A 132,876-nucleotide genomic window follows, 5' to 3' on the forward strand; every position below is an offset into this window, starting at 1 on the left:
GAATAACCTCCGTGTCCCTTTTCATTTTTTTTAAAATATTTGATTTATTTTACAAGTAGGCAGAGAGGCAGGCAGTGAGAGAGAGAAAGGAGGAAGCAGGCTCCCTGCTGAGCAGAGAGCCCAATGCAGGACTCGATCCCAGGACCCTGAGATCATGACCTGAGCCAAAGGCAGAGGCTTTAACCCACTGAGTCACCCAGGCACCTCTGTGTCCCTTTTCTAAGAGGAAGGTGAGAGTGTTCAAGTTGGAGGGTTTTTCTCACACTGGATGATGACATTTCTGCATAGGGAACTATGATTTATTACAAGTAAATTATGTACTGGAAACACTTAGATCACAAATGAGGCAACTTGGAATAATAATTCTGATGAGAGGCTCTCTACTGCAAAGACACGTCATCTATTAGACTCTTCTGAAGCATGGGCTGTTCTCGGCTAACAAGATCTGAAGCAGTCTGCCCTGAGGGGAGAGGCTTGGTAAGCGGCGTTTCTTCACTGAACCCCTTCAGGAGGGGAGACAGGCTGAGTAACACCCCAAGGCCCGGGCTCTGGTCAACACTAAAATTAATATTCTTTTCCTTAACATTTTAAAGACTTACTCAATGAAGAATAACCTCTAGAAGTCAGCTGGGGAGGAAAAAAGAAGAAATGAGGAAAGCTGATTGGAAACCCTTCGTGCTGAGGCCAGATTGTCAATGGACGGGCCTCAGCACAAGTAGGGGTGCCGCTGTGTCTTTGGGCAGCCCCCCCACATTGGCGGGTGGAAGTCCTGTGCTTAGAGCTGGTCAGTTTCACAGACTGGAAATCCTCCAGTCTCTGGCTGAAGGGTATATGATAAGCCTGCCTCTGCGAATTCTGGGCAATCCCACTAATTATTGTTGAGACTTCAACTTGACCCCCCCCAAAACATGCCTTTTTCAGCATGTGGTGGGTCACCCCCACTTTCAGCTATGCCTGGTGTTCCAGAGTTCAAGACCTATCTGGTTCAGTTTCTCCAGAGAGTGAATTACACCCCCATCTTATGCAGAGGTGAGGGAGGGGTCCCAGGGGAGAGGACCAGATGTGGCTGTTCCACCTGCGCCTTTCTTCCAACTCTCCTGCTGTCAACCGAGGGCCACACCCCTGCCTTCAAATGTTGCTGAAGACTGCATGCCTGGATCTTTCTGGAACTCAAGGGCAGAATCTACTTCACTTCTTTTTACCTTCTCCCTGTAGGCATTTAAACGATTTGACTGCATGTTCAGGAGAAAAGCCATGGCGTGGGGGTATAGCTCAGTGGTAGAGCATTTGACTGCAGGAGAAAAGCCATAAGTCCTTTCTTTTGCTCAGTCTATCATGTTTAACCAAAACCTCTCTGTTTTTTTTTTTTTTTTCCTGTACTTCACTTTTTTTTAGCTCATTAAATACTTATTTTGTTGTGTGAAGGGAGATGAGGCTCTAGGTTGAACCACAGTCCATGCCGGAGCCAGCCAAAGATGCATCATTTATTCTGCATCCCCTGTTTCTCTCTTATTTGTCACACACAAGGGAGCTGAGTGTACTTTGCCTGCAGAAATCAGAAATGGGATCATAAAACATACAACATTTTCTCTCATTTTCTGAGCCTGTGTTCAGGCAGGTAAGGATGTGTGGAGGGAAGTTTTGGAAACACCGGAGATGATTCATGGGACCGCATGAAGGGGTGACCCTGGATGTAGAGTGAAAAATAAGGCTGATCGGAAGAGCTTGTACTAGACATTAAAGGACATTTGATGCCATATTAAAAAGTTGGCCTTGGGGTTCCTGGGTGGCTCAGTTGGTTAAGCAACCGCCTTCGGCTCAGGTCACGGTCCCAGAGTCCCGGGATCGAGTTCCGCATCAGGCTCCCAGCTCCATGGGGAGTCTGCTTCTCCCTCTGACCTTCCCGCCTCTCATGCTCTCTCTCACTGTCTCTCTCTCAAATAAATAAATAAAAATCTTTAAAAAAAATAATAAAAAATAAAGTTGGCCTTTATGTGTAGGACCATCGGGTCACAATATAATAAGGTAAGTATCACATTTTAAGACACCCACGAACCACCTTGGGAGGACCTGAGTAAGTGGCCTCATAGTGGTTTCCTTTCCAGTTATATTTAAGAAGTCATTTCTTCAGCTTTTACTCTCCCAAGACACTTCTTTGCAATTCTCTCAGTGTCTCATGCGTCTGTGGTTTTTACTTCTTTTTGCATCTGAGTGGGACACTGAAGCATTACTCATCTCCGACGTGCCACGTAAGCTGTCCCCTGACTGACTGGGGAACTACACGGAGACACAGAGACGACTGGAGAGGGCTCAGTGGAAAGCAAATCCAGGGGACACAGGACAACCTGCCTAGCTTCGATTGTTCTCCTGACCCACCACGGACGGATCAGCAGAGTGTGGGAGCCTCGCAGCCTTGGGCAGTTTGACAGCAACCTCTGCCCGGTTTGCTGGCTGACTCCTCGGCTATGCAGATCTCCAATAAACCCTAGGGAGTTAGGCTGAAAGAAATGAAAATTACAATTAAAATCTCAGCAGACATGTCAGCAGCTGCATACTCTGGGGAAAAGAAATTCTGTAGCACTAAAAAAAATTGTCAAAATTTACAGTTGCTACAACGTATTAGCTAAAATGTCCAGTTTTCTACAAAAAAAAAAAAAGATGTGCAAAGAAACAGGAAAGTGTGACTCATCCTTGAGAGAGAGAAATAGTTGATAGAAACTGACTTTTAGTGAGCCCAGATGTAGGCTTTATCAGGAAAAGATTTCGAAGCAACTATAACAAATACATTCATATAAGTAAAGGAAATATTATGACAACAATACAACTACTCAAGGATATCAATAGAGAAATGGGAACACCAACACACACACACACACACACACACACTCACATTCTAGAGTTGGAAAAAACCACACTGACGTTTTGAAAAACTCACTAACTGGGCTCAACACCTGACCTGAAGATTGCAGAAGGAGATATCAGCGAGCTCCGAAGAGAGCAACAGAAATTGTTCCGTCTGAAGAACAGAGGGAAAAACAGATTGAAGGAAAACAAAGAGAGTCTCAAAGACCAATGAGATAACATCAAATATCTAATAGGAATTCCAGAAAGACATGAAAGACTGAATGGTGCAGAAAAAGATATTTGAAGATATAATGGCCGAAAACTTCTCAAATTTGATGAAAAACTTTAACCTGCAGATCCAAGAAGCTCAAATAATCTTAAATAGGATAAACAGGAAGACAAGAAACTCTTGAGGAAGGAAAACTTACAGAAGCTTTTCTCTTTATCTCTGTCTTGGTGTGGACAACTTTGTGACACTTTATGTTCAAAGAGTCAAACCATTGGAAAGCAGAAGGGTGGGAAGAGATACATAATGCAAGCGAACTATTTGGTAGCGGACTGGATAAATCAGTCAAAATATGCCTTAAGAAATGTATTTATGTATTTCTTATGTATTTCTCGTGCCCTTGGGTTGATAAGTGAATCATGATGTAACACTGTAAAAGGATAATATCTAAAAACAGCCCCAAAATGTGTGAAGCAAAAATTGACAGAAGTGGGGGACAAATAGACAATTCGAATAGCTGCCACTGGAGATTTCAGTGTTCCTCTCACCGTAATTGATAGAACAACTAGACGGAAAATCAGGTGAAGATGCAGACGCTGGGAACAGAGCCACCACCCAACTTGACCATACTGATATGTCGAGAACGCTCCACAGATGGTGACTTAGAGTAAAATTTAGAAACTGGGCTATATTTCACCCAAAAGGTAAAGCCAGCCCTAACAACCCACTCGAGACCAATCAACTAAGCAGAAAGGACAGGATCAGAGCAGAGCAGGACTTGCAAGGCCCAGAGTCATAAAGATTGACCTGGGAGGCGGTGCTGCCCATGACCGTCTGAAGACCAGGGGCAGGGTCCTCACGGGTCAGGGAGGGAAATGCTTTTACTGCTTAGAAAGAGAAGCAAAGCTGGACCAGCAGAATCTGGGGAAGGTGGGGGTGGGGTGAGGGAAAATCAGTCGAGCCTCAGGCTGGAGCTGACAAGCCCAGGGCCCATCGCAGAAAACGGACACAGAACCAAGCTCCAGAAGGAACAAAAATCCTTCCTGATATTTCACTGGAGATCATTTGTTCCCAAGTATCATTGTTGGGGGGGAGTGCACAACAACAAAGTAACTTTGGGCCAGAAATCTGAGGAGCTCAGGCCAGCCTCTCCCCTATCTGGCCAGACAGTGTGGAGGCCAGGAAACTGCACCAGACCTCAGCGAACCCCGCCAGCAGAGCCAAGCCAACCAGCCTGGACCTCAGTGAGATTGGATAAAAAAACATAGATGTAAACCTATCCCTTTCTCTGCTCTTCTGTTTGCTTTCTTTTCCTTCAGCCTTTTGTTTTGTTTTCATTTTTAATTCCAACCAAGTCCCAGCTGAACCAAGGGGAAACTGATTTCCCACACCTCAGTTAGGCTGAACAGTGGCAATGTGCTGGAGGCCACACGGTGGCCACCGTGGCCGTGGCCGTAGAGCAGGGAGCCTGCGGCTGAGAGCAAAGCAAGGAAGTGGGACAGGGAGGGGTCCCGGGCTGTGGGACCTACCTTCCTTCCTAGGGATTTCTACCTTTCCTTTGCGCTTTCCCTGGAAGTCTGCGCCTGCACCGTGGCCTTGGGGCACGGGGCCTGTGACTTGCCATTGTCGGGGCAGGAGAAACAAACAAAGGATGGCCTCTGTGGAATTGTGGAATGTTTATTATTCTAAAGAACAGCATCTGTCTTCTCTCACAGGAAATCCTGTCGTCATATCTGAGAACGGCTCCCGTAATAAACAGTCTTCTGTGCCTTTATTTTGTTCCGACTTTATTGAGGTACGATTGCTTTATCACATCTGTAAGGTTAAAGTGTACAACACGGTAATTTGATACATGTGTATATCGAGAAATGATCACCACAATAAGGTTCGTCCCTCGTGTCCAGCTGCAAGGTTTCCGGAAGCATGTGGAGGTAGGTGACCCATCTGAGGGCACCCACCCGGGGGCAATGGCTCACTTGAAAAGCAGGGCCCACAGTTGTTCAGGCTGTTGGCCTCGTGACCGGACCCTCTCATGTGATCCCAGTCCTGGTTCCGGCCCTGCCTTTCCTCCTCCTCTTCCCCAGGGAGTGAGGTCTGGGACACAACAGCCTTGAAGAGAACAACGGACTCTGAACTTCACGGACACATATTGCTGTGACCTCCTGGGATGTTTAAGAGCTTGGAGGAAGCCAGAGAAAGTTCTCACTGACGGAGAGTGCCCTGATACTCTAGAGGGACACACGGCCACTTGCACAAGTTTAAGGGACATTTCAGAAGTCTGTTCCTAGCTTTAGAAAAAAAATACGTTTTCTTCCTTTGCGTTAAGATTTTATGTATTGTCTTCCCTTAATCTCTTCTGCAGAAAATAAGCAAGTTAAGTATGACATTAACAAAAATTTATTATTATTTTCTGTGACTAATATGTAAATACTTACATTCCTACTTCCTGTCTTTCCCTTCGTTACTTTTCATTTCTGTGCTCACTTTTCAGAAGCTTTCCAAAGGGAATTTAGGAACTGATCGCAAGCTCTATTTGTCTTCCTATTTTCATTGTTCTCCTTTGCAGTCTAGTTTGTAATGGAGATTTATGCACCCAGATCAAAAGGAAACACACTTACAAGTATATATGGGATAATCTGCACGCTGATGTTATCATTGTTTTATAAACCCACATTTAGAGATTGTGAAGATGCAGTTTCGTGGGTTAGAGTCTCACTGAGAAAATCGTTCCTAGTCCTAAAAAGGGCAGAACTGGAGGATTTTGTGATTAAAATGCAAAGAGAAATTTTGGCAAAAGAACTTCCTGAGCCTGGTAGTACAGAACTTACATGGTCCAAAGAGCACAGGACACAATGAAATCTTCATCTCGAGAAGAGCGAAGCTGGCAAAGGACTTTTGCAAGAACTTCTCAGGTCCCTTTTTGCTTTAAGGTTCTATAATTTTGTAACACTGTCACCAACTCTGTGTGCTAGACTGTTATTTTACGTTTTAACTAAATATGACTTCCTTTAAATAATAATAATTCGTATTTTAGTGAAATCTAAAATGATTCATTGCCAAATTAAAGAAGGGAGGAAATGTCGCCACCAAAGAAAATGAAGCTGATCTTACTGTTTTACTGTTTTGTAAAACCATTCCACCTGAAGGAAAATTGTAATATTTTCCTCTGTTTACAAATAGCTGACACTTACCAATTACGTGTGAACCTTGCAAATTTTATCAAATGTGTGTTTACCACACAAATGAGTTGTCGTTTTGGACAAGGAGAGAGAGACATTTAAGCCTCAGACTTGATAAATGGCAGAAGCCCACGTAACTGCTAAAAACCAGTCTGACAGGAATCGGCAACGATAACAAACAAAACAATGAAGGTCCACTATCTCAGAGTTCGCAGAAGAATGGCTTGGCTCCTGGCCAGGTGGATAATCAGTCTATTTTAGGGTTAATCGCACAAACCAATGGACTTTTTCAATAATATTAAATTAGGTGTGGCTGTCTTCTTTCTTTCTTTTTTTTTTTTTTTAAAGAGGATTTCCTGGCAATCTGCCCAGAAGTTATGATACTATCTTTGTATATTTTCATAAAATGGTACATAATGCACCTATGATAAGAAACAATGGGTATTTGGTATCAGCTTTTTTATTCTGGGTGTTTGTGGAGTTTTATTCTCAGTGGTTCTTTTGACTTCATTAGTCTACATCAAGGCTGAATGTACCTTAGTCCAAGTCCTTAAAGTACATCCTTTGTGATGCCGCATCTCCACGAGCACAATAAGATTGCCGCGATGCCTCTGTGGCGGATTGGCCTCCACTCAGAGAGGTGTGCGAAGGAGAGACAGTGCTGCTGCGCGCAGAACCTGAGGTTCCCACACACGTGTCTTTGAAACCAAATATCTGTATTTATTAGCACATTGCAATAATTGCTGCCTAATTAACTTCTCTTCTTGTCAAAATATATCCAAGCTACAATTTTGTTTGTTGTGGGGAGAAAATGATCCTCAAACTCAAATCACTTAAGATTCTATTTATTATTAAAGCTTCCATAGAGCTGTGAATTTGTTTTTTAATACTAGGGAGAATATTCATTTTTACTAGTTGGAGATACTTTAATAAATCCACTGAAAAATTTACGGAAAGGGGATGGCCGGGTGGCTCAGTCAGTGAAACGTTGGCCCTTCGGCTCAGGTCATGATCGCAGAGTCCTGAGATCAAGACCCACGTCAAGTTCCTTGCTCAGTGGGGAGCCTACTTTTCTCTCTGTCTGCTGCTCCCCCTGCTTGTTTAGTATCGACAGATGGAATCATAGAATCTTAAAAAGAAATTTGCAGAAAAATTAAGACATGATTTACTCTTATATGTATTTGGTACAAAATTTAAGGTTATATTAAAGTAATTGCTCCAACTTTGTTTATTTAGTTGTTTTATTTGTTTATTTACTTGCTTATTTATTTAAGTAGGCTCTACGCCCAGCGGGAGCTTGAACTCAGGACCCCAACTGAACCAGCCAGATGCCCCATTAATTGCTCAAACTTTAAATAATGCTCAAAATGTTTAAAAACCCAACATTCCTAACAAAACTCTCAGCAAAATACAAATAAAAAGGAACTCCCTCAATCTCATAAAGGACAACCTACAGCTAACATCATCATATTTAATGGTGAAGACTGAGTGCTTTTCCCCTAACACCAGGAATGAGACGACAATATCTGTTCTGAGTACTTCTATTTAAGATAGTACTAGAGATCTTCAGCTTTGCAATAAAGCAGGAAAAATAAATAAAAGGCACACAGATCAAAAAAGAAGAAGTAAGGCTATTTATATTAGCAGGCAACATATGGTTACCTATAGAAAATCCTATGGAGTGACAAGAAAAGTTGCTAAAATTAATAATTAAGTGTAGCAATGTTACAGATACAAGATTAATATATAAAAGTCAAGTATATTTCTATATACTAGTGAAGAATAATCTCAACTTGAAATTTAAAAAAAAAATCAATGCCTTCTTTAATAAAGCATCAAAAATATTAAACATTTAGGGATAAGTCGGACCAGACATGTTAAGACCTTTATGTCAAACAGTATAAAACATTGCTGAGGGGTACCTGGGTGGCTCAGTGGGTTAAGCTTCTGCCTTAGGCTCAGGTCATGATCTCAGGATCCTGAGATCGAGCCCCGCATCGGGCTCTCTGCTCAGCAGGGAGCCTGCTTCCCCATCTTTCTCTGCCTGCCTCTCTTGTGATCTGTCTCTCTGTGTCAAATAAATAAATAAATAAATAAGTTGCTGAGATAAATTGGGGGGGTCTTAAATTATTGGAGACATGAAGTGCTTTCATAAAATAGAAGAATAAGTATTAAAATATCAAGTCTTCTGAAATTGATCTTTAAATTCAGTGAAATCCCAATCAAAATCAGGATTCTTTTTTTCTGCAGTAGTTCATAAGTTGATTCTAAAATTCATATAAAAATGCAAACTACCTGGGATGGTCAAAACAAGGAATAAAGTTGATAGAGATACACCATTTGGTTTCAAAATTATTATAAATCTGCAGTAATCAAAGTTGTGTGGAATTGGCATAAAGTAAACATTTAAGAAGAGAGTGTCCAGAAATAGATTCAATTGGTTTTCCACAAAGTGCCAAGATAATTCAGTGAAGAAAGGAAAATTTTTTAATAAATAGTACTGGAATAATTGGATAACCATACCCCTCAAAAATGAACCTCAAACCTACTTCACATCTTAGGCAAAAATTAACTTGAACTGTATTACAGACCTAAGTGTAGAATTAATCTTACAGTAATTCTAGAAGAAAATATAGGAGGAGATCTTAATGACCTTTGGTTTGTTGAAGAGCTCTTAAAAACAATACAAAAAGCATGAAGTGAAAAAGAAAACAAATTAGTAAGTTGTACTTCGTCAAAATAAAAAGATTTTGCTCTTTAATTAGCAATAATCGCGCCTCGGATAAACCTCATTGGCTACGATATTGCCACTGCGCAAAGCTAGATTTTGCTCTTTAAAAGATGGGTTTTGACCATCCCAGGTAGTTTGCATTTTTATATGAATTTTAGAATCAACTTATGAACTACTGCAGAAAAAAAGAATCCTGATTTTGATTGGGATTTCACTGAATTTAAAGATCAATTTCAGAAGACTTGATATTTTAGTGCTTATTCTTCTATTTTATGAAAGTGAAACAAGAAGACACAAACTGGAAGAAAATCCTCAGAAAACCTTTATCATACAAAGTACCTTATCAAGTATATAAAAATATCTCTTATTAACTAGTCAGAAGAGAACCCTTACTTAAAATGTGCAAAACAGGGGTGCCTGGGTGGCTCAGTCATTAAGCGGATGCCTTGGGCTCAGGTCCTCACCCCAGAGTTCTGGGATCGAGCCCCACATTGGGCTCCCTGCTTACCAGGAAACCTGATTCTCCTTCTCCCACTCCCTCTGCATGTGTTCCCTCACTCGCTGTGTCTTTCTCTGTCAAATAAATAATTTTTTTAAAATCTTTAAAATGTGCAAAATAATTGAATAGACACTTCAGCAAAAAAGATATATGACCACACATGAAAAGGTCATTGTGAGCCATTAAAGAAATACAAATTAAAGTTGTAATGAGATATCTTACACAACCACTAGAGTGGCAACAATTAAAAAGTCTGACAGGGTGCCTGGGTAGTTCAGTCGTTTAAGCGTCTGAATGGCTCAGGTCATCATCTCAGGGTCCTGGAATGGAGCCCTGCATTGGACTCCCTGCCCAGTGGAGAGCCTGTATCGCCCTCTTCCTCTGCCTGCCACTCTGCCTACTTGTGCTCTCTCTCTGTGTCAAATAAATAAAATCTTGGGGAAAAAAAAAAAAAGATAAAAAGACTGACAATATCAAGTGTTAGTGAGAATAGGAAGCAACTAGAATTCTTACATGCTGCTGATTGAAGTGCGAAGGGGTCCAACCACTGTGAAAACCCGCTTGGCCAGTTTCTTCATTAGTTGTTCCTATAATTTGACCCCACCATTCCACTCCTGCCCCAACCACTCTACTCAAGAGAAACGAAAGTATGTCCTACACAAAGATTTATGTACAAATGTTCATGGCAGCTTTATCTACAATAGCCAAAACTTTAAGCAACTCAAATGTTCATCAAAATTGGATGGATAAACAAATTGTGATATGTTCATATGGGAAATACGTAACGGCACGAATGAGTCTCAAAGTAATTATTCTAAGGTGAAAAAAGCATGGCCAAAAAAAAAAGTTTCTGCTGAGTTCATTTACATAAATTACATAAGTTTACATAAATTCTAGGAGATGCAAACTAATATATAGCAACAAAATTTCCAGTTGTTGCCTGAACGTGAATTGGGGGATGGGAGAAAAGGCACAAAGAAACATTTGGGGATGATCGCCTTAACATTCCTTATCCACATTGTGGTGATGGTTTCATGAGAGTATAAATATGTCAAAACTCATCACATTTTATATCTTATACATATGCAGTTTATCACATGGAAATTGTGTCAATAAAACAAAAAATAATGCTTTGTTAAACACTGTTCTTTTTATTCTTCCCAGTTTGCTTATGAATAAAACCATGTTAGCAATCCAGACTTGCATCTCCTCCCCCAACATTTCAAAATTTCTTTGCTTTCGGTAGTTAAATGATAGTTACATTGTTAAGTTAAAATGATATTTAAGGTGTCAAAATGTGGTTTAATGATTCTTATTAAAAGTTACTTCAGAAAATGTGGAAAATATTTTTTAAGTATTACATATATCTCTTACCACTTAGGAGTAACAGCTGCTATTTTTGTTTTCAGACTTTTTCATGCATATATATAAACATAATAATTTCTTGTAATTGGGATTATATTGCATGTCATGTTCTGTATGTAGCATTATATTACAAACATTTTTACATGTAATTGTCAAAATGCAATTTTTTTCTCTTATATAATAAACATTACATTGTAATGGGTATGCCACAATTTCTTTAACTTTCCTTGTTTAGGGACATTTATGTTGTCCCCAGGATTGCAGTAGTATGTATTTGGCTGTGTAAACATCTGTGTGTGTATGTGTGTGTGTGTGTTAAACCATTTCCTTATTTTTTAGTATAAGCTCTTAGAAATGGATTAATGAGGGGCGCCTGGGTGGCTCAGTGGATTAAGCCGCTGCCTTTGGCTCAGGTCATGATCCCAGTGTCCTGGGATCGAGCCGCATCTGGCTCTCTGCTCAGCAGGAAGCCTGCTTCCCCTTCTCTCTCTGCCTGACTCTCTGCCTACTTGTGATCTCTCTCTCTGTCAAATAAATAAATAAAATCTTAAAAAAAAAAAAAAAGAAATGGATTAATGACTAAAGAGCAAGACTATATTGAGGACTCCTGACAAGGTGTCCAACTGGCTTTCAGCAACATTGTACCAACTTCCATCTTCACTGGAAATATATAACAGTATATGAGAGAGCTTATCTTACTATATTCTCCAAGGTGTTGAATCTTACGGTGCTTTTATATTTTAACACCATTCTCCCCCCACCATTGTTAAGGAAACAAGGAAATTCCTTGAAGGAACTTATTATTTTAGTATGACATCCTTCTTAAAACATATGAGTCAGCTTTTCAGAAAAGTAAAAACCAATGCATCACTTTTATGAGATGAGTAGTGGAATTAACATTCATTAACATTGCATTACAATGCTTGTCAATCTCACAATTTTTCTTTTGCTAATATACAAATTACCTGCTCTAAATAGTCTCTGATTCTGATCCACGATCACATAAAAATTTTGTAAGATTTATTTTTTTAAGTAGGCATCATACACGGCATGGAGTCCAGCATCAAACTCAGGACCCTGAGATCAAGACCTGAGCTGACATCAAAAGTCAGAGGCTCAATTGTCTGAGCCACGTAGGCCCCCCTAAAAGATTTTTAAGGCCCAGTTTGTGAAATGGTGAATTCTTCTTTCTTTCTCATGTAATGTGTTTGGCTTATTTTTTTTTTTTCACTTAATGATAGGTCTCCAGTAGAAACTGTTACCTGTTAAGAAGTGACAATTACTTAGCTACAAATATCAAGTATAATTTTATAGACTGAATAGTTAAAACCGAAGACTTATTCTAGGAACTACAGCCTGTTTAGATCCCTCTTGTAAATAGATATATTTTTTAAATATTTTATTTATTTATTTGACAGAGAGAGAGAGCACAAGCAGGGGAGCAGCAGAGGGAGAGGGAAAAGCAGACTCCCCACTGAGCAGGAAGCCTGATATGGACTTGATTCCAGGACCCTGGGATCACGACACAGCCGAAGGCAGACACTTAACCAACTGAGCCATCCAGGTGCCCTGTAAATAGATTTTTAGATACATCTATATTTAGATAAATCTAAAAAATAAGTTCCCTGTTTTTTAATTGTGTTATATCAGAGACAAAACTAAGACACAGGTAAAGTGCTAGGGTCTTTTCATTTTCATGAATTCTACAGAATGCTGAGTCTTCTGGTCTTTCTTTGATGATTCTGACCTTTAACCAAATGACTGATGTGCTCCTGCTGGTCTAGCACCAGTGAGTGGTCTAGCCTCAGATAGCCTGTAAGGCAGTAGGGCCCTTGGCCCTCAAGATAATTCGGGCAGGGCCAACATCTAGAGGTCAATGTTAAATCAGCTTTCAGTGGGTATATTCAAGAAGAAAAGTGGTAAAGAAGCAGACAAAAAGTTGTACTGTTTGAAGCCAACGAGGGGTTCAGTATGCTGTGAATGAGGCCTACAGGAGCCTGCCCAGAGTCTGTGATTAAAGGTGATTTAAAGATCAATAATGCATATTCGCTAGATATTGCAGGATGTTATCAAACTGTGTTGAGATGATGAAAAGTGGTACGGAGAGGCTACGTGCACATCTGTTACAGCCGGTGCCTGGATGTTTGCAGGTGGAGGTGGCTGTTACCTTGGAGTCAAGAAAACAGGTGGAGAGTAAAGCCCCGACCCAGGAAAGACAGTTGGACGGGGAAGTTACTGTCAGAACCGCCTGACATGACCTTTGGCATGAAGAATGGCTTGAGGACAGTAAAGAGGAACAATCTTGAGTTTTCTTTGTAATTTAAATAAATCTGACTTGAGTCAGTATCCGTACTTTTCCCCAGGCAGGCATCCAGAGGAGACTGGGGGCAGTGGGTAGAAGAACGAAGCCTTCTGCATCAAAGGAAGATCTCAGAGGTGCCAGCCCTGTGAGGAGATGAGAGATCAGCCGGGTTGTCTGGATCCAGTTTTTACCAAAATGATGGGCCAGAGAAAGAAGGAACCTTCGACAGTCTGACCTAGTTACATTTGCATTTTCCCAGGAAAAATGAGTAAGTGGTGGAACGGTCACACTTTTAAGGCTGCTTCTAAGTTTGAAATTTCTCTGTGATGTTATTTCAACCCCGTATATGCTTTTCTTCTTTTGAAAGCTGTAAAATTCCTCAGAAACACTTGGAGTCGTTTTCTGGCTTAGAGAGGAAGAAGGCGGGGAGAAACAATGACACTGCATTCAGGGCTGAAAAGAGAAGAAAGCCCAACTGGGGAATGCAGGGCGATGCTAGAAGAAAGCCAGGTCCCACCTGGATCCTCTGGGAGAAAAGGATGAAAAAGGGAAGTGGCTTGGCAAGGAGACCTGTCCCCAGCCATCTGCACTTGCAGGAGAACCTGGCCACCAAAGGCACTGCGCGTTTCCAGGCAGGAACGGCGGGTGGCACTCAACAGCGGAGAAGAAAAAAATCATCAGATACTGACACGTTCTTTAAGATCATGAAGTTTACTTTCCCCAAAGAATCTTTTTAAAATCCCACACTGATTTGGCAACTTTCTCATTATCATGCCCTGGGTATGGTTTCCTGAGGGGAAATCCCGATCTCCTTACCCACGTAAGCCCTGGGTGGTTTCCTGAGGGGAAATCCCGATCTCCTGGATTACATAAAATAAAAACATAAAAGAAGAAGAAGGAGAAGAAGGAGCGGAGGAAGAGGAAGGAGAAGGAGAAGTACAACCTTCTAGCCACGTTTGTTGGGAGGATCCAGTGACTGGGCCTCTGAAGCTCTTAGCGGATCCCCCGGCCTGGAGCAGGTGTTTGCTCAATGCCGTCGTTGCTTCTACTGACTCAGTTGTGCGAGTATCTCGGGATTAGGCGCTGAGTACCCAGGGCCACACTTGCTTTGTCGGGGAGAGGGTCATCCAAACTCGGTGGAGTGTGGTGGAGACTGCTAGATGTTTTTTGCATCAGACATCTCTTAGGCGATGCTTGAGATCTTTCAGCCTCCTCTGTCTCAGACTTCGGCCTCTGGTCTGGGCCCGGCTGCTGCTGGAGTGTACCAGCTCTGCACGTCTTCTGACTTCATGCAGATGCCATGTGATGGTCACGCCCCTCAGGACCTGTGCCATTTGCGGGCTGACTTCCCTTGCTGAGGTTTCCCTGTTGTGGAAAGAGTCCTTAAAAGAATGGACATGCCCTTCTCTTTCTCAGAGCATGAGCAGGGGGAGGGCCAGAGGGAGAAGCAGACCCTGCTGAGTGTGGAGCCCAAGGCAGGGCTCGATCCCAGGACCCTGAGATCATGACCTGAGCAGAAGACAGACATCTAACCAATGAGCCACCCCAGCACCCCTAAGAATAGATATGCTTTTCTCTTTTTTTTCCCCCTCCTGGTTTTGATGTGAGCATGATGGCTGGAGCTAGGGCAGCCCTTCTGGCCATGAAGTAGAAGCCATATGTTGAGGACGGCAGAGCACAAAGACAACAGGAGCTGGGGTCACTGCGGAATGGGCAGGCAGCACAACAGGTCTAGACTGCCTATCTGGATATGATTTTGAGAAAGAAAAGTTTCTATCTTTTTAGAAGACTATTATGTGGGGTTTTCTGTGACTCTCTGCTAAGCTGAATCCTAACTATTCAACTAGAAAATTGGCCTTCCATACGAATGAAATGAAGGGAAAGGGAGAAAAAACATCATCAGGTGTGAGTTCAGAAGCATTGAACAGCGGCACTGGATCCAGACGTCAGTGTTTTTACCAACATCACATTCTATCATCTCTTCTAAATTGAGGGTATGTGAGCCAGATGCCCAGTGACTTGGTCACCTTTGAGATAACAGAATACTGACATTCCAGACTAGCAAAAAGCAAAAAAAAAAACCACTCTCCATCCAGAAAGCTGACCTGTCAGTGCTTCTCATCTATGTTTTTTTTTTTTTTTAAAGATTTTATCTATTTATTTGACAGACTGAGATCACAAGCACGCAGAGAGGCAGGCAGAGAGAGAGAGGAGGAAGCAGGCTCCCTGCTGAGCAGAGAGCCCGATGCGGGGCTCGATCCCAGGACCCTGAGATCACAACCTGAGCCAAAGGCAGCGGCTTAACCCACTGAGCCACCCAGGCACCCCACTTCTCATCTATGTTAATGTTTGGTATTAGTCGCAGTAGTATTTACTGTGGGTCAGGCTCTGTGCTGAGCTCTCCAAATAGAAAACCCAGGCAACCACGCTCTGTGAAGGATATGTCTGAGAGGGTCAGAGCACTGGCCTGGGATTCCAGGTGAGAAGTTTACCAGCATCCTGGTTAAGACAGTAGCCAAGTTAGGGAGGAGGGGGTGGGCTGTAAGACTCCTTAAGAGATGATATTCACAGGATTTTATGACTGATGGATGCAGGGGCTGAAGGGGTTCAGAATTATTCTCCGGTTTCTAGGATGGAGGTCTGGCTAGGAGATGGCTTCACAAATTGAGAGGGAACACACACGAAGGAAGAGAAGGAGAAGGAAGGGGGGAGGATGAGGCTTAGCAGAGAAGGTAGAGAATATGATGGGTTCCACCCTGGGCATGTTAAATGTGAGTTATCTCTGGACACCAAGGAGAGATGGAAACAAGAAATGAACAGATGAGCTTGGATCTCGGGGAGAAGGCTTGGTTAGAACACATGTCGAATGAGTCTGTAATGTTTTGTTTGTGACGCTGTGCTTCCCAGTAGACTGAGTTTTGTGGGGGAGGAATAGTCTTGCTAATCTTGTATTCCTGGAACTTAGAACTGAGCCTACAACATAGTCAATGCTCTATGAATGTTGGGGCAGTGATTGGCAGTTAAATAAATGAATGAATGAATTTCAGTCCATCAAAAAGTTACACATTTTTGTCATCTCAAGTTGCGACTCGATATATGTTCAAATGAAAACATGTTTACAGAGCTTGGTTGGCTGCAGAGTACCATGGATGGGGTCCATTGTGTTTTCATGAGCTCCTGCAGGCTGGCCTCAGCACAGAGCCACCCTTCGGTTATGGCCACAGGAAAAAGAGAAGAACACCTTTCAAATTCCAAAGAAGCGGATAGCATACCTTTGGACCAAAAGGTCCTTCACTAGTTGGGAAAATTGTTCTTTTGGGTTTTTTCCCCCTGAAGAATTGTCCATAGCATCCAGCCATGTGCCTGGAAGCACCGACTCACAGAGAACTGAGAGGAGGTCAGAGCAGTGGACGGCCACCACCGCAATGCGTCAGGGCTGCCTGGTCACCCGCTTTTCAAATCAGATCGTTGTGCCCAAAGAAGGAGTTTTGAGGACAGGAAGAGAGGCACAGCCCAGTGATTTGGAAAATATTCCCAAGACTAATAAGTGGACTAAATCCAGGACCCAAGCAGATTTGCAAAGGGCCTACAGTTTGTCCTCTTCCCCCCTTTCATCACCCATAGTTATCAGTAACAGCAAAGGATTTCCTGGGAACAGCCAATTCTGATTCAGACCATCTCCAGCTTTTCTGTAATCATTACACAGATGTATTATCTTCTTGATGAGAAAAGCATTCGTACATTGAATTACTAACTTATTTTTTTTTTCTTTTCTTTTCCTGAAGTATATAGAAGCTTCCCCAGCACAAGCCCACTGAAGTCTTGCTCATGCCTCTGGGTGAGGCTTCTAGAATGCTCTGTCCCTGAATGAAACTGGCAGGCCACAGGCTGCCTGGCAGGGATGAGGATGGACCGCAGTGACTAAGTCATTAACTCTCATGTTGTGTAAAAGCAATTTATAGTAAAAGTTGCTTTTGAACTGTTTTGAGTAATGGCAGGTTGTACGCTTTGAGGCTCTCCAGAGAAAAACAGAACCAATAGAAATATATGAGAAGATGTATTATAGGAATTGGCTCAGGCAGTTATGGAGGCCAAGAAGTCCGATGATCTGGGGTCTGCCAGCTGGAGAGCAAGGAGAGCCAGTGGTATCCTTTAGTCTGCGTCTGAAGGCCTAAGACGCGGGATACAGCGGTCTGTCTCCCAGTCCAAGCCCGAACAAAGGAGCTGCTGGCGTAAGTCCTGGAGTCTGGCGGCCTGGGAACCAGGAACTCAAGAAGAGTGCAAGAAGAGAAAATGGATGTTCCACTCAAAAAGAAAGAGAATTAGCCTTTCCTTCACCTTTTTGTTCCATTTGGACCCCCAAGAGATTGTGTGAGACCCGCCTACCTACACTGGTAAAGGCAGCTCTGTTCCCTCAGTACCCGGAGCCAAATGTTAACCTCTTCCAGAAACACCTTCACAGACATGCCCCCCGGAAATATTTTTTTTTAATCGTTTTATTTATTTATTTGACAGAGAGAGAGATCACAAGTAGGCAGAAAGACAGACAGAGAGAGATGAGGAGAAGCAGGCTTCCCACTGAACAGAGAGCCCGATGCGGGACTCAATCCTAAGCCCCTGGGATCATGACCTGAGCCGGAGGCAGAGGCTTAACCCACTGAGCCACCCAGGTACCCGCCCCCCGAAATATTTTTAACCAGTTATCTGGGTACCCCTTAAACCAGTCAAACTGACAAATAAAATTAACGATCACAGATGTATTTCAGGAAGTAAGTGGCCAAGTCCCAAAGTAAACAAACCTGTGCGAGGACCTCGTTATTTTACTACAGTAACCATACCTAGATATTATAAACCATTAGTGTTGCCAAAAGCATTATTCAAAAAGTATGAGTGATTTTCTCTGCACTTAATAAATGCATTGTGTTGGGACTCAGACTTGAGTACACCAAATTGAGAGCAGCAGGTTGTAATTAACATGAGATTTGGAGTCAGGAAATCTAGATTTTAGTCTCACACTAACTTCTTGGGTCATTTCATTCATTCAGCAAATATTTATTGAATATCACATAATGCATCGTGGTAAGTGCTAAGACAGAAGAGTGAAAAGAAATTGACATTGTATCCACATTTAGAGACTGGTGGTCTAATAGAGAGGACAGACATCAACTTTTTAAAAATCCGTGAGTTAACAATACAACTGTTATGAAGTCCTACAAAGACAAGTCACATGGAAGTTGTGCCAGGGTGGCAGGTGGCCCGTGCAGGCTTGACTGTGATTGAGAGCTAAAGGATTATCAGGTGTCAACTAGATCAGTGGGGCAGAGGGAGCTGTATATGCAAACTCCTAGTGGCCCTAGGAGAGGACCGGCATATTCTAGGAATTATGCATGGTCAGAATGGCTTGAGCTTGGAGAATAAACGCAAACCAATGACCAATGTTAGGAGGTCAACCAATGGGTCTGGGGAGAGGAAATGGGAAGCCGATGTGAGATAGTCATAACTACATTTCAGCGCATTAACGCTGGGTTCAATATTGGGAAATAATTATAGGGGGCACGTGAGCTGACATGAGAAGACCAGTTAGAAGCCTGTTGCTGGTCCAGGAGAGAACCATCGTGTGATCTGGTTGGAGGTGGTAGAGATGGGAAAGATGAGACTGTGGCAAGCGGAGGTAAGAGCTGTAGGATTAAGGAATAGGTTGGTCATGAAGGAGGTGAAGGAGAGGGAAGTGTTAAGGAGGGCTCCTGTATTTCTTGTCGAGATGGAATAATGGAAGCTCCCAGACTGTGAGCTTACAAACTCTGCAGATCCTCATTTCTGCTTCTGCGAAGTGAAAGGCAGACTCTTCTTTGAAGTCCTGTCCAGATTTAAAACTATTTGACTATATTCCAGAATTCAATCGCTTTTTGAAACTAAAGATGCCCCAACTTGATTGGAAATCCTCATAGGTCAATGCTTTAGTTATCTGTCTTTACATAAAAATAGTGCCCAAGCCTTAGTGACTTAAAACAACGTTACCTCATGATTTCTGTGGGTCAGGGAGTCCAGAGCCGCTAAGCTGGGTGGTTCTGGCATGGGGGTTTTTCAAGGGGTGACATTCAGGTTCTTGGCAGGGGCTGCAGTCGCCTGACCATTTGCCGGGGCTGGAAGATTCATCGGGTTCCACAGTGGCTTACTCACATGGCTGTTCGAGGAAGGCCTCCGGTCCACACTGGCTCGCGGCAGGAGGCCTCCAGTTCCTACCATGGATCATCTCCAGAAACTGCTTGAGCATCCTAGTGATGGGGCCTCTGGTTTGCCCCAAAGCAGGTGATCCCAGAGAGAGCCAATGAGGAGGAAGCTGCAGTGCCTTTTAGGATCTTGTCTCAGGAGTCACATACCATCATTCTACTTTTCTGTTTGTTAGAAGCAAGTCACTATATCCAGCCCACACTCGTGGAGGAGGGGAACCAGGTCCCAGCTCTGCAGGGAGGGGTATCAGGGAGCCCACAGATGTATGTGAGAACCACCACAGAAGAGCTTGAAGTCTTCTACGCGAGACTCTTCATGAGGGCCGGACACCTTTCCCCCAATAATAAATAATAACTGTGGTATACATTTAACTAAATTAAAATACAATTAAAGGGTTACAAACTAGAAAACAGCTGTCTAGAATACTCAGTGCTAAAGTTCTAAAGGGTGAATATTTATTCACTTATTTACTTACATGTTGGGGCACCTGGGTGGCTCAGTGGGTTGAGCCTCTGCCTTCAGCTCGGGTCATGATCTCAGGGTCCTGGGATCAAGCCCTGCATAGGGCTCCTCTGCTCAGCGGGGAGCCTGCTTCCTCCTCTCTCTCTGCCTGCCTCTCTGCCTGCTTGTGATCTCAGTCAAATAAATAAAATCTTAAAAAAAATACTTATATCTCTGTCATGAGAGAAGGACAAAGCTTACTGAGTCATAAATAAATGGATATTTGGGTCAAATATTATGAAACACTATGAAGTGATTCTCTGTACACAATTACTTTCTGCATGGGTCATAAGATACATAATAAATTCTAGAAATTACTTGTAATATATGAGAACCAAATATTTTACGGGTGAGTCAGAATCTGAATCAGTGTTGAAGAGTTTTAGAGCTTGAAGAAAGTATACAGATGGTCAGTCTAATCCAGCTCCCCATTTAATAGTAGAGAAACCTGGGAGTTGATAGAAATTAAAAAAAAAAATTTTTTTTTTTTTCCTAGAGCTCTCACACAGTTAGTGGGAGGAAACCACTTTTGATGGGGTGGCCATTTCCCAATAATACCGGAGAGGGGAGTCAATGCTCTTTGAGATCTTCTTCTGGTCCTGAAAATCCCTGAGGCCTTCAGACAAGCTCTAGGCAAGGGGGACAACATTCTCCTACAACAGGGGTCACATTCTCCTTTGTTTAACACTCTCTGCAAGTAAGTTACAGACTAGCTCATCGCATCTTCCAAGGTCATTTAGCAACTTGTTTGTAAGAATTGGGACTAAAGCCAAGGTTATGAACTCCCTCATTTAGACTCTCCACTCTTGTTGCTTACCTCTGAAATTCTATTGCCTTTTATCACAAACTAACTGGCTTTTCTATTATACAAGCAGAAAGGATTAAGTAACAACTTTTACCTTGTCATCGTTGAAGATTAATATGCTCATATCTGCAAACACATTATGAATTATGTACTTATGTAATTTGATCTTTGATAGAGAATAAAGGCAGGAGCAGACCTGCGGTTTCCCGAGTCTTCCTTTCGGTACGTTACCCATCAAACCTCTGTTGACTGTACTGAAATTTTATAGCTTATATCAGCAATTAAATTTGTATGGCCTACTAGGCATACAAAGCAGATGATAAGATAGTTTTATTTACTTTGTCTCTTTTTACTGAGGGCCATTATATTGGAGAGCACACTGTGAATATGTACTTAAATATGCAGGATAGTGGGAATCGGGTATGAAATACCACAGTTTATAATAGAAATGTCTATTTTGTGATTTTACATCTTTATAGCTTATAAAAATAGTGAATAAATTTTTAATGGAAAAACACATCAGTATATAAGGATGCTTAGATTAACTTAATATCTAATATTTAATATTCAAATCCTTGATTTGAACAAAACTGTATTTTCTGAAGATGCAGCTAGAAATAAAAGGCCTGTTTTAAAGATGTTACTGATGTTCATTTATTCAGTGAGAATTTATTGGATGTCTCATTCACTATAGCTCTGATTTCCAGTTACTGAATATATGCTTGCTCCTAGATTACCCATAGAGACTTCAAATCACCATCTCTGTAACTTGCCTAATTATCTTCACTGCTCCCTTCTGCTTTTTTATACTTCCTATTTATCTTAATGGTACCCATTGGAAACCCTAACATCATTTTCACATATTCTTTTCTCTTACTTCTTGAAGCCTATCTCCAAAAAAATTTTTTTAAAGATTTATTTATTTGACAGACAGAGATCACAAGCACGCAGAGAGGCAGGCAGAAAGAGAGGGGAAAGCAGGCTCCCTGCTGAGCAGAGAGCCTGCTGTGGGGCTCGATCCCAGGACCCTGAGATCATGACCTGAGCCAAAGGCAGAGGCTTAACCTTAACACTGAGCCACCCAGATGACCCTCCAAAATTTTTTAAAAAGATTCTATTTCCAAGTCTTCATCTTTGAAACCTCCCACAGTCAGTCTTCATCCTCTCTGGCCTGGACTTTTACAGCAAAACTAAGGTGTCCCGGACGATCTTACCGATCACTGAGACACAGAACCACTCTTCCAAGTCATCCACGTGGCTGCCTGTTACTTTACTAACACAAAGGGGAACCCATTATTCCCCTTCTGACTACCTTATATGGATTCCTACTTCCTTAAGGATGAAGGGCAAATTCTGATCTTCACAAGCAAATCTCAACTTACCTTTCTGGTCATAAACATCCTTATCTCAATATCAACCCTATCTTGCTATGCAGTCTTCAGAGTTGATTGCTTTTTCCCCTCTTCCCCCTTAGGGATCCCTCTACTCACGGGTTCAACCCCCCCCCCCCCGCCCTTCCTCTGAGGGACTTTCTCTTCTCCAGGCAAAGCGAAGCACCCTTCTTTTCTGTCTCACTTGATGCGATGTGTCTATCTTTATTACAGCTCATATGGTACAACGGTTCATTTGCCTTTCTCATTACAGAATCCAGAGGGCCGGAGACTAGTCTTACTCAAACTACCAAGCGGCATGGAACTCAATGTTTATTCTAGATGGGAAAACCTTCCATCTACAAACCACACTTGCAAAAAGGAGTTTTCTTCAAGAAGGAATTTTATATGTGCTAGTGAGACAAATGCTTTGTAACTATCACTGGAATTCTAGAATCCAGAATTAGTCAGTATGTTATGGTGGAGTGCAATCAGATTGTAGCATAGAAGAGTTAGTAATAGATTGAAATAGATTGCTTTCAGTCTTTTTTTTTTTTTTTTAAGATTTATTTATTTGAGAGAGCGGTGCTCTCGGGACTCTGAGATCATGACCTGAGCTGAAACCAATAATTGAACGCACCACCCAGGCGCCCCTGGTCTGTCTTTTTCATGCATATTAGGTACAGGTTATATGAATTTTTTTGTAACTACTCATAATATCATCAGATTGTTTTTCTGAAAGAATGTAGTTTCAGCAAATATGTGAACCTTCCCCCTTGAAATCTGAAATGTTGGGATAAAACTGAGAAAGAAAATTTTCAATTAAGTCACTCATATTTCATTAAAGATGCATATATTTGATGTAAGGAACAAAAGAAAACAATGATGTGTATAGATGACAGTTACACTGATCCCTGACTATAAAGTTCTGCCGGTTCAGTTCATTAGTTTTTCACAGAATAGCCTCACACTTAGGAAACTGCTTTTGTGTCATTGATGATCCACACTGTAGTAAAACTATACTTAAATATTTTTTTTATACTGTAAAAATAAGGAAAAAAAACAACCCTGAAGAATAGAATAAAGAAAAAAAAATACCCATAGAAGACTGTGCAGCCAACCCTGGGTTTCAATCTTTTTCATTTTCCTAACACTTCATACTTTTTTTTTTTGAGAGAGTATGTGGGCACGGGGCATGGGGAGAGAGACAGGGATGGAGGCAGAGACAGAGTCTCAGGCAGACTCCCCACTGAGCACAGAGCCTAAAAACCCTGAGATCATGACCTGAGCCTAAAACAAGAGTTGGACACCCAACCAAGTGAGCCACCCAGACCCCTCTTTGTTGTTTCTTTTAAACATATATGTGATCATAATGCATGGATAGTTTTGTAACTTGTTTCCTCCCTCTAATACTACAAAAAATACGCATGTGATACACATCACATAAACATTTAAAGTCCTCACCCAAAATGTTACAGAGCATATATGGCTACCTTTAAGATACTTCGTTTCCAAAACAAACAAACAAAAATACACTTCGTTTCCGTGTTTAATTTTTTTTTTTTTTTTATTTGAGAGAGAGTCAGTGAGAGAGAGCATGAGCGAGGAGAAGGTCAGAGGGAGAAGCAGACTCCCCGTGGAGCCGGGAGCCCGATGCGGGACTCGATCCCAGGACTCCGGGATCATGACCTGAGCCGAAGGCAGTCGTCCAACCAACTGAGCCACCCAGGCACCCCCCACCCCGTGTTTAATTTTTGCATCTTATAAATACTATTGTGATCTACAGTTTATGAATAAAGCTTTTGCTCTATTTCGGATGACTTCATTCAGGAAGAATTCCAGATATGGGATTATGGGTTACAAGAGGATGCACATTTTTATAGGTTGAATCACTGTGCCAAATTGCTTTCTAAATAGGTTGTTTCAGTTTACACTCCCACTCACAATGTCTGAGAGTACCCTTTTTATCTCACCACCCTTGAATGTTATCTTTTACTTAAATATTTACTAATATGATAGCCAACTGAAATGTCACATTTTCTGGTCTGTTTGCAGAGTTTAGGATAAAATCAAGGCTCTGGAGTCAAATATAACTAGGTTTGGTCATTGCTCTGCCACTTCCTGGCTGTGTTACAGATTACTTCACCCCTTTGAGGCTCTTTATTCGATGATTTTTTTTTTTTAAAGGGGTCAATGTTAATATTGACCCCAAACACAGGGTTGTTGTAATTATCAAAAGAGATGCTCTTGTGAAAAGCCTGTTGCTCCAGTGCCTAGCACGTGACATAGCCTGTTGCTCTAGTGCCTAGCATGTGACAAACGATAGTGAATCCTTTGTTTTTATTGCAAAAATATGTAAAAGTGTAGCAACTTCTGCTAAGTATGTATACTTGCATACTTTTGCTTGATTAGTGTACTCTCCAGGAATTTACATAATACTCTGACTATCTTTACTCATGCAACTTGATTGTGGAAGGTTGAACAATTACCTGGCTGATCCTTGCACCCTGGGGATAAAGTCCGGGAGTAATCTTTTAGTTAAGAAAAAGCACACACCTGGTTCCCATCCTTGAGGAATTTGCCATCTAAAAACCTTGGAGTTTAACTCAAGGGGTTTTTAATTCTTCAGAGAGGTCGCAGAGGGCAAAGAGGGAGACTCACTTAAGCTGGGATGGAGCTTAGTGAACGTAATCTGGAGTTTCTGGAAACGCTACCCTCTCAGGGAAGACAAATGCTAACGCAGGAGGGATAGGAATTATTTGTTCTATAAAAGTTAAGTACACTCTTGAGATTTTGTTATTTGAATCTCAAGTTTGTTCATAAAAGGTAAACTACAGGAAGACTGCAAACGGGGCAAGCTGGACCGATCTGGTTTTGTGCACTACCATTCATGTTTACTCCTAGCAGGTGTTGCTCTTTGAATCCCAGGAGAAGACACAGAGATGATGGGAGAACTAGGAAGAGTCTGTCTAGTCCCAGCCGCTGACTAAAGAGAGCGGCCTGGGGTTAGGCGAGGACCAACTGTCTAACCTCTAATTCTAGGATAATTTAGGTTTGGCTGCTTTTGGGGGGCCTCAGTTCCAGCTTTTCCTTCTTGGTCAACTCCTTCCAACTGCCCCCCCCAAAATGTCGGTGGTAATAAAAAATGATCAAATATCCTTGTCTAAAGGATAAAAATCTGCACTCGAGACTGGGGACATAACCATCGAGGTTTTGGTGGAGTTATCCGAAAAAGCAAGTTTTCCTAGTTGGGTAAAAAAACTGCTACAATCGTTTCAACGTCCTCTGTGGCAAACACAAATTTCTCTAAGATAGGCCGGTTTGCCTCTCCTGGTGCAGGATTCTCCAGCTGAGCGGCCAAGTCACACCCCGATCGGTTCAGGATCCCCTCCGGGAAGAGGAGTCCCTCCTCGGGGGCGATGGAAACGCCCTGGGCGAGTTTTCTGGCACCAGCGGGAGTTTCAAGTTTCCACTCGCGGAGCGGGGGGGGGGCGGCGGGCGCTCTCACAGCCCGCGTCCCTCCAGCCCAGTCCCGCCAGGAAGGGCTTCCCGCCGCGCTCCCTGTAGGAGGCCCACCCTCGCGCGTCCCCACCCCGCTCCGCAACCCCCGGCGACGCGGCGTGCGACGGTCCTGAGGGAGCGCGGGGGGCGGGGCGCGGGCGGCCCTCACGGCGGCGGCGGCGGCGGCGTTGGCGCTCAGGCCGCGGCGCGAGGCCGGCCGGCCGGCAGGGGGAGGCGGGGGGCGCGGGGCAGCCCCGCCTTTCCCCCCGAGGAGCCGCCGGGCGGCCATATTGCGGAGCTGTCTGCGGCGGTGGCGGCGCCTCTCGTCTCCGGCGGCCCAGCGCTTCCCACCGCCGCCTGTCCCTCCCTGCCGCCGCCGCGACGCCCGGCGCCGCCGCGCAGCGCCCCAGCCGCGCTCGGGGCGGGAAGGAGCCGCTCGCTCTCAGGGTAAGCCGCCGGCGTCCTCCCTTCCCCCACCCCTGTTCCCCAGGCGGCGCCGGAGACGCTGAGGTGGCGGCGAGAAGTTGCGGGGCCCGCGCTGCCCGGCGGCCGCGCCGAGGGCCTCGCGCGTCTCTCTGTTCGCACCCCGCGGGCCGCGGCGCAGCCGCTCTAACGGCCCGGCGGGCCCGACCGAACCTCGGGGCCGGCGAGAGCGGCGGGGCGCGGCCCGAAGCAGCCGCCGCGCGTTTCTGCTCCGCTCGGGCGCGCGGGCCGCCCTCGGGGTGGGCCCTGGACCCCCCAGCCCCGCGGGAGCCGCGGCTTCCCGCCGCCTGGGCGCGGCTCCAGCGCGGCCTGGCCGGTGCCTTCAGGGGACTCTGAAAATCCAGCCAGCGCGGGTAGAATTACGTTTTGCAGTGTGTGTGGGGGGATTTTTGAGAACTTCTTCCCCAACCCACCGCCCCCCGCCTCCCCCCGGCCTCCAGTTTGAAAGTAAGGGTGTTGAATTACTAGAGAGCGTGCGTTCTCCCTAGTGGCAAGAGGGATGTTGCATTCCGGGGTCTGGGGCGCGGAGCGGCTCCCAGCACCCGCACCCGCGAGCGCAGGCCCGCGGCTCCCGGCCGGCCCGCGGCTCCCGGCCGGCTCGCTCTACCTGCTGCTGCTGCTGGGGCTGCGGCGGCCTCGGAGCCGCCCAACTTTGCTCGGCCCTGCGGGCAGCCCGGCCTGGGGTCTCAGACCCCACCACCCAAGTTGAGGACCTCACGGTCCCCTCCTCCCGGGAAGGCTTCTCAACTTCATTTCCGGGCTCCCTCCGAAAGAGGGGCGCTGGGTTCTGTCCGTTCACTGAGGCGCATCGCTTCGTACAGGTACGGCGGGATTCTTCAGCCCTTCCCAGCATTTGGTTACCCCCCACCCCACCCCACCCCACCCCAAGCAGTGGTGGTGATTAATGAGATTGGGAATGTGAAGTCAGTTTCACCAGAGATAAATTTAAAAATAGAGTTGAGAATGTGTAGAGGACGTTTTAATCAGTCCTGTGGCCCTAAGGCTGGCATGATGCAAATGTAAAAGTCGACGATAATCAGGGTTTATTTGATACAGGAGTACTTGGACGTCCACATTGCAATCTATTGTTTCGGAAGCATACATTTTTTAGAACACTAAATACTCTTTTTTATTTCAGACGGAGCTCTGAATAAACAATTGCCCCGTTCATTTGGCTGGGTAAATAAATAATGGCCTAATCCATTCCCCAAAACAGCATTATTAGATTTGAGAAGAGATTACTATTCAGGATTGCACTTTTTTTAAAAAAAATTTTTCAGAACTCCAGTGTGTTTCATCTTTCGGAGACTAATAGGATAAAAATGTGACAAATGATAAAGGGTAGAACACTCCTTTTAAAGTTAATAATAATGCTTTAAAAAAGGATTGTGCTGACTTTTTCTGTGCCTAATCACTTTTTTATGTAGAATGGAATTTAACAAGCAGTTGATATATTATTATTAAGGAATGAATAGATACGCATTGCAGTTCTTTACAGTTTTATTTCAATGAGGCAAAATTTGATTATGACATTTAGAAATGGTAAATTCTTGCTCTTGTGGATTATACATTGTTTTGTTCCCGCCTGTAGCCCTACACATGGAAGATTGTGTAGGAGAGACTCAGAAATATTTGTAGAAAAAGATAATTAATTTTGGTGTGGGTAAAGTATGTTGAGTCTGTCTTTTGTTTTAGACTTTGTCATTGCTTAACTGGAACTTAAACTGATTATTCTTTTTCCTTTGGTGGTAAGAGATGACAGACTTGGCTCTTCTCTCCCTGTCAGTAGTCTCAGGGAGGGGAGCAAGGGTTGTTTCTTGTTGATTGCTTTACCATGACGAAGAGCAGAATTGGATTTTATTCATTTTTATCTTTGGCAGTTTGTTGAAATGAAGTCTTTATATATTTTTATTTTGATTTCAGTTCTTAATCTTTTAATATAATTTGTGTAGTGTCTAATTAGAGTCTCCAATGTGGAGTGACGGTGGGAATCTTGTTTTTTCATCCATTTTTAATTTAATGCATTTTAACTTAGGCCATTTAAAAATGGCAAATTTTAACCAATGTTTCCTAACGACCAAAGCCTGAAAAAAATGTGTCCTATGAAGATTGCGAAGACTGAGAGACTGAGTTGTGCCAGTGGAGCATACCTGATAGGGTAAAACTGACATAATTTTATGCTACTTCTGTGAATCTGGGAACTCAAGGAAGGCACCCTGTCTTCGAAGGGTTGCGCCTCCAGCAGACCAAAAGCTAATGGACACTTGGTAACTCCCCCGATGGTACCTGTGGGGTGATGGACTCAGGGGACCTGGGTTAAGTTGCTGTGGACTCCCCTCTTACAAGGTTATTTTAAGCCTTGCAGTGTTGTTAGTGATGGCTGAGGTTCTTCGGGATCGTCCCTTATTTTTGCAATCAGTGAAGGCTCACCTCTTCCATGATCGAAGTGTCCAGTCTGACCAGAGAGTTCCTTAGTTTTTAGCCTCTTTCACAGACTCCTGCTTTTCTTGCTTACACTTTATGACAAACTTTAAAAATCTAGAAAGATATAAAGGGAAAATAAAGTCTCTTCACTCCCCAGAACTACCCCCCCACCTGTTTCCATCATGTTTTTCGTAAGTGGTTAATTGATATTAGCACTTCCTTCTGTACGGAAAATGACAATACTTATGCAAGGATGAACCTATACTTGAACCTATACTTTATCTCGTATTTGTGATTTTTAAAGTCTATAAAAACAAGGTTATTTTGTAACAGACTTTGAAAGGGTATTTGTTTATTACTGTGTTAAACATTAATGTTTCTCAGATTCTTATCAGTTGAATGAAATCACACAATGGGATTTCCTATATGAAATCACACAGTGTGATTTCCTATAATCTCAAAGTGTGTTTACGTGCTTGTGCAAATTTTCTTGCTTAATGATTGAAGGTGAAGTTCATTTTTTGTTTTCTCCCTAGAGTATGGTATTGGTAGTGGAAAATGGTGTCCTTTGAAAATATGTGTCTTTATATTAGGAGCTGATTGGAAAGGAAAAATAGTCCATAGGATTGACTTCTTTCCTCATTGCATTTAATACTGAATTCTAGCTTCAGCTTCCTGGAAAAGAAGGGTTCGGTCAGGTTACAAGTTGTATAGTGTTTTTCTTTGAATAACCAGTATAGAAATACTTACAGATTTACTAATTTAAAATACTTAGTTTTATTCAATAGGTAGATGTTATTAATTTGCATATGCATGTTTTGTATTGTTTTTTCTGTTATAATATATATTACTCTATAACAATTCTAAATTGCATTTTGCAGATGTTATATTTAAAGTAAGGTAATGACCTTTTTTTTTTTTTTTTTTACATCAAGCACTCTAATATATTTGAGTAGAATGCTCAAGACATGCTGGGTTACTTTTCTACCTAATTTATATACATTTGAAATAAACTGTTTTTGAGATTTAGTCAAGTTGATTTGTTTGAGAAAGATACTGTCTTTGCTTTAGTCATTTAGAGGAGAGGTCAACGAACTAGTTGGCAGGCCAGATGTGGCCTGCTTTCCTGATTTTGTAAATGAAGTTTTATTGGAACACAGAAATCCCATTTGGTTACATACTATATATGACTGCTTTTGTGAGCTGTAACGTCAGAGGCCATATATTTTGCAAAACCTAAAGTTTTCATTCTCTGGCCCTTTACAGAAAAAGTTTGCTAACCACTGATTGAAGGAAAGAAACCTTGTTGAAGGAGTGTCTTAGGTACAGTATCAAAGAAGGAGGTAGCAGCACATTGTTTTGTCCCCCCCCCCATGATTATAGAATCTGTAAAGTTACAAAATTTTAGTATCAGTAAGTGTAACAGATAGTTTTTTCTGAGTTGTAGGTAGTCTCTATGGGCTTTGGGGACCTTAAATATTTCTTTAATTTGTGGAAAATTGAAGTTAAGACTAGCTGCAATGAAACTGTGAAGTGAGCAATCTTTTTTCAAGGACTTCTGTCACGTAAGATACTTTGGCCTCAATAATAGAAAATTCTCAACCTGGCTTAAATACTGAGGAAATGTATGATCTTATATAATGAAGTCTGGAGGTTCAAGAATAGCTCAGTAATGACATCAAGGACTCCTCTTTACAGTTCTCTGCTCTGTGGTGTTCCCCCTTAACCTTTATAGTAAGACTGTTTCGTCTTGTTACAGTCTGGCTCAGCAGCACTATCCATACTGCAGTGCTCAGAGGAATGAGAAGGACTCCCCTTTCCAGAAGCCCCCCAACAGATGTTTTCTTAGTCGCATAGGCTGGGATTGGGATATATTATTCCATACCTAGCTAGTCACTGGTGAGGGTAGTGGGATTGCCCTTTCTTTTTTTTTTTTTAAGATTTTATTTATTTGTTTGACAGATCACAAGTAGGCAGAGAGGCAGGTGGAGAGAGAGGAGGAAGCAGGCTCCCTGCTGAGCAGAGAGCCCAATGCGGCTGGATCCAGGACTCTGAGATCATGACCTGAGCTGAAGGCAGAAGTTTTAACCCACTGAGCCACCCAGGCGCCCCTAGGGATTGCCCTTTCTTACGATTCTCCTCTTACTAGATTGGTTTCCTTATTCATATACCAAGTGTTTTGAATTCTTTCTTTCTCCCCACCCAAAGTCACATCCAGTATTGATCTGTTGTACATAATCTGGCATGAATATGTCAGTTCCTATCATCTTGGGTGCTAAATTTATTTAAATTAAGAAATGAAAAGCATTGATTTCTGCTAAAATACTTCGAAGGCAGGGGTTGACAAACTGTGGCTTGTTAGCCAAATGCAGCCTATTCCATTTTTGTAAATAAAGGTTTTTTTGAACACAATAGTACATTTGTTTACATATTATCTATGGCTGCTTTCATGCTACAACCCCAGAGTTGTTGCAGTAGAGACCATATGGCCTTGGAAAACCTAAAAAAGTTTATTTACTTGCCCGTCCCTTTTTCTTTTTTTTTTTTTTTTTAAGATTTTATGTATTTATTTGACAGAGAGAAATCACAAGTAGATGGAGAGGCAGGCAGAGAGAGAGAGGGAAGCAGGCTTCCTGCTGAGCAGAGAGCCCGATGTGGGACTCGATCTCAGGACCCTGAGATCATGACCTGAGCCAAAGGCAGTGGCTTAACCCACTGAGCCACCCAGGCGCCCCTGCCCGTCCCTTTTTTTTTTTTTTTTTTTTTTAAGATTTTATTTGTTTATTTGACAGACAGAGATCACCAGTAGACAGAGAGGCAGGCAGAGAGAGAGAGAGGGAAGCAGGCTCCCTGCTGAGCAGAGAGCCCGATACGGGACTCGATCCCAGGACGCTGAGATCATGACCCGAGTCGAAGGCAGCGGCTCAACCCACTGAGCCACCCAGGCGCCCTGCCCGTCCCTTTTTAAAAAGATTTTGAGAGAGCAGAGAGAGCACCAGCAGGGGGAGCAGCAGAGGGAGCGGGAGAAGCAGGTTCCCTGTTGAGCAAGGAGCCTGATGCAGGGCTTGATTCCAGAACTGAGATCATCAGCTGAGCTGAAGGCAGATGCTTATGAGACTGAGCCACCCAGGTGCCCCTTTACCTGGCCCTTTAGGGAAAAAGTTGGCGGACTTTAAGATAACAAAGGTACATGTATACTTCTGTGCCAAATACTCTCTGTATTTGGGGAGTAAGATATTGAGAACTTCACACTAATGGTAATATAGATGTGCTGTACCATGAAGTGTGGTCACTGCCTAAATGCTCTTGTATGTAGGAACGGGAGTTAATATTTAGTGCATCAGTATTCTAAGCAGAGTCTTCTGTGATGTGAGATTTGAGTGTTGTTTCCTACTTTATTTTTAAAATTTTCCTATTGTTTTTGTACGTTAACTAATAAATTTCAATAAGTTGAGTAGGTGTTGTTTATAACCAAAAACCCTGGCTAGTGTATGGAATGAGGTGGGCACATGAGTGCAACAGATGAAAGGGAGAATGGGGGTACAGGAAGTGTCAGCCATGCTTAATTGAATCTGGAACCGGTTGGCTTTTACTGAGTATGTAGGGCAGATGAAACTTTGTTAGCCATCATCTGGACTCCTGATATTTAAGACATTTGTAGACTCTAGACATAGAGAAACTATAAAATTTGAGTTTGGTTATTCGGCAAAGTTGGTGTATATGTACCCGAAGAGCTCGTTACCTTCATCTAATCAACAACCAGCATGATAATTTTAGTTACCATTTAAAGTGTCAAATTATCTGACCTTTAATTTGATAAGAGTCTTGAATAGAGATGATAGAGTACTAAACTTGGGAGACCTAGTTGGGAAGAGTATTTTTCTCCCCCATGTTCATGTTTGCTTCTCTTGTAGTGTGTTGCTTATTAATATTGTTTGGTCATCTTATAGCGTAAACGAGAGGAAAATATTGCCCTTGACAATAATCAACAGCAAAAGACAACTGAATATTATATGTAAACTTAATTCAGCAAAATCACCAATGAACTTCTGAGGCCCTACTGTGAGCCAGGTAGCATTCCAGTTTCTAAAAGGGTGATTTGAATATCTTGAAAATTAGAAGTTTAATGATAGAACTGGCATATAACCTTATTGACTGCATGAGAGTTTTGTCCAATTGAAGAGATATTTAAGAAACATAATTACTTTATTTCGTCTTGAAAATAAACTGCTTTAAAGTCCGGTATTTGGAAACCTATAAAGCGTAGAATTACATGTGAGAATTCAGATCATTTTGGAACTTTGCTTCTTTCCTGCTGCAAAGGTGACTTACATGAATCTGTTTTTACATCTTTGAAAAGTTACTATATTAGTTTTTGGTGTTTTCGTAAGTGTTAAATGAAGTACTTGGACTGGATTTAGCTTTCTTAGCTTTTAGCGTTTAAAATTTATCGATGCGGGGCGCCTGGGTGGCTCAGTGGGTTAAAGCCTCTGCCTTCGGCTCAGGTCATGATCCCAGGGTCCTGGGATCGAGCCCCGCGTCGGGCTCTCTGCTCCGCAGGGAACCTGCTTTCTCCTCTCTCTCTGCCTGCCTCTCTGCCTACTTGTGATTTCTCTCTGTCAAATAAATAAAATCTTTAAAAAAAAATTTATCGATGCAAATGGTAATGTATTGTTTTTCTACCCACCTTGGGAACAATATTGATAAGGTGTTCCTTTGAATTTACAGATTTCTTTTAGAAGAGAATCTGAATTCAGTGTGAAGCTTTTTTTTTTTTTAAGATTTTATTTATTTATTTGATGGAGAGAGAGATCACAGGTAGGCAGAGAGGCAGGCAAAGAGAGAGAGGAGGAAGCAGGCTTCCCGCTGAGCAGAGAGCCCAATGCGGGGGCCCAATCCTAGGACCCTGAGATCACTACCTGAGCCGAAGGCAGAGGCTTTAATTACACTGAGCCACCCAGGCGCCCCGAAGCTTTTGTTTTTAATACTGCAATTCTGCTTTATATTTTAAGTTTTAGAAATTTGCTTTGCATTTTCAGTAGCATGTAAAAATTGCTCAAAAATATTGAATATTTCATTTCCTTGAAAATATCTTTGAACAAAAATCACTTTCTACATAAGCAAGTACTTAATACCTTATTTGGAACTGCATATCACCCTCACAGGAAACCCATTTACAGAGGTGATTATACCAGTATTATTTTTTAAGTCAGCTCCTTGCTGGGTGTGGGCTTGAACTCAAAACCCTGAGATCAAGACCTGAGCTGAAGTCTAGAGTTGGACACTTAACCAAGTGAGCCACTCAGGTGCCCTGTGATTATACCAATATTAACCTGTACTTATAATGTTTTTAGAGGTAGTCTTTTGACCTGAAAACAACAGAAGAATGAGCTTTAGCTTTTTGAAAAGCTCTTAAAATTGTTTGAGATGAGCTTAGCTAGAATGAGATCAGAAAAAAGGCAGAATAGGAAAGCCAAAGAGCCCTAGGACTAGGGTTTAAAAGGACCTCTGATGGTTAACTAGCTTTATTACTTTGGGCAGGTCATTTATCTGAATATTAAAAGAATGAGAGATCCTATCTTGGGCAGAGGTAAGAGAGTAGTTATTATGAAGATTAGGTAATGGATATAAAAGTGGCTGGAGAGCTAGTATTCTACAGATACTTTCTTCATTCACGAGTCTTCTCCTTAGTTTTGCCCTTCATTTGCATAATGGAACTAAAATTTTTTTTGCCCTTTTTGCTTCACTTCGGGAATGTCATGGCATTATGTAGCTAAAGGTGCATTAATATTGCTGTTAAATTCAGTATTAACACTGAGCTGAAAATACAATATAGTTCTGTGTATTGTAGAGGTTTTAAGCCTGTGTCTGTGAACTTGATAGGGAAAAATGTTGCATCTTTTTAACATGTTTTCTTCCATTATTAGTGTGGGGAACTGGTAGTATTAGCAGTACTACCAATAGAAATTGTAGGTATTTTCATAGTCTGTTACTGTTAGAGAAATAAACTCATCATTACTTAGAAGTTTAATCATTAGATTCACTTGTAAATACTTTTATGTAAAGATTAATTAAGCACAGATATTACTGTCATAAATGTGTGATTTTAATATTTCGATAATCGCATTCCAATATAATTGGAATTATGCAATGTTAATGTATTTTATTTTGCACATTTTTAAAATGCTCTTCTAGGAAAGGCTTCACAAGCTTCACCAAAGGGCCCATCCAGGGGAAAAGTGATTAAGAACTTTTTTATTGTAGATGTTGTTATTGTGTTGGTTTTTGACTGCCAGAGTTACCTTATTAATTTAGTTTATATTTCTCTTTGTCACACTGCTTCCTAATTCCCCAGTAAATTGGCAAAGGAATTCTTTTGTACTTTTTGGTCTGTGGAGAAATCAGAGTTGATTCAGGGATTGCTTCTGTGTTTCAAAAGACAGGAAAAAATTTATAGTTAGGCATGGAGGAAAAGGAGATCTTAAGAGTAAAATTAGGTGGTGTGGTATAAATTATTGAAGCTTCAGTATAGGCCAGTATGGATTAGACTTAACACCTGTTTTACCACCTGGCAGGTGGGAAGAGTCTGTTGTGCCACTGACTTAATAGAGCTCAGGGTGTTTAGCATGAGGCTGTTTTTCCATTGTTTGTGGTAGAGAGGAGGCTTGAGGGTCACCTTCAGAGTTAAAGGACAAAGAAGAGAATGTTTCATATAAATGCTTTATCTGTAAACATTGTATGTATTTTTTTAAGATTTTAATTTATTTATTTGACAGAGAGTACAAGCAGGAGGAGTGGCTGGAACAGGGAAAAGCAGGCTCTCTGCTGAACCAAGAGCCAGATGTGGGGCTCCATCCGAGGACCCTGGGATTGCCAACTAAGTGGAAGGCAGATGCTTGACCAACAGAGCCACCCAGGCACCCCTAAACATTGTATTTAGAGTACATAACCATACAGTTAATTTTCTGGCAATGGGAAATGTGTATGCTCGTAGTGTCTTTTAAAACTACGTGTTGAGTATGTCTTTGCCATGATTGTGCTTCCTTGCTTCTGGGGGAGTCAGTATGGCAGAGAGATGTAGGGTAAGACCACTTTAAAAAATTTAAGAAGAGTAGGGAGGCGGGAGTACATTTTTTTACTGTATTTTTTTTATTTTTACTGTAATTTTTTTTATGTATTATGAGGGCAGATGGGAGAAGAGTTGATTTGTATTAAGTATCTCTGATATACAGTGGTTTAGGTGATTATATATTATCTTTTTTTTTTTTTTTTTTTTTTTAAGAAAAGAAAGAAAGGAAGACTGAAAGATTTCAAGTGAATCATTTAGAGATGGAAACCAAAGACGTATCTCGGTTGTCTTGGTATCTTGGCTCTTTTTTTTTTTTTTTTTTTTTGGTATCTTGGCTCTTTATGTGACATTTTATTAAATTGTCCATTTTGGTACTAACAAATGCTAGTTTCAGGAAAAAAGAAAAAACATACTAATGCAATCGTGCAAAGATTAGAAATGTATTACTGAGGTTAAATATTATTTTAGTGTTAAGTGTTATATATTTTTCAGTAATAACTAAATACATATTTACATATACATATACATAATACACATACATACTCAAATATATATTTTTCAGTAATAACTAAAAACACAGCAGGATCCTAAAAAGATTTAAAGTGGGATTCTTATATATGTCATATAAGCTCGTAAACTGAGATAACCAATTTAGAAAATAAGACCCTGATTATTAAGTGGCCAGTTTGTTTTTCAAGATATTTGTAAGGATACCTGCGTTTTACATAATTAAAATGAATGGTTACATGATCACTTATCCTAATTTAAATGTATATACAGTTTGTCATAATACAGAGAAAACCTGTAAGAGTCCATCATGTTATCAGAGTTTCAACATTGTAATTTTAATCATTGGCTTTTATAATGAGTACTGCTGAGAATATCTTGCTACAGATTACTTTCTTTTGTATTTCTTTATTTCTTTGGGGTATATTCCAGAAGGAGAAGTTCGTTTTCAGAAAAAAAAATGAGCTTCTGTTAATATTGACAACTTATTTCTTAGAAATACTGAGCCAGTTTAGGGTGCTACCAGCAGTATTTATCTACTTTTTTTTAGCAATACTGCTTCATCAGCATTGGGATGTGTAATTAATAATTATTTTGCTAGTTTAATGAGATATAATCAGTAATACCTTAAAGCCATTTTGATTTGTGATTTAAATCAGCACTGTTGTGCATTTATTTTGTCAAGAGTTTGTAGAGAGTTTGTGTTTTAACCATTTACTGAGTGGGGTCTGAGTGATATCTTTATATATATTTAATTATTTACTTTCCTTAGTAACTTTTTGTAATGACTATTGGATATTTTTCTGTTCCATTACTTTTATTTTGCTATTTATTTTGTTCTATGGGTCTAAGGATTTTAAATAAAATATATTAATCTTTTTTTCATCATAAGGTATGTATCTTAGTCATTATTTTCCTCAAAAATTTGAATTTTTAAATTCTCTTTTTGAAAAAAGATTCATCTACTTAGATTTTATTAAATATTATGGTGAATTTCTAGGTCTGACTTCAGTTTATTGGAATAATTTTGTTCTTTCATTTTAAAGAAAGTGTTTTTCTTATTACAAAAGCTCTACTTTTTTATTTTAGAAATTTACAGATTTATTTTAATTCTTAGAGACTTGATATTTCAGGGTATAATCATACTAGTTTTTACATTAATACTTTAAAAAAAGAAATATGATGATATTGTACATGTGGTTTTATAACCTGCCTTTTTAGTAGTTTGTGGGTATGTTCCCATGTCATTTAATATTTTTCTGTAACATTTTGATGGGCTGCATTGAAGTCTAGCAGAACCTATAGGTATACCATGGTTCACTTAACCAATATCTCAGTATTATATACACCTGTATAAATAACACTGTAACTAGAATCTTTGCAGCAGCTCTATCATTGTACACATTTATTATTTTCTTTGGGTAAATTTCCATAAGTACTTTTTAAAATATCAAATAGGGGAAGACAGGTGAGTATATAGTAGACCTCTGGACTCAAGGATACGTGTCAAAAGACTCTTTGGCCAGTGATTACCTGTGTGACTGAGAACAAGAAATCTTCTTGCAGTTGTCCTTGTTTCTTAACTATAAAATAGCCATAATGTGACCTGTTTGGTCTTCTTGGATTTTTGTTAGTAGAGAATTAATGTATAAGAGCACACAACTGTTGAGTCTTCTCTAAGTACAGGGCATTGTTGCTCAGTTGGTTAAGTGTCTTCCTTCAGCTCAGATCATGATCCCAGGGTCCTGAAATCAAGCCCTGCTCTAGCTCCATGCTCAGCAAGGAGCCTGCTTCTCCCTCCCCCATACTCCCTGCTTGTGCTCACTGAAACTCTCTCTGTCAAATAAATCTTTAAAAACAGAACAAAACAAGGTGGAGATTAACCTGATTTTTAAGAGAGAAACAGTATTCTCTGAGAAATAGAAACATAAAAACATGAATTTTTAGATATCCACCACATCCTTATGGATGGAGGCTTTTGTTAGCCACCCCTCTCCCCCCCAACTCCCCACAGTTTCGGTTGGGTTAGGTTTGTTGGATTTTTTTTTTTTTTTTTTGGACACACAGATAGATCACAAGCAGGGAGAGAGGCAGGCAGAGAGAGAGAGGGAAGCCGACTCCCTGCTGAGCAGAGAGCGCAGTTCGGGACTTGATCCTAGGACCCTAAGACCATGACTTGAGCCAAAGGCAGAGACTTAACCCACTGAGCCACCCAGATGCCTCAGGTTTATTGGAGATTTTGAAAGCTTAGTTCACTTGTGTAAAAAACCTGGTTTAGTGTGTGTTGGCCTATGATACATATTCTTTTATGTCTTCAGAGCTCTCTTCTTAAACCTAAAGCTTTAATTTTTTTTCTTGAAAGGGTCTGGTCCTTTTTATAAAGAGTACAACTTGAAGTAACTCTAGTATTGATAACTTGGATAAATCATTTTTTAAAGGAAAGGGAAAAAAAGAAAACCTACCTCTGTTTCATTCCAGTATTAGATTAACCTATAACTTCAGAATTTCTGCAAATCTACATACTTTATATTTATTTACTCTGTGTTTGCTAACTACTTTTTCTATAACTTGAGTGCTTTAACTTTGTTTACATACTCTGGCGTTAGTTCTTGCTTTCTTTCCCTTGTTCTTCCTTACTGATGAGATTGCACAGGAAGGATGCAACAGGCATGTGGTTTAATAAATAACATGATCGGTGCCTGTGCAGGCTCTCCTGAGTGTCATCAAACTTCTTTAGTGTGTAGCTTTGGGATCAGATATGGTAATGCAATACAGAATGAGAAGTAAGGTAAAAATTAGCTTAGGACAATTAAAACTCTTCAAAAAAATCAATCAATTAATTAATTAAAGTAATCTCTGCACCCAGTGTGGGGCTTGAACCCATCACCCCAAATCAAGAAAAAAAAAATTTTAGGGGCACCTGGTGTCTCAAGACGGTTAAGCATCTACCTTTGCTCAGGTCATGATCTCCAGGTCCTGGGATGGAGCCTGCTTCTCCCTCTCCCTCTGCTGCTCCCCCTGCTTGTGCACACGCTCTCTCTCTCTTAAATGAATAAATCAAATCTTTTAAAAAAATTAAGAATGATTTAAATACTCTGGTATGAGCAAACCTGAATTAGCTTTGTAGGCTACATGTATAAAACTCAGGGCTTGCAGGACTACTACATTGGTTAGTGGGTTAGGGACATGAGTTTTCTATCCAAAATTACAAACTCTTTAAGGAAATAAACCATAATGAACTGAAAACAGGAAAATTTTGTGGTGACAAAAAATAAAAATAAGGGGGCACCTGGGTGGCTCAGTGGGTTAAGCCTCTGCCTTCTGCCCAGGTCATGATCTCAGGATCCTGGGATCGAGCGCCGCATTGGGCTCTCTGCTCAGTGGGAAGCCTGCTTCCTCCTCTCTCTCTCTGCCTGCCTCTTTGCCTACTTTGATTTCTCTCTCTATCAAATAAAATAAATAAAACCTTAAAAAAAATAAACATAGGGATCAAAGGAAGACTTAAAACAAATTATAAAATAGCATAGCATTATTAAATTTTTTTTACAAAGCTGAAAAAATTTCTAGAAGTAAAAATATATAATTACCAAATGCTGAACTACTGAAGAGATAAAACATTAAAAACAACTGGAGAGAATTAGTGATTCGAGGAATGTTGCAGAGAGAAAGAGCTGGAAAATATAAAAAAAGTAGGTTTGGACTAGAGAATAAAATATGTATTATGTGTCCAGTGAGAATTGCAGAATGAAAAGAGAGAGAGACAATGGCTAATAATTTTCCAGATTTTGAGAAAAGCATACATCTTCAGAATAAGGAAAAGCTTACCAAATCCTGAACAAGAAAAATAAAAGCAAATCAGAAGAATGCCTCCCAGAAAGTTCCTGAAAGCAGAGAGCAAAGGCAGATTATCTCAGAGAACTGAATTAGATTAACTGTAGATAACACATCAGCAGTAACAGATGCCAGAAAAATCATGTCCTCCAAATCCTGAGGGAGCAACAGTCTATTTAAGAATTCTGCGTGCAGTTGAATCATTACCTTATGGAGGAGGGAAGTATTCACTGGAGAAATATAACAGTTCTAAGTCTGTACTCACCTAATAGCATAGCCTTAAAAAATATAAATTAAAAAGTGACAATGTATAAGAAGAAATTAACATGCACAGTCCTACCTGGGAAAATTTAATACATTTTTTCTCAAGTTGCTTAAGTAGAGTAAAATGAGCAACAGTAGGGAAACTATAAACAAAACATTAAGTACTTGGTCTGGCTTGATCTAATTTATCAAACACAAAACATACATTATTGTCATTTATAGGCAGAAAGTTAGAAATGAAATTATGTACTAAACATAAAGGAAGTCTGAATGAACTCTTTGACTATGGTATAGTAAAGTTAGAAATAAATAATAAAAACCACTTTGTTCCCAGACCTATTCCATTTGAAAGTTAAAAAAAGTTTCTTAGTCATGATTAGAGATCAAAACTGGAAAGGGAAACGTGCAGAGCCAATGAAAAAACTGTATATAAAAACCTGGGGGGGAACCACTAAAGTGATATTTAGAAAAATGATATTTATTTTATTTTAATTTAGTTAATTAACATACAGTAGATTATTAGTTTCAGAGGAAGAGATCAGTGATTCATCAGTTGGATAAAACACCCAGTGCTCATCACATCATGTGCCTCCCTTCATGCCCATCACCCAGTTATTCCATCCCTCTACCCACCTCCCCTCTGGCAACCCTCAGTTTGTTTCCTAGAGTTAAAAATCTCTTGGGGTTTCTCACCCTCTTTGATTTTGTCTTACTTTATTTTTCCCTCCCTTCCCCTATGATCCTCTATTTTTCTAAAATTCCACATGGGTGAAATCATGTGATAATTGTCTTTCTCTGATCGACTTATTTTGCTCAGAAAAATGTTATGGTTTTAAATATAAGGCGAGACATTTTGAAAAAAAATCCTGGGAAAGGAGATTTATATTTGTGTTTTTAGGAACTCTGTTGTTGCTTTGTTCTAAAACAGGCACATTGACCTGAAATGCCTTGGGTATATGTGAGTTTGGAAAACTTAGCTCATTTGGTAGTGGTTTAAGCATTTATTTAAAAAAAAAAAAAGGCAAATCTAGAACAGATCTGGTTTAAAAGGAAAATACAGTGGTTATACTATAGATATTAAAATATATTCTAACAGTACAAATAGGAAAAAAAAATTCCCAGTATTTTTTTTTTTTTAAAGATTTTATTTATTTATTTGACAGACAGAGATCACAAGTAGGCAGAGAGGCAGGCAGAGAGAGAGAGAGGAGGAAGCAGGCTTCCTGCTGAGCAGAGAGCCCGATGCGGGGCTCGATCCCAGGACCTTGGGATCACGACCTGAGCCGAAGGCAGAGGCTTTAACCCTCTGAGCCACCCAGGCACCCCTTCCCAGTGTTTTATATGAATGAATAGTGTGGTTTGGGGTAAATTTTTAGTAATAATATTATATCATTTTATATTTTATAATATATAAAATACTTATAAAAAGTACTTGTATGATCTGTCTCATTTGTGTGACGAGTTTAAAGAATTTCTGTGTTCTGTGAAATAGATGAAGGAAAAAGTATTGTTTCAATATGTTATAAAGTTCATGTTTTTTAATATTTAAGTATACGAATGTTATACCTACATCCTTGATATATTCAAATGATAAAAGTTATTTTAAAATGTTCTGGACAATATGGGGGGGGATACTTTGTGTATGAAACTGCCTGATACTTGGACATATTTATGACCTTGATGCACATACTAGAAAAGAAAAAAAATTGGGAATTACTTAAAGTTTAAATTTTAGGGCTTAGAAAATGAGCCACAGAGTAAAGCCAACTAATGAAAAGTCATGAGGAAAACGAAATTAACAAAAAAAGAACAATAAAAGAAACAGAAGATCAGGGAAGCTAAAAGCTGGCCTTTAGACCAATAAACTAAGCAAACTTCTGGCAAGATTAATCAGGCAAAAGGGAAGGGAAAATTTAATAATATTAGGAATACTAATAGAAGATTGTGACTGCCAACATAGTAAATACAAACGTCATGAGGAAATACTGTGATAACTTTCTAGAAATACGTCACCAAGACTTGTAGAAAACCAGATTTTGCTATAGGGTAGAGATGTAGCTGTTTTGGCCATGTTACATTTGAGATAATCTAGACATTGAGCAAGGCAAATTAGCAAGTTCTAAAAATACAGATTTGAGAATTACTAACTTATAAATGATGTGAAAAGGTCAGTTTTGAGGATGTTTTAAGACCTGAGATGATAAGGATGAATTAAGACAGTAGTGGGATGAAAAGAAGATACAGAAAGAGAAGATAGGTCTCAAGTACAGTTTAGGTTCATGAAAGCAGGTGACTGTGACTGTAGGAGGGAGTGTTAAGATTTCCTAGCTAAGACTTAAGGAAATGAATTTCATAGCTCAATTATTAGATAAATATCTCAGGTGAAAGTTTCTTTTAAAGAGAGGTCTCTTTGGCACATGATTGAGTAAAATGTAGGGAAATGATGTTTCACTTTTTTTTTATTTGGAGAATTTTCTGGTTTATTGTAACATTAAAAAGCAATTGACACTGAAGTTTTAGAACAATTATATATTAATTTAATTGATGCTAGTATAATGGATGAATTTTCTTGGCAGAGATATTATCAGTGAAAGCTAATTTTCAAGTAGTAATATACCTTACTGAAGGTTTTCGAATTGAAATAATAGGTCATTTTTTCCTGAATAAACTAGTAAAGATTAAGAATGTTAGATCCTTTGGTTGGTTTGTTAGCTGTCTTTAAGAACATTTACCCTAAGACAATATAGCATGATGGATTTCTTGAATTAGGATTCACTTGTTTTGCTTCACAGGGAGAAGATAAAATTTAACACTGGCCTCAAGGACAACTCTAAATTTCAGTGAAGGCCATCAGTTTGCTGGTGAGTAGCATGTAGATTGCTAGTGTGTACTCTTTGGCTGTTTAATACACCTTAGGTAAATAAACTACTCAGTATATTTTAATGTGGATTTTTAAACTTTAAAGAAGAAAAATAATTTTCTTTAAAAGGGTATCCTTTTAGAGTTTATGTTAATCAGAATTTCCTTTTGTCTTTGTCAGTACAGAAGAAAGGTTGAAAAGTATTGTTGAGTTCATCTCTTTTGAACTTGAATCTGTATCTCCCCCTTTACTGTTCCTCTCCTCTCCCAGGCTGGATGTAGAGGTGAACTGGACACAGACAGAGACAGCATTTGGGTCCTTAGCAGTCTTGATTCATTGCTATGTGTAGTCTATGAGTAAATTGAAATTTTTGGTTGGTGATCCATTGGCTTTAGATTATGTTGTGTGAGATATGTGCTGTTTTAAATCACAGCTATAAATATTTTTAGAAAAGGTGAAATGATAGTAAAAGACATTGAAAATTAGAATAAGACAGTTCTTTTTTTTAAATTTTTTATTTTTAGAGAGCTCTGTTAAACTCACAATTTAAAATGTTTCAATTTTTATTCTATACAAATTATTAACATCAAGATATTATATAAAAGTAATAGATATATTATGCTTTCTTTTTTCTGTAACTGCAGGTGACATCAGAATTCATAAAAGTGAATTTTTTTAAAGAAGGTGATAAAAACAGAAGGAAAATGCCGAAACCAGTAAGTGTATTTTACTTTTACCACTACGTAGTTAATAAAACATCAGTAGCATTAATTTCCTTTTGAAACAAGGCAAAATGTCATGGTAGAGTTGTTGGGAAGAAAAAGGCACTGATACCTCTATTGCTTGTTTCAGAGTAATGTGGCTACAATGAAGTACTCTGAGCCAGTGAAGAAGAGGTAGAGGCAACATTGCAGTGAAGATGGGAATTCGTGGGTTCTGGAGCCAAACTGTCTTAGTTCATATCCTGGCTCTGCTGCTTCCCCTCTGTGACTTTTTTTTTTTTTTTTTTTAAGATTTTATTTATTTATTTGACAGAGATCACAAGTAGGCAGAGAAGCAGGCAGAGAGAGAGGAGGAAGCAGGCTCCCCGCTGAGCAGAGAGCCAGATGCAGGACTTGATCCCAGGACCCTGAGATCATGACCTGAGCCAAAGGCAAAGGCTTTAACCCACTGAACCACCCAGGCGCCATCCCCACGCCCCGCCCCGTGACTTTCGATTGGTTACTTCGGACTCTCCAATTCTTAATTTCCTCCTATAAAAAAATGGAGACGGTTAGTTACTTAAGGGAGTTTGGTGAGAATTGGTTGAACTTCGTACATATTCACTGCTCAGTATACAGTAACTTCTTGTTACAGGAGGAAGCAATGAGAGGTTGGAAGGACCCATGCATTAATTTTCTCATAATTCTAGCTTTGATGCTAGTGATAACTGATGTTGTTAATGTCTTTTTTTTTATTTTATTTTTTTTTATTCAAGGGAGTGTGTATGATTTTCCTTAGCTTTATAATTACATAGTTCTGGACTAAGGTTTATTCCTTTTGACATAAATGTTTTTTAATTTCATCTAACAATATTGGGTTTTTTTTTTTTTTTTTCAATGTTCCTTTTACCCAGTTATCTTTTTAAGAAAATTATTGGTTATAGCTATTGAAGTTTTCTGGCATGAATATCTCTTTGGGAATACTTTAAAGACTGAGCAGGTAAGCTAACAAAGGGTGAATTTGCATTGTTGGAGGAAGAGAAGAAGAATAAACAAAAGGCATAAACATCAGAAAGGAAGAAGTCAATTTTTCTATTTGCCTGTGGCATAATTGTTTATGTAGAAAATCTTCAGGAATCTGAAAAACAGCTATGAGAACTATAACTGAACTTAGCAAGATTGTTGGACACAAGGTTGTATTTTTAAAAATCAGTAGTCTTTCTTACATACTAGTAGCAAAATTTGAAAAATGAAGTAAAAAAATCAATTTGTAACAGCATCAAAGTCATAAAGTACTTTGGAATTAACTGCTTTGTGTGGGTGTCAGCCAGCAACAAGGGAGGAAAAAGCATGGAGAGGCATGCTCACTGTTTTATGCCGAGGCCCAGGAGTGGCCTTGTCTCTTCTGTCTGCTCTGTGGGTGAGAACTAGTCATAGAGCCATATCTAATTGCAGGAGACCTTGAGAAATGTTTTACAGCTCTGTAGCCATATACCCAACTGTAATTCTTTTAGAATTTGGGGGTCAAACAGCAAGCAGTCTCTTACCACACTTAATGTTTAAAAGGAGATAAATCATATGAAAATTTCAGAAAGAGGAGTTCTAAGATTGAACAACTATTCATGATTTAAAAAAAAAAAACAAACGAAAAAAACAACCCAACACTTCTTAAGCTAGGTATAGAAGAAACCATAACTGCAAAAGCTCTTTTTAATGTGTTAACAGTGGGAGCTTTTTTTAAAAAAAAAAAAATCAAGAACAAGACAAAAGATGCTATCATTGTTGCTGATTCAGCACTGAACAGGGAAACCTGCACAGAAGAAAAAAAAAAGCTGAAGGACTAGAAGAAACACTATTTGAAGATGTTAAGATTCTTTGTTGTACCGAGAATTGGCAAATTATGGCCCATAGGCCAAATTCAGCTCACCACCTGTTTTTGTACAGCTTACATGCTAATAATGATTTTAGCATTTTCAATGGATTAAAAAAACTACAAGAATAATATTTTACCTGTGAAAATTATATGAAATTCAAATTTCAATGACTAGTTTTATTGGAATGTGGTATGCTTTATTATCTGTATTATGCTCTAATAGCATAGTTGAGTAGATGAAACAGTCTGTATAGCCTGCAAAACCTAAAATATTTACTGTTTGACTCTGTACAGGAAACATTTTCTGACCACTGAATTATGTAAACACAAGGATTTATGGGTTCATTATAACAATCAGCAAGGGAACTGATAAAATGATCAATATAGAAATCCCTTGCGTTTCTACAAAGGCGAAACAATTTTGGAAAGCTACTTCATCAAATTCACAGTTCTCTGTTTGAAACCCTTTAAGCTAGATGAGTTTCAATATTTGGAATTTTTTGGATTTTAGAAAAGTGAATATACATATGTCATATGTCATTCTGTCATGGAGCTTCCCTCAAGGTCTGGTGTGTCATCTAAAAACATTAATATTTTTATAGGTCATTGTGTGACTATTCATTTGAAATTGGATAAATTAATCCAACAAATAGTCTCACATCACTTCATGTTAAAGTTTTGCTTATATAAGGTTATAACTTTGATTTTGATGCTTTTGGGATGTCAAGTGATTGTGGACTTGAATTTATCATAGTGATTTATGAGAAAGTTCTCTAACAAATCATTAGTATGATTTTTATTAAGATTTTCTTTTCTTTTTTTTAAGTAATCTCTGCACTCAGCAGAGGACTCAAACTTAAAACCTTGAGATCAAGAGTTCCATGTTCTCTTGACTGAGCCAGCCAGGTGCCCTGATTAATATGATTTTTATGTAGAAAATTATAAACACTGTTTTGAAAGATGCTAAAGAAGACATAAATGCACAGAGAGAACCACAGTCATGGATAAGAATAGTCATTATTGAGAAGCTATTATTTCTCACCTGAAGGGACTGATGAATTTAGTGTAGTTCCAATTTAAATCATAATGGGTTTTTTAAAATATTTTTAAAATTTTTATTTATTTGAGAGAGAAAGTGTGTGCATGAGTTGTGGGAAGGGGCAGAGGGAGAGAGAAGCAGACCTGAGAGCCTCATGGGGGGCTTGATCTTAGGACCCTGAGACCATCACCGGAGCCGAAGGCAGCCACTTAACCGACTGAGCCATCCAGGCACCCTATGGTGGGGTAATTTAGAAAGTTTATGATTTTGTGTGAAGTCAGGAACAAGAACAAAGAACCAAGAATAGCTCACAAGTTTTGAAGATAATGAGAGGAGACTGTCCCTATCATTTACCAAGACTTATTTAAAAATGTTGTGATTAAGACAGTGTGGTTTTGACAGAACAGTCAACCAGTGCAACAGAATAGAGAACACAAATTCAGACATCGTACCTCATGAACATTGGATCTGTGACATAATTGTCTTTGGGAAGCTAATTAACTAATCATTATACATCACTTAGATATTTTAAATCCCCATATCATTATCCTGTAGAGATTTAAAAATGAGATTGGAACTCGACCTTAAATCATAAGCAAAAATCATTGAAGACAAATTAAGAAAAACAACTTTAGGATGAAATTTAAGAACATCTTTATTACTCCAGAGTAGAGAAGGTTTTCTTAAATACGGTAAAAAAAAATTGATACCTGTATGTAAAACGTTGATAAAGTCAATGTTAAAGTTAAGAATATGTTCACCATAGGGTGCCTGGGTGGTTAAGACTCTGCCTTCAGCTCAGGTCATGATCCCGGGGTCCTGGGGTTGAGCCCAGTGTCAGGCTCCCTTCACAGTTGGGAGCCTGCTTCCCCTTCTCTGTCTGCCCCTCCCCCATCTTGTCTTTTGCTCTCTCTCAAATAAATAAATAAAATATTAAATGTTTACCATAAAGAAGATGTAGAATGACAAACTATAAACTGGGAAAAGATTTTTTGTGATTTAAATAACTGACGAAGAGGGGCGCCAGGGTGGCTCCGTGGGTTAAAGCCTCTGCCTTTGCTCGGGTCATGGTCCCAGGGTTCTGGGATCGAGCCCCACATTGGGCTCTCTGCTCAGCAGGGAACTTGCTTCCTCCTCTCTCTCTCTCTCTCTCTCTGCCTACCTGTGATCTCTATCTGTCAAACAAATAAATGAAAAAAATCTTTAAAAAAAAAACTGACAAGGATTAGTATCTAGAATATATAAAGATTTCCTACATAGTAAAAAGAAAAAGACAAACAGTCTAACAGAAAAATAAGCAATAGATGTTAACAGATATTTCCAAAGGTGGGGAGACTGAATGGTCAATAAATGTACCATTTAGTTTTCTGTTAATCTGAACAAATTACCACAAATTTAGTAGCTTAAAACAATCCACATTTATTATTTCACAGTTTTGTAGGTTAGGAATATGGGATGATGTAACTGGGTTCTCTGCTCAGGGTCCCACCAGCCTGAAATCAAGGTTTAGCCCATCTATTTTCACCTGGAGCTTGGGGTTCTCTTTCAAACTTACTCCTATTGGCAGAATTCATTTTTTTGCAAAAATGATCTATCCTTCTTTACTGGAGGATGAAGTCCCCCCACCTTTTTTTTAAACTAGTTACTGGCCAGGGATCGGTCTTCGCTCCTACAGGCTGGTGCTGGATCCTTGCTCCCCGGCTCCTCCAGCTCAGTAAGGAGAACTCTCTTAGGTCAGATTCCTTCACACTTTGAATTTCTCTGACTTCTTCAACCAGTTAGAGAAAACACTTTGCCTTTTTTTTTTTTTTTTTAAGATTTTATTTATTTATTTGACAGAAATCACAAGCAGGCAGAGAGAGAGGGGGGGGGAAGCAGCCTCCCCACTGAGCAGAGAGCCCAATGTGGGGCTCAATCCCAGGACCCTGGGATCATGATCTGAGCTGAAGGCAGAGGCTTAACCCACTGAGCCACCCAGGTGGCCCAAACACTTTGCTTTTAAAAGACTCTTGTGAATAGCTTGATTCCACTCACATGATCCTCTCAATTTTGAGGTCTACTGATTAGAAACCTTAAGTATATTTGCAAAATCCCTTTTGTCTTGTGATGTAACATAATCAAAAGAGTAACACTAGGGGATGGAGATCCTTGGGGCTGTCTTAGAATTCTGCATACTATGTCTCAGCGTCTTTAGGAATCAGATATCTGCCCAGTAAGACCATATTGAGATATCATTTTACATCCACTAGACTGTAAATGTTTTTTGAAAATCTGATAATACCCCCTGTTGGTGAAAATATAGCCCCGCAGGAATGCTTGTGAACTATTGGTGGAGTGTAAGTGGGTACAGTCACGTGGGAGCCCAGTTCACTTTTACGTGGTAGAGGTGCAGGCTTTCGTGCTTTATCACCTAGGAGTTTGTCTGTGTCTCTACTTCTAGAGAAGCTCAGATGTATGTCACTAGGAGACATACACAAGAGTGTTCATAACAGTATTGTTCTTGATAGCCAAAAGATTAGAAATAATTTAATATCCATTGACAAGAAAATGGGTAAATTATTGTTCAGCAGTAATTGTATAGCAGTAAAATTAAATGAATTTCAACGACTCACAGGAAAATCAGTGAAGCTTAGAAATGGTGAAAAAGCAAACTGCCATGTGGTATAATTTCTGTTTAAATTTTTTATTGAAATAGAGTATACATACAGAGATGAATGTATTTGTGTAGTTGATGAGTTTTCATAAAATAAATATAATCATGTAACCATTGCCCACATAAGGAAAGAAGACTTTCTTAGCCAGTACTGTATAATTTTAATACACCTAAAAAATCAAGAAAAGCTACTTTACATGGAGATACCTACATCTGTGCTGAAACTATTCTTTTAAAAAAAGGAATGACAAATAGAGAATTCAGGTTAGTGCTTACCTGTGGGGGATTGGGACAGATAAATTCACAAGATATACATTGGGATCTATAGCATTATTTGGCATTTCTAGTTAATAATTTGAATGGTAGATTTATGGGTAACAAAACTTTCTCTGTACTCAAAGTTTCTGTGTAAGTTTTCCACATCAAACGTTTCTCTACTTCTATGTAGACCTCAGTATTGTATTCTGCAGTTTAACTCATTCTGACACCAGCTACCCAGATTAGCACAGACGCTGCAGGTAGGGGCTCAGACCCTCAAGACCTCAAGACCGCTGTCCTCTTCAAACACCAATCACAAGTAGTGGGTCCCCATGTTACCCACATTTCTAACTTGGCTGTGCACTGGAGATTCCCATGATCCCCTCCTAAGGTACTGTAATTCCCTGTAACAGCTCACAGAACTCGGGAGAACACTTCTTGTTACTGGTTAATACAAGGGATATTAGGGGTACTAATGAAAGATAAAGACGAAGAGGAGGTACATAGGGCAAGGTCCAGAAAGGTCCTGAGCACAGGAGCGCCTGTCCTTGTAGAGTTTGCAGTCCACCTTTCTCTTTGAATGTGGATGCATTCACCACCTTGGAGGCTCTATGAACTTCTTTGTAAAAAAGCCTAAAGGCTTTTTATGAAGTTTCCGTTATGTAGGCATGATGGATTAAACTCTTGGCCATTGATGATTAACTCTCTACGCTTCTCCTCTCTTTGGAGGTTAGGGTGAGGCTCTCATCACATGGTTGGTTCTTCTGGCTACCTACCTCCATCCTGAAGGTCCAGAGGGGTCCATCGTGGGTTATTAGGAGTTACTAGTGTAAACTGAGGTATGGTTGAAAGGGGATTATTATGAATAACAAAAGGCTCCACTTACTTCTATCTGGAGGACATTCTAAAGGTTTTAGGCGCTCTCTGCCAGGAAACAGAATGAAGACCAAATATATATTTATTATATCACAAAAGGTTTTGTGATTTCTAAGACTTGTTTGATTAGAGATTGTATTTCAGATAAAAGCTACATGTGCAGAGCCATGGTTGTTACAATGAGTAAGAAAATAGAAAGGAGGGGGGCCGGGGTGGCTCAGTGGGTTAAAGCCTCTGCCTTCGGCTCAGGTCATGACCCCAGGGTTCTGGGATCGAGCCCTCCATTGGGCTCTCTGCTCCTCAGGGAGCCTGCTTCCTCCTCCTTCTCTGCCTGCCTCTTTGTCTACTTGTGATCTCTATCTGTCGAATAAGTAAAATATTAAAAAAAAATAGGAGAAATAAGTCAGATTTAGAATTCATGTGAATTAAAGTTAAGAAGATCGATTTGTACCATATGATGGTGAATTCTAAGTGAAGATGCTACTCCAGAGTTAAAATTATTTTAGTTAAGGCATGCCAAGTTTTTAGTGAAATGTCCAGCTACAAAGGTATTTATAGAAAAAAAGAATTTAAAATAGAATCTAACAAATATAGGTCAATTGATGAATTCTTTTTATAAAATGAATATTTTTACAATAGGATAAAACTGAGTATCTGAATTTTGTGTTGAAAAATATAGAAGAGTGAAAGCCATTCAAAGAATTTGTAGTTAATGTTTCTCCTGAAATACCTGCTCTGCTTTGATATCCCTGTGCCCTTGGGCAAGTAATGGGGAACTCTTTTAGTTTCTGTAGACATGACATATTTCCTAGTATTGTCACAGTGGCTTAATGAAAACATGGAAAGCTCATGGCCTAGTGCCTAGTGTATGCCAAGTATTCAATAAATGTTTTTAAAAGAGGACTTTGTAAGCTCTTTCTTTTTAAAATAGATTTAAGATTTCCTGTGATTAAAATCAAACATTATCAGGGCGCCTGGGTGGCTCAGTGGGTTAAGCCGCTGCCTTCGGCTCAGGTCATGATCTCAGGGTCCTGGGATCGAGTCCCGCATTGGGCTCTTTGCTCAGCAGGGAGCCTGCTTCCCTCTACCTCTCTCTCTGCCTGCCTCTCTGTCTACTTGTGATCTCTGTCAAATTAAAAAAAAAAAAAAATCAAACATTATCACTTTAATGAAGAAAATCTTAGGTACAAATATGGTGTAGTTTTTCATTGCCTGCGTATTTATTTTATAAATCAGATAAAAATATTACTGCTAAGTATATTTTCTTTCCTAGTGATTTTCCCTTCTGCCTTTATTGTAGATCAACGTACGAGTGACCACCATGGATGCAGAGCTGGAATTTGCCATCCAGCCCAATACTACAGGCAAACAGCTTTTTGACCAGGTATCATTTAGCCATGTGAAGTATGCAGCTTTTGACAGCATACAATGTGGAAGCTGTTGCAACTTCTTTCTATGTTTTCCTCTAACTTTACTGCTATTGTAACAGTGTCGTACTTGGAATTTTTCGTGGTATCTTTTCAGTTATCTGGATAGCTATAGCGCTATTCTTTCTCATTTCTAGATTGGAAAGAGAGGACTTTTAAAAGGTAATTATCAGCAGATATTTCTTTAACATCCTCTAAGTAAAGCACTGTGATGAGGACGCAAAGAAATGAAAAGATAGTGTCCCTAGCGGGATGGTTGAAAATCCTAGATAGAGGGGATGTCAGGAGCAAGGCCCAGGGAATTATAGTCTACAAGTAGGCACCTGACAGCAGTTCCATGTCATAGCCCCATGATAAGCTAATATGGGTGTCATGTTGAGGAATTTGGATGGCTGGTGCTTTTTCTCACTCTTGAGTGCACATTTGAGTCACCTGTGGGGCTTTTGAAAGAGAATAAGGGTAGTGCTTACAGACTACATCCAGATACTCTGATTTCAAATTCTCTGGGTCCTGCTGGAAATCATTAATATCTTATTTGTTTATTTAAGCTCCCCAGGTGATGCAGTAAGTAATGTTGTAGGTGATGTTTTATTGGGAAGGGAAGGAGAGAGATTAGTGCCCTGAGGCCAAGTGATTAGGAAGGTGACTTGATGATTACAAGTGGAATGAGGGTGATCTGGGGGTGAGACTCAGGGGAGGATGTTTACAGGGACTTACATTTGGGCAGAAGAGTAAGGAGTCTGTGGTCAGACCTCCTTGACCTTAGAGAACAGAACAGGAGGCAGAGTTTCTAGTACACAGCAGTAAATTACCTAGTAGATATTTTGGGTTTATTTAGGTTATCTCACATAGATCTAAAATATACCAAATTTTAAAATTCCTGGAAAGTTGTTTCTTTTCTTGACAAAATAGTATACGTAATCTTCCTGATAAGTTAATTGATTATCTTGAAAGCCCTGAGAAGGTCTTTTTATAAGATGAAAGGTTTTTGGTAGAGTGAGCAAATTCTTAAAATCATAAGCAGCTACATGCACCATGCATACCTTGTACATATTTTACCTTGTGAACTGTGAGCTAGTTCTGTTGATTTCTCTAGGCTTCCTGTTTGTAAATATATCATTTATCTTACTTGAATATAAATGTGAACGGAGTTAGCATTCATTGTACTTACTACTTCTTAACAAGTTGAAATTTTATTTATAGTGAATGAAATGTTTTTGGTGGTCAAAAACTAATCAGCAAGTGGGCTTCTTTGGTATTATGAACTGAGAAATAAATTACTTGCTTTTTATCAAGTAGAATTGCTTTAGTTTAGACACCAGGAGAAAGGAAGCCTCATTTATTATAGTGCAGGACTGTGTAGTAGTTAAAAGTGTGGGTTCTAGAGCCACACTGCCTGCATCGGAGTCTCCGCTGTAGCTGTTTGACTTGGGACAAATTACTCTTTGCCTTATTTTTTTCACTTGTACGGGTAGGATGATGATAGTATTCTTCCCTTAGAGGGTTGTGGTGAGAACGAAATGAGAATCTGCAAAGTACAGAGGACAGCATTTGATGCACACACACAGCATTTCATAGTGTAAATGAAGTTCTAGATTTGGGAGTAGTATCTGTAATGTGCTCTCTGAGCAGTTAATTCTTAAAGTCACTCTTTTTCCCTGACAGCTTCTCTTGAGCCCAAATCAAAGGATCTAAAAGCAGGCTTTACTTTGGGTTTAGGGAGTATGTGGAGTGCGTTGGCAGGTAGGTAGGTTCAGGGTTAAGGCCAGGAGCAGGCTAGACACAGGAGTCCTCTCAAATGAGGGTACATAGCAACACGAGTCCAACTGTAGCAAAGCCTCACTTCTGATCACGATGCCTTTGAGGCTAGCTGCTGTGTGTAGGGGGCTCTGTTTGAGTGCTGGAGGGCCTTTGGTTTGCTCCCTGATTCTTCTACACTGTCATCCTCTTCCAGCTTCTACCTGTGGGATTAGAGAGTATTCTTACCCCTAAGAAGTATTCAACATGATCTGTTAGGATGCAAGAAAAAGGGGCTCCTGGGTGGCTCAGTCAGTTAAGCATCTGTCTTCGGCTCAGGTCATGATCCCTGAGTCCTCGGACTGAGTCCCGCATCCAGCTCCCTACTCAGGGAACCTGCTCTCCCTCTCCCTTTGCCCCTCCCGCTGCTCCTCTGTACTCCCTCTCTCGCTTGCTCACTCTCTGCACGTTCTTGCTCTCTTCAATAAATTAAAAAAAAAAAAAAAATCTTTAAAAAAAGGATGCAAGAAAAAAATATTAAGATGTTTGTTTATATTTTTATCTTTTTAAAGTTACTTTAAAAGTAAATGCTTTATAATATATGTGTGATATAGCATGTGTGTAATTTATAGGTAAAAATACATATATTGTTAATGCCCAAGTATTTTTTTATTTATAAAAATATGTGATTGAAAGTTTCTGAGAATGTTGCCAGAAGTAGTAGGGAAAGAATTTCACAGCTGAGCTCTCTTGTTCCTGGTGTTTGTTGTGATGGTCTCAAGCTAGTTAGGGTACTATCCCGTGTGCCCACTGTGGCAGATCCCACCTTTAGTTCGCCAGCATCATGAATCACACACAACCTAGAGGCAAAAACAGGCTAGAAACTTTGACACTTCTCTTACTTGCTCCTGACCTGTGAAGGTTTCCTACTCTACCACTCTGAGCTGGAATCTTTTCTGTGGTTCTTTGGCTGAGACAGCCTGTCTTTTGCCAAAGTTAAATTATTTGGGATCTTCTTTGTCTACATTAAGGTGTTGGTGGTTTGGTTTTGATCAGTTTTTGTATCAGTTGGGTGTCCTGATGATGTATTATCCAGAAATTTCTCACTTTTTGTTTTTTTGGTGGTAACTTTTCCTAGCACAGCTAAATGGTTTTTTATTCTTAATTATTTTTGTGTGTGTAATTTCAGTGAAATTTCTCAAGAGAAGGAAAATAAACTTTCTGAAAGGTTCAGTATGCTATCTTGAAATCAAATTCCTGATAAGTTTCCTTAGATATTAAAAAAAAAAAGCCAAGAATATTTATCACTTTTTAAAAAAAATTTTTAAAAGATTTTTATTTATTTATTTATTTGATAGACAGAGAGAGATCACAAGTAGGCAGAAGGCAGGCAGAGAGTGGGGGGGAAGCAGGCTCCCCGCTGAGCAGAGAGCCTGATGCGGGGCTCCATCCCAGGACCCTGAGATCATGACCCGAGCTGAAGGCAGAGGCCTAAACTACTGAGCCACCAAGGCACCCCAAGAATATTTATCACTTTAAAACTAATGTTGAGGGAGCACCTGGGGGACTCAGTCGGTTAATCGTCCACTTCTTGGTTTCAGCTCAGGTCATGATCTCGGGGTGGTGAGATAGAGCCCGTCATTGGGCTCCATGCTCAATGCCGAGTCGGCTTGAGATTCTCCTCCCACCCCTCCTCACATGCTCTCTCATTCCTTTTTTGAGAGAGAGAATGCTCTCTCATTCTCTCTCTAAGGTAAATAAATAGGGGCTCCTGAGTGGCTCAGTCGTTAAGCCTCTGCCTTCAGTTCACTTCATGATCCCAGAGTCCTGGGATTGAGCCCCACATCAGGCTCCCTGCTCAGCCGGAAGCTTGCTTCTCCCTCTCCCACTCTCCCTGTTTGTGTTCCCTCTTTCGCTGTGTCTCTCTCTGTCAAATAAATAAATAAATCTTTAAAAGTAAATAAGTAATAAAATCTTACAGAACTTTATTTTTAAAAAAACTAATGTTGAATCTTTATGTAAAGCTTTAAAAATACTAAAAACTCTCACCTCTCCTGGCTCACTTCCCTCATTTTATTTTAATATAGATCTAGAAAAAAATAAGCTTTCCAAGCGCTGGTACATTCTTGGGTGGGTCCTAGCTTTATTTATTTATTCTGCTACTTTTGAGTACCTGCCACAGGCTAATCATTCTTTAAAAGGGCATGATTAAGATGACTAAGGCAGTAATCTCTGTTCTTTTTTTTTTTTTTTTTAAAGTTTTTTTTATTTATTTGACAGACAGAGATCACAAGTAGGCAGAGAGGCAGGCAGAGAGAGAGGAAGGGAAGCAGGCACTGTGCTGAGCAGAGGGTCATGCGGGGCTTGATCCCAGGACCCTGGGATCATGACCTGAGCTGAAGGCAGCAGCTTTAACCCACTGAGCCACTCAGGTGCCCCAGTAATCTCTGTTCTTAGTTTTGAGCAGTGAAGGAGGGTAAATAAAAACACTACTAATCATACAGTTACTTATGATAGAGTAAATGTTCTAATAGTATAGATAGAATACTATGGGAACATCAAGGAATGAGTGATTACTTTTATCTATATAATAGGATAGCTTTATTCACAGAAAGCATGTTAGTTGAACTGGGGCTTGAGGAATAAATTATTCAATGGGTGGTAAAAATACAGAAGAAACATTCTAGGCAAAAGAAAAGGCATGAACAGAGCTGTAAGGATAAAATTTGGGCATGTTTCAAAAATGGTTTCTTGCTCAGTGAGGGAAGAACAGAATATTTGATAGTGAAGGGTAGAAGTGGGTGTGAAATCACCAGTTTGATAACCTGGTATGGCTTTTAAATATCCTCAGAGACTCTTATCACCAAACGGATACTATTTGCCTTGCCTACCCAGTTGTGTAGTTACACTGAAATAGGAAAGTGGGATTATGACAGCTTTGTGTCTGCTTCCCAGACTTGTTATCTGTTGGGGTCATGATGAGAGATGAGGAAGAAAAAGTGGTATAAAAAAAGCGTGGATCAAACAAGATTGAAATGACACTACAAAATATAATATATACAAAACCTGAATTTAAGTTTTTAGAAACATCCCTGTAATTAATGTATTGAATTTAAGAAAGATCTCTAGAGCAAAGAAATATACCTATAATGCCTATGTAGTTTTATTTTTCTTTTGAAATATAGTACCATTTACTTTCACTGTGAATGTTGACCTGAAATTGAACTTTTTTTTAAGGTGGTGAAAACAGTTGGTTTGCGTGAAGTTTGGTTTTTTGGGCTGCAGTATGTGGACAGCAAAGGTTATTCTACGTGGCTTAAGCTAAATAAAAAGGTAAAATACATATAAAATTCAGCTGATAATTAAATTACTTTGCAGTTACTGTGATCATGAATTTGTACTAGAAAAGCTCAGGGTCTGACTGAATTCAGTCAGACCTCCTTTTACAGTTATCTCAATTATTAAATGTTTCATGTCTTTTAATTCAGTAAGTTACCATTAACTCATCTTAGAGAAATGTTCATTCATTTTTCTTGTTTGAAAACTTAACACATAATAAATATGAGGTGTAACTGAGTACTTTGATTTTGGCTCAAACATTACAGGGTAAACTTCTTAGGGGAAGTTTCAACTTGGTTATTAGACAGGACCTGTGAGTTACAGATCACGTTCATTAGCACATAGAATCTTTTTTTTTTTTTTCACATATCCAATAAGTTTAGAATCTTACACACTAGAGTCTTAGTTATGGATTTAGAATCTTATTTGGGTTTTACATGCTACTTTCTTCTAAAAAAGAATTTGATGTGAATTTAGGATTTTTGTCGATTATGCTTGAAATTACTGTTCCAGGTGACACAGCAAGATGTTAAAAAAGAGAATCCTTTACAGTTCAAATTTAGAGCTAAATTCTTTCCTGAAGATGTTTCTGAGGAATTAATTCAAGAAATAACCCAGAGACTTTTCTTCTTGCAAGTTAAGGAAGCTATCTTAAATGATGAGATATATTGTCCACCAGAAACTGCAGTTCTTTTGGCTTCCTATGCTGTCCAAGCCAAGTATGGAGATTATAATAAAGAGATGCATAAACCAGGCTACCTGGCTAATGATAGACTCCTACCCCAGCGGTAAGTGAAAATTGTTTTTTACGTTAAATTGTCTGAAAAATTTATAAATAGATTAGGACAATTTTTTAAATTGTTAGAGTATATGCTTTTAGAAGTCATGACCTGTAGCTGCATAGATTTCTATATGCTGTAATTACTCAAAGTTTCTACCTCTTCTCCTCATTCCCACGGATAAGCGATAAATGGAGGTAGTGGTAATTTGGGTTTAGGGGAGGATGTGACTATTGTTGCTTGATAAAAATTCTCACTAAAACAGGCAGATAGATGGTTCTTAAATGCTCTGTGAGTAAGAAGTGCCATGCTCAGGAAAAATAAAAAGTCAGATGAAAAAAGCAACTAAAGTCCTAGAAAATAGTAATTTTTTAAAAAAAGATTTTATTTATTTATTTGACAGACAGAAATCACAAGCAGGTGGGGGGGGCAGACTCCCTGCTGAGCAGTGAGCCCGATGTAGGACTCGATCTCAGGACCCTGAGATCATGACCTGAGCCGAAGGCAGAGGCTTAACCCAACTGAGCCTCTCGGGTGCCCCCAGAAATGTAATTTTAAACTATCCAATAAAGCTGGAGGAGGAAGGGGGAAAAAAAAATCAGACGGGAGAAGTGCCATGCTCTATTTCCTCTGTAGAGTTAGAATTCAGTTTCCAGCTTTTTTAAAGTTTGTTTTTGTTTTGTTTTTAATGTTTAATTAAGTAGTCTCTACACCCAACGTGGGCTCAAATTCACAGCACTGAGATCAAGAGTCTCATTTTCCTCCAACTGAACCAACCAGGCACCCTGTAAAAGGTGTTCTAAACTCAGTTTTCAGACTCCTAGTCTAGTGCTCTGTCCTCATATGCAGTATATTGCTGCTTCTATAATCATTACTTTAAAATAGCATGGCATAGGAAGAAATCATTAGGCAGAAGACCTAGAGTTTGAATGGTAGTTCTGCCCTTTACTACTTAGGTGACCTTACGTGCATAATCTGAAATCTCAGCCTCTGTATCTGAGTATGCAAAGTGGGGATAGTAATCCTGCTATCCTACCTTATGGTTTATGACTATAGAACAAGAACTGTTTGGTTTATAGTTTTAACCGTAAAGTGTGGTACATGTGTTGGTTGGTAGTAGTATTTATGAGATCTGAGAAGTACAGCATCAAATGTTACTTTAAATATCTCAACTCATAATAAGAATTGCACACTAGAATGTACATGGAGATCTTTTTAGAACCTGGGAAGAAAGTGTTACTCTCTTAGTCAGAATTCCTGAATTTTAAAATTTCTGTTCAAATGCAAAATTGTGTATTAGTAACCTAAAATTTCACAGTTGCAGTACTTAACAGTATTTAAGCTGTTAGATGGTAGCTTCTTTTTCATAGGTCATAAATGTGAAAAAGGGAAACTACTTCATGTCCACTTTTATTCCATTTGGTTGTGGGCATTAATGTTTATTTTTGTGGAGTAAGTTGAGTTAATATATGCTTTATAAGGTATCATTAACACAGTAGCTTTAATATTAGATGATTAAATGTTACACTGTTTATTACTGTTACACTGGAATGCTGTTGCAATGATAGTTTTCTTGGAAGGTAAAATAATGCATACTGTTCACCAAAGAATCAGGAATATGAGACACCTGTTAGCCTCTAGGTTTAGTTTTGATTCTTATTCCAACTCCATACTCTTGGTCTCAGATTTTTTGGTAAGCATTGAATTAAATAGCTGGTTACTGGCATAGCAGACTTTCGTTTCAGATAAGGGTTAGTTTTTATCTTACTTGAGGTTTAATTTTTTATATATTTTTATTTTTTATTAAAGTATAATTGGCACACAATGTTACATTAGTTTCAAGTGTACAGTACAGTCCATAGCTCTGTACCAAAATTGAGATATAACTTGTGTTTAGTAAAAGGCACAGCAGGTTAGGTTTTAAATCAGCATATAAGGTAAATATTATATATAATCAAAATTGCCCTTGAAATTTTCTAATTGTTCATAAAAGAATAGGCATGTCTTGTCTCAGGTATAACATAGATGGTGGTTCTTTGAATGTGAGATTAGATTGCTGTTTGGTTGAGCATGAAGTAATTGGCTTACTTTTAATAGTTATGTGATTTTAAAAAATACTTTAAATACTGGTATCACACTTAAGCACAATTAAATTTCTTTAATTTAAATGCATGTGTGCTATAACCCACTTTGTTTAAAAAGAAGAAAGATAGCACATGCTCTTTAAGATTTAGTCTTTAATTTTGAAGATCGAGATAGGTGTTCTTCAAATTGGTAGCCTTTGGAGAACTATTTCAAGCTATCTAAGCTTACTCGTAAGCTTACTCATAAAATCAGAATACTAATTTTTCTATTTAGAATGGAGGAAATACCTTACAGTGATTTACTTATTCTATGTATGTGGTATAGCATACTTTCTCTCACGATCTTAAGTACCTGAGCCTGGAATTAGTAATCAGGTTATTTGGTGGCCATAAATGACATACAATTTGATGATTTTGATGGATGCTTTTAATTCTTGTAGAGGAAAAAAAAATTATTATTAAATTATTATATAGAAAAGTCCAGATAAGCAGTCTGTTCTCCCACAGTACATTTAGCTGTCCTGTCTGGTGGTGTACATTATCAGTTCCACCAGATAACATTGCTCTCTCCTTGGAAAGAGCTGGATAGACATGAGTTTTTTATGTGCCAGGTTTCTCACTTGGACATATAGGTAGCTGGGGTTTGGAGAACCTTTTTCCAAGATAAGGGAAGAAGAGATAAATTTTGGAGAAGATTTCAGTTTTGAATCCATTGGGTTTGAAACCTCTGCAGCATAACCAAGGAAGATAGCCAGTATTCATTGGTAGGCCTGGATCTGGACCATGGAGAGCAGAACTATACATACAATTTTGGGAATAAGCAGCAAATAGATAATTATCCTATGGGAATGAAAGAGGTGGACCTGAAAGTACATATAGAATAGGCAAAGGACCCAGGCCAGATTTTGTTGGAACTTAATTAAAAGTACAGGGGAAGAGGCTCCTGTAAAGCAAACTGAGAAAAAATGGCCAGAGAGTGAAGAATAATACCAGAGGACTGTTAATCATGAAAGCCAAGGTGCAAGGAAACTTTAAGGAGAAACTGATGAGCAGTGTCAAATAGTAACAAAGAGGTTGAGTCTGAGGGAGTAGTGTGTCTGTTGGGTTTAACAGTAAGGAGATTGGCAGTGACCTTAGTGAAAGCAGCTTCAGTGTGGTGTTGGTGGTTGCAGCCAGATCATGGTGGACTAGAGGCGGAATCATGAAAGCCAAGGTGCAAGGAAACTTTAAGGAGAAACTGATGAGCAGTGTCAAATAGTAACAAAGAGGTTGAGTCTGAGGGAGTAGTGTGTCTGTTGGGTTTAACAGTAAGGAGATTGGCAGTGACCTTAGTGAAAGCAGCTTCAGTGTGGTGTTGGTGGTTGCAGCCAGATCATGGTGGACTAGAGGCGGTCGATGTGAGGTTTTGGAAATGAAAGATAGTGAATATGGATAGCTCTCGAAAGAGGTTTGGCTGTGAAAAAGGAAAAAACAAAAACAAAAATCCTAGGGAACCATGAGTTCATAGATGTGTTCTTTAAAAATGGGAAAGAATTGACTTAATCCTTTATTCTTTCTGCAAATATTTGAGTAGCTCTTCAGGACTGGCACTGGGCATATAGTGGTGAGCAATATGGATGTGGTCTTTTGCTCTCTGTAACACAAAGAAGTAGATATGATAATATATCCATGTATGCAAGAGACAGTAAATATGTCCCCATCATCAGTGGTGGAGTGTAGATCCTGAGAAAGTGAGGGGAGGAGCCCTGTAAAGGTGCAGACAGACAGATTTAAAGCCAAGTAGAAGGGATTGGCCTTGGCCATGAAGGAGGACTCTTTTCTGGACAGAAGAAAGAGAGGGTAGGCATTTTTGAATACTTACAAACAGGTCATGCAGATGAATAGTACAAGTACATTATGTAAAATGCAAACAAATGAGATTTGAAATGCTGGATGTAAAAAGCTAGAACTTATATAAATCTTAGTGGCATCCAATTGAATTAATCCATATCTCCAGATTTAGTTAATGTCATGGTACCAGCAATTGGCTGCACTCATTATGCCCTCAAGGCTGATGGCATTCCTTTTGGTGAGCAGCCAAGGCCAGGCAGCAAAAAATATAAAAATAAGAAAAATGTGGAAACTTAAGTCATATAAGGGGAAGACAGAACTTCTCTCCCAAAAAACCCAAGAGCTTAAAAGAGGATATACTGAGAAAGGAGCAGGGCATAGTAAGAACGTAATAGTGTGTCTGAGACCTCATTAAGGAATCTATTCTAAATAGTAACTTGTGCAAGGAAAGATTACATTCTGAGATTCCTTTATACTTCCAAGACATTCCTAGGTTTCATGTAGAATTTTTATACAGCTAAACAGTAATACTTTTTAAAAAAGATTTTATTTATTTGAGAGAGACAGAAATAACGAGAGAGTACACAATCAGGAAGGAGAGGGAGAAGCAGGCTCCCTGCTGAGCAGGGGACCGGACATGGGCTTGATCCGAGGACTCTGGGATTGTGACCTGAGCTGAAGGCAGACACTTAACCAACTGAGCCACCTAAGTGCCCCATAAGCAATAATATTTTAATGCCACAGCTTTTATTAGTAGTAATGTAGGATCTGAGGTTTGAACAACAAAGCAAAATATGTAATAATCATTATATGACCCAAAGAGAACAAGTAAATAATCTGTAGTGTGTAGAGCAGGTAAATTGTGTATATGTTGAATTTGCTGATTTGATGTTAAAATATCAATAGTAGAGAAAATATGTTTGGTTACATTGGCATGAGGATCACTGGGAGGATAAAAGAGAAACCAATAAAAGATTATTTGGAGGACATGGGGTAGTAAAAAGTGTAACTTTCCACTTTTATAATTTTTTTTAAAAGATTTTATTTATTTGACAGAGATCACAAATAGGCAGAGAGGCAGGCAGAGAGAGCGAGGAAGGGAAGCAGGCTCCCCTCGGAGCAGAGAGCCCGATGCAGGGCTCGATCCCAGGACCCTGAGATCATGACCTGAGCTGAAGGCAGAAGCTTTAACCCACTGAGCCACCCAGGCACCCCCCACTTGTATAATTTTATATAAAATATTGCCTATAGAGGGGCACCTGGGTGGCTCAGTGGGTTAAAGCCTCTGCCTTCAGCTCAGGTCATGCTCTCAGGGTCCTGGGATCGAGCCCCGCATCGGGCTCTCTGCTCAGCAGGGAGCCTGCTTCCTCCTCTCTCTGACTGCCTCTCTGCCTACTTGTGACCTCTCTTTCTGTGTCAAATAAATAAATAAAATCTTTAAAAAATATATTGCCTATAGAAAATAAGAAAATTAAATTTGACACCAAGAAAAGTAAATATGTAGAGTAAAAGAAGAAATTAAGGCTCCAGAATTTTGATTTTCTCTCTCTTCTCTAATTTTTTCTATTAATAATGAAGAAAGTCATTTTCCTTTTTTTGGTCCAGTGACTTTTTTGCTTGAAACAGTTTAATTAATTAACTGTTTAATTAATAACAGTTTAATTAATTAACAGTTTAATTAATAAACTGTCTGTATAAATGTCTTAAAAATATATCATCTTTAAAATAATCTCAGGATCCTAGAAACTTGTTGAGATAATTATGGATTCACATGCAATTGTAAAAAATAGAGGGATTCTGTGTATCCTTCTCCCAGCTGTCCCTAATGGTAACATCTTGTATAACTAGTACCGTGTCACAACCAAGATATTGATAGAGTCCACCAACCTGATTCAGATTGCATCGGTTTTATATGCAGTCATTTGTGTATGTATATGTTTTTATGGTTCTGTGCAATTTTATCGTGTATATAGGTTTTTATGACAGCCATTACAGTTAAGATATTGAATGATTCTGTACTTTTAAATGAAGATTAATTTTGAATCATAGAAACATTTTCATATTTTTTTTTCTTAAAGTGTTTTGGAACAACACAAACTGACAAAAGAACAGTGGGAAGAAAGAATACAGAACTGGCATGAGGAGCACAGAGGAATGCTGAGGTACTTGGGTGGCTATTGTCTTAGTGTTTTTCTTTCAAGTATTTTTATATCCTAACACTTACTAGTACATCACATTATCCTCCAAAGATTATTCACTTTATATGAATAAATATAAAGCACTAAATTTTAATCCAAAGTATTTTTGTAATTTGTTTGGTATTAATTTTACTTAAGTATGTTACAGTAAGCTTTCTTTTAACAGGGAAGATTCTATGATGGAGTACCTGAAGATTGCCCAAGATCTAGAAATGTATGGAGTCAACTATTTTGAAATAAAAAATAAAAAGGGAACTGAATTGTGGCTAGGCGTTGATGCTTTGGGTCTGAATATTTATGAGCATGATGACAAGTGAGTAAATTGAGTTGCACAGTGAACTGGTCATTAATCAGTGATCTGTATGGCTTTAATCTTACACTGTGTTTGTAAAGTTCTCTTTTGGCTTGATTACTCTTGCTGCTTCTTTTTTCTCCCTACTTAAAAGATTAGTTAATGAGACAAAGTTTTTAGATGTCATGTTTACATTTTTGCAACACCTTGTAGCTTTAGCATTCTGCTCAGCGTATTTATCAGACAGGATCTTGTGAGTTCTGTCTGGTAATTTAATTGAAACTTATTCCCTTTATAGGTGAAGAATGATTCCTTAAATATGTCTGGCATTTGGGGTAAAATTGAAATTAACATGTGTAAGAAATAGGAATGAGACCATGAAATTAATAGATATATGATTTATTATATTTGTAACTTTTTAAAGACATAGGAATTTTGAATATTTTCAGACATCAGTAAAGTAGAATATCACTGTATTAAGAATAATGGACAGTGTTATTTTGTTTCAAAATTAACCAGGTGTTAATTTTTATATTATATTAATATATATATTAATATAGAATATGTCAGACTCTCATAGTACTTTAGGAATGCTTTATACTTTCTTTATTTGCTATGCCAGTAATGCCTTCTTCTAAGGCATTTCTCTTTATTCTAAAATTCTAGAATTTAAGTTTCATTATTACAAATACTAATAAGATATACTTTTCTAACACTATATACTAAGTCCAAAAGAGAGCATTTTAATTATTTTACTCTGCTATGTATTTTTTATTTACAAAGCAAGTTAACAACATTCTATCATTAAGAAGAAAATATTTTGAAATTTTTGAAAAGCAAAAAGGACTTAGAGACTAATTTTTGTGGACCAAATCCTTTTTTTACTTTCTTCTAAAAATTATTGAATTTCTATCAGAGTACCCATTATAGATATATTACAGATAAAGATGGGGAATATGAAAGAGAGGGGATTAGCTCAGAATGGGAGGGACTGATACGGGAGATTGGTCTTATCTCTACTGGTTCACTTTTTTTTTTTCTTTTTCTTAATTTATTTGACACAAAGAGAGAGAGCATAAGTAGGCAGAGAGGCAGGCAGAGAGGGGGAAGCAGCCCCCCCCCCCCAGCAGAGAGCCCTATGTGGGACTCCATCCCAAGACACTGAGATCAGGACTCCAGCCGAAGGCAGTGGCTTTACCCACTGAGCCACCCAGGCACCCCTCTACTGGTTCACTTTTTAAAAATAATTAAAATCTATTATATTTCCAAAAGATTAAAAAAAAAAATAGAGTACAACTTTAAAAGCTAAGGTTCTTTTACCAGCTCTGCTACTAATTGCCTTTGTGATCCTGGTCTAGTTATTAACCCTCTGAAATTCATATAACTGCCAAGCTTACTTTACAAGATTGTTGTGAGAATTACATGAGGAAATTGCTTTAGAATTTTCAAAGTAACATGTAAATGTATAGCATTACCTTAAAAATGCTGTGTTCCAGCCGGCTCCTTTTTAAACTGGTAACAATGACATTTGAAGAGCCATTAGGGGGCAGTATAACGCAGAACTATTGAGTAAAGAAAGCTTTATGTAGAAAAATTACTTGGTGTGCTGCAGTTGGTAATCTTAAGACTTAAAAGGACTATTAATAGGTAGAAATTCATACTTTGTTCTTGGAAGACTAACTAGAAAGACACCTTTTGGCTAGCATGGGTATCATAATCATTTTGCACACTGGTTATTGGATAACAATGACACATTTGGTGGCTAGTCTGAAACAGTAAAATTCATGAAAAACAAAAACAAAATTACTGTTCCATTCTGATTCCTTGAATTTTTGTGTGCAGTGTGGCAAAGTGGTGGTAACTTATATTTCTTAGAGTTGGAAATCCAGCTCTTCCATTTATCCAAACATTTGTGTATGAGAATGTCTTAATTTTTTCCTGTTGAGATACAACTCACATACCATAAAATTAGTGCTTTTAATGTTACAAATACTCATTTTTAAGCTAAACAGAGGAAGGAAATAAATTTAGTATTTAGTAACATGTCCATAATTCACATGAAAACTTACCAAGACTTTTCCTCCCTCTCCCTTCTTAAACACATTTAAACTAATATTTGTAGTAGCTTGAATCTATGAAGAGCTAGTACAGAGCCCCAAGGGAAGTTCAGTTCTACACCTTAGGTTGCTAGTGTTTTCTAGGTAATTTTAAGAAAATAAATGTAATGCTTTCAAGGCTCATGACACATCATGAAATTTTTTGATAGTTTTATGTGGCTTAATTGATCAAATTTCCCCTTAAAAGATAGTAATGTCAATAGTATCAGTAAGCTGATGCATTTGAAAATCTAGCTTTCTTAAGACTGGTCATTTAGCTAATTTGGCCCCAGAACGTTTTGCACATTTTGTGTTTTGTTTTCTGCTTTTAATTAAAGGAATACTTTAATTTTTTTAAGGTTAACACCAAAAATTGGTTTTCCCTGGAGTGAAATCAGAAATATTTCATTTAATGACAAAAAATTTGTTATAAAGCCAATCGACAAAAAGGCACCTGTAAGTAAAATTCTGTTATAAGTGTTTTCTGCATTAACTTTTTTAAAATTTCTGCCATTTTGCTGTGATACCATTTGAAGAGTGACCTTGTTCGTTTGATTTGCTCCTGAGAAGCATTCCCTTTTCATAGTTTAACTTTCCTGCTGATAAAATAATGAATTATTAAAAATAGAAGGGTTTGATCTTTTTATAACATGTGCATATTAGTTTTATTTTAATTGAGATTCAGCTGTAAGGTGAGTGATGTTTATTAGGAGGTGATTGAAAATAATCACCATTCCTAAGAAGCAGTTAAAAACACTTGTTTGTTGGTAGCCTTTACAGCTATGTGCAAATATGGCATACTTACTAGGAATTAGGAAATTCTGTGATTTCTAAACTATGTAATATGACATTCGAATTCATACAGCATATTGAAATTTAGTAGAGATTATTGTGAGAGAGGCTGTCCTTCAGGAAGATTTTAATTTCAGAACTTTATGTTTAGGATTTTGTTTTTTATGCTCCTCGTCTGAGAATCAATAAACGGATTTTGGCTTTATGTATGGGAAACCATGAACTATACATGCGAAGAAGAAAGCCTGATACCATTGAGGTGCAGCAGATGAAGGCTCAGGCGAGGGAGGAGAAACATCAGAAGCAGTTGGAAAGGTATGGGAATTTAAGGTTTTGATTCTTAATTGAGTAGGTGGTTTAAAATTTAAGAATGCTGTTTCTTTTTTTTTTTTGGTCACATATTTATTACTTACTTATTTTTTATTTTTTTTTAAATTTATTTATTTTTTATTAACATAAAATGTATTATTAGCCCCAGGGGTACAGGTCAGTGAATCGTCAGGCTGACACACTTCACAGCACTCACCATAGCACGTACCCTCCTGGTGTCCATAACTCACCACCCTCTCCCTACCCCCCTACCCCCGGCAACCCTCAGTTTGTTTTGTGAGATTTAGAGTCTCTTATGGTTTGTCTCCCTCCTGATCCCATCTTGTTTCATTTAAAGAATGCTATTTCTTTAACATACTCTGAGTTTACATTTTTACATTGTTTTCATTGTATTAAAATTGAGTGTTATGCTTATACTCTTAAAATGAGTATGTATAGGGGCGCCTGGGTGGCTCAGTGGTTAAGCTGCTGCCTTCGGCTCAGGTCATGATCTCAGGGTCCTGGGATCGAGCCCCGCATCGGGCTCTCTGCTCGGCAGGGAGCCTGCTTCCTCCTCTCTCTCTGCCTGCCTCTCTGCCTGCTTGTGATCTCTCTCTGTCAAATAAATAAATAAAATCTTAAAAAAAAAAATGAGTATGTATACTTTTCAAATTGGAAATCTTTGGTATTTTTGAGAAAGTAGCTTTTTATGAATTCATAGATGTGCTTTATTTTTTAAACATGCTTGCTTTTCACTGATTGACCTCGGTTTAGGGTACTCTAGTAGTTTGGGATTTTTCAAGTTTGTATATGTGCTGCCGAAGTGAGCACAGGATTTTTCAAGTTTGTTCTGCTTGTGACTTTTACTTAATTTTTCAGAGTAAGAATTGCTTTAATAAAAAAATCTGCCTTATTTTTATTTATTTTTTAAAAAATATTTATCTGTTGAGAGAAAGAGTGCACATGCACAAGCAGGGGAGGGAGGAGGAAAAGAAGACTTGGTGCTGATCGTGGAGCCTGATGTGGGACTTGATCTCACCACTATGACCTGAGCTGAAATCAAGAGTTGGACACTCGACTGCCTGAGCCACCTGGGTGCTCTGCTGAATATTTTGCTTTAAAAGTGTCGTTGAGGGGCACCTGGGTGGCTCAATCGTTAAGCGTATGCCTTCAGCTTGGGTCATGATCCCAGGGTCCTGGGATCGAGCCCCACATCAGGCTCCTTGCTCAACGGGAGGCCTGCTTCTCCCTCTCCCACTCCCCTCGCTTGTGTTCCCTATCTCGCTGTGTCTGTCTCTGTCAAAAATAAATAAATAAAATCTTTTTTTTTTTTTTAAATAAATAAAATCTTAAAAAAAAAAGTGTCATTGACACTGTAGAACTCAAGTGAAAAGTCACTAAAAAGTTTGCAAAGCACCTGGTGTTTAATAAATAGTACCTCGTATAATAATTCTTAATATCATTAATGCATAGTCTGATTAGAAGCAGAATATAAATTAGCTTTTAATTTTCACTTAAGAAAAATATATTTGGGTTCATCTGATATTCTTTAAAAAGTAAGGTATCCTACAACATTTTCTGCATGTTAGTCCAGGGAATTCATAGTTTATTAATATGTTATTTATGCTCAAACTACATGGTCTTTGTGCCTGAAATTCAGATGGCAGTGATGTCGTTTTGGGGGAATATTTAGATGTACTCAGATGAGTATCCGAGATGAAATCATAACTGATTTTTTTTAAGCTAAAAAAATTATTCCCATTAAAACAAAGGGAATATTGAATATTGATTAAATTTGTGAAATAGATAATATTACCTGGTAGTGCTTCATCTAATTCTTACTTGTCTTTATATTTCTTTATAAATATAGAGTCTTTATAGAGTCTGACCAATGGTAGGCTCTCGGTAGTTATGTGATGAGAGTCTGGCTATATTTAAAAGAAACAATCTCTTTAGGCCCTTGGTGGTTGCCGCTGAGGGAGGGAGGTGGTCTTTCCCGTGAGCTCTCAGGTCGATCTGTCTTAAGCAGCATTTGACATCTACTGTCATTCTAATGGAGTTGTCAAAGGAGATAAAACTGGTTTGCCATTTGTATATAAGATTAAATTGGTACTATCTTAGGAATTAATAATGTGTCAATTCATGTTAGTGATTGAAAATTCTTACCCTCCCAGGTTACTTTACTTAAACTGCCTAAAGTAAAATTACCTTGTGTGCTCCCTTCCAAGCCTTTCTTACTTCTCTCAGTGGGAAATGTGCAGTTAACTGCTTTTGTGCTGGCCTGTGATTTATTGTCAGAATTCATCAAGGATACACGCGATAAATCTCCTCTAATTTTTCCCACATTCAAGTCTGCCTCAAAAACATGCTTTGCACACAAGGGGTGTATTTGACAGTTTTACTTTCCTAGTTCTGTAAATTTATCGCTTGAAAATATTTCCAAAATGTCTTGAGTTTTTACTACCTTTTTTTTTTAAGATTTTATTTATTTTGAGAGAGAGAGGGAGAGAGCACGAGTTGGCAGAGGGGCCTAGGGAGTGGGAGAAGCAGACTCCCCTCTGAGCAGGGAGCCCAACGAGGGGCTCTATCTCAGGACCCTGAGATCAATGACCTGACCTGAAGGCAGATGCTTAACCAAGCGGGTGCCCCTTTTAACTTTTGAAACAATCCTAGACTACATTTTCCGTGACCCTACAAAAGGAAATGCATTGTATTCCAGTGTATGTGCATGTAACAGGGCAGTCCTGTATTTTTAACTGGATGGGTTTTTTTAAAGCCCAGCTGAATATAATGAAGATTCTTAAAATATTTATACTACGTTTCTTTTTAGTGGACTCAACAGTACTTGGGTTTCATGTAAATATTTCGGTGTATTCATTTGTAACAGAGCAATTCTAATTCCTCTTCAGGGCACAACTAGAGAACGAAAAGAAGAAGAGGGAGATAGCAGAAAAGGAGAAGGAAAGGATAGAGCAGGAAAAGGAGGAGCTGATGGAGCGGCTGCGGCAAATCGAAGAGCAGACGGTGAAAGCCCAGAAAGGTAGCAGTTTCCTTTTGACATCGTGTTCACCCTTGTTCCTCTTTGTCCGATACTTCCTCACTGCTGGATAATCTCATTTGTCCTGTACAATAATTGCACTTAATTGTCACATTAATACTTAATGGAATCACATCATAAACATGTTTAAGGGACACGCAACATTCATGTGCTCGTTTCTCTTTCATTTACTTAAATACACAGGTGTTTTCATGTGAAATGACTGTAGATATTAATTTATTCCTCTTATGGTTCAGGGTTCCATAAACAAACACGCAGGTTTAGTACTCGCCAGCATTTAAACAAAAGCCATTCTATTTGATGCTTTATGGGTATGTAAATATTTCAAAACATCTGAATACTTAAAGGCATTTTAAGCTATTCTGACTATAATAAACTCTTTCGGAACTCAGTCTCTAAATTTTATTTTGGTATATTAAAAAAAATACACAACACATAGAAGTAGGTTGGTTTTTGGTAACATCTTGGTCAGAACCTACTTCCTATGAAGAGTTAACCAAAATGCTACAGTGTATAGAAAGGGTACATTTGGTTTCCAGAGTGGTTTACAGTAAATAACTCTAGGATATGCTGCTTTCAAACAACAAGTAGTAGGAAGAACAGAAGAAAAAAGGTATTGAGCAAAATAAGATTTTTTTTCCTTCCTAAGCAGTAGAGGTTCATGGGGGGGGATATAATATGAAATATATACTATTTATAAAACTAGAATTAATACCTGCTTTCCTGATAACTAGTAGACGCAGCCATTAGTTTTACTATTCTAAGTAGAATAATAACCTTAAAGTTTATTAAATAATAACCTTATTTAAGGTTATTTTCATTCCTTACATCAGGCTACCATAGTGGGGAGATGCTCTTGAGCAGTGGGGAGAATAATTTGCAAATGGGTAACTAGAGGAGGAAGTCATGGAGATTGCTATAAACCCACAAACTGGTGGATCATTCTAATTTCAAGAGGATTGGAAATAATATTTCTAAGAGAAGAAATAGGAAAACATACAAACTAGGCTTTATTCTGACCTTAGAAGCCTCACTTCCCAGAGCTAGAAAAGACCTAGAAAATTACTTAGTTCAGGGGTCAGAGGTATTAAACAGACGTGCTTGCAGACTATAACACCAAGGCAGAACTTGTTTTCTGAATTCCAGCTTCATCCTGTTTGTACTACTCCAGATGCCTTTTTCATCAATTAAAGTAGACCTTTATGAAGTGCCTACTTTGTGCTGCATTTTAGGAATACAAATAAATTGGATGCATGGGAGGGAAGTCTGTGTGGTTGGCAGAAATAAGATAAATTCATAAAAATGTAAAGTGAAGTAATGTAAATGCCATGTGAATACAATAAGCAATACTTTTAGAGGCAGAATGCTGTAAAAAATGGAATGTGTGTTTCTTTAAAAAGTTTAAAGAAATTTATGAAAAAATTTATGAAAAAAATTTAGAAATTTAAAGAAATTTATGAAAAAATTTATGAAAAAAAATGAGTGATAGAGTTTTTTAACTTACATATATCTTTCTGAGAGAACAGCCACCTATTAAACCTTTCAATCTTATTTATTTAGGGTGCATAATAAAAATATTAATGATTTACACACAGAAAACTACTCAAGTCAAGAAGCACTAAAGAATATAAGGAAGATAGAACATAAGAAAGAATGTAGAGTATCCCTATCAAGACAATTTCAAATCAGTCATCTTATGACAAAGGACATCTGATTTGTTTCTTGAGTTTTTTTTTTTTTCCTAATAATAAAGCGTTGCCAGGCTGTCCTGAAATATGCATGATTGTCTTGTAATTTATGCTAAATTCTCACTCAAATGCAGTAACTCTGTTCATATCTAAGTCATAATATATAGTAGATAAACCTTTAAGTTCTTGTTTGGGAAGAAACTTTTCTATATTTCATTAAGAATTTTTTTAAAGTCATTATTATTATTATTATTTTTTAAGATTTTATTTATTTACTTGACAGAGATCACAAATAGGCAGAGAAGCAGGCAGAGAGGAAGGGAAGCAGGCTCCCTGCCGAGCAGAGAGCCCGATGCGGGGCTCGATCCCAGTACCCTGGGATCATGACCTGAGCCGAAGGCAGAGGCTTTAACCCACTGAGCCACCCAGGCCCCTGAAGTCATTATTATTTGAAATGAGTTATGAATCATTAAATAGAACTATTCTACCGTTTACATTTCCATAGTTCACTTACTTTTACCATTTTTATTTTTAATTTTTTTTTTTATTTATTTTTAAAAAAGATTTTATTTATTTATTTGACAGACAGAGATCACAAGCAGGCAGACAGGCAGGCAGAGTGAGGGAGAGGAGGAAGCAGGCTCTCTGCAGAGCAGAGAGCCCGATGTGGAACTCGATCCCAGGACCCTGAGATCATGACCTGACCCGAAGGCAGCGGCTTAACCCACTGAGCCACCCAGGCGCCCACTTTTATCATTTTTAAACCATCTCTGAAGGTTTATTTGAGAGCCAGACTGGGATTCACTTACTGTCCTGGCAAATATCAAAGTGAAATCCCAGTAGTGATCTCATGCATCCTCTGTACTTATTAAGCACCTAGTGTGTACGAGGCATTGGGGATACGATGCTGAACAGATAAGATCCCTGCTCTCATGTGGCTTACATTTTATTGAGGAAAGACAGAGTAATAAAATTAACAGATAATCAAGATCATTTTGTGTTTTAAGTGCTTGGGGGGGAAGTAAGTATCATAGTGTGATGAAAGCTCTTGTGGGGAATAGGGGGGCTTGTCAATTTTATGTGTACATTGTTTACAAATAGGAATTAAACAATCAAGCTTTAATTCTGTCATTAACTTAGAATACCTTTAGCAAGTCATTTTAACCTCTCAATTTCCTTAGATTCCTAATTTCTAGAATGGAAGTAGATGATCCCTAATTTAATTTTCTGAGATATTTTGGAAAGTTTTTTTAAAAAATGTGTTTGAAGTATAGCATGTATATAATAATGTGCATGCCTCTTAGGTATCAGGCTTAATGATTTTTTTTTTTAAGATTTTATTTATTATTTGAGAGAAAGAGCGAGAGAGATCACAAGGAGGCAGAGAGGCAAGCAGAGAGAGAGGAGGAAGCAGGCTCCCCGCTGAGCAGAGAGCCCGATGCGGGGCTCGATCCCAGGACCCTGGGATCATGACCTGAGCCGAAGACAGAGGCTTAACCCACTGAGCCACCCAGGCGCCCCAGGCTTAATGAATTTTTGCCAAGTGAATTTATTCCTGTGACTACCTAGAACAAGGTGCAGAACATTACCTGCACTAAAGGGATCTCCATTGTATCCCTTCCCATTTTTTCACCCCAAATGTGACTTACATCATTCTGATGTATATCATCATAGAGTTTATTACTTTTTTAAAGATTTATTTTTGCAAGAGAGAGAGCACATGTGCATGAGCAGGGGGAGGGGCAGAGGGAGAAGCAGACTTCCTTCTGAGCAGGAAGATCCCTTCTAGGGATCTGGGACCTGATCTCAGGACTAGGACCCTGGGATCATGACCTGAGCCGAAAGCAGGTGTTTACGGTTAAACACTGAGCCACCTGGGCACCCTCATCATAGAGTTTAGTCTTATTTTTAATAGTTCTGTTGAGGTATGAATCCCAATACCACACAGTTAATGATCGAAAGTGTTTATTTTAACAGTTTCTAGTATATTCAGAGTTTTGCCACTTGGTGCCACAATTTCAGAACAATTACATCACCCCAGAAAGAAATCCCATACCCATTAGCAGTCACTTCAAATTTTTCTGAGTCCTCCCTCCCCCAGTCCTAGGCAACTACTAATCTACTTCTAGCTCTGTAGACTACATGTGCTGGTCATTTCTTATGAATGGAATTGTGTAGAATATGGTCTTTAGTAACTGTCTTTCATGGAGCATAATGTTTTTAAAGGTCATCGTGTTGGAGCTTGTATTAGGCACTCCTTCTTTTTTATGGCTGAATAATGTTTCATTCTGTGGATATATAGATATATGTATATATAGATAGATAGATGTATATGTTATATACATATGATCTACACATACGCACACATATATACATACATATACACACACACTACATTTTATTCATTAGTTGGTGAGCCTTTGGGTTGTTCCCACCATCTGACTGTTGTGACTATGTTGCTATGAACATCTGTGTACTGGTTATTGTTTTCATTTCTTTTGAGTATAAACCTGGGAGTAGATTACTGGGTCATATGGTAAGTTTATGTTCAGCTTTTTGACAAACTGCCTAACTGGTATCTAAAATGACTGTACCATTTTACATTCCCACTATCAGTGGATCATTTGGATGACCCCTAACCTCCCAGCACTTACTAATGTTAGTCTTTCAGAGTGTGGTCATCCTGGTGGGTGTGAAGTGCTACTGTGATTGTGATTTGCATTTTCCAAGTGGCTTAATGTGTTTATTGGCCATTTATATATAATCTTCTTTGGAAAGGTATATTTTTGCATTTTCTTCCATTTTTCAACTGTGTTGTCTTTTTGTTGTTGAGGTGTTAAGAGTTCTTTCTGTATCTCGGTACAGATGTCTTATGACGTACCAGACATACGATCTGCAGATATTTTCTCCCATTCTGTGGGTTACCTTGACTTTGAGGATGATGTTCTTTGAAGCCCAGTACTTTAAATTTGGATGAAGTCCAGTTTTGTTTTGTTTTTTTCTTTTTAAGATCTATTTATTCATTTGGAGAGAGAGAGGGAGTGCACAGGAGGAGAGGAAGAATCTTAAGCAGACTCTGTACTCAGCATGGAGTCTGACGTGGGGCATGATCTCATGACCCTAAGATCATGACCTGAGCCAAAACCAAGAGTCAGAGGCATAACTGACTACATCACCTACGGCCCTGGAGTTCAGTTTATTTATTTATTTTTTTGCTTGTGCTTTTGGTATCCTGCCCAAGAACAGTCTTGCTTGTTTTTGAACTGCATGTAAATGAATTCATGTACTCTTCTGCTGGGCTTCTTTTTGTTCAAAACTTATGCCTGGAGCTGTAGTTTGTTGTTTTACATGGTAGTGTAATACTCTGTTGCACGTAGATAGCAAATTGTACTAATGATAGACATTTGGGATAGTTCTGGTTCTGGCTATTATAAAATAAGGCTGCTGTGAGCATTCTTAAGTGTAGCCCCTGGGTATTAATTTAGGGGAGGTATCTGTACCCCAGAGTAGAATTGCTGGGTCACTGCTACAGTTTATCGTAGATATTGCCACTGTTTCTACAAAGTATCAGTGCTCATTCTTACCGGTAGTGAATGAAAGTTGATTTGCCCTGTATCTTCATTACTTGATGATTTGTTTTACTGTCAGGGTTTCCTCTTGCGTCGTTTGTTTGTTTGTTTAGCCATTCTGGTGAGGACAGTTAGTACAGTGCGTTTTCTTGATGACTGATGATTTGATTTTAAGCACTTTTGCAAATGCTTATAGCTTCCATAAAGTGCTTTTTCATGAGTTTCACCTATTTTTAAAAATTGGATTTTCTTTTTTTTTCTTATTGATCTATAGTTCTTTTTCTATTTGTTAAAAGAAAATCTATGGTTTACCTTTTTTCTCTCTCAATGTAAGTTTCTTTTAATGAAGAGAAGTTCTTTAAGTTCCATTTATCACTCTTTCTCTTAATGGTTGTGAATATATTGTTTTTTACAACCTTGTGGATACTGCTTTACCTTTCACGTTTAGGTCCATAATCCATATGTTACTGATTTTTGTAGGAGTCAGTGTTATTTCTTCCCATATGTATTTTCAGTTGACCCAGAACCTTTATTACAAGGAATGTTCTTTCCCCATTTAGCTACATCCATCACCTTTGTCACAAATCCAGAATACAGTATGTATGTAGGTCTACTTTCAGACTATTCTGTTCCACTCAGCTATTAGTTGATTTTATTGTCAGTGGACACTGTTCAATCACCAGTTGTATCTAGAAAAACTTGAAACTGACATACCTTATAAGTGCATCATAGGTGTACAAGAAAGTACATATTGTACAGTGGGAAGCACGTTTCAAAGACGAGGGCAAGTTCTTAGGCTTCCAGATTATTTAGATTTTATATTATCTTTTATGACTTTAGTTGTTAATGGTTACACATTGCATACTTTTATAAATTATTCTGAAGTTGAGAAAAGGAAAACAATTAACTTGAAAAAGTTATTATAGGGAGCGATTAAGTTTATAACAGGACAGACTAGAGCTTCAGAAGAGTTTATTATATGACAAGACTGACCTTTCGGTGGGAGTCAGCAGTCTGGATGTTCTGCATATTTCACAGCACAAACTCTTCTGTGGTATTGTAAAGTGATGCACCTCCTGATCATTCCTGGGTTGGTAATTTCTCTTTCTGTTTGCCATACTAACTGTGCTTTTCCTTTCCTCCCATCTCCTATTGATAATCCTCTTCTGAATAGAGAGCCTCTGGAAAGGAAATTCTGGAGATGGATAGTCCTAGAGAGGAAAGTTATTAGCTACTGGGATGTCTTGGCTGCACACTTCTGTGGGTTGAGGATTTGGTAACAGTGGCTGAATGTGGTGACAAGCTCTAGCACTCTGATCTACCAAGTTGACATTTATTTTTAGCTTTTCTGTTGGGCTCCCCACTCCCCCCGGCCCCCTAGAAGCCTTGCCTTTTCAGAGTTTCTTTCCTTAGTATTTGTTCTAAGCAACAAGAGGAACTTCACATGCTCTTCAAATTTGCAGTTTTACTGGTTGGTTAGTGGTGATAAATATTTTATCTTTTGGGGGGATGGTGCTTCAGTACATGATTGTACTCACTCAAGATTTTGCTAAAATAAAATTAGTAATGTATCTGTGTCCCTGTCAAAGACCTCCTAAATTTTATGTTTCTTTATGGGTGCTATGCATGTGAACATAAATGTTGAAGGGAGAATGAAGTTTCTAGAAGATAGCATAACCATAAGGAAAATATTAATAACTTGAACTTCCAGGATTATAAAGGGGACTGTGGCCCTTGACATCTCTGCAGAGGGTTTGTAGGATGCCTAAAGATCTGCTTCTGCAGTGTTGTCAGTGTTTCTCTGGACTTTGCATCTCTCCTCGTTCTTTGTCTTTTCTTCAGTTTTCCTAGGTAAGCAGTATCTTTCATAGTTATGTTAACATCCTTGTTTGCTAACTGCACTACCTGGATAATCTTTAGGCCCACACAGTAGTAGTCTTTCTTTGGGGGATTTTAGGGGTGTTGGAAGGGGTCATTTGGTCCCGTCTTCCCAGTATGCCTTGTAATTTTGGTTGCTTTCCCAATGTTGAGTTTGAAACATTAGCGAGCCCTAGAATGATGTTATTTAACTTTAGAGAGGATTTAATATTTTTTTTTGCTAGGCAGAATATGTGCAGGTCACTGGTGGAGTTGACCAAGGTTTCAGGCTTTGTTAAGGTTGGTCTCTTTGTGTTTTTTCCCTCCCTGCTAGTCTGTAGACCCTTCAGGGTGTCTTCTGAAGGACTGCTCATTGACTAGGGCCCTCAATGCTAGCCGTTGACCCCTGGCTGCACGACAGTGTTGATCTTCCTGCTATTCTGTAGCCAGTTATAGCTGTTTTTTGTTTGTTTCCCTAGTTTTCTACCTCATATGTGTACATTTTAGGAGTTGGCAAACCTCTTGGGGGGAAATAGCATGCAGATTTTAGAGCCTACCTTTCTATTTACTCCTTTTAAGGATCTTGGTCTCCCAACCCTTGGATGCCTTGATAGCCCCCAAATCGCAATCTGTGTCTTTTTAGCCTGACTTAGTATTGTAGGCCTAGGGCTGCTGTGTGCTGGTTCACTTCTATTCCACTCCGTTGAGAATATTAAATGACGTTCTGTGTTGTCTGTCTGTTTTTTGTGTACAAAGTAAGCAAATACACAATATCCTCACGAACCATATTCTTTCTTCTTTCTTAAATAAAATGTAGTATCCTGCACGTATCCTTCTGTACCTTGCTGTTTTCAGTTAATGCACACTTGAATGTCCTATGTGTATACTCACAAAGAGATCTTCCTTTTTTTTGTATGATGGTATAACACTCCATGCTTAGATTTAGGATAGATATTTTATAATTGCATTTTTAGTGAGTAATTGGTAAATACATTCTTAATTCTGTGAATTCTAAAAATTAATGACAATGGAACTTCTTTGCTTTTTTTAACAACAATATTCTTTTCCTATGGAAAAAAATGTGATACTTCATAAACTATTACCTTAGACTGAGAAAAGGAAGAAAACTCTACAACTTTTGGGATATTTAATTCATTAATTTATTTTTTACTAATTCTTTCATAGTTACATAGTTTCTAAGCTTTGCCTATAAGAGATCATTTGGCTTAACAAAGCCCTAGACCTGTCAGAAATCAAATTTATGTTCAAGCCCGACTGAGAAAGAGAGACTTCCCCAAATTTTATTAGCTTGAGCTTAACTTCCTGGTTCTAAACACCATATCCATCTGTATCAATGCAATACTGTTAATGAGAGAAGCAGCTTATTCTTAAAACCTTAATCTTCATCCTAAAAGAGCAGATCTTCTAAAAGAAGCCATATTCCTTGGTACCCTCTTAGCATGTGTCAGACCTCAGAAATTGTAGGTCCTAGATTTTTATGAACCAGAGAGGCAAAATATTGATCTTCTTTATCTTAGCTGATCCTTCCCTGCAGGTGTTCCAAGGGGATCCAAGGTCTTAGAGGCGTGTTTGTTTCATAAAAATATTCTAATAGGTGGATTTGTAAACCTTTCTGCACAGGGCCAGATAGTAATACTTCAGGCTCTGCAGGCCACATGGTTCCTGGTACAACTGTCAGCTCTGCTGTTGCAGAATGTAAGCGGTCTTGTACTGTACGTAAACACGTGACGGTATTGAACTGAGTGAGGGTATGCGTGCCTGTGAAACTTTACTTACAAAAACAAGGCATTGGGTTAGTGGTCCATAGTTTGCCAGTCTCTGTTCTAACTCTTTTAACTGGGGAGGAAATAAGTAAGTCATTTCAAAACCTTCCTTTCTAGAAGAGACTAGAGTAGATTTGAAGTTTTCCGATTTATTTTCAACATTTGAAATAATTGACACTTTTGTATAATTCTTAATCACAAAAGAGCCACTGCCTTGTCTATGTTCTTGAAAATGATATTTATTGAAAAAAAGTTGATAGAAAATAATGAATATTGGGAATATTTAATTGAAGATTTAACTTTAAAAGCCAAACTTACTTTTTCTTTCTTCCTTTATTGTACAGAAGGAATTTTTATTATGAGAGAAGAAGCAGTGTTATTTTCTTTTGTTTTTTGTTTGCTTGTTTTGATGAATGATACAACCTTGAGTATTGTGTGCTTTATTTTATATATTAATCAAATTAACAAGTTGGAAAGAATGATCCTAAGAAAAGTTTAATAAGTTAGCTTGATGTCCCAGTTTTAAAAGGCAAATTCTAAAATGAATAATCCTAGAATTTAGCTGTGACAACATTCAGTGTTACATACATTGTTCACTCTTATAGCTGAAGAGTCACATAAAATTTTTACATTATTTTATTGGGAATTTAAAATTTAACCATTTTTCTTCCTACCCCTCTCTAAGCCTTGCAGATTTTAACTGCAATTAACTAAATTAATTCTGACCAAGAGCAACAAAATTGAGAGTGGTAAGAAGCGTGTATGTTACAGCTAGCTTTCAAACCTTATGACAGACATACAGGTTTTTAGTTTTTTCTCCTCTCTGGAGTATAGAGAAAGGGAGAATCATTTTTTTGTAGGGCATTGCACCCTCTTAATAGTTGACATTCTGTTATCTTTTGTCACAAAATGTCCTTGTTTTTAAATAAGAGTTCTCAGAATAATGTTTAAAATTAGTACTTTTAAGCTTATTTAAGTGCTAGTAATATTTGTGCTAATAATATTTTCCTTTCTTATTCAACTCACTGAAAAAGAGAACAATTAACTTTATGATCTGTACATTGCAAGATCAAAATTGATGTCATTTATCTCCAGGTATTTACTTTGTCTTCAAGCCTGAAGAATGGATATATACTAATAACTCAAAAGTTATATTAATTCATGTGATTCACATCAGAATTCCTCTTCTGAATTAGTATTGTTTTCAGTCTTAATGTCTTGGGTTTACTCATCTGATACTTAAATAAGTAAAACGTTATATGTAAGTTTTAAAGTGTACTGTTTTATAGTTTTGAAACAGATGACAAGTTCTGTAGGTCAAAACTTTGGAGATCAGGGCGCCTGGGTGGCTCAGTGGGTTAAGCCACTGCCTTCGGCTCAGGTCATGATCTCGGGGTCCTGGGATCGAGTCCCACATTGGGCTCTCTGCTCAGCAGGGAGCCTGCTTCCTCCTCTCTCTCTCTCTGCCTGCCTTTCTCTGCCTACTTGTGATCTCTGTCTGTCAAATAAATAAAAAAAATCTTTAAAAAAAAAAAAAACAAAAACAAAACAGACAAACAAAAAAAAAAACAAAAAAAAACTTTGGAGATCATATTTTTTAAAACTAAAGATGACTTCCAGCCTTATGATGTGAGTTAAATTACAAAGTATTTTCATTTCTTCAAGTTTTTTAATTATGTAGTACTTAAAAATATTTTTTAGGCTTTTGCCAAGTTAAAAACAAAGTATATGTTCATTTGCAGGTGTGCTAATTTTAAGATCGATCCTTCGTTAACCATTTTGGCTTCTTCTTTTGATAATGAGAATAATTGGAATTAACCTTTGTTGGGGGGGTGTACATATATTTGACAGAACTAGAAGAACAGACTCGAAAAGCTCTGGAACTGGACCAGGAACGAAAACGAGCAAAGGAAGAAGCAGAAAGACTTGAAAAGGAGCGTCGAGCTGCTGAAGAAGCCAAGTCCGCTATTGCAAAACAAGCTGCCGACCAGATGAAGAATCAGGAACAGTTGGTCAGGAACCTGTCTTGGATCTATCTCAGAGAGAAAGAAAAATTTAGACAAAAGGATGAAGCAAAGCTTGTAAAACTAAGTATATTAGATCTTCTGGAAAGTAAACCAAAGATACAAGTAACCTAATCACAAAGTGTGGAACTAAACCTAAAAATTTTATTTCTGCATGAAAAAAAGAACCCAAAAAACCTAAAGATAAAACAATGAGATGTCAATAGAGTCTATTGCTAACAAAAGATTTCTGATTCACTTAAACTTTGCATAAGCCATTAGTGTGTTTTACTTTAGATAAATTGACAGTATGTTCTGATAACTTCTTAAAAGATAATTACAGGACGTAATTTATTGGGTGTTTGTTTGTGTAGTGGACTGCAGATATTGAGTAGGCATGACATTTAAAAGATCCTGGAATTAAATATTGGTTCAAACATTTACTTGATAAGTGTCCTTGGGTCTTTCTGAGCCCCAGATCCTTCCCTTTGAAAAAAGGAATAAAGACACCAAATAGGATTGTTGGGGAATCTAATGAGCTTATTTGGCAGCATACTCTTTAAGTTATAAAGCATTATATAAAATGCAGTTTTTTTCTTTTGCGGAGTTTAGCAAGTACTTTATTGATCAGAGTTAAAATGTGCAATTCAGGTGCTGTTTTTTAAGTTCCTGCTACTGAAACGGGAAGAACTGCTTATCCATAAAATAATAAAACTGCTTTCACGGTCTTCTTACTAGTGGATTAGACCTACTATAAATAAGATGCTTATGATCTTAAATACTAACTTTTTTAAAAATGAAAGACTAAGAGAATCATAGAAAGTCTAAGCATATACATTAAAACTTTAAAGACAGAATATTTTTGAGAAAAAATTTTTATTATTGGTAATTATGTTCTTTATTTTAGGCAGCAGAACTTGCTGAATTCACTGCCAAGATTGCACTGCTGGAAGAAGCCAAGAAGAAAAAGGAAGAGGAAGCTACTGAGTGGCAACACAAGGTGATCATTTGTTTTCTGCTCAGTATCATTTATTAAATATCTATTTTTGTACCCAGCAGTCTGCCGAGTTTGTAGAGGTATATAAGATACTGTCACAATTTAGAGGGAAAAGATACATGTGTGTATGAATGTGTGTGTATTGTCATAATTACTAATCTGTTGATGCAAGCTAAGAACTGAAGAGGTGATTAATTTCTGTGGGAATGAAGCAGGTGTTGGGGGAGACTCTTGTAAGTTTTAAGTGGGATCTTAAATAATAAAGTCAGTTTGGGGGTAGAAAACATTGCGAGTGGTTAGAGACTACAAAGGTCGTCATTCCAGACAGGGAACTGATGGGTATAAGACGTTTGGAAGTACATGGCAGACTTGAAGGACAACCAGTAAGTAAGCAAAGCTTTAGGGTATAGGTTCAGGAATCTTGAGAGATGTGGCTGGGGAGTTACAGAGGAAATAAAGCTGTGAAGGGCTTTAAATAAATTGCAAGATGATAGAGAGTATCTGTAGACATTGGGCTTTTAAGATTTTGAAATAGGATTGTAGTATGATCAAGTATGGCTGTATAAAAATAACTTAGAGTAGAGGATGGATGGGTCTAATGGGTAGGCTTACCGAAGAATGAAGAGGAGCAGGGATCACTGAGAAACATCTTGTGGTAGACTCAGCAGGGCATGGCAACCAAATAATGGATATGAAGAAGTCGAATTAGAGGGATGCAATGAAGATGATACATATTGAGTTTTTAAAAAAGATTTTATTTATTTGTTAGAATGTGAGCGAAAGAGGGAGCACAAGTCTGGAGGGAGGGCAAAAGGGGAGGGACAAGCAGACTCCCTGCTGCGCAGGGAGCCCAGCACAGGACTCGACCCCAGGACCTTGGGATCTTGACTTGAACCGAAGGCCAATGCTTAACCAACCTAGGACGCACCTAGGCGTCCCATAGGAAGATTTCTAATGTAAGTTTCTTAGTAGATGAAGCCACTGCTGTCTAAAATAGTACACAAGTGAAAAATCAGAGTTTAATTCAAACTTTAAATGTTAACTCTTCAATGCAACTAAAATAATTTTTATCACCCGAAGGTGTATAGTTTTATGACTTTTTTGCAGTGAATGTGAATACAGTTTTCTTTGCCTCTTAAATTTTCTTTGTAGCAATTTAAATTTCATAGGGAAATTTTAATAGTGAGAATTATGTATAAGTGTATATATATAACTCTCAAAGCAATAGAACTTGGTTAACCCATTGGACCACTTTCTTTATTAGAATTTCTGAGACACATAAACTTTTTTAGAAGTAATACCAGGGAGGCAAATCCTGTGAATTATAGAAATGAGGAAGTGACACGAGAAAAATCACATTCCCACAAGCCAGGATCACTGTTTTAACACCTTAGTGCAGATCCTTTTAGGATCTTTTCCTGTTTGCATGTGTATATACATACACACTTATGTGTTCAGAATGAGGTTATACTGTACATATGCTCCCATTTTAGTCAACTTTTCATCTCATCTGTATTAGACTATATTCATTAAATTTTAAAATTCAGATATAATTGATGTATAACCTATTAATTTCAGGTATATGACTTTGTTGTTTGATACTTGTATATATTGTGAAATGAGTTAACACCCATCACAAGAAAATTTTTTTCTTGTCATGAAAACTTTTAAGATTTACTCTCTTAGCAACTTGCAACTTTCAAATATACAATACAGTATTATTAACTGGAGTCTCCATGCTATTTGTATATTACATCCCCATGACTTACTTACCTTATAGCTGGGAGTCTGTACTTTTTTTTTTTTTTTTAATAAGATTTTATTTATTTGAGAGAGAGCAAGCATGATTTGGGGGGTGGGGCAGAGGGAGAGGGAGAAAATCTCTAGCAGACTCCCCATTAAGCACAGAGCCTGATGTGGGGCTTGATGCCAAGACCCAGAGATCATGACTTGAACCAAAGTCAGATGCTTAACTGACTGAGCCACCCAGGCACCTTGGGAGTTGGTATTTTTTAAACACTTCTCCCATTTGCTCAATTCTCCACCCTCCCTGCCTCCTCTCACTTCTGGTAACCAGGACTTTGTTCTCTGTATCCATGAGCTCTGTTTGATTTTTTTACATTTACATATAATTGAGATCATATGGTATTTGTCTTTGATTTATTTCACTTTGCATAGTGGCCTCAAGTTCCATCAGTTCAGACACAGATAGCTAGATTTTCTTTTTTATGGCTAAATAGTATTCACGTGTGTGTATACAGCACTTTTCTTTACCTATTCATCCGTCATTGGATCCTTAGGTTGCTTCATATCTTGGCTGTTATAAGTAAGGCTGCAGTGAACATGACAGTATATATCTTTTTGAGTTAGGGTTTTCACTTGATCTTAGCCAAAAGGCTGAGAAGCGATTTGAGTTAGGGTTTTCATGGTGGGGGATAACTACTTAGAAGGGAAATTGTTAGATCATAATGGTATTTCCATTTTTAATTTTTCAAGAACCTCTGTAGCGTTTGGCATAATGGCTGCACGAATTTACGTACTCAGTAATGGTGCACACAGGTTCCCTTTCCTGCATATGTTCGACAACACTTGGTATTTCTTATCTTTTTGATAATAGCAATTTTGAGTGGTGTGAGGTGGTAGCTCATTATGGTTTATATTTGCATTTCTGTGTTGATTAGTGATGTTGAGCACCTGCTTCATGTACCTGTTGGCCATCTGTATGTCTTGTATGGAAAAAGACCCATTCAGATCCCCTTGCCATTTTTTAGTCAGATTGTTTTTTAACTGTTAAGTTGTATGAGTTCCTTATAATTTGGGTATATGATTTGTAAATATTTTCTCCCATTCAGCAGGTTGACTTTTCATTTTCTTTTTCATGGTTTCCTTTGCTGTGCAGAAGCTTTTCAGTTTAATGTAGTCCCACTTGCATATTTTTGCTTTTTAACTTTACTTTTGGTGTCAGATCTAACAAATCATTACCAAGACCAATGTCAAGGAGCTTGTTCTGTGTTTTCTTTTAGGAGATTTACGGTTTTAGGTCTTATATTCTAATCTGATTATTTAGGGTTGATAATTTTGTATGGTGTAAGATAGTGGTCTAGTGTCATTGCCCCCATTGCATATTCTTGGCTGCTTCATTATAAATTAATTATGTTTGTGTGGGTTTATTCCTGGGCAGACTGCATTCAAAATTGATCCAGAATCTTTTATAGTTGATTTGCCAGGCCAGGGTCCAAATTAGAACTTTGCATTGTGTGTGCTTGCTTGGAGGACAGGCCTTTTTATGATACTGAGTTATTGGAAGGACCTGCAGATTGTCCCTTCTTTTTTGTCTAGTTGTTTCCTCATGGTGTTATTCAGCTTGTCCTTGTATCAGTATTTCCTGTAAATTGGAAAATAGACCTTAAAACTTGAAGGATTCAAGTTAAGAAGTTTTTGGCTATGATACCTCTTAGGTGAGACCACCATATAATTTATCATCCAAATTAGAATGTATTTTAGAGTGAAAGGTATTATTATTAATAATTATACAATGACAACAGTGTAAAGCCAGACTTTTTTAGACAGAACAACACTGTATACCACCCAAACAGTTGGAATGTTGGATACTTCCTATTGCATCATCTCAGAAGAACACTTAGTATCTGGTTAACCTACCATAAGTGATTTTAACTGATCACTGGATTAGAGTAATGGTGGTCTGATTCCTCCATTTACGGTGACTTGCTTCCCCTTGTGGCTAAAATGTGATCTCTTGGGATGCCTGGGTGGCTCAGTTGGTTGGACGACTGCCTTCGGCTCAGGGCGTGATCCTGGAGTCCCGGGATCGAGTCCCACATCAGGCTCCCAGCTCCATGGGGAGTCTGCTTCGCTCTCTGACCTTCTCCTCGCTCATGCTCTCTCTCTCAAATAAATAAATAAAATCTTTTAAAAAATAAATAAATAAATAAAATGTGATCTCTTAGACATGGCATTCTTTGGCGTTTTACTAATACCATTTCTCATCAACCATTTGTATAACAGGTTTTGCAACATTTGATCATTCTTGCCAGTATTAACAATTTTAATAGGTTTTGCAAAGCGATGTAATTTAATTCTGTCACTCCTCCTTGCTGGCATTCTCTATAAAAACAGAGCTTTCATCAGTAAGGCTTATTTTCATTACCCTGAAATATATTTTCTTTTAGGAAGGAAGGATAACTTGATTCTTTTAATTACCAATTTTCAAAAGGAAGTTGCTGATAAGCTTATTTTTAATGTTCAGGCTTTTGCAGCCCAGGAAGATTTGGAAAAGACCAAAGAAGAACTAAAAACTGTGATGTCTGCCCCTCCCCCACCTCCACCACCACCAGTCGTTCCTCCCACAGAAAACGAGCATGATGAGCATGATGAGAATAACGCGGAGGCTAGTGCTGAGTTATCAAATGATGGAGTGATGAACCATCGCAGTGAAGAGGAACGTGTAACAGAAACTCAAAAAAATGAGCGTGTTAAGAAGCAACTCCAGGTATTTAAAATTTGCAGTTGTATGCACATTTATAATAATGGGTAGCATTTCCCCCGTTTATTGAGATAAACTTATTAAATGGGAACATTTTATTTTTTTAAAGTTTTATATATATATTTTTTTATCATGTTCAATTAGCCAACTTATCTCATTAGTTTTTGATACAGTGTTCAGTGATTCATTAGTTGCTTATAACACCCAGTGCTCATCACCACACAGCCCCTTAATACCCATCACCCAGTTACCCCATCCCTCTCCCCACTCCCTTCTGTAACCTTCAGTTTGTTTCTTGGAGTCCAGAATCTCTCATGGTTGTCTCCCTCTCTGATTTCTTCCCATTCAGTTTTCCTTCCCTTCCCCTGTGGCCCTCCGCACTATTTATGTTACTATTTATATTCCTTATGTTCCACATAGGAGTGAATCCATATAAGTGACTTTCTCTGACTTACTTCACTCAGCATAATCCCCTCCAGTTCCATCCATGTTGATGCCAGTGATGGGTATTCATCCTTTCTGATGGCTGAGTAATACTCCATTGTATATATGGACCACATCATCTTTATCCATTCATCTTTTGAGGGGCATCTCGGCTCTTTCCGCGATTTGACTGTTGTGGACATTGCTGCTATGAACATTGGGGTGCATTTGCCCTTTTTTTTCATTACATTTGTATCTTTGGGGTAAATACCCAGGAGTGCAATTGCTGCATCATAGGGTAGCTCTATTTTTAACATCTTGGGGACCCTCCACACTGTTTTCCAGAGTAGCTGTTCCAGCTTGCATTCCCACCAACAGTGTAAGAGGGCTCCCGTTTCTCCATTCCCTTGCCAACATTTGTCATTTCCTGTGTTGTTAATTTTAGCTTTTCTGACTGATATAAGGTGGTATCTCATCATGGTTTTGATTTGTATTTCCTGATGGCCAGTGATGTTGAACATTTTTTTATGTGCTTGTTGCCCATTTGTATGTCTTCTTTGGAGAAGTGTCTCTTCATGTCTTCTGCACATTTATCGACCGGTTATTTGTTTTTTGGGTGTTGAGTTTGGGAAGTTCTTTACAGAAGAACATTTGTTTTTGTTTTTGTTTTTTTTAAGTCTTTACCACTAGCTGGCCTTGTGGTTGGTTTGTGAGTGGTTGGCCTGTAGTTACCTTGTTTTATTTTTTCCATTGTAGCAAATGTTTGTTAGCCTTGGGTAATTAACCCTTAACTGGTAAGTTATTCTTTAATTACAGCTTGACTCAACGTTAAAAGGTAGGAAGTATTTTAATGCTGTCCTTTTTTAAGATTTTATTTATTTATTTGATAGAGAGAGATCACAAGCAGGCAGAGAGAGAGGGGAAACAGTCTCCCTGCTGAGCAGAGAGCCCAATGCGGGGCTCATTCCGAGGACTCTGAGATCATGACCTGAGCTGAAGGCAGGGAACCAACCACTGGCGCCCCTTAATGCTAATTTTAAAAGACAAATAAATTTAGTTTTTAACCAGTGAAGTTGGCATTAAAAACATATAATAGACTACCTGTATGACATTACATAATCTGAATTATTTGTTCACATTTTATAATGGCAAAAGATCAGTTTATTAAAAGCACATAATTAAACAAAAATAGGAAATTTTAACTTTATTAGACCTTTTTTCCATATAAGTGCTCTAATTTTTTAATTGGTGAAATCTTTAAATAGTAATAAGAAGTGATCGGAGAGTTTGAATAAAGACAGACTTTGGAGAAAGTTTCTTTGACGGCATAGATTTCAGATCTTAAAATAGCATTCTGTAATATTTCCATTGAACTCTTTTTTTGTAAGTTATTTCAAGTATTGTATGAGAAAGTTAAGGAAATGTAGACTAGTACACAAAGTCATCATGGTTGATGAGTGGAGAAATGAAATGCAAGGAGGGTACTCTTCCCTCACCTCTACCTGTGCTGTGACTACAAGCAAAACAGAGTTTTGCTTTAAAGATGTGACAAGGGGAATTTGACTATGGGAAAATGTAAGATTTGTGATTTGTGTATTTTTGTCTTTAAAACTTTCTCATAATCTTTCTAAAACCTACCAAAAAAAAAAAGTCATTTTTCTTTCTTACCTATAGGCACTAAGTTCAGAATTGGCCCAAGCTAGGGATGAAACCAAGAAAACACAAAATGATGTTCTTCACGCTGAGAATGTTAAAGCCGGCCGCGATAAGTACAAGACTCTGCGGCAGATTCGACAAGGCAACACCAAGCAGCGGATTGATGAGTTTGAAGCCATGTGAGAGCTGTTATTTTGCATACGTGTTCTTCATAAGCTGAACCACCAACAGAGAAAAGCAGGCCTTTGCAGATGTGATGGAACGCATCCCACCTTGCCAAAGCACTTACACCAATTGACTGTGGTGGCTAGAGACATACTTGAGGGGAGCTTTTCAGCATTAAGGCAGTGTAATGTCATGCTTGATTTTCTTCCTTTTGGCCCAGGGAGTGGAGGACAGCGTTCCATCTCCTCCTGTCACATTCTCAGTTTCCATTATTTTTTTTTTCTGTTGGAGATTAACACTAAGGATCATGTCTGACAAATATGTATGCGTGATTTCAGCACTTTGTACAGTTCAAAGGATGATGGTGACTTTATGAGTGGCTAGCTGGAGCGCCCTGTTTTCTTTTGCCCCTTCCATATTTTGCCTGTGTGTATTTCCACATTCTGTCTCACTCATATTTCCCCAGCGTGCCCTTCTCCTTGCTGTGCCGATAGCCATCATTCTGCCATCATACAGGTCATCGGCATGGCTAAAATGAAGGTAGGCAACAGGGTAGACAGTCTTTGATGATTGTGTAGAAGACAGCTATGAAACATGAAAAGGATTAGAATGTTTAATAGTGTAGGATGCAGCTGATGGTTAATGTTTTAAGTCCCAGTTATATTATTGGATATTTGATATTTGCCTACTTAATTCCAGTCATCTTCGACAGCCGAATTGATTGGTGTTTCATCTCCTTTCATCTTTTGGTTTTCTTTGCTTACTGTTCACAAAGGTGTAGATAGCAGGTATTAGTTCCCTGGGAGAATTTGTTGATGAAGCACTGCCTGCAAATAGTAATTGTCTCTGAAAGATTAAGAAGTCTGTTCTTTCATACACTGATTTAGACAAACAGGTGTTTAATTAAAAAAAAATCATTTGTTGGTAACTTATTGTAATCATAAAAACCACAAAAACCAACCCTGGACCTTTCTGGAAGGGCAGCACATGAAAACATCAGTTCCAAGGAGGGGACAGTAATACTACCTCACTCCTACACCTGTGGTGATTCTTTGTTCCAACCCAGTGGAGTGTGTAAGCTCTGTGTTCTAAAATACATACCAGTACTTTCAATCATGCAAGGAGTATTTCTGAGATTTCCTTCAGAATATCTTAGAGTGCTAAATTTTTAACTGCCTCTGTTGAGCTAAATTGCAGGACCAGCTCTCTTGGAGGGATGTTGTATGTCCAAGGAAGAGAGAGAGAGTGAATGAGTGTTTGTGTGTGTATGTGTGTGTGTGTGTGTGAGAGAGAGAGAGAGAGAGAGAGAGATTTGCCCTTGTAGCATCTGAATGTCTGTACCTTCATTTCTTGATATAATTGTTACATAATCATATCAGCAGATTTGGTTTCTAAATCATTGTGCTTATTTTTTTCATTCTCTAGCTAAAAATACATAAATTTGGTTTGTTAATCCTACTTTAGAAATTATAATTTTAGGTTATATTGAGTTCAGTTATGTCTTAAGAAATCTTTCCAGTTGAAAGATGTTCTAATATTTACATGTTCTGGTATTTTCTTTATTGTAAAACATCTAGACTTGGAGATGAGGAAAGCCTTGTTTTCTCTGTGTGGTTCAGCTACTTTTCATTTGGTATTATGCACTCAAATTTACATTTATCTATTAAAATTGCCATTTTGTTAAGCATTTTTCATGCACAGTAGATTCAAGTTGTGTCTGAAAATATCTCTTGTGCTTTTTTGATTTTGCTGACTATAAAAGGATTAATCTGGGCAGACGTGAAAAGGAAAGGCTTTGCTTAATATATTTTTTTTGGACTTTGTAGGACAAAAGATAACTGGTTAATAACCTTGAAGTGACTGTTGTATGGTAGTTGTGCACATGCTTCAAAACACTGCAGAAGAAAATATTTCTCCTTGCAGCACATTAGAGGAATAGACGGTGAACTCTGCTCTTCATGCTTTAAAGCATAAGTGTTCACTGTTCCAAAGCATCAGGGCCATTGCCATAATAAGTGGAAACTTGGACTTCCATTGGATTTTTATTAATTTTCTACATTTTGAATTGTGTGTGCTACCATTGCTACATCAGTTTGATATCAGTGTTGGAAAACTACCAGTTATATTTGCTGTTTATAATCTATTTGTAGATTAGGATTAAAATGGATTTAATCCATTTTTAAAGCTGTGTGAATTTTTCTAAACAGGAACAACTATTTGCAATATGGTTTTCATAGTGATTAAACCAGTTATAACTCTTATTAGCAGTTGAGAGCACATGTTCATATAGCAATGTAAGATATATTAATGAGTATTTGGTAAATTCCAATAGACTTTTACCATTAGCATAATTTTGTGTTGTACAATTAAGTTACAATTACATCTATAATTTTGGATAACATTCATTGGTTAACAATAAAGTGACAAAAGCTCATGGCTTCAAGGTCCACTGTTGTTATTTAACATGGATTTTTTTTTATATTTCTCAAAATTAGATTCTCTGTAAGACCCATGAATCATCACATCCTAAAAGTGAGAAATGGATAGGGAAAAATTGCAAAATCCTCACAGATTTATCTTCCACCAAATTATACCTCTTTTGGTATGGAAGTAATAGTGATTGTTAATTTTGTGAAAAATTAAATTGTTAACTCTCTTGATAACAGAAATCATTTAGAATTTCCAGTCATTGCTTTAATTGTATATTGTTTATAGTTTATTTTTCCTAAAGAAGATATAGTTTCATTGTCATTGATTAATCTTGCTATTAAAATACAAGTGTTTTTTAAAGAACTATATACCAAGTGCATTTATTTAAATACATATTTGTATTTTTAAGTGACATTACAGCACAGTTACCATAAATCTAGAAGGTTATTGTCTTTAAAAGCTTCTTCCTGATTTTTAACATAAAGATTATTCTTCTTAAGTCATAAATCTGTTCTAAAAGGAAAAGCTGGGAGTCTGCTCAGTTTATAGTAAACTGAACTGTTAACTGTCACTTGATTATTTTTTTTCTCAAAGTCAGATAGTGATTTCTTTATTCCAATCTTTTCAGAAAAGAAAGGGGAATTTTATAGGATTGCTTTTTATCTACAGTTTTCCTTTAAGAACTACAATTACCACTTACAAAGTTGTCTTAGACTATATTAGAACTCTCATTCCTAGTGATTATTAGAGAAGAATTTCAGTATTAGTGTTAGGATTAAAAATAAAAAATGTCCCTAGTTTTCTGTCTCAATTTTTATTACTTTGTTGATTAGTGACATTTGTAGAAATGAAAGTGAAAATTTTTTAGATTCAGAAACATCCCATTCTATGTATGCATGAGAAAAACAATAGGTTTTTTTTTTTTTAAATCTAAAGCTGTAAACTGTTAAGTTTTAAGTTTAAGGAGTTCTAGCCTTTATCATTAATTTGCTGAACTGATTAATAAACCAAAATTTAGATATCCTTAAGAAGGATAAGGGAAATCTTTTTAATAGGGAGCTAGCTATACTCGTAGATCCCTTTCTCTTTTTTTTTTTTTTTTTGGACCCCTTCCTCTTTTAAGTTTTTTAGATGAGCAGAACTCAAGCATTTTCTTTTTCTGCACTTCATTTTTGTAATTAGAAGATAATCTATCAAATACACTATTGTGGTTTCTTATGTAAAAGGGCAACATTCTAGTACATTTCAAAAGTTCAGTGGATTCTGCAGATGTTCCGATAACTTCATAAAATGTCAAGGCAATCCTCACATTCAACATTGGTGGTGAGGAGACCTTGGCTCATATAGTATTTCACATATTAAAGTATTTCCCATATTCCACATATTAAAGCTTATCACATTCTCATCCTTGACTTTTCTTTTTTTAAGAAAAAATCTTAACTCCCATTTTTTCCTACTGGACCTACCTCTTAATACATCCATCTTTCAAGATTTTAAGAGCTGCCATTTTCCTTCCAGAAAGATCCTGACTCCTTGCTTTGTTGCCTCAGTATTTTGACTTCCCTTAAACTCTGTGATACAAAAAAAAAACAAAACACCAAAACTCTGTGATACAAGAGTTACCTGATTTCAGATTACATATATTGCTTTAGGAGTTGGAGTAGCCATCATTTAACGACAGAATTTTAAGGTAAAAAGTTATGACTGAGATAATTACACAATGGCACATCTTTTAAATTCAGGTTTATGTTTGGCTCTGGAGTTTTCCAGATCCTAATTTAAAGACCTTAATTTACCTGTTATATTTTTATATGCTATACTCTACATATGGCAGCAAGATTAGAATGATGATGATTCTGTTTTGGACTGTCTTACAATGTGAAAGTTTCCATTCTAATTTCTCTTACCTCTTAGATCATTTGCATTAATCTGATAAATACTAGATTTCTCTTAAGATGGCAGCATCACTTTGTTGATTCATGTTGTTTGTATGCCCAGATTCCTCCGTGCTTATATGAAGTCAGTTGCTTCCATCCATGTAATTTATTATTTTTATTACTTGGTTTCAGTTGTTCACTTTTATTTAATGATCATTTTAAAAAATTAAGATTCACCTTGATATTTATGCATGTCATTTAGTTTACTCCTAAAAGTAGTTATACTGGTTTTCAGTACTGTTGACTGAATCTAAAGAGCTAATGTCTGTCTTCCTACTGATAATACGGCATCAGAATCTCTGAAATTTAGGTGATGGTCCTTGGAAAAATTCCTTTTGATAAAATGTGGATTCATTATGTGGAATTCTTTGTTGTGTTACAGCATATGCTATGATAACCCTTTTAATTTTTTTTTTCAGGTTAAAATGTCTTAACTTATGTGTTAGACCTAGAAATGCACGTGTATTTTAGACTTAGAAGGCAATACCTCCTCCCTCCCTTTCTTTTAGTTTAAACTGAAAAGTCTCTGTAATTCAAGTCTAGCATTGGAATCCTGTATTATCACTCCATTTATGTCATTGTTTACTTTAAAATTTTAGCTGTTTTGGATAAAAGATACAGTTGTATGATGAAAGAAACTATAGCATAAAGAAGGTCAGTAGAAGAAATTAATGAATAAGGGTGAGAATAAGAATGCAGAGTCGAGTTTTTCAAGTTTGCTTATTCTCTGATAAATTACTTAATTTTTATTGCATCAGTCGAATTTTAAACACTGTATTTAAAGCTTTTTTTTTTTTTTTAATTTGAGAGAGAGAGACCACAAGTAGGCAGAGAGGCAGGCAGAGAGAGAGAGAGAGAGAGGAAAGCAGGCTCCCTGCTGAGCAGAGAGCCTGACGCAGGACTCGATCCCAGGACCCTGAGATCATGACCCGAGCCGAAGGCAGCCGCTCAACCCACTGAGCCACCCAGGTGCCCTAAACACTGTATTTAAAGATATCTTTTAAAAAGTGCCTAATTGCAAAAGGTTTTCTATCTTTGTAGTAAAACTCGTTTTATATCCTACTGACACACCAGTCAAGCATAGTAATTCTTAATATTTGTGTTAAATGTTAGAAGTTTCATGGAGTCAGTTTTCAGTTGAATCTTTATTTTTTTAGTTGTTAAAATATATAAAACATAAAATTTACTATTTTAGCTGTTTTCAAGTATGTAATGTTCAGTGACATTAACTACATTCATGTTGTACAGCTGTCGTCAGCTGTTCATCTCCAGAACTTTTCTCATCATGCCAAATAGAATCTGTACCAAACACTCATTCCATCCCTCCATCTTCCTAGTCCCTGGTTACTGCCACTTTCATACTTTCTGTCCTCTGAAAGTGACTGCTTTAGTTACTCACGTTTGTCCTTTTGTGTCTGACGTCCTTCACTTAGCATAATGTTTTCAAGGTTAATCTATGTTATATGTATCAGAATTTCACTCTTTCCGAAGGCTGGTTAATATCCCAGTGTGTGTGTGTGTGTGTGTGTGTGTGTGTGTGTATATTACATATATATATATATATATATGTATGCCACGTTTTTAAAAAAATCTATCAGTGGACATTTAGATTGTGTCCACATTTGACTTGTGAACAGTGCTACTGTGTACATTGGTACACAAATATCTGTTCTAGCCCCTGTTTTCAGTTCTTTGGGGGTACATATTCAGAAGTAGAATTGCTGAATCATGATCATCTTATATTTAATTTTTTGAGGAATTGCCATGTTATCTGTGCAGCCACTGCTCCATTTTACAGTCCCATCAGCAAATGCATAAGGATTCAGCTTCTCCACATCCTTACCAACAACTGTTATTTTTTGTTTTTTGTTTTGTTTTGGAGAATGGCTATCCTAATGGGTGAAGTGGTATCTCATTGCAGTTTTGATCATTTCTCTTTGATGCAGTTCTCTGATACTGAACATCTTTTCATGTGCTTATTCACCAGATATATACTTTCTTTATGGAAGCGTTTATTCATGTTTTGTCTACTTTAAAATTGAGGGGGTTTTTTGGTTTGGGTTTTTTTTTTTTTTTGGTGTTCATGAGTCATAGGAGTTCTTATGTATTCTGGATTTTAATCCCTTGTCAGATAATATGAGTTGTAAATAATTCCTTGCCAGATAGAGGAGTTGCAAGTATTCTCTCCCATTCTTTAGGTTGTCTTTTCACATTTTTGATAGTGTTTTCTTTGTTGCACAAAAGCATGTAATTTTAATGAAGTCAACGTATGTTTTCTTTTGTTGTGCATGTTTTTTAAGGAGAAAAACATTTTTTGACTAAAGTGTTCCTGAAAAGATGTAAAGCAGAGAATGATTTTCTACAGTGGTTAGAGTCTATAAAGAGTAGGCTGTCTTGACTGGGGTAGGAAATGTGATTTCACTGTGCACAGACAGCAGGATGGTAAGGTCAGGGTGGGCTAGGCCAGGAGTTTATGCAGCCTTGACTCCTGTACTGAGGTGGTTTAGTTTGATTTGAAGACATCTAGTGCTTTTTGGGAACACAGTTACTAAGGGAACAATAACTAAACTTTGCTCCAGAGGAGAATTCGTGCTGCTGAGTAAGAAAAAATACTAGAGCGTGTGGATATGTAAGGAAAGCTTAGTAAAGAACTTCATATCCAGTAATTAGCCTGAAGAAAGGCTGTGGTCATGGTAAAGAATTGTATTACTGCCTTCTGAGAATTTAAAGGAAATATCTAGATGTAATTTACTCTCATATTTGCTATGTGTAGTTAATATTTTTTCTTCTGCTTATTTCCACATGATCTCTTTGGGGACAGTTGAGACCTCTGTTTTCATTCTTTTATCTGTGACCTTTTGGAGAGTTTCTTCAGTGGCATAAAAAGAAAATCAGAATTGAAAGACGTTCAGGAACAAATGGATTGGATTCTGAGTGCTAATACCAGGTCTTACACTCTCCCAGTTTTGTTTTGTTTTTTAAGATTTACTTATTATTTTATAGAGACAGTGCGGTGGTTGGGGGTGCAGAGGGAAAGGGAGAGTCTTAAGCAGACTCTGTGCTGGGCTCAATCCCATAATCCCGTGTGATCACCACCTGAAGCAAAACCAAGAGTCAGACGCTTAACTTACTGGGCCACCCAGGTGCCCCTGTACTCCAATTTTTATTAGCAGTTACAGAGTTCTGAAGTTGATGGTTCAGCATATTTCTCTGGAATCTGATTCAGACACTTTGATGTAATGCCTGACCAAGGTTAATATCCATGTATTTTGAATCACTAATACTTGTTTATAGTTGAAAACTCTTAATGCAGGTGCACCTGGGTAATTCAGACAGTTAATCGTCTGCCTTTGGCTCAGGTCTTGATCTCAAGAGTCCTGGGATCGAGCCCAATGGATTGAGCCCTACACTGGGCTCCCTGCTCAGCGGGGAGTCTTCTCCCTCTCCCTCTGCTTCTCCTCTGGCTCATTCTCTCTCTCTCTGTCTTACTCTCTCTCAAATAAATAAAGTCTTTAAAAAAAAAAAAAGGAAAACTATTAACACAGAGTGTTTACAGCAATCGTTGCATCAGTGTCGTTTCTGCTTCCCATTGGTCCTGATGATGTAGTGACTGGAAGAAAGGATTTTTTTAAGTAGGTTTTAAGGAGTTAGAAAAATAGTTCTTTCAGATCATTATGAAAGGGGTCAAATTACTTACCAAACAACTCAGATTGTCTGTTGATTATTTCAGAATATACGTATGAAATTATTCACAGGCTGTGACAGCTTTGAACAACTTACTTTGGAAGTTTCTGTAGGTTTTTTTAAAAGTTGAGATTTTACCCACCCCCCTTTATTTTCTATGCTTTTATTTGCCCAAGAGAGAAAGAGAGCACAAGCAGGGGGGAGTGGCAAGCAGAGGGAGAAACAGACTCCCCACTGATTCAGGAGCAGGGAGCCTGATTGGGGACACGATCCCAGGACCCTGGGATCATGACCAAAGCTGAGGGCCGACATTTAACCAACTGAGCTACCCAAGCACTCTAAAAGCTGAGGTTTTAAAAGTTAAGATTTGATTATGCTTCATCTGTGTGGCTTTTGCTAGAGGTAGGATTTGATTCATCTGTTTATGCCCAAATAATACATTAAGGTTTTTCTTACTTTTTGTTTTCCCCAGATAATTCCTAATATACTTTACTAATTAATTTTTAGGCCATAAAAGTTTTTGAACATAAGGAAGTACAGTCTTTTGGTAATCTAAGTTGCAAGTGGATGGTTTTCTTTTCCACTAACTTTAAGATACAATACTTTACCATTGTAGCTTGAATGTAGAATGTTACAACTTTTTAATTTGTGTTTTATTTTATTTATTTATTTAATTTATTTATTTAAAAGATTTTATTTATTCATTTATTTTACAGAGAGAGACAGCGAGAGAGGAAACACAGCAGGGGGAGTGGGAGAGGGGGAAACAGGTCTCCCGAGGAGCAGGGAGCCTGATGCGGGGCTTGATCCCAAGACCCTGGGACCATGACCTGAGCCGAAGGCACATGCTTAACCAACTGAGCCACCCAGGTGCCCCTTAATTTGTGTTTTAGAAGTACTTTCGGGGACACCTGGGTGGCTCAGTTGGTTAAGCGGCTGCCTTCCGGCTCAGGTCATGGTCCTGGTGTCCTGGAATCGAGTTCCACATGGGGCTCCTTGCTCAGCGGGGAGCCTGCTTCTGTCTCTGCTGCCACTTTGCCTGCCTGTGCTCGCTCGCTCTCTCTGACAAATAAATAAATAAAATCTTTGAAAAAGAAGATAAATAAAAGTACTTTCAGAACACATAAAATATTTCAGTGTATGTAAAAGGAAATAATTCAAAGGTCTGTTTACTTTCTAAATAGTATTTGCAAATGTGGTATCAAACATTGTTTTTAATAAACCATAGAATGAGAACCCAGAACCTAATCATCTGTATACTTTATAGTCTAGTATTATATGCTGGGCCACATTATATTATATATATCAGCTTATAGTATAAGCTGATGCTTTAAGGATGTTTATAAAGAAGTTGGGAGACATAGACTGTATTAGAGGCTCTGCATCAAAGTGTATAGAAAATGTATTCATTGGAAAAGTAGTTTTGCATCTTTAGGGGGAATACTGACGTTAACATTTTTGGGGTGTTCTCAAGCATTAGAACTGGAAGTGAATGTTTCTTCTCGATTACTGGTCTGAAACTTTCAGGTAAGAAAATGTTCTCTACCACCTTTTATTTTTGAGCCATTGTGCTTTAGGCTTTAGACATGAGAAATTTTTTTTTTTTTTTAAAGATTTTATTTATTTATTTGACAGAGAGAGATCACAAGTAGGCAGAAGGCAGGCATAGAGAGAGAGAGAGAGGAGGAAGCAGGCTCCCTGCTGAGTAGAGAGCCCGATGCGGGACTCGATCCCAGGACCCTGAGATCATGACCTGAGCCGAAGGCAGCGGCTTAATCCACTGAGCCACCCAGGCGCCCTAGACATGAGAAATTTAAAAGGCTTTCAGTTCAGTGGTGTTACGAAGGGAATGCTGCGTGGGGAGACAAGGAGACATGGCTTTTTTCCATAAAGTGATAAGACTATTACATATGTACTTGCACATTTATTCTGCCAGGGATTTGCAGAGCAATTGCTGTTTGTGCAAAGCACAGTTAGGGGTTGGCTGCGGCCCTTTGACTCTGTTGTCGAAATGGTAGTCAAGTCATGGAATTGAGCCATGGACCCAAACTGAGATGTAGAAAGTCAAGTAGTAAATAGCAGAAGTAAAGGTGCAATAAAATGTTGGAAAGTTAGTTGGGAGTTAAGTTAGAGGTTGCTTACTAGGTGCTAATTAGCAAATAAGAAGCATGATACTGACTTGAGTGATCTGGCCGGGAAGTGTTTTCTTCATTTATAAAATGACAGCGGCTTGGGGAGCAGTGAAGTTTATAAATTCATCACTAGGCAGGCTAGCTAATATTTTAGATTTGTTAACTTGGTTCTCTGCCACTGAGGAGTTGCATATTACTTAATATCCAACGTAAATGTGTCTGATTTTCTTAACAGTTTATTTAATATAAGCCATCTTATTAATAATGGTTTATATTAGGATAGCCAGTATTGATACATAATTTAATATTAATGAACGTTTTCATTCTATTGGTTTTAACTTGCTATTAAGTTTAGCAGTTTTTAAGTAAATATTGGGATGTATATTCCCTCAGCAGTACAGGTAGGGTTTTCTTCTGAAACCCTTGTTAATTGTGTTGAGTTTTATAAATTTATAATGACAATGGCTTATAACAAAGCATGAGAAAACGGGTTTTTTAAAAAAGATTTTATTTATTTATTTGAGAGAGTATGAGGAGGGGAGGATCCGAGAGAGAAGCCGACCCCCCGCTGAGCAGGGAGCCCAACGCAGGACCCGGTCCCGGGACTCCAGGACCATGATCTGAGCCAAAGGCAGCTGCTCAACCAACTGAGCCACACAGGTGCCCCCAGAAAACAGGTATTTCAAGATTTTTTGGTAATTTTTCTTTGGAGACTTTAAACACTAATGTGGCCCAGTTATCGTCAATTCCTTCCTATTCTATTAAAAAACAACAAAAAAACCCTTTTCACCATGCTTATAGAAAATTGTTTAAAAAAAAAACCAAAAAACTAGAGGGTGCTGGGTGGCTCAGTTGGTTAAGCGACTGCCTCTGGCTCAGGTCATGATCCCGGAGTCCCAGGATCTAGTCCCTCATCAGGCTCCCAGTTCAGTGGGGAGTCTGCTTCTCCCTCTGACCCTCCCCCATCTCATGTGCGCTCTCTCTCTCTCTCTCTCTCAAATAAATAAAATGTTAAAAAAAAAAAAAAAACTAGGACAGCAGGTATTAAATTACAAGTGTTCTTAGGAAAACTGTGTTTTTCACTGGCTTCCAGTGTTAGCTTATTATGTGTTGAAGTTGCCGAATGCTAAGAGTACTCTGCACTTTAGGTGCTGTTTAGCTACTGTGGCTAAAGCCTTATTTTAAAATGTTGAATCACTAGAATTTTTAAGAAATAAGCGCTCTCTGAAACATGGAACAAGTCAATAGCTAGACTAGGACAGCACTCAAAAAAGCTTGCTTTCTCCATCTGCTGATCTCCAGCTCCTCCCAGAGATCACTGTTGTTTCCACCCGTGCCTCCTTTTGGAGCTGACCTGTATCCAAGCGTGTATGTCCTACGGACTTACTGTGGCTCATGTTCACCCGAGCCTTCTGGACGCATGGTTGTGCACTTCTCACTGCACAGTGTGTTTTGGAAATCATCACCTATTGTCCAAAACTCCTGTAGCATTTCATTGTACAGCTGCTGCATCACTGCTGGGAAACATGCTTGTTTTTACCAACCCTTTGCTGTGGTAAACAATACTGTCACGTATTCTTGCACAAATACTGTTTGTGTTTTATTCCAAGAAATTGTGTTACAGTCTAGGGCATGAGGTAAGTCGACACAATATCTTTTGTGTATTTTAGGTATTCCAAATTATATGAGATTATGTTTTATTTAAATGTGGGTGTACTTTTGACATTTAACAAATTTAAATAGTAATATGTGCTTATGGAAGCACCTTTAATAGGAAAATAGACATTTCTCCTCTCCCTTAATTGAATTTCTGTGTATTAGGTTTACTTCAAAGGTAGGTGACCCAGCTATAATGGTTTTAACATTTCGCTTTTGGGGGCCCAGGTGAGAAAGATCTGCCAATAACTAAAACTTCTCTGACTTCTTCAAATTCTGTAGTCAGAAAATGTTACTTAAAAAACAGTCAGTAGGGTAGGGTTTTCTAAATGTATGTTGGTGGCTTTTTGGTTCTTGATTTCCTTTGATTGTCACCATATCCTCAGGGGTTTGAGTCTGCTTTTGCCTATTTCTGTTAAATGTTTTAACATTTAAATGACAAGCTCAGGTCATCGTAAAACACTTAGTGATCTAAGGTACTTTACCAGGACACCAAACAATAATAGAAAAAGTATTACAGGCAATTTGATTCTGTGAGGTTTTTTTTTTTTTTTTTTCCCAGTTTTAAGAACGTAGGTCAATTTAGTGGTTTTTTGAACCTGTTCAAAAACACTTCTAAGCTAGTGTTTGTGCATCTTCTCTTTTTTTTTTTTTTTAAAGACTTTATTTATTTATTTGACAGAGAGAAATCACAAGTAGATGGAGAGGCAGGCAGAGAGAGAGAGAGAGGGAAGCAGGCTCCCTGCTGAGCAGAGAGCCCGATGCGGGACTCGATCCCAGGACCCTGAGATCATGACCTGAGCCGAAGGCAGCGGCTTAACACACTGAGCCACCCAGGCGCCCTGTGCATCTTCTCTTAATTCAGTGTGCTAATGTGGTCTTTCTGAAGTTAAGAAAATGTACTTTGATTTCAGAACTTTCTTTTTAGATCAAATATTGCTCTTGTGCCTTTAAACTTTGACCTAGTTCTTAAATGATTTTCTTGGGCCACAAATAATTGGGAGTGGGTCATGTAGCCTAGATGTTCAGAAGTGCTAATGATATTTCATGTTAATGAGATAGAAGAAACCTTGACCTTCATGGCTTGTGGTCTCCCTTTCTTCCCCTTTTTCCAGGAGACTCACAGTGAATTCTAGGCTGATTTCTCAGGAAGGCCCAGAAGTCCATAGTGGTCACCATTTTCCATGGCTCTTCCTGCTGCACTCTGCTTGCTCCTGCCTCTTGTCCTTTTCCCAGTTAGTGGAGGGCAAGTCCATTCTTTCAGTGAATCAGGCCCAAACCTTGACCGTATCTATTACTCTTCTTTTTTTTTTTTCATACCTGCATCCAACCCAACCACAAACCTGTTGGCCCAATCTTCAAAGTGCATAATGTGTCCAGAATATGACCATTCCGTGCATCCTCCCCAGCTGGCCCCCGATTCCTACTCTCCAGGGTTGTGTGGGTTGTTACTAGAGCCTTCTGATGGGTTTTCTTGATTCCTATCTTGCTAGTCTACAGTTTCTTTTTAAGACAGCAGCCTTAAAAGTTAAGTCAGATTCTACCACTTCTGCTCAAAATTCTCGGGGCTTTCCATCTCAGAGTAAAAGCCGTAATCTCAGTGGCATCCAGAGCCCAAGATCCGGTCCCTTGTTGCTTTTGGACCTCATTGATTTCCTCTCCTCATAAATGGAAGTCTACTGGCTGCCTTCTTAATCTTTAAACTACCTCAGGGCTCTTACTACCTTAGCTTGATATGCCTTCCCCCCGCCCCAGATATTTATTTAATTTACTTCCAGGTGATCTCCAGGATTTTGCTTAAGTGTCCCCTCACTGTGGCCTTCCCTTACCACTTTATTTAAAATTGCACCTTTCTCAGTATTTCCTACACACGTCTTTCTCTATAGCACTTACCATCTAGCGTACTATATGTTTATGTTTGTATGTGGATCTTGCTCAGCTTATATGGGGTTACATCTGATAAGCCTATTGTAAGTTGAAAATACCCTAAGTGGAAAATGCATTTAATACACCTAACTTGCCCAACATCCTAGCTTTCCTGGGCTGACCTCAGACAGGCTCAGAACTCTTACAGGAGCCTGCAGTCGGGCAAAATCATGTACCACAAAGCCTACGTGGTAGTCCAGTGTTGACTCGTGTAATTGGCTGAAGGCTACAAGAGGCAGAGACAGAATAGTTGGGTACAGAACGGTCGTCAGTGTATGGGTTGGTGACCTTGTGGATGGTGTGGCTGACCGGGAGGTGTGGTGCCGCGCACCACTAGCCTACAGAGCTCACGTTTTGAAGTACGGTTTCTGCTGAATGTGTAGCATTTTCACATCACTGAAATGTCTGCAGCATTTATTGCCAGCCTTCTCCCCCAGAACTTGAGCTCCCCGAAGGCAGGCATGTGGTGCAGCCCTCCGGCCTCCGGGCCCAGAGCCATGACTGGCACGGGCCGTGCTCTGTGTTGCTGCTGAGTGAACAGGGCACAGTGTGGATGCTCTGGAGGAAAGGCCCTCATCCTGCCGGAGGGCTCTGGGCGAGAGACGATCCCTGAGCCACGTCGTTAAGAATCGGGTGATTCCTAATCAGGGGGACAAAGACAGGAAGACTCTCCGGACAGCAGGAACTCCCTACACAAATACACGAAGGCACAACAGGAATGATTGTGGTGGGATTGTTCGTTTACGGTCGAGAAGCACGAAGTTCGAGATTCGGAAAGTGGTGTCGGGCAACCTAGAAAATCATGGGAAGCAGTCACGTCTGTGTCCCTGACGTTTCTTTTTGGACAGCTGCAGTTTGGAATGCGGACGGAATGTCCAGTGAAATCTGCCAAGGTAGAGTGTAAGGAGAGAGACCGCGTTTCGTACAGAACCTTGATGAGAGTAAGGCATTCGAGCACTGCCGAAGCAGGAAGGGGGGGATGGCCCCCCGGAGAGCGCCACACAGCCCCTCCACGACAGCAATGCGGGTGGCTGCTGGCGTCCTAGGGAAAAACATCTGTCGCAGCATTTCAAGTGGACACTGGTTTTCCAACAGGAAAGTAATTGAGAAGAGGACTTGCCCTGCAATTAGAAGTGTTTTCTTTTTTCACTTACCAGTACAGTGTCTTCTGGAACTTATTCCCACAAACTTCTGCATATGTAGGAAAATGCTCTTCCTGGCAGCGTCCTCCGTCACCTCCAGACATCTGACGCGGACACCGATGAGGACCCCACCCGGCACCCTGCCCAAGTCCATGAGATGATGTCTGGCAAATGAACGTCTGTCTCCAGGTCTACCTTCTGGGGATGCTCCGCGTGGCACTTGAATGACTGAACCTACATTAAATGTTTGTTAAATACTTGAAGAAGCTTGCGGATTCACAGATCCTTTCAAAAAGTCATAGTCTAGAGAAGGAAACAGAGGAGTTAAACAGTGCGACAAAGAGACAAGTAAACAAGAGAACACGTAAAAACATTTGGGCAGCAGCCAGCCTGCTGGGGACATCTGCAAGCCTGCGGACGCTGTGGAGATCGCCAGCAGTTTCCTCCAGAACAAGCACCCTTCCCCAACCCCGTCCCGCTTCCTTTTAAGGCTGAAGGAACATCTCCGTGGATGTCGGGTGGTGGTCTCAATGCTCTCTGCACAGGAAGGTCCCACCTTCCAAGTCATTTCTAATGCCAGAGCTAGGGGTGTTAGCTGTGGGCAGAGGCTGAAGTCCAGGACCAAAGCCAGCTCTAGAACCCAGTAGGGGGCACTGCTGAGTAGTGGTAGGACAGCCCTGGGGTGTGGATTAGAAAAGTCCACTTCAAACTTGGGCTAATTCTAGAGACCTCGGGATTTTGTGTATGTTCTGGAGCTGCTAAGGAACTTTTGGTGGGAGGAGTCCTTGCATTTATTCACCCAGATATTTAGTACTTACTCCCCACGAGGCACAGTGTACATATCGGTCATTGAGAATGTAAGAGTCCGTAAGACCAGATCCTTATCCTAACAGACTTACTTCCTATAGAAATACAGGAAACTCTATTTTTAATTTCTTGAGGAATCTCCACACTGTTCTCCAAAGAGGCTGCACCAACTTGCATTCCCACCAACAGTGTAAGAAGGGCCATCTGTACCCCAATGTTTATAGCAGCAATGGCCACAGTCGCCAAACTATGGAAAGAACCAAGATGCCCTTCAACGGATGAATGGATAAGGAAGATGTGGTCCATATACACTATGGAGTATTATGCCTCCATCAGAAAGGACGAATATCCAACTTTTGTAGCAACATGGACGGGACTGGAAGAGATTATGCTGAGTGAAATCAGTCAAGCAGAGAGAGTCAATTATCATATGGTTTCACTCATTTGTGGAGCATAACCAATAGCATGGAGGACAAGGGGGGTTAGAGAGTAGTAGGGAATTTGGGTAAATTGCAAGGGGAGGTGAACCATGAGAGACTATGGACTCTGAAAAACAGTCTGAGGGGTTTGAAGTGGCGGGGGGGGGTGGGAGGTTGGGGTACCAGGTGGTGGGTATTATAGAGGGCACAGCTTGATGGAGCACTGGGTGTGGTGAAAAAATAATGAATACTGTTTTTCTGAAAATAAATAAATTCGGAGAAAAAAAAAAAAAGAAATACAGGAAACACAGGCTGAGTAATTAAAAGTTTGTGAATTAGACTGAGTTGTGAAATTGCCAGTATCCAACCATCTTTGACCTATAAAAGCAGCAAATTTGTATCAACACTATGAAAAAAAAACACAAGCGACTATGTTGGGGAAAATATGAGGATAACTGGGGTTAGGAAAGTCAGAAAAAGCCTCTGCAGGAGGCGGTATGTAAGTTGCCCCCTGAGAGAAGAGAAGGCCGGCTTCTCCCTTTTATTTACATCGGAAGGGTGGCGGGGGGGGGGGGGCGAGTGCCAGTACAGGAGGGGTCAGAGCAGTACCCTGGGCCTGGTGGGGCTGGTGCGTCACCAGAAATCTGCTCTAAGGGGCCCCACCGCGTCTCACATGCAGGAAGCCCACTGTTGCTGTACCTTCTGGTTTTCCAAAATATGCCAGAAAACAGCTTTTTTAAAAAGAACATTCAAAGAATGATGCTTGAGATAATTAAGTTGAAATATAATTTTTATGTGAAATTTTCTAAGTTTTACATGTCAGCTATATCAAAAATTTCAGAAAAAAATTTTTTTTTAAGATTTGATTTTATTTGAGAGAGCAAGAGCAAGGACTAGCTGGGAGCAGAGGGAGCCCGATGTGGGGCTTGATCCCAGGACGCTGGGATCATGACCTGAGCGAAGGCAGACGCTTAACCCACTGAGCCACTCAAGTGCCCCTAGAAAATGTTTGGTAAACCGGACAGTGTATCTGTTTGCCAAAAGTGGCCCCCTGGACACCAATTTCCAATCCTTGTTTTAAAGCATTCCAGATAGAGGGAAGAGCCTGTGTGAAGACAAGAGGCAAGAAAGGGCTTGACTTGTTGGAGGGCAGTCTATGTCCAGAGCTCAGTGAACCCAGAGGAAAGTGTTGTATGAGATGAAGCTGGAGAGGAGCCAGGGCACAAGTGCAGGTGTAAATTCAGGGTGCACACAACTCAACCAGTGCGTACCCTGGGGCCACACAGGGTCACAGCTGTCACATGCACACAAAGATGTCCTAAATGTCCCAGGTGTCCTTGAAGGTAGGTGCGTGACTCCATTGCACAGTTGAGTCAGCTGCCTAAATGGAACCACAGTGCCAGGGTCTGCATTTGTGTTTGGTTTTCTTTGGAGGTCCCAATCCTTGTAACTACAAAACACCAAGAGAGGGAGGTTTATGTGACACTGCCCCTTGGCGGATATTCTTGTCTGCATGGCTCAAAGAGGATGTGTCCATTAATTTAAAAGCCAAAGAAGAGTGCTTTAAATGTGAAGTTGAATACAGAGAAACAGTGACCTGAAGATCAAACCCCACAAAGTTGAAGACCAGACTTATTTATTCAGCTGTTCCATGTGGGCTACTAACAGCAACCTGCCAAGAGTTTGGTGCTCCCATTTTCAAGATAAGTTGAATATCACTTAAAGCTGAGCTACATGTTTTACTCTTGTGGGGGTGAGAAAGCATCCTTTTCTTTGTATTGAGTGTTAAAGCCTTGGAAATTAAAAGAAGGATCTGTCTGTACTCAAGGGACCTCAGACATTTAGATACAAGTGGATCAGAGAAGTGAAGATGAATGTGGGTAGAATAGGCTTCAGCCACGCGCTGGGTGTTAAATAAAAGTTTCAGGATCCCATTGAGCAGGTCCTGAGTGATAAGAGCTGAACTCAGCCTGGAAGACATTCCAGAGGTTGGAGATCAGAGGGAAGAAGGCTCTTGCCCGGAGAGTCGTCGGAGGAAGAGGGGAAGGTGGCTGCGGTGGAAAGCCCAAGAAATGCAAACCATGAGCAGCATTCACGACAGGCAAAGTTCGCCACCTGAGTGAGGGTCTGCCGGCAGTTGTTGCTAAAGTAGCTTTCAGAACGGGCGGGGTGTGAGAGAGTGTTTCATTAAAATTTACCAGTCGCTTCTTTGTCACTTATTAGAATATTCGAAGAGAGGAAGTAGCATCATTAGTAACAATTTCCAGATGCTCAATGTGGGTTATTTGATGTACTTTATAGATAAAAGTGGATCTGATTTAAATTTCCTTAGGATTCTTTGAGCTGCTAGATCTTTGCCTGCAGAATTAAAAATGAAAATTGCATTTTTAAAAGAAATCACTGTGATTGCTTATATTTTGTTTTCAGATTGGTAGATTCTAGTTATCAAATAAAAGTAGAAATTGGCAAACTCTGTCTGTACAGGTCCAGAAACTAAACAGTCTTGACTTTACGTGCCAAAGAGTTCTTTTCTTTTCTTTTTTTTTTTTTAAGATTTTATTCATTTGTCAGGGGGAGAGAGAGGGAAAGAGCACAAGGAGGGGGAGGGGCAGGCAGAGGGGAACGGAGAAGCAGCCTCCCCACTGAGCAAGGAGACCCATGAGGGACTTGATCCCAGGACCCTGAGATCATGACCTGAGCCGAAGACAGACGCTTAGCCATGTGAGCCACCCAGCGAAATAGTTTCTATCAGTGACACATCTATGGTGTTGTGAGAAGGTGCTATATACAGGCATGTGTAAATGAATGAGCAAGGCTGCCTTTGGAAAAACCTATGTATGGCATGCTTAGGTGGTTTAGTCTGTTGAGCTTAAAACTTGATTTCCTTGAGGTCATGACCGCAAGGGTCCTGAGATTGCGCTCCTGTGGGTCTCCGTGCTCAGCGTGGAGTCTGCTTGTCCCTCTCCCTCCCCATCTGCTCCTCCCCTGCATGTATGCCCTCTCTCCCTCTCTCCCTCAAATAATTAAAAATCTTTTTAAGAAAGAACTTTATGTATGGACACTGTAATCTGAATTTCATTTAATTTGTATGTATTGTGAAATATTCTTCTTTTGATTTAAAAAATGTGTGTTAAAATCATGGTTTCTTCCAAAATGGGGGTGGGGGGAGGGCTGAATTTGGTCCGTGAGCCATGGTTTGATGACCCTGAAATGAAAGGATCTGAAAATCAGTCACGTTCTCCACAGGCCCGTGCTGTGGTTTTCCTGGCTGTCCAGAATTTTGTTGGATCACAGAGAGGTCTTATGTTGCTAGAATGAAAAGGGTTTTGTTGTTTTTGGTTTTTTTACACATTTGAAAAACTTTCAGCAGTGGCTCTCACTAGCCTACATCTTACCTGGAGAGTTTGTTTAAAATGCTGAATGCTGATTGCAGGCTCCCCCACCCCCAAGTGTCTGAGTCAGTGAGTCCACATGGGGCCCAGGAACTTGCATTTTTTGCAGGTGAGGCTGATGCTGCTGTGCTGGGACCATTCACGAGAAGCACTGACTTCGGGGCTGAGAATGTCCAACACTGGGAATAATGTGGTTGCTTTTACTCAGTGTCCTTAGAGTAACTATTGACTTTTCTACCAAGATGGTTTCTGTGAGACCTTCAAAACTCGAATGGTTTAACAAAGATGATTGATGAGGTGCTTGGGTGGCTCAGTTGGTTGAGCATCTGCCTTTGGCTCAGGTCATGATCCCAGGGTCCTGGGATCGAGCCCCGTATCAGGCTCCCTGCTTAGCGGGGAGCCTGCTTCTCCCTCTCCCTCTGCTGCTTCCCCTGCTTGTGCTCTTTCCCTCTGTCTCTCTCTCTCTCTCTCTCTCTGTGTCAAACTAATAAACGCTTTAAAAAATATATATATAATGGGTACCAAATCTATAACTTCCCTATCTGTTGTAGTATTTTTCCTTCATTAATCTCTGACTTTTTTGAACACTTAAAAACTAGAGAATGTTTTATCCCAGTGTTAGGGAAAGAAATATGCCTAGGAGAAATACACACACACACACACACACACGTATATATGTTTATATGTGTGTGCATGTGTATATTCTCATATATATTATTAGAGTATTAACACATGTTTCTATTATAATATTCACAGTTGACCCCTATACTACATGGGGGCTCAGGATGCCCAACCACTGCTCAGCTGAAAATCCATCTGTAACTTCTGACTCCCCCAAACTTAACTACTAAGAGTCTACTGTTGAGTGGAAGCCTTACCCAAAACCATCATTTAACACATATTTTATATGTTATGTATATTATATACTGTGTTCTTGCAGTAAAATCAGCGAGAAAGAAGAAACATCATAAGGAAGGAAAATACATTTACAATACTAGACTATAAAAAAAAACTCCTCCTGTAAGTAGACCTGCACGGTTCAAACCCCTGTTGTTCAAGGGTCTGTGTATATATAAAATAGATACTCGCGTGTTGGGCTTTTTTTATTTTTTTTTTTTAGGTGGGGGAGGGACAGAAGGAGAAGGAGAGAGGGAATCTTAAACAGACTCCGCACCCAGTGCAGAGCCTGATGCAGGGCTTGATCCCACCACCCTGAGATTGTGACCTGAGCCGAAATTTGACCTGAGTCAAATGCTTAACAGATTGAGCCACCTAGGTGCCCCTCATATATCAGTTTTAAAAATAGTACATTGCCAGTAACTTTGACATTCTGTAGCCCTTCTCTATCACATCAGCCTTGCCAGTTTTACAAAGTTTGTATCCACAAGCGATATGATGTCTGGTTTATGTGATGCCTAGGTTTGCATGAATACGAGCTTCATATAGTTTCACCACATGGACAAACACATCCATTTGGATGACATAGCCATGGCTCATTTGCACTGTGTGATTGTGTTTACTTTATGAATGTACTGCCATTTATCCATTCCCCTGATGAGGGACATCTGTCTTGTTTCTAGTATTTTTTATTTTCAAACAGTACAGCCATATTTTTGTGCATATATCTAGTGATTGTGAGCCTGAGACCTAGGCAAGGGAATTATTCAGTTACAGGGTACACCCTTTTTCAACTTGACTCTGTAGCCATCAAATTATTTTTTAAAGATATATTCACACCTTTACTACATGTGATAGTACTAAAATTTTTTAAAAACTTTTAAAAATTATTTTTATTAACATACAATGTGTTATTTGCTCCAGGGGGTACAGGTCTGTGAATTGCCAAGTTTACACACTTCACAGCACTCACCACAGCACGTACCCTCCCCAACGTCCATAACCCAACCACCCTCTCCATACCCACTTCCCCCCAGCAACCCTCAGTTTGTTTTGTGAGATTTAAGAGTCTCTTACATGGTTTGTCTCTGTCCGGATCCCATCTTGTTTCATTTTTTCCTTCCCTACCCCCCAAACGCCCCACTCTGCCACTCAAATTCCTCATATCAGGGAGATCGTATGATAATTGTCTTTCTCTGATTGACTTATTTCACTCAGCATAATACCTTCTAGTTCTGCCCACATGGTTGCAAATGGCAAGATTTCATTTCTTTTGATGGCTGCATAGTATCCATTATATATATACCCCACATCTTTATCTATTCATCTGTTGATGGACATCTAGGTTCTTTCCATAGTTTGGCTTTTGTGGACATTGCTGCTATAAACATTCAGGTACATGTGCCCCTTCGGATCGCTACATTTGTATCTTTAGGGTAAATACCCAGTAGTGCAATTGTGGGGTCGTAGGGTGGCTCTATTTTCCACTTTTTGAGGAACCTCCATGCTGTTTTCCAGAGTGGCTGCACCAGCTTGCATTCCCACCAACAGTGTAGAAGGGTTCCCCTTTCTCTGCATCTTCACCAACATCTGTCGTTTCTTGACTTGTTAATTTTTGCCATTCTGACCAGTATGAAGTGGTATCTCTGTGTGGTTTTGATTTGTATTTCCCTGATGCCGAGTGATGTTGAGCACTTTTTCATGTCTGTTGGCCATCTGGATGTCTTCTTTGCAGAAATGTCTGTTCATGTCCTCTGCCCATTTCTTGATTGGATTATTTGTTCTTTGGGTGTTAAGTTGGGTAAGTTCTTTATAGATTTTGGATACTAGCCCTTTATCTGATATGTCATTTGTGAATATCTTCTCCCATTCTGTCTGTTGTCTTTTGGTTTTGTTGACTATTTCCTTTGCTGTGCAAAAGCTTTTGATCTGGATGAAGTCCCAATAGTTCATTTTTGACCTTGCTTCCCTTGCCTTTGGCGATGTGTCTAGGAAGAAGTTGGTGCGGCTGAGGTCAAAGAAGTTGCTGCCTGTGTTCTCCTCAAGGATTTTGATGGATTCCTGTCTCACACTGAGGTCTTTCATCCATTTAGAGTCTATTTTTGTGTGTGGTATAAATAAATGGTCCAGTTTCATTCTTCTACATGTGGCTGTCCAATTTTCCCAACCCCATTTGTTGAAGAGACTGTCTTTTTTTCCATTGGACATTCTTTCCTGCTTTGTCGAAGATGAGTTGACCATAGAGTTGAGGGCCATTTCTAGGCTCTCTATTCTGTTCCATTGATCTCAGTGTCTGTTTTTGTGCCAGTACCATACTGTCTTGATGATGACAGCTGTGTAATAGATCTTGAAGTGTGGAATTGTGATGCCACTAACTTTGGCTTTCTTTTTTAACATTCCTCTGGGTATTCAGGGTCTTTTCTGGTTCAATATAAATTTTAGGATTACTTGTTGTATTTCTTTGAAAAAAAAAAAGGATGGTATTTTGATAGGGATTGCATTAAATGTGTAGATTAGTTTAGGTGGCATAGACATTTCCATAATATTTGTTCTTCCAATCCATGAGCATGGAACGCTTTTCCACTTCTTTGTGTCTTCTCAATTTATTTAATGAATACTTCATAGTTTTTAAACTTTTGCCAATTGATGGGTTTAAAATGGTATCATAATGTGTTTATAATTTGCATGTTCTTGATTACTAATATAATTGAGAGGGTTTTTTTTCCTCATATTTATGGGCCTTTCATGTCTCCTCTTCCTTGAAATGACCTTTTTTTTTTTTAATGCTTGTTTTCTATTACCTTCTTGATCTTGGTCTAATTGCTTCAAAGAATTTCTTTATATTTTGGTTATTAATCATTTGACAAATGTTTTACAGTTATCTCCTTCCAAGTTGTAACTCATCTTTTCACTTTTTTATGATTTTTTGATCGATAAAATTTTAAATTTTAGTGTAGCTTAAGTTACAAATCTTTTTTCTTATGATTTTCTGGCAGGTTTTTTTTTTGTGTATGTGTATCTTGGTTAAGAAATTCTTCCTTTCCTTGAGGTCATGAAGGTATTCTACATTTTTTTCTAAATGTTTTTGCATTTTTAAATTTTCTCTAAATGTTTGGTTATTTTTACACTTGTGTCTTTAGTCCAGTTAGAAATAACTTTTTGTGTGGTAGGAAGTATGGATTTGGGTTTTTTTTTTTTCTAGCTAGATGACCAGTTGTCTTAATGCTTGGACAGTCCATCCCTCTCCCACTGACGCATCCCCACTTCTTCCCTACATCAAGGATTCACACATACAGTCTGTGTTCTGTTCTAGGGGTCAATACCATTCTCTCTTAATTTTAGCCTTAGCTATATAACAAGTCATAATATCCTGTAAAGCTTTCTTTTTTTCTCTACCTTGTTTTAATAATCAACTCCTGACTAGTTTTGGGCCTTTGTTCTACTACATAAATTTTACTGTATTTTAAGTCGTCTCCACACACCACATGGGGCTGAAACTCACAATCCTGAGATCCAGAATCACGTGCCAGCCAGACATCCCTTGTACCACATTAATTTTAGAAATCATTTAAATTGGGAGCACCCGGGTGATGAGGTTGGTTAAGTGTCCAACTCTTGGTTTCTGCTCAGGTCCTGATCCCAGGTCGTGAGTTAGAGCCCTGCCTTAGGCTCAGTGCTAAGCACAGAGTCTGCTTAAGACTCTTCCTCCCTCTCCTTCTACCACTCCCTACTGAGCACTCTCTCTGTCCCTAAAATAAATAAATTTTAAATTTTAAAAAATTAAATTATATGGAGGGAAAAACCTTTTGTTTGGAAATGTATTAATAATAATTGATATTAATTAGATTAATTCAGGGAGAAGTTACATCTGTACAATATTAAATATCCTTAGGAACTTGTTCTACTTCTCCATTTATTGATATCTTCCTTTTTTTTTTATTGATATCTTCCTTAATGCCTTTCAGCAAAGTGTACATTTTTGCCTAAGATCCTACATATCTTTTGGATTTATTACTAAGCACCTTCATTTTTACTATCTTCTAAAAGTTACATTTTAAAACTATTTGTGGGTGGTATACAGAAATAAAATGGATTTTTGTTTGCTGTCCCTATATTCAGGAACTTTGCTTAGTTCTTATTGTTTCTAATAATTTGTGAAGTTTTGGGGGCTTTCTATAGAAATGGCCACCTGCCAATAATGTCAGTTCTAAATCTGTCTTCTCAATCCCTGTAATGTGGATTTCTTAGTCTTATCTTACTGAGCTGACTTGACTGAAGTTTTCAGTACAATGTTGTGCATAAGTGGCATCTCAATTCTGATTTAAGAGGAATGCTAACATTTCTAACATTTGCTGCTACGTGTTTGCTTTAGAGTTTTAGCTCATGCTTTTTATGGGGTTAATGAAACTTCCTTTTATATACATATGCCTATTTTGCTAGAGTGTCTTTTTTAATATTGGTGCCCCTCCATAGGTATGGACATCCCCCCCTTCCCCTTCAAGGGTTGCGGTCTTCTACCAAGTTCTTTTTAAGCTAATGGTGCCACCTGGTGGCGTTCTTTGAAATTTCTGGCTTTGATTATCTTCTGTATCTTTCAGGGAAATACATGGATATAGTTTCTTTTGTTTACATTGACAACTGTCATTTAATTCTGTTTTCTGCCTCGTCCTTTATATTTCTCCCATTTGCTCCCCCATCATCCTTTTCACTGGTTCTTCCATACTTCCTCAATATACTCACGCAAATAATTTTTTCCTTCCTTAGTTTTCTTCTTTCATGAGTGTAAATCTACCTCACTTACTGTTACTCATGGTAACAGTGATGCTGGTGACTAAGGGGAAAAAATGCAGCACATACTTCTTAATGAAATCTGATCCAATAATGTTCCAGGTCTGCTAACCCTCAAAGTCCTTGAAAATACTTAAGGTCCCCTTTAAAAACATTCTCAAATTTCAAGTACTACTTAATCATTTAATTGATTTTGCCCAGTTTAACATGAAGTATTACAGAAAAATTTAAAATATTTTTAAAACTGTTAGTAAGTTTCATTGTTTCTCTGTTCCTTTACTGTCAGCTTTGACAAATTTGGGGTTTCTTTTTCTTTTTTAAGATTTTATTTATTTTAGGGATGGCTGGGTGGCCCAGTGGGTTAAGCCTCTGCCTCTGGCTCAGGTCATGATCTCAGGGTCCTGGGATCGAGTCCCACATCGGGCTCTCTGCTCAGCGGAGAGCCTGCTTTCCCTCTCTCTCTGCCCATCTCTCTGCCTACTTAAGATCTCTCTCTCTCTGTGTCAAATAAATAAATAAAAATATTTTAAAAAGGTTTTATTTATTTTACTTGACAGACAGAGATCACAAATAGGCAGAGAGAGAGAGGAGGAAGCAGACTCCCTGCTGAGCAGAGAGCCCGATGCGGGGCTCAATCCCAGGACCCTGAGATCATGACCTGAGCCGAAGGCAGAGGCTTTAACCCACTGAGCCACCCAGGCACCCGACAAATGTGGGGTTTCTACTATATTTTACTGCAAAGCCTCAGTTTTTCATGGGTTAAACTGCACGGAAACTGCACTGTGACTGATCTCCCCGGGAAACAGCCCCCCACAGATGCTCTGTGGGCACATAACTGATCAGTAAGGCAGAGCCAGCCACTACCTGCATTTCCAGCTGCTTAAACCACAGCCTAGAAACTACTGTCCTTGGCATTCTCCCCATTTAGGGACCTTACGCATGGATAAGCTTGGCTGGGTTAGTGGTTTCTTTGTAGAGTTCATTGTGATCTCATTTTTGGTGTCTCCGAGGGCTACCCCTAAGCATGGCAGGTGAGACAGACCTGAGACAGTAGGGCTGACACTGACCTCTTTAAGCACTGGAGGACCCTGTGGCTAGGGCGGAGGTGGTTTTTACTGTTCCTTGGTCTTAACGCAGCCGGGCTTTGAGCAGGCAGGTGTAGCCTGTTGAGAAGGGCCCCTGGAGGGCTCACTACTTAAGCGACTGACTCTTATTTTCAGCTCAGGTTGTGGTCTCAGGGTCATGAGATTTGAGTCCAGCTCGGGCTCTGTGCTTAGCATGGAGTCCACTTGGGACTTTCCCTCTCCCCCTACCCCCTGCTCTCTTTCTCTCAAATAAATAAATCTTAAAAGAAAAAAAAAAAAGACAGCAGCTATTGATTTCAGAGGAAGTACCACCAAGTGTTTTGGGCCTTATAAATGGTTGGTGCCCAAAGGACATTTTAAGAGTACCTAGATGAATCAGGAGAGAGCCTTCAGTGTTATTCTAATACTTAACAAAACTTTGGTGTGTATGACTTTGAGATCCATCAGTATTGGTGTAAAACCGACTCGTTTGCGTGGGGTTGCAACAACTATTAGAATTCTAGCATCCATCTGAAAGGGAGATGTCAAGTTATCCTCATTTCCACATTGTCATAGTGCAGATTCAAGACTGGATTAGGAAAAAAAAAAAAAAGTTAAAATTTGAGAAGATCACTTTGGCTTGTTGGCTGCCCCATTGGCCCTCCCGGATCCAGGGTGATGAGGGCACTCCTGTCGTCTGTGCTGTCTGACTTCCTTCTGTTCTTTTGCTGAGTGTTTCCTAACCCCTTGATGTCTCTTTTGAAAGGTGGGGACCAAAACTGTATGCATTGTTCCAGATGCGTTCTTGCCAAAGCAGTATAAAGCAAATGTAACGGTTAGGAAGAAGGCTCCCTCCCTCGCTGGGTAAGTACAACTGGCCGCGGGAGCCAGCCCACCTCTCCGTGACGCCTGCCATGCCTCTCCCCTGCCAGGACCCCATAAAACCCAAACCTGTGCATCCATAGCCCAGAGCCTTTAATCTCCTGGAGTGAATTCCCAACGGAGCCCCCCATAGCAGCCCCTGCCATTACAGGTCCTAGTTCCACCCCTCCCGGTGCTTTCTGGGTTGTTTAACTCTCTTGGGCTTTCGGCCAATCAGGAACATCTTCCTCCTGTGTAATAATTTTGATGTCAGATGAAATGAGATTTTACCTGTGAACTATGTGAACCGATGGGACATGCTACTGTAGACTGTTCTCTTTGGTGACGTGGAGTATTACAGTGCAAGTCCCCACATAGGACATCACGTGGTGCTGGAAGACTTTTTGTCTTATCTTAAAAAAATTCAGATATATTTAAAAATGAAGGGAGAGATATGTGTGTGTGTGTGTGTGTGCATATATTATATATATATATATGTATATATACATATATATATATGAGGAAATCTAGAATTGGTTCATTAGCCAGGTTGGTGTTCTGCATTGATCTCAGTTTGGAAATACTTTAACATCATGGACCAACAATCATGGGTCAACACAATTACCTTGAAGCAGGTTATTTTGAAAAAAAAATTTTTTTAAAAGATTTTATTTATTTATTTGACAGAGATCACAAGTAGGCAGAGAGGCAGGCAGAGAGAGGGGGAAGCAGGCTCCCCGCAGAGCAGAGAGCCCGATGTGGGGCTCGATCCCAGGACCCTGAGATCATGACCTGAGCCGAAGGCAGAGGCTTTAACCCACTGAGCCACTCAGGTGCCCCTATTTTGAAATTTTTAATTTCTTTGGCAGAGACTGTTCTGACCCATCCCATTTCTAAGTAAAACCAAAGCAATGATGTTTATTTTGTTTACCATATGATGGTATAAGATACCATCATATCTTGAATGATATATTTGAGTTCTCCCAAATTGTTGATTAATCTGCTCCAAGTTCTATAAACCTACTTCTAGCTGGATGAGAATGTGTTTGAGGTAATACTTTAAAATGTGAATTAATGTCTGTAATAACGATATTATCTTTTAGATTTTTTTTTTAAAGTGACTTTAAAAAATGATCATATATGTTCAACTCTGGGTGGGAATTTTTAGAAGTGATTTGCTTCTTTGGCCTTGAATTTTATTTTATTTTTATTTTTTAAAGATTTTATCTATCTATTTGACAGACAGTGAGAGAGGGAACACAAGCAGAGGGAGAGGGAGAGGCAGGCTCCTCACTGAGCAGAGAGCCCGATGCGGAGCTCAGTCCCAGGATCCCAGGATCGAGATCTGAGCGGAAGGCAGAGGCTCAACAACTGAGCCACCCGGGCACCTTTGGCCTTGAATTTTAGATTGTTTGCAATGAGTTTAAGGTTCTGCAAGCATCTCTGACATTCCATGACATCACCAGTACATTGCTACTGCGTCAAAGGCCGTGTGAAGGGTGTGTGACACATCTGTCATCGTGAAAGCAGTATAGCCGTCATAAAATGGGAGAGTCCTGTTTGACCTTCTGCTGGGATCCGAGCTAAAATCCATACTTCAAACCTGTTCTTAACACTCTGCACACAGCCACAAATTGCACTCTTCCCAGTTACTTGACTTTAAGCCATTTCTTCCAACACAGGAATTTATGTCACTCTTTTCCATTTTGTTAGGTGATGGGTGAAACCCCCCCCCCCAATTAAAATTTACCTGGTGTTTTGCAGTGCTTCCTCATGGGTTGTCACCTGTTCATGTTTTTCTTTTTTAGAGTGAATCCTTTGAGTGAGTTTCACTGTGTGCTCTTGTCATCAGAAGTAGGAAAAGAAAGTTTCTGCATGACTCCCCAGAAAAGTCAAGATCAAATGACAGAGATTCTTGATTCATCCAGAGATGAATTTATTATAGGATCAAAGGAGCTGGCAAGCGCCACATCCCTCAGCTAGAAATGTCACCACCAAGCTGGCGGCCTTGGAAGAACTCCGGGGCCCCTCTCTGGCTGGTTACAATGCTGCTGACCCAAGAGGAAGGACAGGGACTTCCGAGTGGTTTCCGGTTCTTCTCCCACCGTTCTTAGGGTTTCTCTAGCAGAAGTCAGCCTGTGGGATTATGGTGATGAGGAATTAGAGGCACATCTATAGTCATGGACAAGTGAGAGCCAACCCGGTTCTTCAGGGATAGAGGCCCCGTAGCCTCAGGTTTCAGGGATCGCTTTGCCCACTATTCCCAAAGGCCTCTGGTTGTCTGATGTGTTCCGACTCCCAGATTTCTTGCTCTCATCCTTCAGGTCTTGTCCTTTCCCTGATGTGCCAGGCCATTTGAGCCTCAGAGGCTGTGTTAGACCTGATCTGAAGCCCCTCCTCCCTGGCTGGATCCTGACCGGGAAGAGGCCTGAGGAGGGAAGGCATAGCTGCTAGAGATGAGGGCGCTGGGGACGTGCGCGCGCCTGCCCCGCGGGCCACTCAGCCCGCTCTCCTGTGATTCCCAGCGCAGCGGTTTATGGAACCGTGACGCGAAGGGGGGTGGGTTTCTACCATGGTCTCAGAGCCACCTCACAGATCCCCTGTTACATCCCCTCTGGGATCAGGACAGTAGCGGGGCTGAATGGAGGCTCCGCAGAACCCCCCCGTGTTTTGGTGCAGCCCGCATTTCCCCGCACCCCCTGAGCACTCAGTCCCCGCTGCCCGATCCCGCAGCACACTCCACTATGGCCAAGGGTTACCCGAGACACGCGGGGGGACGTCTGGGGCCATGTCCTTTTCAGCCCTCGTGTGGTCCTATTAAAGTGTTGTCTTCTTTCCTGCCTAACGTTCCTGTTGGCTGTCTGTCTGCACACAGGTCCCTGGCGTCTGACACACAGCGAGCTGTAGGATAAGGACACACCGAGGCCGCCTGCTGTCCCGAATCCACAGCCTCCACGGGAACCAGCTGGACAAGCCTTCCTTCCACCCGGGCTCTGGCTGTGGTTCTCTTCACGTCTCAGTTTACTGTTGGTTTTCCCTTTCTTGGCTATTCTGTCTCTGTCCAAACCCTTCTTGATTGCCTTTCCTAGGGACAGACCTTAGAAAGGTGGGCCAGGACTTGGGGTTTTGGCCCTGCTCTCTGCAGCCCCAAGCCCGCAGCGCCCCCCCCTTCAAGGCATCACCCCTTAAAGAGAAGCCTGAAGGCATTAGCTTCTGAGAACCCACTTTCTTTCTGCATGACTAGCTTGTAAGGAGGGATCTAGGGAGAGAATTTCCAAGAATTTTCCATTTTTTCAAAAAACGTATGTGACTTGTTTTTGGCTTTGAACGGAGAGCAAACTTTGTGGCATACAGCTCTGTGTACTTGTGTTCATCTGTGGGATCCAGAAAACTCCATGCAGCACCCCCTTTCCTGTCTGGGCTGTTTGTATAATTGTATATACATGTAGCAATAAATACGTTCTAACATCAGCCTGGGGCATTCCTTTCCACTTGGCTCTGCATCCCCACCGAAGGCCGCGGGTCCGGTTCTCGGTCTCGCTGATCTCACCAAGTGTTAGGTGTGGAGTCACCCGGTGTTTGGAGAAAGAGGCTTGAGGGTCCTGGTGGCAGAGCTGGGATGGGAAGTGGTGTTATGTCATTAAGGGGCACCAGTCCTGGTGCTCTGGGGTATCTCAAAGGTCCAAGGCATGAGGCTCAGAGGATCAGGTGACCGTTTGCCTTCTGAGCTATGTCAACAGTCCCTCCAAGAAAGTCTGGGGCTACAATGATAGGACGGACACCTGCGGGTGCACAGTTACCTCTTAAAGCTTTTCAGGAAACACACACACACACACACACACACAAAATACGCTCTATGATACTGAATTTTGCATCTGTTCCTGATGTTTTTCAAAGGTACTAAATTGTTTCAGAAACAGTGTCCTCCTAAAGGGGACACGTGAGCAAATAACTTCCTTATTTGGCAGGGGTATTGCTGTTTGTCATACGAAGAGAATTTGTTCCCAAGCGGTCTCATGGTTCATTTGAAATCTTTGGTTCTCGGAGGAGTCAAGATGGCGGAGAAGTAGCAGGCTGAGACTACTTCAGCTAGCAGGAGATCAGCTAGAGAGCTTATCTAAAGATTGCAAACACCTGCAAATCCATCGGCAGATCGAAGAGAAGAAGAACAGCAATTCTAGAAACAGAAAAACAACCACTTTCTGAAGGTAGGACTGGCGGAGAAGTGAATCCAAAGCGACGGGAAGATAGACCCCGGGGGGAGGGGCCGGCTCCCGGCAAGCGGCGGAGCAACGGAGCACAGAATCAGGACTTTTAAAAGTCTGTTCCGCTGAGGGACATCGCTCCGGAGGCTAAACCGGGGCGAAGCCCACACGGGGTCGGCGTGACCTCAGGTCCCGCGGGGTCACAGAAGGATCGGGGGTGTCTGAGTGTTGCAGAGCTTGCGGATATTGGAACAGGAAAGCCGGCTGCAGAGACAGAGCCAACAGTAAGCTCGCAGCTCGGTGTTGCCTTGAACCGGTCGCAAGCTCGGTGAGCTCAGAGCGCGGCCGGAGGTTAGGCAGACGCGAGTTACTAGGAGCTGTTCGCTGAGGGCGCACAGGGGAGCGGGGCCCTGGGCTCTCGGCTCCTCCGGGCCGGAGACCAGGAGGCCGCCATTTGTATTCCCGTCCTCCGGAACTCTACGGAAAGCGCTCAGGGAACAAAAGCTCCTGAAAGCAAAGCCGAGCAGATCACTCAGCCCGGCCCCTGGTAAGGGCGGTGTAATTCCGCCTGGGGCAAAGACACTTGAGAATCACTACACCAGGCCCCTCCCCCAGAAAATCAACAAGAAATCCAGGCAAGACCAAGTTCACCTACCAAGGAGTGCAGTTTCAATACCAAGGAGAGAGCAGCAGAATTCCAGAGGAGGAGAAAACAAACCACGGAACTCATGGCTTTCTGCCTGTGATTTTTTAGTCTTGCAGTTAATTTTTTTTTTCTTTTTCATTTTTTTTTCTCTTCTTCTAAAATTTTTTATAATTTTACCCTTTTCTTTTTTAACGTTTTTAACTAGATTATCTAATATATATATATTTTGCTTTTTTATACTTTTCTTTATTCATTTTCTTTTTTATTAATTCTTTTTTTTTCTTTCTTTCTTTTTGAACCTCTTTTTATCCCCAAATCAGAAGAGATCCCAATCAAAAGAGATTGGGAGATCCCAATCAGAAGAGATTGGGAGATCCCAATCAAAGGAGATCCCAATCAGAGGAGATCCCTCACCCAATCGTGAGGGGGGAGAAATCCCCCCGCATGATTTGGGATCTCTTCTGATTTGGTTAAAGCATATTTTCCTGGGATTGTTGCCACCCTTTTAGTATTTTACTTGCTCCTTCATATACTCTTAGCTGGACAAAATGACAAGGCGGAAAAATTCACAACAAAAAAAAGAACAAGAGGCAGTACCGAAGGCTAGGGACCTAATCAATACAGACATTGGTAATATGTCAGATCTAGAGTTCAAAATGACAATTCTCAAGGTTATAGCCGGGCTTGAAAAAGGCATGGAAGATATTAGAGAAACCCTCTCTAGAGATATAAAAGCCCTTTCTGGAGAAATAAAAGAACTAAAATCTAACCAAGTTGAAATCAAAAAAGCTATTAATGAAGTTCAAACAAAAATGGAGGCTCTCACTGCTAGGATAAATGAGGCAGAAGAAAGAATTAGCGATATAGAAGACCAAATGACAGAGAATAAAGAAGCTGAGCAAAAGAGGGACAAACAGCTACTGGACCATGAGGGGAGAATTCGAGAGATAAGTGACACCATAAAACGAAACAACATTAGAATAATTGGGATTCCAGAAGAAGAAGAAAGAGAGAGGGGAGCAGAAGGTATACTGGAGAGAATTATTGGGGAGAATTTCCCCAATATGGCAAAGGGAACGAGCATCAAAATTCAGGAGGTTCAGAGAACGCCCCTCAAAATCAATAAGAATAGGTCCACACCCCGTCACCTAATAGTAAAATTTACAAGCCTTAGTGACAAAGAGAAAATCCTGAAAGCAGCCCGGGAAAAGAAGTCTGTAACATACAATGGTAAAAGTATTCGATTGGCAGCTGACTTATCCACAGAGACCTGGCAGGCCAGAAAGAGCTGGCATGATATTTTCAGAGCACTAAACGAGAAAAACATGCAGCCAAGAATACTATATCCAGCCAGGCTATCATTGAAAATAGAAGGAGAGATTAAAAGCTTCCAGGACAAACAAAAACTGAAAGAATTTGCAAACACCAAACCAGCTCTACAGGAAATACTGAAAGGGGTCCTCTAAGCAAAGAGAGAACCTACAAGTGGTAGATCAGAAAGGAACAGAGACAATATACAGTAACAGTCACCTTACAGGCAATACAATGGCACTAAAATCCTATCTCTCAATAGTTACCCTGAATGTTAATGGGCTAAATGCCCCAATCAAAAGACACAGGGTATCAGAATGGATAAAAAAACAAAACCCATCTATATGTTGCCTCCAAGAAACTCATTTTAAACCCGAAGACACCTCCAGACTTAAAGTGAGGGGGTGGAAAAGAATTTACCATGCTAATGGACATCAGAAAAAAGCAGGAGTGGCAATCCTTATATCAGATCAATTAGATTTTAAGCCAAAGACTATAATAAGAGATGAGGAAGGACACTATATCATACTCAAAGGGTCTGTCCAACAAGAAGATCTAACAATTTTAAATATCTATGCCCCCAACGTGGGCGCAGCAAACTATATAAACCAATTAATAACAAAATCAAAGAAACACATCAACAATAATACAATAATAGTAGGGGACTTTAACACTCCCCTCACTGAAATGGACAGATCATCCAAGCAAAAGATCAACAGGGAAATAAAGGCCTTAAATGATACACTGGATGAGATGGACATCACAGATATATTCAGAACATTTCATCCCAAAGCAACAGAATACACATTCTTCTCTAGTGCACATGGAACATTCTCCAGAATAGATCACATCCTCGGTCCTAAATCAGGACTCAATCAGTATCAAAAGATTGGGATCATTCCCTGCATATTTTCAGACCACAATGCTCTGAAGCTAGAACTCAACCACAAGAGGAAGTTTGGAAAGAACACAAATACATGGAGACTAAACAGCATCCTTCTAAAGAATGAATGGGTCAACCGGGAAATTAAAGAAGAACTGAAAAAAATCATGGAAACAAATGATAATGAAAATACAACGGTTCAAAATCTGTGGGACACAACAAAGGCAGTCCTGAGAGGAAAATATATAGCGGTACAAGCTTTTCTCAAGAAACAAGAAAGGTCTCAGGTACACAACCTAACCCTACACCTAAAGGAGCTGGAGAAAGAACAAGAAAGAAACCCTAAGCCCAGCAGGAGAAGAGAAATCATTAAGATCAGAGCAGAAATCAATGAAATAGAAACCAAAAAAACAATAGAACAAATCAACCAAACTAGGAGCTGGTTCTTTGAAAGAATTAATAAAATTGATAAACCCTTGGCCAGACTTATCAAAAAGAAAAGAGAAAGGACCCAAATAAATAAAATCATGAATGAAAGAGGAGAGATCACAACTAACACCAAAGAAATACAAACTATTATAAGAACATACTATGAGCAACTCTACGCCAACAAATTTGACAATCTGGAAGAAATGGATGCATTCCTAGAAACATATAAACTACCAAAATTGAACCAGGAAGAAATAGAAAGCCTGAACAGACCCATAACCAGTAAGGAGATTGAAACAGTCATTAAAAATCTCCAAACAAACAAAAGCCCAGGGCCAGATGGCTTCCCGGGGGAATTCTACCAAACATTTAAAGAGGAACTAATTCCTATTCTCCTGAAACTGTTCCAAAAAATAGAAATGGAAGGAAAACTCCCAAACTCATTTTATGAGGCCAGCATCACCTTGATCCCAAAACCAGACAAGGATCCCATCAAAAAAGAGAGCTATAGACCAATATCCTTGATGAACACAGATGCAAAAATTCTCACCAAAATACTAGCCAATAGGATTCAACAGTACATTAGAAGGATTATTCACCACGACCAAGTGGGATTTATCCCAGGGCTGCAAGGTTGGTTCAACATCCGCAAATCAGTCAATGTGATACAACACATCAATAAAAGAAAGAACAAGAACCATATGATACTCTCAATAGATGCTGAAAAAGCATTTGACAAAGTACAGCATCCCTTCCTAATCAAAACTCTTCAAAGTGTAGGGATAGAGGGCACATACCTCAATATCATCAAAGCCATCTATGAAAAACCCACCGCGAATATCATTCTCAATGGAGAAAAACTGAAAGCTTTTCCACTAAGGTCAGGAACACGGCAGGGATGTCCATTATCACCACTGCTATTCAACATAGTACTAGAAGTCCTAGCCTCAGCAATCAGACAACAAAAGGAAATTAAAGGCATCCAAATCTGCCAAGAAGAAGTCAAATTATCACTCTTCGCAGATGATATGATACTCTATGTGGAAAACCCAAAAGACTCCACTCCAAAACTGCTAGAACTTATACAGGAATTCAGTAAAGTGTCAGGATATAAGATCAATGCACAGAAATCAGTTGCATTTCTCTACACCAACAACAAGACAGAAGAAAGAGAAATTAAGGAGTCAATCCCATTTACAATTGCACCCCAAACCATAAGATACCTAGGAATAAACCTAACCAAAGAGGCTAAGAATCTATACTCAGAAAACTATAAAGTACTCATGAAAGAAATTGAGGAAGACACAAAGAAATGGAAAAATGTTCCATGCTCCTGGATTGGAAGAATAAATATTGTGAAAATGTCTATGCTACCTAAAGCAATCTACACATTTAATGCAATTCCTATCAAAGTACCATCCATCTTTTTCAAAGAAATGGAACAAATAATTTTAAAATTTATATGGAACCAGAAAAGACCTCGAATAGCCAAAGGGATATTGAAAAACAAAGCCAAAGTTGGTGGCATCACAATTCCGGACTTCAAGCTTTATTACAAAGCTGTCATCATCAAGACAGCATGGTACTGGCACAAAAACAGACACATAGACCAATGGAACAGAATAGAGAGCCCAGAAATAGACCCTCAACTCTATGGTCAACTAATCTTCGACAAAGCAGGAAAGAATATCCAATGGAAAAAAGACAGCCTCTTCAATAAATGGTGTTGGGAAAATTGGACAGCCACGTGCAGAAAAATGAAATTGGACCATTTCCTTACACCACACACAAAAATAGATTCAAAATGGATTAAGGACCTCAATGTGAGAAAGGAATCCATCAAAATCCTTGAGGAGAACACAGGCAGCAACCTCTTCGACCTCAGCCGCAGCAACATCTTCCTAGGAACATCGCCAAAGGCAAGGGAAGCAAAGGCAAAAATGAACTTTTGGGACTTCATCAAAATCAAAAGCTTTTGCACAGCAAAGGAAACAGTTAACAAAACCAAAAGACAACTGACAGAATGGGAGAAGATATTTGCAAACGACATATCAGATAAAGGACTAGTGACCAAAATCTATAAAGAACTTAACAAACTCAACACCCAAAGAACAAATAATCCAATCAAGAAATGGGCAGAGGACATGAACAGATGTTTCTGCAAAGAAGACATCCAGATGGCCAACAGACACATGAAAAAGTGCTCCATATCACTCGGCATCAGGGAAATACAAATCAAAACCACAATGAGATATCACCTCACACCAGTCAGAATGGCTAAAATCAACAAGTCAGGAAATGACAGATGCTGGCGAGGATGCGGAGAAAGGGGAACCCTCCTACACTGTTGGTGGGAATGCAAGCTGGTGCAACCGCTCTGGAAAACAGCATGGAGGTTCCTCAAAATGTTGAAAATAGAACTGCCCTATGACCCAGCAATTGCACTACTGGGAATTTACCCTAAAGATACAAACGTAGTGATCCAAAGGGGCACGTGCACCCGAATGTTTATAGCAGCAATATCCACAATAGCCAAACTATGGAAAGAACCTAGATGTCCATCAACAGATGAATGGATAAAGAAGATGTGGTATATATACACAATGGAATACTATGCAGCCATCAAAAGAAACGAAATCTTGCCTTTTGCGACAACATGGATGGAACTAGAGCGTATCATGCTTAGCGAAATAAGTCAAGCGGAGAAAGACAAATATCATATGATCTCCCTGATATGAGGAAGTGGTGATGCAACATGGGGGCTTAAGTGGGTAGGAGAAGAATCCATGAAACAAGATGGGATAGGGAGGGAGACAAACCATAAGTGACTCTTAATCTCATGAAATCTTTGGTTCTCAGGCATTTTTAGAACTTAAAAGAGAATCACATACATTGTTGTGGTTTTCTCGTCAAATTGCTATTTCTCTGTCCCTTCTTTAATGACGAACGGAAATCCAGGTAAAACGTGAGACCGTTCAGCACCTGGCCTGCGGTGGGGCCGAAGGGGCCGGTCCTAGGTCAGCATTTGAAAAACAACTTTTTCTGGATTAAAGCCACATGGCCTGAGCGCCCGAGGAAATCCTGCGGTCGGGCCGGGGAATGGCTGATCAGATAAGTAGCCGCGGCTGGCCTCCACCTTGTAACAGACCCCTGGGCACCTGCGGCCTGGACACCGGGGATAGAGAAGGCACAGTGTGGGCTGCGCCTCCCACCGTGAATTCCCGCGAGAGAAGGCCGCACAGACCTTCCTACACATGGAGTCTGGCCAGGACCTCGGGGTGGGGGGAGACGGGTGTTTAAAAAGATTCGCGACAAATTATCAGTTGCTTCGGGTGATAGGGTGTTAACAGATAAGCCCTGCCCCAGAGCCTGCGGTGTAGCCCACACTGCACAGGCTTGTCCCCGGAGCCCTGCAGGCTGGGGGAGCGCCGGCCTCTCACACCTGGGCACAGCCGGCAGGACCTCTGATGGGGTGTCAGGGCCTGGCTGTGTCTCTCCAGCCTTCCGCACCCCATTCGTCTGCTGCAAAGTGCAGTGTTTGCCCTGAGTAGTTTCTGAGAGCCCTTCTGTTCTTCGAGCCTCTCCTCCTTGGGCCTATGGAAGGGGGGGCGCGTCCCTTCAGTGCTCCAGGCGAAGGTGGTGGAGATGGCAAAAATGGGCCATTGAGAGGCAGGAGATCGTTAGGAAGGGAAAGCCCAGTCCAAGCACCGCCCCTCGGACCACCTGTGAGGAGACGAGGGCCTCGGCTCTCACTTTGCACGTCCCGCGGCTGTTCTGCGGAGAGCAGCAGGATGGCAGCTGACACGTGTCCTTGGGACGGACAGGTAGGAAGCAAACGCCACCTTCTTCGCGAAACGCCCACCCCTACCATGAAGGGCTCGGTGGGCCCTTGGGTCCTGCTCACGCAAAGCTGACGGGACGTAGCAGCCGACGGAGAAAGGCTGGCTCCTTCCAGTCACCGGCGGCCACAGCGCAGAGTGCTAAGGACGGCGTTGACGCGCGGGGCGGGGCGTCTCCCTCCGTGGGCCGCGCGGGGCTCAGCGGATCCGCCTGCGTCTCGCCCACCTGCTCCCTCTCAGGCGGGTGGGATGAGTGCGCTTGGAGAGGAGCGCGGTACCCGGGCTCGCCTCCCCTCCGCTCCCCACTTTGGGGGGTGCTCTCTGCAGGAAGCTCGCTCAGCGTGTCCGAGGGTGGCTCTGGCGCGGCCGGGACGCCGGGTCGCCCCGCCCGAGCGCTCGCGCAGCCGCCGGCTGATGCGCGGCAGCTGGGATCCCCGCGCTCGCCTGCGGCCGCGCACCTGGGGGCCGTGTTAAAGCGCCGACGCCGGCTCCGCTCCCGCACCTTCGGACGCCCGCGCAGGCGCGGGGCTCCGGGGTTCGTACCTCGGATCAACTCCCCGGGGCGCCTGCGGGGCCGGGGCCGGTTTCCAGACGCGAGGAGCGCGCGGCGTGGAGAAGGCGCCCCCTTTCGTGCCGGCGAGTCTGGGACCGGGTGTTCTGGCGGCGGAGTCGCGTCCCGCGGCGGCCGGAGCCCGGACCTTCCCGGGGCTGGGAGCAGCTCCGAACACCGGTGTCCGCTCTCACTGGGGCCTCGGGGAGGCTCCCGCGGGTGTAAAGTATCCTCCGCTCGGTTCCAAGTAGGACGTGGGAGGAGTCCGCGCGGCCGGTCTCAGGCCGGGAAGGCCAGGTTCAAAACACGCTCGGAGAGGCCCTGGCACGGGCGGCCTTGAACCCCGGCTTCGCAGTCTTGCGGGAGCGGCTGCCGTTTGAAAACTTTTCACTGACCAGGAGATACCAACGTGCGCCTATTAGCGCCCAGGCTGAAGAATCTTCAAAAACCTGAATGTACCCGTGCAATGAGCATAAAACCAGAGGGGAAAATATGTGAGCCCCAGAGTGTCGCTGGCTTTTCCCAGGCCCCAGACCCCCTTCTTCAGGTGAGTGCCGCTGCACAATTCTAACCCGGAGCGAAGCTTTACCCCTTGGTACTTTACAGAAATGCAGATATGCAGCGTGTGAGTTCTTTAGTGTCTGGTTTCTTCTACTTAAAAACTCAGGAATTCTTAAAAATCACTTTTCCCCATCTGCCCTGTTGACTCGCGCACAGCCTCCCCCTCACCCCGCTCTGGTCGGGCCTCTGGGCCTCTGCTCAGGCTGCACCTGCCCTTTTCCTTCCTTCCCCACCCATGCGGCCCTTCCAGCAAAGCCAGCCTCCTGTCGCCCCTGTCAGCAGTTGGACTCCCCTACCCTCCCCACCCACCCGACCCCAGTAGCCCCCCCTCCCCGCTCCAGGATGTTGGCCAGGTCTGGACGTATTTCCCAAGGTTGGGCACCGGTGGGCAGGATGAAGGAGCTCCCAGGTCCGGTGTCCACAGTGGCACGTCTGGGCACCCTCCACCCACACGGGGCGGGGGTGTTCCTGGTACACAGGAGCCATGTCCTCCTCCCCACAGGGCGACACCTGTGCAGGGAGATGGCCACACAGGACTAAGGGCTGCCCTTCAGGGGGCCCAGTGACAGGAAAGCAAGGACACGCAGACATGAGCAGGTTATGGTCTGGTGGCAGAGGAGGAAGGGGCTGAGCTGGGTATGGTACCCCCTCCCCAGCCGAAGGGAAGGGCTGCTCCTCTGGCATGCTTCTCCCTGCCCCCAGACCTCGGGTGCGTCTGGGAGGAAGCGTGTGCACCCAGACCTCTCGCCCCTGCCCCTCACTGTGACATTCCTGGGGTTGTGGTTAGACCAAGGAGAAGGCGACCACCCAGTCCCTCTCATCTCTGGCCTCACAGCGGATGTCCCCAGGGTTCTGAAATGAGCCTTCCTTGAAGTCCAGCTCCACCATTTTCTCCTCTGTGGCTTGGGGCAACTCGTTTAACCTCTCTGGACTTAAATTCATTCTCCCCAGATCAAGTCAGTAGCTGCTCAAAACCTCATTTTGGTTCCTTTTGGCTGAAATGAATTCAGCAGTGTTCGTTGTACACAGTTCTGGGGCGGCCTGCTCTCCTCGCCCCACGTGGCTTGTTCCAGAAGGTGCCCCACAGGCAGAGCCAAAGAGCTCTGGCATCTACTCTGATGAACAACTCCCCCCCCCCCCAAAACACACACCCCGGCAATGAGAATGACCTTCACCTGACGGTACACTTGTCTCTGGTTTCTTCATCCCACTGCTGTGCTTGAGGCCAGGGAGGAGGCAGGCGCGCCCTCACCGTAGAACTGGGAATTGCCCCCTGTCCTCCAGGGAAGCTACCCCCACAGCCGGCCTCGCTGCGGTGTCCCCTCCCATCGTCTGCCTTCTCTTGGGCTCTGGCCTGGTCCTGAAGTCAGCCAGGAGGGTGAGGGGGATCCCTGGGGGGGGACAAGCAGGCACCTGGAGTGTGGGGATGGTCCCGAGACACATGGCTTATCCTCAGATCATTGAACGTTGACTCTGGGGTCCCCGTGTCCTGAGCCTGAGTGTGAGGTGACCAACCGTGTCTGGGAGTAGAATCTGCCTTTTTCTCCAGGCAGTGGCTGTGGGGGCCGGGCCGTCCTCGGGATAACCTTGGCTGTGTGTTAAGCAGGCCCTGATGCCTGCTTGTCCAGGCTCTGTGGGGAGACGTTGCTCCGCTCCAGACGGCACATTCCAAGTCCTGATTGTGCCCCTTGTCCTGTCTGGGGATACCTTTCTAATTCCTACATCTGACACGAGGGTATGGGGCCATGACCCCTTTCCTAACCAGGCCCCGAGGCTCTGCCACCAATCTCTGCTCTTTCTGCTTCTTGCTGCCTGAGGAGGAGGCAGTGGAAGGCCCTGGGGAAGAAGTGGGAACCCAAGCGGCTTATGGCCTTAGAGCTGAGTTAGGACCCACTGCCCTGAGACCTAGAGTGTGTGCAGGTGTGTGGAGCCTGGATCCTGGCCCCTGCCCAAGCTGTACTCCCTCAGCCAGACCTAGACACATTTGAAGGTGACGCTTGGAATGTGGCCACAGGGGAAATTTGTCCATTGGTTCATCATCTATGTACTGAGATTCAAGTAAATCCCGTCCCTGCCTTAATGGAGTCTATGTTTTAACCTGGGGAGATGAGCAGTAAATCAACCACATGTTAAGTCAGAGGGTGGCAATTGCTCCAAAGAATGGGGCATGTCCCAGCGAATACTGGCAATGCGATTTTTAGAACGCCTGTTATTGAGGTAGGGCTGACCTACAATGCTCTGTTCATTTTGGGTGCCCAGGACACTTCACAGTTCTAGATACTATGCAGTGGTCAGCAGCACAAGTTTAGTTGCCTTTGGTCCCTCTAAAACATGGTTATGACATCGTTGACTATATTCCTAGGCAATACTTTGTATCACTGGGACTTATTCTACAACTGGAAGTAAATACCTCTTCATCCCCTTCACCTAGTTTGCTGATCCCACCATCACAACCCCAGCCTGGCAGTCGCGGTTTGTTCTCGGTGTTTGGAAGTCTGTTTGTGGTGGTTTGTTACTCACATCGCACGTATCCGTGATCTCCTCTGGGATTTGTCTATTTCTGGATGACAAATTCCACTTCAGCCTAGTTCCCTGGAGGTGTGTGCATGTCGCCAAGAAAGGCAAGACTTTAACCTACTTTATGGCTGAGTAATGTTCCACGATACATATACCAATGTTTTTTAACCATTTATCGATGGTCACAGGTTTCTTCCCTAACTGGCTAGCGTAAATACTGATGCAATAAACATATAGGGAGGTACATGGTTTTGAATTAGTATTTTTGTTATGTTTGATAAGTACACAGCAGTAAAATTACTGGATGGTATGGGATATCTCCTTTTATGGGATTCTTCTTCTTCTATGGGATTTTTGGAGGGACCTCCATATGGTCTTCCATGGTGTCTATATGAATTGACTTTCCCACCCATTGTGCACAATGATTCCCTTTTCTCCACGTTCTGGCCAACACGTGTTAATTTCACGCTTTTGATATCAGCCGTTCTGACAGGCGGAAGGTGATATCTCTGTGTATTTCTCAACTGCATTTTCCTGATGAGTGATGTTGAGTGTCTCTTCATGTGTCTGTTGGCCATCTGCATATCTTCTTTAGAAAATGTCTGTTTGGGCCCTCTGCTTGGTTTTCCATCAGATCATTTATTGGTTGGTTGGTTGGTATGGAATTGTATCAGTTCTTGATTGATATTTTGGATATTAAGTCCTCACGGGTTATATCATTGGCAAACATGCCCCAATCAGTACTTGGCTTTCATTGAGTTGATGGTTTCCTTTGCTGCACAAAAACTTTATTTTGTGTATCCCTAGCATTTATTTTTGCTTTAGTGTTTAATTTTTATTTTGCCTGAGAAGACATGTCTTGGAAAATGTTGCTGGGCCGATGTCTAAGAGATCACTGCCTATGTCTTGTAGGAGTTTTATGGTCTCAGGTCTGACATTTAGATCTTTAATCCATGGTGGGTTTATTGTTGTGGATGATGTAAGAGTGCTTCCTTCTTCTGCAGGTGGCTGGCCAGTTTCTCTGATGCCATTTACTGTGGAGCCTGTCTTTCCCCCGTTGTATGTTCTCACCTCCTTTGTCTTAGGTTAATTGACCATGAGTGTGAGTTTAATTCTGGGCTCTGGTTCTGTTCCATTGACATATGTTTCTCTTTTTGTGCCAGTAGAATACTGTTTCGACTATGTTAGTTTTGCAGTAAACCTTGAATCTGGGAGTATGACATCTCCAACCTCTTTGTTCTTCCTCCTGTTTGCTTTGGCTCTTTGGAGTCTCTTGTGGTTCCATGGACAATTTAGGATTACTTATCCTTTAAGGAATGCTATTGGTGTTTTGATACAGATGAGTTGGAATCTGTAGGTTGCTTTTGGGAGGATGGACCTTGGAACAAAATTCTTCCATTCCACGAGCATGGCATATCTTTCCATTCATTTGTGTTCTCTTCAGTTTCCTTTGTGTGTGTTTTGCAGTTTTCAGAGTACAGGTCTTTAACCTTCTTGGTTGAGTTGATGCCTAGGTATTCTCTTTGATGCATTGGATCTGAAATAATTTCCTTCATTAGTCTATCTGCTACTTGGTGATTAGTATACAGAAATGCAAGAGATTTCTCTGTATGAATCTTGCATCCTGCCACTTTCTTTTTTTTTTAAAGATTTTATTTATTTATTTGATAGAGAGAGATCACAAGTAGGCAGAGAGGCAGGCAGAGAGAGAAAGGAGGAAGCAGGCTCCCTGCTGAGCAGAGAGCCCGATGCGGGACTCAATCCCAGGACCCTGAGATCATGACCCGAGCCGAAGGCAGCGGCCCAACCCACTGAGCCACC

General features: G+C 40.1%; 1 protein-coding gene, 1 long non-coding RNA gene, 1 other non-coding gene and 1 pseudogene across 5 annotated transcripts; 2 read left to right on the forward strand and 2 right to left on the reverse strand.

Annotated features, from left to right (window-relative positions):
- Nucleotides 1–8,919: 8,919 nt before the first annotated feature.
- LOC122914693 lies at nt 8,920–9,071 on the reverse strand (annotated as a pseudogene).
- Nucleotides 9,072–12,365: 3,294 nt separating this feature from the next.
- Nucleotides 12,366–14,626, forward strand: LOC122912217. Of its 2 annotated transcripts, none has more exons than XR_006385568.1 (3): nt 12,366–12,408; nt 13,212–13,414; nt 13,514–14,626. It is a non-coding gene; the product is annotated as an uncharacterized LOC122912217 (long non-coding RNA). The 2 variants fall into 2 exon arrangements; XR_006385567.1 differs by having other exon boundaries at nt 12,390–12,415; nt 13,208–13,414.
- A 2,302-nt stretch (nt 14,627–16,928) lies between these two features.
- LOC122914881 lies at nt 16,929–17,061 on the reverse strand. Its single transcript, XR_006385945.1, has one exon. It is a non-coding gene; the product is annotated as a small nucleolar RNA SNORA52 (small nucleolar RNA).
- Nucleotides 17,062–43,661: 26,600 nt separating this feature from the next.
- RDX (radixin) lies at nt 43,662–119,585 on the forward strand. 2 transcript variants are annotated; one of them, XM_044257684.1, is made up of 15 exons: nt 43,675–43,708; nt 51,693–51,776; nt 56,794–56,889; nt 57,409–57,683; nt 63,667–63,750; nt 63,953–64,099; nt 66,534–66,630; nt 67,118–67,281; nt 70,185–70,315; nt 81,083–81,243; nt 82,142–82,234; nt 86,499–86,741; nt 88,833–88,993; nt 116,020–116,117; nt 118,990–119,585. In XM_044257684.1, exons 1-14 carry the CDS (start codon nt 43,697–43,699, stop codon nt 116,084–116,086), a joined length of 1,815 nt encoding a protein of 604 aa, XP_044113619.1. In that variant the 5' UTR covers nt 43,675–43,696; the 3' UTR covers nt 116,087–116,117; nt 118,990–119,585. The 2 variants fall into 2 exon arrangements, with proteins under 2 accessions (XP_044113618.1, XP_044113619.1); XM_044257683.1 differs by lacking the exons at nt 116,020–116,117; nt 118,990–119,585 and having other exon boundaries at nt 43,662–43,708; nt 88,833–91,413.
- The last annotated feature ends 13,291 nt before the right edge of the window (nt 119,586–132,876 follow it).

Source organism: Neovison vison, chromosome 7 (assembly GCF_020171115.1).
Source record: "Neovison vison isolate M4711 chromosome 7, ASM_NN_V1, whole genome shotgun sequence".
NCBI classification, from domain to species: domain Eukaryota; kingdom Metazoa; phylum Chordata; class Mammalia; order Carnivora; family Mustelidae; genus Neogale; species Neogale vison.

Excerpts from the sequence above, each read along its gene's own strand:
- RDX (XM_044257684.1), top strand. Across the intron at positions 66,631-67,117 it reads CAATCGACAAAAAGGCACCT|GATTTTGTTTTTTATGCTCC; the intron begins GTAAGTAAAATT and ends CTTTATGTTTAG. Across the intron at positions 81,244-82,141 it reads TGAAGAATCAGGAACAGTTG|GCAGCAGAACTTGCTGAATT; the intron begins GTCAGGAACCTG and ends TCTTTATTTTAG.